The following is a 144,179-nucleotide window of genomic DNA, read 5'->3' on the forward strand; positions in this document are numbered from 1 at the left end:
TTTGATGAATGACAAATCAGGTTTGTCGTGATCTAACACTCTGACCGAGTGTGCAGGGGAAATCCAAACAGGTCGACGGGCTGACCGGATGTCTGACACGAAATCCAAGCGGGTCGACGGGCTGACCAGACGCTTGGCGAGAAGTCCAGCTAGGTCGACGGTGTAACGACCACCCTTCTTTACTACTTTACTACTCTCTAAGGTGACTGTTACTTAACTATTAACTCTACTTAACCGGTGTGATCGAAACCACGAGGAATCCCTACCAAAAAATTTCGGCAGAGTCTCCCCTGTACCGGTGACCATAAACATCAATACATACACAGTATACACAGCCACAGTCGGCTGGACATATATCAAACAACTCACGCAGTAAATAATCCAAAACAAAAGAGAAATATACCAGAAATCATCACACAAGATCACAATTCATCTACTATGTCCTAATAACATCAAGATAATATATACCATCCCGAATACTTCTAACATAGCAAAAGGAAAAGAAAACTAAAAGAAACTCCTTCCTAGTCCCAAGGCTTCCATAGTCCAGGCATCGTACATCCACCACACATCTCCTTGTTGCCTTCCTTCTGACTATAGCTTTCCTTTACCTTTATCTGCAATAGGAGGAAAATAAATCTATAAGCGAAACGCTTAGTAAGTACTAATCTATCTCACAAAAACTCGAAAGTGCATAAGATGCAAAGGATAATGAAACTGAAATGCTAAAAAGAAAAGCTAAACAAGCTCATCTAATAGCAAAGCACTAAAATAATCTGCATACTCATGATATACAAGAATAAATCTGCATACTGGAAATAAAGCTAATCATGCTCAATAAACTCATAAGGAAAACAAATGAAAACTAATACGATATGCTTAGAATTAAAAGAGCTAATCTTGGCTAGTTCTAAACATAGGTGATACTTGTTTCATTTACTTATAGCTTTATACTTGAAATTAATTCTTAACTTTCTTCTTCTTCTCTTTCTTGGGCTCAGGCTTAGTACCATCTCATGCGTGCTCTCTAATAGAGACTGAGGTAGTCAGCCTCCAGTCCTATAAGGGTAAAGTCCTCGGTCTTACCAGGGCCAAAACCTCGGAATTGGTCACCTGGATTTGTTTAACGATAACCTTAGAAGTCGGGTACTAGCCTCTTACTTTGATTTACTTGTTATCTTTTCTAACTAGACCTTGGTCGTTTTCTTTACTCATACTTCTCATAATCCTTTATTAGAGCTTACTAGAACCCTGTAGGTATATCTAACAAGTAGAGAATTGCAACTAACTGAGCATGCTATAAAAATAAAGCAAGGAAAAGAAAATCTGACTTCTTTAAGCATGCTACAATAAACATAAATTAAAGGAAAGCAAAAATCTGAACTCTCTAAGCATGCTATAAAATGAAGCAAAGCCAATCAACCTACAAGATAAGCTTAATAGCTGTTCATGTTCAAGAAAACCAAGAAACTAACACTACATGCTTTAAATAAAGACTGTTTTTGCCTTTTTGAGTAGCAAGGAAAATTGTTAAACTCATTCTAACTAAATAAAGGGTTGTTCTTGCCCTTTTTAGTAGCAAGGAAACTAAGCTACAAGGTACACTATATATATCTGTTGTTCGTCTAAATTGAAATCCTAACTAATAGGGGTTGTTCTTGCTAAAACAAGGTTGTGCACGTTTGGCATGTATAACTGAGTGCTAAATAATTTCTTAACGCATATTATCATGTACAGGTTAACATCAAAAGAAAGCAACATAATTTAGGAATTCACTTCTGAGGCATTCTGGTTTGACAACTAGACCCTATATGGAAGCAACTGGGCCCTATTAACAATTATGATAAAAATAAAACAGGCAATTATAACATATTGCTATCCTGCTAAATCCGAACTCTACATCTAATTCTGTTTGAAAAACATGCAGGGCAACCATAACATGTTTCTATCATACTAAATCCAAACTCTACAACTAGTTCCATAAGGAAAACATGCGCTGTTCAAGAACCAACATATTCACAGAATTCATGCTTCGATCTGTAAATCTAACCACCAAAGCATAATTTGCAAGTTAAAGCTACGATTTATCATGTAAACCTTCTAGAAAAGAACTAAACTCAACAATCACTAGCATACCTAGCAACTGTTATAGAATAGCTACGCCACTGATTTGTAACTCACGGCAGGAAACAACATAACAGGTAATCTGAACATTTCTTACTGTGCTTACATGCTAAGAATTAAAGTGAATTCCTTCTATACAATTAAACTCGAACAATAAACTAGCATGCTTAACATGTATGCCACGGAAGGTAAGGAATGAAAGGGAAGACCCTAGCTTATAATCCTGTTCAACAGCAAACCCAAGCAAGAAACTTTCGGCACAACAACTTAGCATGGTAATTTGACATAGCAACTTCTAAAAGGAAACCTAACATAGAAATTTCAACACAGCAACCCTAGCTTATTCAAAAGGGAAAACCCTAGCATATACTTCTACTCGGCAAAAAAAAAATCCGAAAGCAAGGAAATGAATACCGAAAGTTCGGAGCAACTCCTACCACAGGTGAGTAGTACTTACCTACTGTTCTTGGACTTACAACCGAAGGAAGGGCTGCTAGGGTTCGGAGGAATGAAGATCTCGGCCCCTTCTTGTGCCCGTGCGCTCACCTTGCCGAGAGGAGCTCGGATATGTGAAGAACCCGCGGAGGAGGGAGCTCGCCGGCCGCCGAAGTGAAGCCCTAAGCCTGGTTCTTCATTTCCGCCACGAGAGGAGAAGAATCGCGTGGCGTCGCGTGTGAGGAGAAGAAAGGATCGGGGAATTAGGTTTTTGGAGAAAACGTTTCCTTCTTTTATAACTAATGACTATTTTCGGTTCCTAAGACCCCTTATAATATTTCGCTCCTCTATTTGTTCACAAAAGACTCGCGGCTCACTTGGTTGCCTCACTTCGCTTAAGGCTTATGACTTGTCCGAGGTCTACGGGTCGAACCTCGGCTGGAGCTCTTTATTTTTGCAACTTCTTCCTCTTGGTAACAATACCAAACGACTTCCAAAAATTACGTAAAAGTACTCTCAAAATTTCTAAAAATCTCTAGAATATTTTAAAAGCATTTCTAAATATTTTTAAGGACTTTTAGAACTCAAAATAGGGAAAATTGGGTCGTTACAACCCCCCATACCTTATAAAAAGTTCATCTTCGAACTTAGAATAGTTCTGGATATTTCTGTCTCATACTGTCCTCACGTTCCTAAGTGACTTCCTCGTGCTTCTGGTTTTGCCAGATGACCTTCACTAGTGGTACTTTTTTATTCCTTAGTCTCTTAACTGCTCTGTCCACTATCCGTGTAGGTCTGCTCTCATAGCTAAGATCCTCTTGAACTTGCACTGACTGAGGCTCAATCACTTGGCTAGGGTCGTGAATACACTTCTTTAGCATGGAGACATGAAATACGTTATGTATTGCTGACATATCCTGTGGTAAGTCCAGCTTGTAAGCTACTTTCCCAATACTTTCTGTGATCAGGTAAGGTCCTACATAACGAGGACTTAATTTGCCCTTCTTGCCAAATCTCATCACTCCCTTCATAGGAGCAACCTTGAGAAAGACTGAATCCCCTACTTGGAATTCAAGTGGCCTACGACATGTGTCAACATAACTCTTCTGTCTACTCTGGGTAGTCTCAACCCTCTGTCTGATCTTTTGGATAGCTTGAGTAGTCTCATCTATCAGCTCTGTCTGAATGCCCAGTTCCACTTCCATCTCTCTTTTTTTCACTTGCTTCTTGCCATCAAATAGGTGATCTGCACTTCCTGCCATACAACGCCTCATAAGGTGTCATCTTGATGGTAGTCTGGTAACTATTGTTGTAGGCAAATTCAGCTAAGCATAGATACTTGCACCAACTTCCCTTGAAATCTAATGCACAAGCTCTGAGCATATCTTCTAAAATCTGATTTACTCGCTCTGTATGTCCATTAGTCTGAGGATGGAAGGCTGTGCTGAACTTGAGTTTGGTGCCTAGTGCAGTTTGAACACACTCCCAAAAGTGAGAGGTGAAGCGCCCATCTCTATCAGAAACAATAGATTTAGGTACTCCATGAAATCTGATCACTTCCTTAACGTACAGTTGTGCCAACTGCTCTATAGAATGGAACACCTTGATAGCTAGAAAATGAGCAGACTTAGTCAATCTGTCCACTACTACCCTTATTGCGTCATATCCATTTGTAGTTCTTGGAAGACCTGTTATGAAGTCCATGGATATGTCTTCCCACTTCCACTCTGGTATCGGAAGAGGCTGTAGAACTCCTCCTGGTCTCTGGTGCCCCGCTTTGACTCTCTGACATGTCAGGCAGGTACTGACATACTAGCAACATCCCTTTTGAGTCCAGACCACCAGAACCATTGTTTCAAGTCTTGGTACTGTTGGTGCGGGTAGCACTAACGGTCTAACCTAGGTTTTGATGAATGGCAAATAGGTTAAGTTAGTTTTGTTATTATCTGACACTTTGATCGAGTGTGCAGGAGAAGTCCAGACAGGTCGACGGGCTGACCGGATGTCTGGCACAAAGTCCAGCTAGGTCGACGGGCTGACCGGATAGCTGGCGAGAAGTCCAAGCGGGTCGACGGGCTGACCAGACGCTTGGCGAGAAGTCCAGACGGGTCGACGGGCTGACCGGACGTCTAGCAGGTAAGTGAGGTAAGTCACTGGAGGGGAGTGACTGCAAGGACGCGTTCCCGGGAAGGGAACATTAGGCGTCGATCTGGTTTAGATCCATTTCGGATGTCTAAGTCGAGATCGTGACTAGATTCCGGTCTCGGAAAGACGAAATCTAAGTCATACTATTTGTGCTAATTCTTACTATGATAAAATGTGCTAACAATCTGTGTTGCAGGATATATATTGCCTCGGACTAACTTTGTTTTGCAGGAAAAAGGAGTTTTCTGGAACAAGGTGGTCCGGGCGCCCGGAGGGAATCCGGGCGCCCGGAAGTCAAATTATATCCAAACCAAGCCGTCACCATGTGGAGCATCTCGGTTTGAGCAGCGACGTCACATTCCAGGCGCCCGGAAGGAATCCAGGCGCCCGGAACAGCATATAAAAGAAGCCCCAGGCAGGAACTTCGAACAATCAATCAATCTGAGAACTCTTCTACTGCTGGTCTTGCTGCTCGACGTTCAGTGCGACGCCAACAAAGCTCCGACAAAGTGCTCCTTCGGTTTCTTAATTTCCTTGTCGGTATTGCTTTATTTTCACCAGCAGTTCTTGTGTTCATTTTTGTAACTATATTCGAATTGTTAGTGATTGCCCAACGAAAGTGGTCAAGGACCACGGGCCTTCGAGTAGGAGTCATCACAGGCTCCGAACGAAGTAAAAAACATTTGTGTCTATTTTACTTTTCCGCTGCGTTTATACTCTAAGTTTTCGAATCGATATTCACCCCCCCTCTATCGAATCTAACGGTCCTATAAGTGGTATCAGAGCAGGTACCGCTCTGATTTGGTGCAACCACCAATCAGACTGGGGGTGAAATTCTTTCTTTTTTCGGTCTTCAGTTTTACACTCAAACTCCAAACTGGTTTATCATTTTTTTTTATTATTTTTTTTAGAGCTAAATTGGTGCAACACCAATCTAGATTTTTCTACTATTTTTCTCTTCCCGCACTACTAATCCAAGACCAAGTCTTGGGATATTTTTTTTCGGTTATTTACCTGTGCACAGAATGTCCCAACAAGAAGGATTCAGCACAGGGCGACCTCCACTCTTCAACGGGGACGACTTTCCGTACTGGAAGAAGCGCATGGAGGTCTACCTCAAAACAGACTTCGACCAGTGGATGAGCATTACGAGACCCTACAAAATTTCAGTGGACAACTCCGGGAATCTAGTGGATCCTGAAGACTGGACAGCTGACATGAAGAAAATAAAGCGATCAACACTCTACAGTGTGGATTGACAAGAGAAGAACTAAACAGAGTCGGTCCACACAAAAACGCTAAAGAGCTATGGGACAAGTTGATCGAACTGCACGAGGGAACGAGCGACGCCAAGGCAATAAAACGAGACCTGCTTTTAAATAAAAATTTTAATATAAAAATGCAGGAAGGTGAAATGGCGAATCAACTCCACGCAAGAGTCAAGGACATCCTTAACGGGCTTCATGCGATAGGCCACCAGATGGAAAATAGAGACTTAATAAGGTACACATTAAATGCTTTTCCACGTAATAGTTTGTGGGCATCAATTGTAGATGCTTACAAAATTTCAAAAAATCTTTCTGAATTAAAATTAGACGAGCTTTTCTGTGAATTAGAATTATATGAACAAACTAATGTTGGAGCCGAAAAAGGTATAGCTTTATTTGCAGGTTCCTACAAAGAAAAGAAGAGCAAGCCTGAGGATGAAGAAGATCGCGACCAAGACTCCGAAGATGAAGAACACCTGGTGAACCTCGTAAGAAAAATGTTCACCAGGAGAAAAAGGAGCTTCAGCACAAAGGACCTTCAGAAGATCAGTTCTCCCTCAGATCAAAAGACCGTGACTTGCTTCGGCTGCAACAAAAAGGGACATTACAAGAACGAATGCCCAAAACTGAAGTTCGATAAATTGAAGCCAACCAAAAAGAAGGCCCTCAAAGCAACGTGGGACGACTCCTCGGACGAATCAGAGGAAGAAGAACAGAAACATCAGAGCCACCTTGCACTGATGGCCCGCGAAGCTGAAACAGAAGACGAGTCGGAAGATGAAGACGGGTCTGGACCCGAAATAAGCCACGAGTCTATACTCGTTTCCGAAGGCCCGAATGAGGTATATTTTAATTTAAACAAAAAAATTTTTAGAATTATTTCTTGTTTAAATAGTAAATTAACTAAAATAGAAAATGAAAACAAATCACTTCTTGAGGAAAATCAAAACCTCAAGGAACAATTAAAAAATTCGAATCAAACTCAAGATCTAACACTTGAGGAGGAGAATTTATCATTAAAAAATGAAATAAACAGTTTAAAGGAGATGTTAGAAAAATTCACAACGAGATCAAAAAATCTAGACTTAATCCTAAATAATCAAAAGGCATGCTATAATAAAACCGGATTAGGATATAAGTCGAATTCAAATAAAACCTTCAAATCATTAATAACCCAACACAAATCAGCCAATCTAGCTTGGGTTCCGAAAGCGTGCTTAACCACGCAAATAAGACTTAACCAATATTATATACCTAAAGAAAAAATACATTATATAAAATCGAATAAACCAAACCAAAATCCAAAATACAAACCCAAATCAAATTCAAACTTTAAACACCTTAAAAATCAACAAAATTATCATCAAGTTAATCATAACTATAAAAGGAATCATCACAAACCTAAAACCAAAATTTAAATTAATGGCCAAAAATTCAGGGGGAGGCTCCAGAATAGCTGGCACCTCCAAAACTAACTTACCCGACAGGGTAACCCAAAATTTACCAACTCGGCAGGGTAATTAGGATTAGTTAAAAAGAGACCAAGTTTAACTTGAATCATGGTACTGGTGAAATTTTTGGATGATAGTACGTTAGGGAAGCTTGGGCATCGCATGTCTAGAAAGATATGGCTTCAATCTGGTGCATTTGGCCAAGTAGAACTGACCGAAGCTACCCTTAAATGGATCCTAATCAATCAGACCAAGATTGAGTACTAAGCTCCGTGGATAGGACTATTCGGAAAATCTCGAAAGGTTGGTTACTTCTAATGACGTCCATGTGACTCACCAAGCTTAGAAATTTATCCGAAGAATGCCTATTTGTGGAGACCAAAGCTAAATCTGAATCTAACACAACTTAAACCAAAACTCCATAAGTAAAAAAAAAAAATCTAATTTCATCTCACAAAATCATAGGATTCCCTGATTGATAATATAGATCGGGTGAGATGAATAAGGTTTAAAATCTTTAAAAAAAATTATTATTAACTCAAAAAAAATTAATTTCAAAATTTTAATTTTAAACTTAAAAATTAATTTCAAAATTTAAATTTTAAACTTCAAAATTAATTTCAAAATTTTAATTTCATACTTAAAAAATTAATTTCAAAATTTTAATTTTAAAACTTAAAAATTAATCTCAAAATTTTAATTTCAAATTTTAAAAATTAATTTCAAATTTTTAATTTTAAACTTTAAAAAAAAAAAAAATTTAATTTCAAAATTTTAATTTTAAACTTAAAAAAAATTAATTTCAAAATTTTAATTTTAAACTTAGAAAAATTAATTTCAAAATTTTAATTTTAAACTTCAAAATTAATTTCAAAATTTTAATTTCATACTTAAAAAAATAATTTCAAAATTTTAATTTTAAAACTTAAAAATTAATTTCAAAATTTTAATTTTAAACTTAAAAAAAAAAAAATTAATTTCAAAATTTTAATTTTAAACTTAAAAATTAATTTCAAAATTTTAATTTTAAACTTAAAATTTTAATTTTAAACTTAAAAGATTAATTTCAAAATTTTAATTTTAAAACTTAAAAAAATTAATTTTAAAACTTAAAAATTAATTTCAAAATTTTATTTTTAAACTTAAAAATTAATTTCAAAATTTTAATTTTAAACTTAAAAAAATTAATTTCAAAATTTTAATTTTAAAACTTAAAAAAATTAATTTCAAAATTTTAATTTTAAAACTTAAAAATTAATTTCAAAATTTTATTTTTAAATTTAAAAATTAATTTCAAAATTTTAATTTTAAACTTAAAAATTATTTTCAAAATTTTAAATTTTAAACTTAAAAAATATTTTCAAAATTTTAAATTTTAAACTTAAAAATTAATTTCAAAATTTTATTTTTTAAAAAATTAATTTCAAAATTTTAATCTTAAAAACTTAAAAATTAATTTCAAAATTTTAATTTTAAAAACTTAAAAAAATTAATATCAAAAATTTAATTTTAAACTTAAAAATTAATTTCAAAATCTTAATTTTAAACTTAAATTAATTTTACACTTAAATAATGCATGCTCAAAAGACTAATTTTAAATCCTACTTACTGTCGGAAACCAAGTGGATTTTGGGCAGTGGTTGCTCCAAACATATGACTGGAGATCACACCAAGTTCACTCAACTCACTTACAAAAGCCTAGGAACAGTTGCCTTTGGAAACAACGGCAAACTCAAGGTAATTGGTATAGGTAATATTGAATTAAAATTAGACTTTATAATTACAAATGTTTTACTTGTTGAAAATTTTAAATATAATCTTCTAAGTATAAGTCAATTGTGTGATACTAGGTATAAGGTCAAATTTCTATCTACAGAGTGTTTAATCAAACATCTAGATAATCCTACCATAAGCCTAAAAGGTTTTAGAAAAGACAACATCTATGCCATCAACCTAACCATTTCTTCCATTAAGTGTTATTTAACACAAAAAGAAGAAACTTGGTTATGGCATAGGAGGATGTCTCACACCAACTTTAGAAATATAAGTAAACTAAATGGACTTGTAAAAGGCTTACCAAAGCTACCTAACTTAGATTCAACCATATGTAATGCTTGTCAACAAGGCAAACAAACTAAATCAACTCACAAACAAACAAATCAACCACAAACTAACTTAATCTTAGAACTTCTACATTTAGATCTTTTTGACTCCCATGGAGTCAAATCTATAAATGGAAACTTATATTGTTTAGTAATTATAGACGATTATTCTAGGTTTACTTGGGTAAAATTCTTAAAACATAAAGATGAAACGTTTGAAATTTTTACAAATTTTTGCAAACAGATTGAAAACGAAAAAGATATTAAAATTAAAAGAATTAGGAGTGACAACGGGGGAGAATTTAAAAATCACAACTTTAACAGTTTTTGTCTAGAAAACGGTTACCATCATGAGTTCTCATGCCCTAAAACCCCCCAACAAAATGGAATTGTAGAAAGAAAAAATAGAACCTTACTTGAAGCTTCTAGAACAATGTTAAATGAGTATAACCTACCTAAATACTTTTGGGCAGAAGCCGTTAGTACAGCCTGCTATGTACAGAACAAAACAACAATAAATAAAACTCATAACAAAACATTCTTCGAAATGTTTTATAATAAACAACCTAATATAAAATATTTTAAAGTATTTGGGTGCCCAGTCTTTATCTTAAATACAAGAGAACACTTAGGAAAATTCACCTCTAAAATTGAAAATGAAATTTTTGTAGGATATTCCCTAAATAGTAGAGGCTACAGAATTTACAATAAGGTTACCTTAAAAATTGAAGAAACTACTAATGTAAAATTTGAAGAAACCAAACAAGACATAGAACCTATACAAACACCTGAGTTTGTTCCAGAAACCAACCAAACTCTAAGTCATGAAGAAGAGGAACAACATCAAGAGAGTCAACCCCCTAGAACAATAAGGGTTAACCCAAATCATCCAACTGATCAAATAATCGGTGACCCAGACTTAAGAGTTCAAACCAGATCATCTTTTAGAAACCTAAGTCAAATTTCATTAATTTCAAAAATTGAACCCAAAACTGTGGATGAATCCCTACTAGACCCAGATTGGATTATAGCTATGCAAGAAGAACTAGCCCAATTTGAGCGTAATGAGGTTTGGGACCTAGTCCCACCACCTAAGAATAAGAAAATAATAGAAACAAAATGGGTATTCAGAAACAAACTAAGTGAAACTGGGGAAATTACTAGAAATAAGGCTAGGCTGGTTGCCAAAGGATTTAGTCAAGTTGAAGGACTTGACTATGATGAAACATATGCCCCAGTAGCCAGATTAGAATCCATTAGAATGTTACTAAGTTATGCAGCCCATAAGGGATTCAGACTATACCAAATGGATGTTAAGTCTGCCTTTCTTAATGGACTAATTAAAGAAGAAGTTTATGTAGGTCAGCCTCCTGGGTTTGAAAGTCTAGAACACCCTGATTATGTTTTTAAATTAAAAAAAGCACTATATAGACTTAAACAAGCACCCAGGGCATGGTATGAGAGGCTAACATCTTACTTAACATCTAAAGGATTCAAACAAGGTTGGTATCCAAGTGAAAGCTACTATCTTCTGATAGTTAGTTAGTACCTAATTGGTTAGACAGCTGGTTAAATTTAAGTATCAAGTTCAGGGGGAGAAATTAACTTTGTGTGTTTAAAAAATGCTTCTTAAACTAACTTATGTTTAAACATTAGTTTCAAAAATTAAATTTAACTAAGTGTTTGAAAAACTTAGAAGTTTAATCTCACCTAATTTTCAAACCATAATTTAAAAAGTTGACTATTAAAAATTAGACTTTCTGAATTTAGCTATATCAAATGAGCCTTAAAATTTTTGGCAAATTTAATCTCCCTTGTTTAATTTTTGCTGTGTTTTGAAAAATTGAAGTTGAAAATCAATTTACCTAAGTCAACTTGTTTTTTTTTTATTTTTGTACTTTTATCCTTGAATTTTGAACCAAACTCAGTTATTCTTCAAGATTAGGTGTTATTGTTTTCAGTAACTCTACACTAAGATTGTTTACCCTTGTTTTTTGATGAATGCCAAAGGGGGAGGGTTAGGCGGTTAAGTTAGATAAACCAAATTGAAAACACTAAAACTAACTTTAAAACCGATGTACCTGTTTTTTGTGTTCTTTCACTAACTTAACCAGGTTGTCATTCCATCAAAAAGGGGGAGATTGTTGGTGCGGGTAGCACTAACGGTCTAACCTAGGTTTTGATGAATGACAAATAGGTTAAGTTAGTTTTGTTATTATCTGACACTTTGATCGAGTGTGCAGGAGAAGTCCAGACCGACGGGCTGACCGGATGTCCGGCACGAAGTCAGCTAGGTCGACGGGCGACCGAATAGGCGAGAAGTCCAAGCGGGTCGACGGATGACCGGACGCTTGGCGAGGGGGTCGGCGGGCTGGCCGGACGTCTGGCGGTAAGTGAGGTAAGTCACTTGGAGGAGTGAGGACGCGTTCCCGGGAAGGGAACATTAGGCGTCGATCCGGCTTAGATCCATTTCGGATGTCTAAGTCGAGATCGTGACTAGATTCCGGTCTCAGAAAGACGGAATCTAAGTCATACTATTTGTGCTAATTCTTACTATGATAAAATGTGCTAACAATCTGTGTTGCAGGATATATATTGCCTCGGACTAACTTTGTTTTGCAGGAAAAAGGAGTTTTCTGGAACAAGGTGGTCCGGGCGCCCGGAGGGAATCCGAGCGCCCGGAGGTCCGGGTGCCCGGAGGGGATCCGGGCGCTCGGAAGTCAAATTATATCCAAACCAAGCCGTCACCACGTGGAGCATCTCGGTTTGAGCAGCGACGTCACATTCCAGGCCCTCGGAAGGAATCCAGGCGCCCGGAACAGCATATAAAAGAAGCCCCAGGCAGGAACTTCGAACAATCAATCAATCTGAGAACTCTTCTACTGCTGGTCTTGCTGCTCGACGTTCTGTGCGACGCCAACAAAGCTCCGACAAAGTGCTCCTTCGGTTTCTTAATTTCCTTGTCGGTATTGCTTTATTTTCACCAGCAGTTCTTGTGTTCATTTTTGTAACTATATTCGAATTGTTAGTGATTGCCCAACGAAAGTGGTCAAGGACCACGGGCCTTCGAGTAGGAGTCATCACAGGTTCCGAACGAAGTAAAAAACATTTGTGTCTATTTTACTTTTCCGCTGCGTTTATACTCTAAGTTTTCGAATCGATATTCACCCCCCTCTATCGAATCTAACGGTCCTACAGGTACATCTTGGTGGAACCAGGATGCATGGAGTAAGGAGTACTATGGGCTTCTTCTAAAATCTTCTTTCTCAACTCTTCGTCATTGGGGACACAAAGGCGGTTCCCCTAGTAGAGGATTCCACTATCTGATACTCGAAACTCTGAATTTCCCTTTTCTTGTATCCCTTGCTTGATCTTTTGGATATCTGGATCTTCACTTTACTTTTTCTGTATATCCTCAAGCAGGGTTGACTCTAAGGTCAATGCAGAGAGTTGCCCATAAATAATTTCAAGTCCAAAATCTGACAACTCCTTCTGCAGTGGCAGAGCTACTAATGACAGAGACATCAGGGATGCGCTGGATTTTCTGCTTAGTGCATCTGCCACTTTGTTAGCTTTGCCTGGGTGGCAGAGGATTTCACAGTCATAATCTTTGACCAACTCTAGCCACCTACGCTGTCTCATGTTTAAGTCCTTCTGGGTAAAGAAATACTTTAAACTCTAATGGTCTGTGAAGATTCTGCACTGGACTCCATACAAGTAATGTCGCTAGAGTTTCAGTGCAAAGACCACAGCTGCCAGCTCAAGATCATGAGTGGGGTAGTTCTGCTCATAATCCTTGAGTTGTCTGGAAGCATAAGCTATAACTTTTCCTTCTTACATGAGTACAGCTCCTAGACCCATCTTGGAGGCATCACTGTAGATGTCAAAACTCTTGTCACTCTCTGGAACAGTCAGAATAGGAGCACTGGTCAGCCTCTTCTTCAGCTCTTGGAAACTCTGCTCACATTTGTCTGACCATTCAAACTTCTTGTTCTTCCTGGTGAGGGCGGTTAGTGGAGAAGCTATCCTGGAAAAGTCCTCCACGAATTTCCTGTAGTACCCAACTAAACCAAGGAAGCTTCTGATCTCCCTAGCGTTCTTGGGTCTACTCCAGTTGTTGACCGCTTCTATTTTGGCTGGATCTACTTGGATACCTTATTTAGAAATAATGTGACCTAAAAATGCCACCTGATTTAACCAGAACTCGCACTTTGAGAATTTAGCATAAAGCTGCTTTTGCTGAAGGGTCTGCAGTACTATCCTCAAGTGCGTGTCATGCTCCTCTGGGGTTCTGGAATAGACTAGATTGTCGTCAATGAACACAATGACAAACTTGTCAAGGTATTCTCTGAACACTCTGTTCATTAAGTCCATGAAGACTGCAGGTGCATTAGTCACTCCAAAAGGCATGACTACAAATTTGTAGTGTCCAAATCTGGTCCTGAAAGTCGTTCTGGGTATATCCCTTTCTTTCACTTTCAGTTGATGGTACCCAGAGCGCAGGTCTATCTTTGAGAATACTGTTGCCCCTCTCAACTGATCAAATAAGTCGTCGATCATGGGAAGGGGGTACTTGTTCTTGATTGTCACTTGATTCAGAGCTCTATAATCTATGCACATCCGCATAGATCCGTCCTTCTTCTTGACAAACAACACAGGAGCTCCCCATGGTGAATGACTAGGGTGGATGAAGCCTTTGTCAAGCAGCTCCTGAAGTTGTTCTTGTAACTCTTTCAGCTCTGCTAGAGAAATTTGGTACAGAGCTTTTGAAATTAGGCTGGCGTCAGGAACCAATTCAATTTCAACCTCTGCTTCTCTGTTGGGAGGTAGTCCAGGTAGCTCTTCTAGAAATACATCTGGATATTCACAGACTACCCGAACGTCTTCCTGTTTGGGTCTTTCTTGTTATCTTTGTCCTTCCAGTTTTGATTACTTGACTGGGGTCCCTGTTTCCCCACTGTCTTGTCTTCGATCTTGACTGACTTGTGTTGCGTTTGTTGTGTCTTGATGTTGTTCAGATAGTGCTCACTAATACCCTACTGACCAGCTCTTCATCAATCTGTGGTCGGTGAGTTTCATTACTCATATTAAGTGTTATTTCTGGTCTCAGCCTTCGGAGCATCAGTCTGACTCATTCTTTCTCTGTACCTACTAACTCTAGGCAAATATGAGCTAGTCTGTTGAATCTTTTGACCGCTTCTTCTACTAGTAGGTCACCTGGTCTAAATTCCATAAACTCCTCATAATGTTTATTGGTGATCCGTTGGCGGAAGAACTCTTCGCAAAACTCTGACTGGAAATCAGCCCAGCTCATCTGGTTGACTGCTCTCTTACTTTTAACTCTCTCCCACTACATACGAGCATCTCCAGATAGACAGAAAGAGGCACACTTGACCTTCTCGACTTCTAGCCAGTCAAGAAGCTCCATGGTGCTCTCCAGTATCTTAAACCAAGCCTGGGCATCCCAGGGCTCAGTAGTGCCTGAGAAACTTTCTGGCTTCAGCTTCAGCCATTGTATCAGGTATGCTTCTTGTCTCCTAGGTGTTGTGGCGACTTCCAGGGCAGCTGATGGGACTTCAGTCACCACTGGGGTCTCCACATTGATGGTTGGGGGGAGTGGGAGGAACAGGCTGTTGATTGGTCATCAAGTTAGCAATCACTTGTTGCTGCTCTACTACTTGTCTCTGGAGTTGGGCAACAACTTCAGAGAGATTGGACTCAGTTGATCTAAGCTCTTCGTTCTCCTGATCTTGGTTCTCAGTACGAACGGTACGGGAATGTCTTTTTTTTTTCTTGACATCTAATTATGCAAAGAAAAAGACTTGGTATCTTCTCTATTCTTTCTAAACATACATATTTGTATATGAATAAAGAAAATAGCAAAAACTCTTATTTGACTCAAGCGCTTATAAACAATTGCTCTATACTGCAAATAATAATAAAGAAAAGCAATAAAGAAAGAACTTAAATACTTTCTTACTTGAAGACAGCAAGGTTGATGCTAATGTGTGTGTGATGCTGGAGAATGGGAACTGCTCTGATACCAATTGTAACGACCACCCTTCTTTACTACTCTACTACTCTACTACTCTCTAAGGTGACCGTTACTTAACTATTAACTCTACTTAACCGGTGTGATCGAAACCACGAGGAATCCCTACCAAAAAATTTCGGCAGAGTCTCCCCTGTACCGGTGACCATAAACATCAATACATACACAGTATACACAGCCACAGGCGGCTGGAACATATATCAAACAACTCACGCAGTAAATAATCCAAAACAAAAGAGAACTATACCAGAAATCATCACACAAGATCACAATTCATCTACTATGTCCTAATAACATCAAGATAACATATACCATCCCGAATATTTCTAACATAGCAAAACGAAAAGAAAACTAAAAGAAACTCCTTTCTAGTCCCAAGGCTTCCATAGTCCAGGCATCGCACATCCACCACACATCTCCTTGTCGCCTTCCTTTTGACTATAGCTTTTCTTTACCTTTATCTGCAGAAGCAGGAAAATAAATCTATAAGCGAAACGCTTAGTAGGTACTAATCTATCTCACAAAAACTCGAAAGTGCATAAGATGCAAAGGATACTGAAACTGAAATGCTAAAAAGAAAAGCTAAACAAGCTCATCTAATAGCAAAGCACTAAAATAATCTGCATACTCATGATATACAAGAATAAATCTGCATACTGGAAATAAAGCTAATCATGCTCAATAAACTCATAAGGAAAACAAATGAAAACTAATACGATATGCTTAGAATTAAAAGAGCTAATCTTGGTTAGTTCTAAACATAGGTGATACTTGTTTCATTTACTTATAGCTTTATACTTGAAATTAATTCTTAACTTTCTTCTACTTCTCTTTCTTGGGCCCAGGCTTAGTACCATCTCATGCGCGCTCTCTAATAGAGACTGAGGTAGCGAGCCTCTAGTCCTATGAGAGTAAAGACCTCGGTCTTACCAGGGCCCAGATCTCGGAATTGGTCACCTGGATTTGTTTAACGACAATCTCTACTTTGATTTACTTGTTATCTTTTCTAACTAGACCTTGGTCTTTTTCTTTACTCATACTTCTCATAATCCTTTATTAGAGCTTACTAGAACCCTGTAGGTATATCTAACAAGTAGAAAATTACAACTAACTGAGCATGCTATAAAAATAAAGCAAGGAAAAGAAAATCTGACTTCTTTAAGCATGCTACAATAAACATAAATTAAAGGAAAGCAAAAATCTGAACTCTCTAAGCATGCTATAAAATGAAGCAAAGCCAATCAACCTACAAGATAAGCTTAATAGCTGTTCATGTTTAAGAAAACCAAGAAACTAACACTACATGCTTTAAATAAAGGCTGTTCTTGCCTTTTTGAGTAGCAATGAAAATTGTTAAACCCATTCAAACTAAATAAAGGGTTGTTCTTGCCCTTTTTAGTAGCAAGGAAACTAAACAACAAGGTACACTATATATATCTGCTGTTCGTCTAAATTGAAATCCTAACTAATAGGGGTTGTTCTTGCTAAAACAAGGTTGTGCATGTTTGGCACGTATAACTGAGTGCCAAATAATTTCTTAACGCATATTATCATGTACAGGTTAACATCAAAAGAAAGCAACCTAATTTAGGAATTCACTTCTGAGGCATTCTGGTTTGACAACTAGACCCTATATGGAAGCAACTGGGCCCTATTAACAATTATGATAAAAATAAAACAGGCAATTATAACATATTGCTATCCTGCTAAATCCGAACTCTACATCTAATTCCGTTTGAAAAACATGCAGGGCAACCATAACATGTTTCTATCATACTAAATCCAAACTCTACAACTAGTTCCATAAGGAAAACATGCGCTGTTCAAGAACCAACATATTCACAGAATTCATGCTTCGATCTGTAAATCTAACCACCAAAGCATAATTTGCAAGTTAAAGCTACGATTTATCATGTAAACCTTCTAGAAAAGAACTAAACTCAACAATCACTAGCATACCTAGCAAATGTTATAGAATAGCTACACCACTGATTTGTAACTCACGGCAGGAAACGACATAACAGGTAATCTAAACATTTCTTACTGTGCTTACATGCTAAGAATTAAAGTGAATTCCTTTTATACAATTAAACTCGAACAATAAACTAGCATGCTTAACATGTATGCCACGGAAGGTAAGGAATGAAAGGGAAGACCCTAGCTTATAATCCTGTTCAACAGCAAACCCAAGCAAGAAACTTTCGGCACAGCAACTTAGCATGGTAATTTGGCATAGCAACTTCTAAAAGGAAACCTAACATAGAAATTTCAACACAGCAACCCTAGCTTATTCAAAAGGGAAAACCCTAGCATATACTTCTACTTGGCACAGAAAAATCCGAAAGCAAGGAAATGAATACCGAAAGTTCGGAGCAACTCCTACCACAGGTGAGTAGTACTTACCTACTGTTCTTGGACTTACAACTGAAGGAAGGGCTGCTAGGGTTCGGAGGAATGAAGATCTCGGCCCCTTCTTGTGCCCGTGCGCTCACCTTGCCGAGAGGAGCTCGGATATGTGAAGAACCCGCGGAGGAGGGAGCTCTCCGGCCGCCGGAGTGAAGCCCTAAGCCTGCTTCTTCGTTTCCGCCGTGAGAGGAGAAGAATCGCGCGGCGTCACGTGTGAGGAGAAGAAAGGATCGGGGAATTAGGTTTTTGGAGAAAACGTTTCCTTCTTTTATAACTAATGGCTATTTTCGGTTCCTAAGACCCCTTATAATATTTCGCTCCTCTATTTGTTCACAAAAGACCCGCGGCTCACTTGGTTGCCTCACTTCGCTTAAGGCTTATGACTTGTCCGAGGTCTACAGGTCGAACCTCGGCTGGAGCTCTTTATTTTTGCAACTTCTTCCTCTTGGTAACAATACCGAACGACTTTCAAAAATTATGTAAAAATACTCTAAAAATTTCTAAAAATCTTTAGAATATTTTAAAAGCATTTCTAAATATTTTTAAGGACTTTTAGAACTCAAAATAGGGAAAATTGGGTCGTTACAGATGGGCTGACCGGATAGCTGGCGAGAAGTCCAAGCGGGACGCTTGACGAGAAGTCCAGACGGGTCGAAGGGCTGACCGGACGTCTAACAGGTGAGTAAAGGTAAGTCACTGGAAGAGAGTGACTGTAAGGACGCGTTCCCGGGAAGGGAACATTAGGCGTCGATCCGGCTTATATCCATTTCGTATATCTAAGTCGAGATTGTGACTAGATTCCGGTCTCGAAAAGACGGAATCTAAGTCATACCTTTTATATTGAACTTATAAACTGTGCTAACACTTTGTTTTGCAGGATATATATTATATATTTGCCTCAGACTAGATGTTGTCGTTGTAGAGCCTCCAAGACTATGCGAAGATGTTGTTCATGTTCCTCCTCGGAACGTGAGTAGATCAATGTCATCAATGAAGACGACAACGAACTGATCTAGATGCTCCGGAAAGATGCGGTTCATCAAATCCATCAACACCACTGGAGCATTGGTAAGCCCAAATGACATTACCAAGAACTCATAATGTCCGTATCTAGTACGGAATGCTGTCTTCTGAATACCAAATTCTTTAACTCTCAGCTGATGATATTCGGACCATAGATCAATCTTGGAATATACTGATGTACCTTTGAGCTGGTCATACAAATCCTCAATCTGTGGTAAGGGGTACTTATTCCTGACGATCACTGCATTCAGTTGTCTGTAACCGATGTACAACCTCAGAGTACCATCTTTTTTCTTGACAAATAATACCAGAGAACCCCACGGAGAAACACCAGGGTGAATAAATCCTCTGTCCAATAACTCCTGGAGTTGGACCTTTAGCTCGTCCAACTTGCCCCCGGGGTTATGGTGTAGTGGCAGGGTATTCAGGTTGTCACTCAGGCATCTGTGGTTCGAGCCCCAGCTATGGCGAATTTGTAAGAATTTTTCCTTCAAATGGGGCACGTAACTAAAGGATGCTGGGCTCATGGCTTGCCTACTGCAAGCGTTTCCCGATTTACCCTAGTGGCCGGTGGGAAACTTCCGTGGGGTTGGGCCGGTCACCCCAAGCTCGACGTTACCCAGCTTGATTAATCATTTTTAGCTCGTCCAACACTTTCGGTGCCATATGGTAAGGAGCTTTCGATGTTGGCGCGGTCCCCGGAATAAGCTCAATAGCAAACTCCACTTGTCTTCAGGGAGGCAAACCGATAACTCATTTGGAAATATATCTAGATACTCTCGGACCACTAGAACGTTTGAGAGCTGAGTACTCCTGCAGTTGTCAGCATTAATTAATGACAAAAGAAATCCCTGACAATCATGCGATATCAGTTTCTGAGCTTGAATCACAGAAATGATCGATATACCATCATCCCTTATGGCAGTGAAATCCTGCGAGGGTTGGTTCGAAGGTCGGAATGTGACCACCCTTGTCTGGCAATCAACCGTGACATGATATGTAGACAGGCAATCCATGCCAAGGATAATGTCGAACTCGACCATTTCCAGTACTAATAAATCAACCATGAATATCATATTGCCAAAGTCTAATGGACACCCTCTAACCTCCTGAGTGACATCCTACACCGGACAATAGAGAGATGGTCGGTTGCTGCAGTCTAAGAGTAGGTAGTCTACCTATGTCCCTCATAAAGGCATGGAAAATAAAGGAATGCGAGCTACCAGTATCTATCAGTATATTAGCGGATAATGCATAAAGCAAAACCATACTGTAGAAAACAGATCTGTCGGCCCGCTGAGCATCCTCTCTAGTAATCGCGTGTATACATCCAGTCTCTGGCGGTGGTGGAGGTGGTAGTGCTGCCAAAGGTTGTTGCGCCTGAGTCTGAACCTGCCACTGAGTCGGTGCCAGATACTGTGCCAGAGATGGATATGAGGGTTGCGACTGATACTGGACAGGTGGCTGGGGCTGCGAATGGTACTGAACAGTGGTTGAGGCTGTGGCTGATACTGCACTAGGGGTTGAGGTTGTGACTGGTACTGAACCAGTGGATGGGGCTGCAGCTGATATTGCACTAGTGGCTGAGGCTGCAACTGATAATGCCCCTGCGTTAGATACTAAGTTCCCAGAACAGGGCTCTAAGATATTATAAGGGCGCTGGAGTGCTCCTGTCCGTGCATGTCATATGCAGTTACTGCAGGGGGAGCTGTCCTCTGCTGGCTATGCGAAGATTGGGCTCTCCGCCCTCCTCAATAAGTCCATGTCTGACTTGGCTATCCTCCATGACCAGACACTCTGGAAGCCATAAGCTAAGCCTTCAGCGAACAATCATGGCTCAGGTGGCCAGGCTGTTTGCAGTAATAGCAAACTGACTGCCCCAGCGAGCAGGCTAAGGTGATGTGATCTCTGGACCCACATCTGGTGCAGTGAATGTCACTGGCGGGCTATTTTCGGTTCTGCTGAGGAGATCGACAATGTCTTGATGAAGATCTCCCTGACTTCTAAGGTCGATCATATGCCCCAGAAGTACCCTGCCCTGGCCAACTGCGGCCATTCTGCTGCTGTCCGGTAGCCTGTGGCTGTTGGATCTGTCCTGATGTCCGATCCACCAGCTTCCTTTTCTTGTCCGGATACGCTCTCTGCTGAGCTGATTCAATCATAAGAGCTCTATCCAATACCTCTATGTAAGTCGAATTCCCAAAATCAGAAAGCTTTACTAGTAGATGTCCATCTAGAACCTGAACAAACTGAAGCATACGAGATTTGTCCTCAGCAACTAATTCTGGACAAAATCTGGCCAACCGATTGAATTCAGCATTATACTCTGTCACTGTGTGGTTGTTCTGCTGAAAACTCAAAAAACCCTGATGGCGTGTCATCTGATACGACCGTGGAAAGTACTGGCTCTCAAAAGCTTCTCTGAATCTTGCCTAGGTGATATTCTGCTCGCCTATGATGGAACACTGCGTATCCCACCAGATATCAACTTCGTCTTGTAAATGGAAAGCAGCCAGCTTTGCTTTCTCCCACTTGGAGAAAGCCATATAGAAGAAGGTCCGCTCCATAGTCTCTATCCAGGACTGGACCACACTCGGATCGGTCTTTCCGTGTAATAGGGTGAATCGACTCTGCCAAAGCTGGGATCCAAGCTCCTGCCGCAACTACATCGGTAAGATGTGTCGGGATCACCACGTGTAACGACCCGACCCCTTGGGCGGCTCAACTGGTGGCCCATTTGGCGACCCCTTAGGCGGCCCAACTGACGCCCAACTGGCAACCCCTTATGTCGTCGACCGACGACCCTCGGTCGTGTCGTTACTCACTAGGTCTACTCTGTTGGAGCAATCTAGTGACCCTAGGTTTTGATGTTTGGGCAAAGGTTTAAGTTAGGTTTATTGTTGTATTTGATATGCATTGTGAGTGTGCAGGATACAGGTACAACAAGGAAGTCCAAGTGTGATCTTGGCAAAGGAGGAAAGTCCAAGGATGAGTCTTGGCGGTGTAAGTCCAAGCATGTAGTCTTGGCAACGTAAGTCCAAGTGTAACTTGGCAATGGATGAAGTCCCGGAGGCGCGACCTCTTGGCAAAGGAAGACCCGACAACAATGACAAGGCCGATGGAAGCTCCAGAAGGCAAGACGTGAAGGATGGGGAGGCATCCGAGGGACGCAAGGCTGATGGAGGAGGCTAGAAGGCTAGGTCTAGGTTGGTCGGGCAGGGACGAGTGCTGAGAGATTGTACTCGGAGTAAAATACAAGAATTAGGGTTACTGTAGCAGCACTGTAGCAGTACTGTAACACTGCATGTTTTAGCAGTCGACTGGTGCAGTCGACTGGCAGTGAACAGAATGTGTGAAATCGAGCCGTTGGGGTGTAACGGTCGAATTTCCACAGAGGGCAGTCGACTGCATGTTTTAGCAGTCGACTGGTAGGCGGGGTTTTCAACCCGCGGGCTATAAAACCAAAGCTTGGGAGCTTGGTTTGAGTTGACGAAATTAGACTTGGTTAAGGTCTAATTAGTAGTCTACAAGTGCTCAAGAGTTTTCCTTGTGTCCAAGAGGTCTTGGTGAGTTTGTGGTGAGGTTTCTCCACCCACAAGGAGTTTGAGCTAGCCGGAGGTCTTCCGGGGAGTAATCCACCGACGGATAGGGATCGTCCACCTTACGGACACGCCGTGGAGTAGGAGCTTTATCTCCGAACCACGTAAATGATCGTGTAGCTTGGTTTGCATTCTTTCTTGTCTTATATTTTGTTTAGCTTGTTTATTTTTGTATTATTCCGCTGCGCAAGCTAACAACGTAGGAAGCGAACGATTTGGGTGAGCCGCTATTCACCCCCCTCTAGCGGACGTCAAGGTCCCAACAATTGGTATCAGAGCGAGGTCGCTCTTCTACGGACTAACCGCCAAGAGAGCAAGAAGCTAGAGGAAGAAGAAGATGGAGTCCGAAGGACCACTCGGATGGGATATCCGAATTCCACCTCCATACGACAAAGAAGACTTCAATTATTGGAGGAAGCGGTTAGAGACATGGTTCCAAATGGATTGGAACCAATGGGTTGTCTTGAGTGACCCATTTGAAGCTCCTACGGACAAGAAGGGTAAACGCCTCCGACCTCGGCATTGGACCGAAGAGCAACGGGAACAAGCGGAGGCCGATAAGAAGGTAACAAAAATCTTGTTAAATATATTACCTTCTAACATCCTTTTGAGTGTAGGTGAATACACAAGTGCATGTGATCTTTGGAAAAAGATCATTGTCCATCATGAGAACCCTACACAAATCCAAGAAGAGGAGAAGCCCAAGGAGAAGGGCTCATTGGTCCAAGAAGAGAAGGACCAATCGAATGTTGACATAAGTTCAACATTCGAGGAGGAGAAGGAAGATGAGGAGGTATCATCCACATCTTCAAGGGAGGAAGAAGTGGAATCATCCACATCTTCAAGTGAAGAGGAAGAAGAGAAATCCGAGGAAGAGGGGATCTTGGAAGCTCAACCCTCCACCTCAACTACCAAGAAGAGCACAAAGGACCACATCAAATGTTTTAAGTGTGGTAAGATGGGGCACTACAAGAGTAGGTGTCCTTCGCTCAAGAAGGTAAACCCTAAACTCACTACAGTTAATTTAGAAACTAATGTGAGTTGTAGGAAGAAGAAGAAGGAGAAGAAGCACATTAGGTGCTTTACATGTGGTGAGTGGGGTCACTACCACACAAAGTGCCCAAGGAGAGGAGAGCTCAAGAAATTGGCGCACTTGAAGAAGTGGGAGAAGAAGGGAGCTTCCAAGGTAAAAACCAAGGTATCATTTAATGAATCCATTCCGTTGACATATGATAAAAAGCATGCTAGAAATAACTCTTATCATCTTAATGCTATTTATCATGAGAATAGGAGGCATTATAACCTTAAGGATAAATATATTCCTCCTTATGCTAGATTTACCACACCTAAGGTTAGGAAGGTAAATAACAACCTAGGCAATAACACCAAGGATTTTAGATATATGCCTAAAAATAGAAATGCTCAAGGATTCAATGAAAAACCAAAATCTAGAGATTTATGGGGTGAAAATCAAGTCTTGAGAACAAGACTTGATAATTTAGAAAGGACCTTAACAAGAATGGAAAATATTCTTATGGGTCAAAATGAGCATAACCTAAGAAAAGCTAGACAAGAGCCATCCAATGGCTATAGAGGTTTGGGATACAAACCTAAAGTCAAGAAGGATGTGACTTCCTTTCATAGGGTTCCATATAGTTATGGGACCAACCCTAGGTTTAGAGGTCAAGTTAAAGATACTAGGGAAGGAATCCCTAAGAGTATTTTTGGCAAGACCAATGTGACTAAGGCTCCAAAAAGGCCTAATAAAGTCACAAATAAGGTTACAAAGGGAGTTAACCCTAGAAGTGACCTAGTGGAAGTGACCAAGGCTTCTAAGAAGCCAAGAAAGGTCGTTAGGAAGGTATCTAGGGAAGTCATCCCTAGTGAGTACCTAGAGCATCCAAGGAGCACCAATAGGTATTGGGTTCCTAGGAACATATTCTCTACACCCTAGATGGGTTTAGAGAGTGTCAACTCAATTGGAAAGGTAGTTAACCCAACCTTAGGAAAGTTGACACTTGAGAGCATTTTCAAAGTGATTGTTAACCTTTGAAAATGAAAAGGATGATAAGTGTTACTCTTTGAAAGAGTAAAATGTGTCAAAATTTGAGGAGTTAAATCTAATTTAAATTGACACACTAGAGAGAAGCAAAAGTGATGCCAAATTTAGAATTCGACATTTTCTTATGGAATTAAGGGAAATGTAAACCTTAATCCAAATTGTCACTCTTGGAAAAGAGTAACATGTGGCAAATCTTAAGGAATTATGTTTGAATTAAATTGGCGCAATGTGGAAAAACATAAGAAATACCAAATTGGGATTTTGGTATCTTCTTAGAGTAATTAAAGAAAAATCTAGGTCATAATGTAAGATGTTCACTCTTTGGAAGAGTGAAATGTGTCAAACTTTGAGGTTTTGAACTTAATTTAAATTGACACATTTAGAAAAGGATAAGAAATGCCAAGTTGGGGTTTTGATATTTTCTTAAAAGGTAAAAGGCAAATCTAAGTTTTAATTTGATTTCATTTACTCTTGGAAAGAGTAAAATGTACCATACTTTGAAAAATTTGTTTAAGTTAAAATGGCACAAATTTAGAAAGGAAAAATAAATGTCAAAATTGGGTTTTGGCATTTTCATGGAAAATCATGGGCAATTTAGGGTTAAATTTTGAGTTAGCTAGGGTTAAGAATACTTAGATAGGTAATCTAGGTAAATTTTATTTATGCTAACTTGCCATGTTTTGTTTGCCTATCATATGTCATGACATCATATTTATATTTAGCATTCATATTTTATTATGAAAAATACAAAAATACCATGTCATGTCATACATACATCATGTAGCTATAGCTTGCTTTTCATTTTGAAAATTGCTTATTTTGATGTATGCCATGTAACATCATGCATTACTTTAATTCCCTTGTTATTTAAGGACAAATGGCATCTATTATAAATGGTAAATATCCCAACAAGAGGGATTATATCAAGTGACATCCTAGATGGATGATCATGATTTTTACAATGCCTAGATAGAGATGCATGATCCCTTAGTTTAGGGCAAGACCAAATATACATCTCACAAAGAACTATAAGGTGACTTGTATGTGTTTTAATACACGTTAGATACAAGTGAGATGTTAAGATGGTGAACTAAACTCAAGATGTTGATCTAGTGCATCTTGTTGAGTTTTAGGTTCATCAAAACACATAGTTATGTGTCTTCCAATCATTGGGAAAGCTAATGTACAAGTCATGTGCATTGAGCCCAAAGAACGTGGTTGGATATTGGTTTTAAAAATGATTTCAAAATACTTTTGAAAAATCATGGTGAAGACTATCTTTTGATAGTAATCATCATTGGAAAGTTAGACACAAACTAGGAGAAAACATTGAAATTTTCAAGAGTTTTCAAATTTGTGTCAATCTTTGAAAATAGGAAGTATTTTCATAGAAAACTATTTTTCCTTGATAAAGTATAATCTAAATAATGTCTACATGAGTTTTCATGATGAAAACAAGTATGGTTTGGTTAAGAAAAACCAAAGTGAAGTTTCGGTTGAGGTTAGTTTCATTATTGAATTTTTAACCTCAAAACTTCAAGTTTTGACTTTCCTAATTATTTAGGAACCCCAAGTCATTGTTGGTGCAATGATAGAAGTTTAACCATGTTTTTAGGGGGAGTTACTCCTTTAAAACATAAAAATCTTTTCCAAGACCAAAAGGACGTCAAATGTTAAGGTAGCACATGACATTGGTATGGGAGGCGTTGCCAAGGACAAGGGAGAGTCATCCAAGGCCAATAAGAAGGAATATGCTAGGGTAGCATATAATTATAGCAAGGATGAGGTGTCCAAGATTAAGGACAAGAAGAAATTAATCAAAGACAAGGTGTCTAAGGTTAAGAAGGTGAGTTTAGTAGGCCAAGTGTCACCCGAGGTGCATCGAAGTGACCTAGCTATAGTGGATGAGTCACCAAGGGAGGTGACTAAGGTTAAGATTCCTAAGGTTAGGAAGAGCCTTTGGGACCCATGGTAGATGGGTTATCAAATGTGCCAAGTGGTTAGGAGACGGACTTAAGTCTCTAACATAGTGGGTTGGCACAATTGAGTTGAGTTTCATGCATAGAAATATGAATTGAGTTCATATTGCATGAAAATTAGTTTTTGATATATAGATGCCATATAAACTAATGCTAGTGATGCATTATGGTTTAGTATGGGCAAATACATCAAGAGGAAGCCAAAACTAGGACTTTAGGTCAAGGTTTAATTGAACCATTTAGCTAGTTTTGAATTTTGTGTCAATCTTGGGATCTGTGATAGATATATTTTTATATATATTTTTCCCAAGTAGATATTGATATAATAGACCTCTCCACAAAATTTGGGGATTTTTGGAGGTCTGTGGAATTTCTGGCGCATTTCTGAAGTTGGCCAGAAAAGGCTGATTTTTTCATGAATAGTGTACCAGTCGACTGGTACAGTTACCAGTCGACTGGTAACACTGTTCACGAGCACAGAATGTCTCTGTAAGCTCATTTTCATGGGGGCAGTCGACTGGTACTTCTTGCAGTCGACTGATACGGTCTAAAATTATTTTTCAGCACTAGAAAATGACTAAAAGAGAGGTGAACATGTATGTAATCTTATGGGGGATTAATACATGATATTTATGGTCATTAGAGGTCAAAGAGTCTAATAATTGGGACATTGTTGGAGCTCTTTTTGATGTATGGCAAAGGGGGAGAAGTTTAGGTTTAAGTGGGAAACTTACATACCTTTGCAAGAAATCCTAGCTCAAGGGGGAGCTTAGGTGAAGGGGGAGTGATTGCTCATTTATTAGCAAAAGGGGAGAAGTTTACCTTTGCAAGAAATCCTAACTCAAGGGGGAGCTTAGGTGAAGGGGGAGCCTAGGATTAGGTTCCATGATTTATGCATGTGTAGATTGCATGTTTATTTGCATTATTATTGATATATTGTTTCCCTAACTTAAACGGTTTGCCAAACATCAAAAAGGGGGAGATTGTTGGAGCAATCTAGTGACCCTAGGTTTTGATGTTTGGGCAAAGGTTTAAGTTAGGTTTATTGTTGTATTTGATATGCATTGTGAGTGTGCGGGATACAGGTACAACAAGGAAGTCCAAGTGTGATCTTGGCAAAGGAGGAAAGTCCAAGGATGAGTCTTGGCGGTGTAAGTCCAAGCATGTAGTCTTGGCAACGTAAGTCCAAGTGTAACTTGGCAATGGATGAAGTCCCGGGGCGCGACCTCTTGGCAAAGGAAGACCCGACAACAATGACAAGGCCGATAGAAGCTCCGAAGGCAAGGCGTGAAGGATGGGGAGGCATCCGAGGGCAAGGCGATGGAGGAGGCTAGAAGGCTAGGTCTAGGTTGGTCGGGCAGGGGGACAAGTCTTGAGAGATTGTACTCGGGTAAAATACAAGAATTAGGGTTCTTGTGGCAGATCTTGTAGCGATCTTGTGATCATTGCATGTTTTAGCGATCGATGCGATCGGCCGATCGGTGGCGTGACGAGAATGTGTGAAATCGAGTCGTTGAGGTGTAACGGTCGAATTTCCACAGAGGGCAGTCGATTGCATGTTTTAGCAGTCGACTGGTAGGCGGGGTTTTCAACCCGCGGGCTATAAAACCAAAGCTTGGGAGCTTGGTTTGAGTTGACAAAATTAGACTTGGTTAAGGTCTAATTAGTAGTCTACAAGTGCTCAAGAGTTTTCCTTGTGTCCAAGAGGTCTTGGTGAGTTTGTGGTGAGGTTTCTCCACCCACAAGGAGTTTGAGCTAGCCGGAGGTCTTCCGGGGAGTAATCCACCGACGGATAGGGATCGTCCACCTTACGGACACGCCGTGGAGTAGGAGCTTTATCTCCGAACCACGTAAATGATCGTGTAGCTTGGTTTGCATTCTTTCTTGTCTTATATTTTGTTTAGCTTGTTTATTTTTGTATTATTCCGCTGCGCAAGCTAACAACGTAGGAAGCGAACGATTTGGGTGAGCCGCTATTCACCCCCCTCTAGCGGACGTCAAGGTCCCAACATACTCTAGACGTCCAGGTTAAGTACTAGAGTTTATGAATCCTAGAGTTCGAATCCTGGGGAAGGCAAAAATCCACTGGCCAGGGGTGGGAAGACCTTATGAGTAACGGCACGACCGAGGGTCGTCGGTCGACGACATAAGGGGTCGTCAGTTGGGCCGCCAAATGGGCCGCCAGTTGGGCTGCCCAAAGGGCTGAGGGGTCGGGTCATTACAATAAAAAGACGCTTTTTTATTGTAATGACCCGGCCCCTCGGCCCCTTGAGCGGCCCAACTGGCGAGCCATTTGGCGGTCCCTTAGGCAGCCCTACTAGCGGCCCAACTGGCGACCCCTTATGTCGTCGACCGACGATCCTCGGCCGTGCCGTTACTCACTAGGTCTTCCCACCCCTGACTAGTAGATTTTTGCCTTCCTCAGAATTCGAACTCTAAACCTCCAGGATAAGTACTAGAGTTTATGAATCCTGGTAGCCAAGTGAGCGGCTACATCTCCCATGTACGGGTGACAATATGAAATTTTCTACAATGCCCCCAGGGCCACATATACATCGGCCAACATGACTGGAACAATAACAGTACAAATATTACAGTACAATAAGTAAACATCACATAATTTTATAATGACAATTAAACATAAGCAAAGATAAGGAAAACATCGCTAAAATCCTACTCAACTACACTCATAAAGCACAAAACCGATATCCTACTCAACTACACTCATAAAGCACAAAACCGATATCATCCAAACAAAAACCCATCGATAACAAGGGATCGTACAAAATCCAAATTCCAGCAGATACAAGTCTGAAACATAGTCTAACATAATAAGAAAAATCAAAACAAGGATCCAAATTGGAAATCCTCGCAACCTGAAGGGGGACTAGCTACTGGAACTCCTCCGACAGCCTCAACCTGAAAAGAGTAATAACGGGGTGTGAGTCCAACACTCGGCGAATACCTAGTTGACATGCATAGTAAACTATAACAAATAACAATAATTATGTGTACAGTCTCCTGATATAACATATAGAAAGTGCAGAACCAAAAGATAAGGAGTAATTGTACTAACCAGAACCTGGGTATCAAGGCCATCAGACCCAAAGTATCATAACTCCTGTATGCATGTCAAACAATGCATCCAACCAATATGCAGCATAAAAAGTGCAACAAACACAAGCAATAAGTACAAATAATGCATATGATGCCAATAACATGTCCTCGTCACTCCTGACGCCAGTCAGCCATCTCACACACGATGGTGAGACCGAGTGGGTAGGGCTGTGACAACCGTGCACTCTGTCGTCATTGCTACTGATGAGTGACCGAGTGGACGAGATGCTGTCGGAGTACACCTATCCTCCTACTTCAAACATAGTGAGGGAGCGCAATGCTCTCATCTCCGGTACGCGATGATGGGGAGGGATCCCTGCCGGCTACCACGCTGTGTCACACTACCCATGAGCGGACCAACGGAGCCAAACAGAGCAACCTGCTGCACACACCCTGTCTGAATAAAAACCGCTAACTCATGAGTGGTTGTGTGTGCAGATCCATGTAACTGGCGACGCGCTCACAATAATGGAGCTATCAACCGCTCAGCATGCAATCATGCAAGATGGTGCATGTCACTAAGTCGGGAAACATCCTAATCCTATCCCACTCCATCTAATGTATACCAAGATATGTGGATCAAATAATATGATCTAGGTACACATGTCAAGTAGGGTATCTAATCAGTGCAGTATATCATAGAGCATGGCATGCCACTACCTCATAAATAATAAATAGGTAACAAACAATACATAATCGGAAATAAATAGTGACATGTCGATGCAGATATAATCATAATTATTACTACTTGTTAAAATCTACTAGACATATTGACAAGACATACCAAAATAGATAGGTCAAGGTACCCGCCTCAAATAGAAGGTCCAATCCAGTCAAATCTAAAGTCGAGACGGCCGTCTCGAATCAGAGTTCTGCGCCAAACAATATACAAATATTTTATTTAGCTAAATTCATAAGAACAGCTAAATAAAATTCCTAAGACTAATTTAGGGTAAAACCCTAATCACATAAAATCAATTGGTCAACTAGGGTTAGTTTCCTTAACCCTAGTCAACCCACTGCACAGTTTGATTTAAGACTAAACTAAAATCAACTTGTATTCTCCCAATATAAACCTAATCAATCTACACATGTTCGTCTAACTATAAAACGTATTAAATACCTACCCTTACCTCAATTCACAACCGCTGCTACCGCTGGAACAAGGTGTTGTAGGATGGGGTTGCTGCCAGAATCAAGAACACCCCACAGAACTGAGTCTCCCTGCAGAAATCCTTCCCACTAGTCAGATCAAGTTGAGTTCAATAAGTGAAATCACAAATCAAGAAACAACCTAATCTTACCTCACTGAACCTCACTGAACCTCACTGATATCAACCGGATCAAGCAGGAGGTCACTGATGTGATCGAGCAGAGGGGTGGCGACTGAGGAGGATCGCAAGCTAGGGCACGAGGAAGAAACTAGGACTTGAATCCTCCTTGCTCCTGACTGAAAACAACCCAAGCAGAGATGTGCCGGTGAAGGACCTAGGGCACAGGCAGTGCGAGGAAGATGAGGATCGGGTGAGGCGATGTCGTGGGGAAAAAGGCGATCGGCTCGGGCAGAGAAGGCGTCGGGGAGAAAGGGGTCGGCTAGGGCACTCGAGATGGGGGAAGAGGAGAAGAACGACAGAGGCGAGAGGCTTCCCTTGCCCACTGCCTTAAACACGAGGAAGGAGAAACGACGTGACGAAAGGCGATGGCGGCACGTCTGTTTGAGAAGGGAAGAGAAACGGCAGGAGGTGAGGGCTCGGGCACGGGGCGTGGCACGCGGGAGAAGAAAATGACACAGTAGAAACGGAGGAAAATAAAAGAAAAATAAAATAAAATAAATAAACTTTTCCTTGTTAAAATGGGGTAGCCTAAACAGGCTTTTCCGGGGCCCAATTTTGATCCCCGTAACCTAAGCCATACGAGCTCCGAAAAATTCCCAGAAAATTTCTAAAAATTCCAAAAAATTCCCTTACTATTAGTCGCCCTTTTTTCGGTATTTTACATTCTCCCCCACTAACAAAAATTTGGTCCCCAAATTTTCGTTATCTACCATCAGCAAGTACTAATAACAGATAGTTAGTATAACTGCTGAACAGATAATAACCCACATACCTCATGTGAAAAGATGGGGATATCGAGCTCGGATCGTATCCTCGATCTCCCAGGTAGCCTCCTCGTCAGAATGATGCTGCTGGATAGTTTTGTTCTGCAGCTGACACTCCTTCTGGTCCAGAATCCGTATCGAAACCTCCTCGTAGGTGGCGTTGAGCTAAAGGGAAACTGGTATATCAGGCAGCACATAAGCTGGGTCGGCAATGTATCTCCTCAACATAGATACATGAATCACGTCGTGCACGCCTGGCTGAGCCGGTGGTAGCGCCAGGCGATAAGCTACTGCTCCAATCCTCTCCAAGATCTGGAAAGGTCCAATATAACGCGGAGCTAGCTTACCTCTAAGGCCAAATCTCTTCACCCCTTTCTTAGGTGAAACTCGTAAAAAAACATGGTCGCCAGTAGAGAATTTCAGGGGTCTCCGTCTCCTATCAGCATAACTCTTCTGGTGGTCCTGCGCCTCTGACATCCTCCGTCTGATAGTACGGACCAACTCTGCCTCCTGTTGAGTTCTATGAGGTCCCAACAGTTTGGCCTCCCCAACCTCATCCCAGAGGATGAGTGTCCAACAAGGCCTATCATACAACGCTTCAAACGATGTCATCTGGATAACGGAATGAAAGATGTTGTTGTAGGCGAACTCTACCAATGGAAAATGGTTCTCCCAACTGCCTCTGAAATCCAATACACAAGATCTCAGCAAGTCCTCTAGAGTCTGAATGGTTTGCTCTGACTGTCCATCTGTCTGCGGATGAAAAGCTATACTAAAACGAACCTGTGTGCCCAAGGCCTGCTGCAGACTCTGCCAGAACCTGAACATGAACCATGGGTCTCTATCTAATATAATACTCAACGACACACCATGCCGCTCACTTGGCTACCAGGATTCATAACTCTAGTACTTAGCCGGGAGGTCTAGAGTTCGAATCCTGAGGAAGATAAAAATCCACTGGCCAGGGGTGGGAAGACCTAATGAGTAATGGCACGGCCGAGGGTCGTCGGTCGACGACATAAGGGGTCGCCAGTTGGGCCGCCCAAGGGGCCGAGGGGCCGGGTCGTTACACTATGGGAATTGGCGGAACCACTGGAGCTGGTACTACATGTGGTATTGTTGGATAGGCCAGGGGAGGTATCGCCGGTGCTGTTGCATAAACTGGGGTAGGTGCCGCTGGTGGCACTATAGGGTCAATATAGGTGGGCACGATTGGAGGAACAGCAGGTGGTGGTACCGAAGGAGTGACTGGTCCTGCTGGTACAGGTGCCAGATGTGCAGTAGGCACTGGTGGTGGTGGTACCGGGTATACTATAGGCACTGGTGGCGGTGGTGCCAGGTACGCAGCAGGTACGACTAGAGTAGGTGCCGGGTATGCTGGTGGTACCGTTGGTGGTACCGTAAATATGGTAGCGGTGGGTACAGTCGAGGTAGGTACCTCTAAAGAAGCCATCGGAGTCTGAGAGCCCGCAGCACCATAAAGAGTCTTTCCCCAACCGGCAGGCTCAACCCCAGTAGACATCTTTGGCGACTTTGCTACTAGGGATTCCAATGTCCTCTTGCATGGTGTCCTGCACCACGCCTCAGCACGGGAACACGTACATTTCGCCTCATATATGTGAAATTATTGTTGGTGCAGCGGAGGCCGGCAAGAGGGGGGTGAATTGCTTGAAAAATAGAAAACAATACCCTCCTCATCTTTCAACTCAAACAGATAGAAACAATAAAATAAATAGCAGAAATAGAAGAGAGACATACTTTTAACTTGGTTACAACCCAGGGGGTTATTACTCCAAGGCGGTCAGAAATTGCACTAGTAGAGTCTCCTTCACTGTAGGCGGAGAAACCTTTTTTACACACTTAGAGCGCTCACTAGTTGCTAGGAATGAATATAGAGTTGGTTACAGAGTTGATGTTTAATTCCTAGCTCCAGGGGCCTTTATATAGCCTCTGGAAAATCTATCTCGAGGGTCTAAGGCGCCTCCATCGAGTGGGCGGATAAAACTTTATCCGAAAGCTCAACGACCATTTTGGCCTGGTCCAAGGCGCCTTTAAGGTGAAGGCGCCTTCAATGCCCAATGAAGGCGCCTTGAGCTTGAACTCCAGCACACTTCTTCCTTCGCTTTGACTTCTGAAGCTCCGTTCTTTTGGGTGATTCCGACCAACCGAAATAGGGCTCACCCGAACTCAATTTCCGGCCTTCTCCTCAAGCAGTCTTCCTCCCCGGCTTAACGTCCCTCGAACGTCGTGCACGTTCTTCTCGCCCACTGATAACCATGATTTTATTGCATTATTTTGATTCATATATGCATGGTTTGATGTTGATTCCATAGGTTAAAATCATGGTTACATCATATTTTGTGCATAGTGTGTATTTTTGGACTTAATTACAAATTATATTATTTTTGGTGTTATTTGATGCTAATATTTGATTCTTATTTTGTAGGCATCAAAGGATCGTGAATTTGGATCTATTTGGACCGGAATTGGGCTCGAATCGGAGTTCAAAAGACAAGATCAAGCTTTGGGTCAATTCGGGCCGTTTATCAAGAATAGGACAGATCTGGACCATCCGTTGAAGATCTGGCCCATCCAACCTAATGGGGAGCAGATATGAGCCATTGATGAAGATCCAGAAGTTTTGATCCAGATCTGAGTTCATCTAGCCATTGATCCAGGCCGAAACGATCTGGGCCGTTCATTGAAGACTGGGCAGATCCGGGCCATCCAGTGATGATCTGATCGATCCGACCTACGGGAGGGTAGATCCAGACCCTAGATCAACATCAGTACCTTTGGATCGGATTTTGGGCAAGCTTTCACCGTTGATTTAGCTCCAAATTGATCCCAGCCGTCGGTTCAAATCTGAGATCTGTTCAAAACAGAAGCTACAGTGTTCTTTCTGCTTCGTCGACTCCACAGCGCTGTTCTTCTTCGTCCCGTGGCGTTTCTCCGGATTCCGACCTCTTTCCTTCTCCGATCAAATCTATCGAGCTTCAACCTTAGTGGAGAGTTTCTCGGAAGCACATCCCGATCATCTGGAGCCTCCGGCGGGTGTTCCCTCCGGTGAATTCTGCACTTCCGGCATTCTCTGTTTTCGCCAGATTTGGAGGTGGTCTTCCAAATCTGCGCTCCGATTCCATTCAGTGAAGCTTGGAGGTGGTCCGCCGACATTATTGAGCTTCATCCAATGCCATCCGCAGTCCGCTACATCATCTCAGATCCAGAGAGCTCCGAAATGCAGATTTCCAGCATTTTCGGCCATTCATGGGGTTTTGGGTGTTCTTAGCTCGCCGGGGGTGGTCCGTCGGCACTTGTGAGCATTCCTCGAACTGATTTGCAGCTTAGAATCTTCATTGAGGTCCAGAGTCGGGTGGTTTCGACTTAGGCACTCTTGTGTGACGGCAAGAGTGTGAAGCTTGTTAGATTGGTTGTGAGTTGGATTGGTTAGGGTTTTATTTCATTTTGTTATTGTTTTTACAGCTTAGAACATATTCATTTGATGTTTGTTATGATTTTAGCAAGTAATTTAGTATTTCATCACCTTGTTAAAGCTTGGTTAAGTTTTATTTGATGCTTGGTTAAGTGTTTAGTGTTTAAATTCTAAGCTAGGGTTTACATCTTGCTTTAGATCAGATTTACTTGAGTCTTGTTATTTCAATCTTAGTTTGATGTGTGTTAATGATTTAATTATAATGTAAGGTGACAATGCATTATGGTTTGATTGTTGGCACACAAGTAAATTTCATTTGTTTAGGTTTCACTCTTGTTTTAGATTAATCTCTTTACTACTGTGTTTTCCTTTGTAGATTTAGATTCAAAGCTTAAATCCCCCCAATTCCATTTTTATATCGAAAACCCCAAAAATAGGAATAAAAATACAATCCTAGATTATATATCATCGTTGGTTCCTCGGATCGATCCTTGGCTCGTTACTACAACATTATTGTGAAATTAAGGGTTTAGTGAATATATACATTTGTACAATTTGATTAGCGGATGTGACAGATTCGTCATTATCAAATTTTGGCGCCGTTGCCGGGGAAATATTAATATGCAATGTTTGGTAATTTTAGGATTGTTGTTTGATTGTTTTCATGTTTATATATCCATGTGTTTGATTGTATTTGTTCCTGAGTCTTCTGATTTTATTTACTAGTGTTTCAGTGTAAGAACAGGAGATTTATTTGACCATGGATCCATATCATCAGTATTTTGGAGATGGGATGGAGAATTATTTTTATCAGCCTCAGACTCAATTTTATCAATCCTACCTACCTATGGAGCAACGGAATAGGTATGAGGATGCACAAGAACAAATTGAAGAATCAATGTGGAAATGTAATGTTGTTATGCAACAAATGAGAGAACATCAAGAGCAACAATTTGCAAGGATACAGAATATTCAGAGTCAGTTAGATCAAATTGCATCATCCATCAACCAATTACCAACATAAAATGCCAGTGAGGAGTTGGATTGTGGAGCTCTTGTCAGGCCTGACACTGCATCTACTTCTTCACTAGATTCTTTATCTACTTTTTATTGTTGTGATGATGTAGTTGAACCTATTTTTGATTCTACTACTAATGTTGTTGCTCTAGATGTTATTAATGATGCAGGTTTTGTTGCAGAAAATGATTTAAGTGTAGGGGATTTCTTATTGGAAGCATTACCTCAAGAATCACCAAGAATAGAGGATGTAAGTATAGGGACTTGTGCTATGGAGCCAAGCACCCAAGAATCACTACATGAAGTTGAACATTCACCAGAACTGGAGTCTGAGCATTTATTTGAGGAGAAAGAGGTAACAAACACCACTCTAGGTACCTCTCAAGATGACAAGGTGAGTATTTTGTGTAATTTTTCAGAGAATTTTATTGAGGTACCAATTGTTGATTTTATTAGTTGTGATGCAATTCTTGATATATATTTTACCCACACTAATATTCTCCTATTTTCTTTTTACCCCACATGTGTGTGGGAGGTATTTTCTTTTATTGATTGTGTAGGAGAAGTTGAGCTTCCGGAGTGGATGCTTACACTGAACCGACTTAGACCTCCAGAGAGAATTTCGAAAGGAAAAATGAGTAATAAGAAGAATTTGATTGGAACCATGATTATTCAACTTCCGGGGTGGTTCCTTCTTCTAAACCTTCTTCAACCACCGGGAATGAAAGGGGAGTTGGTTCCAATATTGTTTTCTTTTGCATTTAAATTCATGCTTTGTGTTTAGTTTTTGCTTTAATAAATTCTTTATACGTTTCTTTAGTTTCATACTTTGCGTTTTGCATTTTGCTTCCATACTTTACATTTAGTTTGGTATACATAGCATGTCATCTGAATAAAAGTCTCCATGAATTGTTTAGTGATACTTTTAAGATGGTAAAAGTCTCTTAAATTTGATCATCAAATTTAGGTCATTTGACATGATTGGGTGCTCTACTTACATGATATTGGTTAAAATGGTGGTGGATATCAATTTGATTAATTGAGCTTGATTGCATAATATTACCTAGTGAGGTCCACTTTAAGCCTATACACTATTATTTTCTCTTGTGTGGCATGCACTCATAACAATTGAAACTCTAGAACTTGCTTTGCTTCTTTTCAAAGTCACAATAGCATATGTATACATGGAAATTAAGGATTGTTTTCATTCTTGATCCCACATATATTCCAATTCCTTTCTTCACAATTTTCTTGAAACATTTTAACCCTTGATCACTTTGCCTTGTCTTTATTCCATTGTGAGTATTGGTTGAATTCTTGATGAGTTAGATTGTGCAAGATGACAAAGTTTTAAGTGTGGGGGAGATGTATAGAGCTTTTGAATGTTTGGATTCATTTGTTAATGGACGGGATTCAAATTCAAGCCAGAGAAGTCTAGCTAAGAAAGGAAAGGCTTAAGGAATTTAGTTAGTGAGATGTCTGCTGATTTCTGATCAGTTTGAAGTATGAATTTAAAGCATCCTATGTGTTGATATGATAGGATAAGTTATGAATATTCTTAAAGGTTGAAATTGCTAAATGTGATAGCTTGAATTGAGTAAGAGTTTCGGCAGAACTACAATTCATTTACAGCAACTATCATTTCTGAAATTGAAGCTTAGTGTGCCATTTTGCTGTTTGTTTGTGCCAAAATCAGTTCTGATTTTTGTTCTGATTTCAATTCTTTAATCTGATATCTAAATCAAATACAGAAGCTGCTGATGTTGGCTATAGATGAGAAATGAAAAAGGGCTGTAGTTCCCTTTAAGAATCTGAAAAAGAAATGGAATTGAGTTGAGTGAGTAGATTCATTCGAGGAGTTACTGAAACAGTGAGATCAGATTAGAAAGGATAGATTTTGAATACTGAGTGAGCAGGAACACAGAAATGCAGAACACAGAAATCAGAAATCAGCCCTATTCTAAGACGAATTCTTCATGTAACAGGTTGAGAAGGCTTTTGGCTCTAAGTTTTGAAACTGAAATTGGCAGAAGTTGATACTGTTATGGGGTTCTAAAATTGCTTGGTTGATTCAAGAACTTAAATTGAGGAAGAGAAACAGATTCAGCTAGTGAAAAAGCAGTTAAGTGTGAAAAACTTAGAAGCAGTAGCAAGTGGAAGATGCAACATCAATGGTGTGCCAATTCTAATCTGTGGAGTATCATTCTCTTTGTGTAGAACTCTGAACATGAAGAAATTCAAATCCTGCACTTGAGTTTTTAAGTCAAAAATGGCACGGCAGGACTACTGATAGTTGAATGTTATTGCTGGTAAAGCTTTGGTAACTTAGTATATGTGATGATAGCACCCAATTGCATGAAATTTATAACTGAAGAAAACTAACAGGAACAAAGGAAGGAGGAAACAGTAGTTAGAGGGTGATATGTTGCGCGTCAAACTTAAGTTGCAATTACTCCTCTCTACTGGAAATTGTAGTATTCCAAGCTGTGCATTGGCTCCCATTTCTGTAAATAAAATCTTAAGCAATAGATTACAGAAATTAATAGCAAATTGAGGATGTGTTGGGTGGAAGTGAATCATGGTTGGATGCAAAAGTAATGGAACTGAATTTATGAAATTGTCCAGCTCCATTGTAGTGCAAGAAATCAGCAAAGTGGAATGATAGCTGCTGCTGAGAAAAGCTTTCCAATGCTAGTGCAAGATCCAAACATTTGGAATAAGATAGAAACTTTTTTTTCCAACGAAGAACATTTGATTGGCATAGGAAACTGACAAGTGCTTACTCAAAGTGCTGGAAATGTAGCTGTTGAGTTTTCTGCTGGAGAAACTGGATTCTGCACAGCAACTATATCATCTGTCTAAAGGGTTTTCTGATCAGAATGGAGAGCAGAGCTTGAAGTTTAGCAGCTTCGAATTGTTGGGCTAGCTGTTTGCTTGGAATTTGTCAAGGTTTTTCTTACATGGAAATGTGGGCATCCAGATTTTCATGAATTTAGTTCTGAATTGCCATTGCTGATGTGAATTCAGTTACTATCAAGTTTGAATACCGACACTGAATTGTGGCTGTGCTGAAGTCTATGGTTCCTTTTATATTCATTTGATTTTGGATTTCTGAAATGCAGCAATGTTTTTAACTTGAATCTAATTAATTCATTTAGTGCTTGCTGATTTCGTTTGATGAAAAATGCAATCCAGAAATTGTTGTTTACCATTTAAAGAAGGAGAGAAGTTCCTCTGCAAAAGCTGTAATGTTGATCTGCTGGAAACATTAGTGCAGAATTCAGAATATGAACGTGGAATTTCAACTTTATGTTGTGTCAATTTCTCCCTACTGATTCCTTGGATTAGTCACTATCCAGGATTAGTGAACATGTCGTGTTAATAACTCAGAATTTAGAAATTACAGCAAGAGTTCTGTGGGAAATCAGATAGGGAATTTCTCTCAGAGTGTTGGTCATTTGTTCTTGTTGTAAGGTTCTGAACAAAAGATTTGAGTGCAGGAATCTATAAGGAGAGTTCTATTTATAAAAAAAAAAATCGCTGTTGGACATGAAACTAAAGCTGAATCTGCAGAATGAAAAAAAGGAAACCAGTGGCAAAAAGAATATCATTTCATTAGAGAGCATGATGTGTTTCATTGTCCGAGACGGACAAATTTTAAGTGTGGGGGATTAGGGAGTTATTCTTCATGAGTTGAGATTATTTTTGAAGTTTCAAAATGCTAGAATTGAAGTGGAAGAACAGTGATAAAAAAAAAAACAGTGAAGAAGAGAAGAGAAAAAATGGCACATCCAAAGAGTGTATCAAAAGAGTATCAAGATTCTTTGGTTGCCATCAAATTGAAGGGGAGGTTAGCTTGATATGTTGAATTGTTAAAAACAAATGGTATTCATCTCTTTTCACATCAAATGGTCAACTCATCAAGTATATTCCTCCCATACTCTCATACTCTCATTTTCTTCATTTAAGCCTTTTCTTTTGCCTATTTCATCCATTTCAATTGTTCTTTTTGATTCCATTTCCATTCTTCATGATAAATTCCTTTTGATTCATGTATGCTATGTTCTATGGTGGTGGAGAATTAGAATATAAGCAAGCTTATGGTAGTGAAATGTTGTGAGTTGCATTGAGTGAGCTCCACTTATACACATGCTTGAGTGTGAGAGATAGATTAGGTAAATCCCTTGTGAGATTGCAACTTGCTTAATTTTTCAATTGGATTGAAACTACCATACCTACTGATTATTGTTTGGATTGTATTCATGATTGTTGTGATCTTTAGATGATCTTAGTTAAATTCTTTTTACTATCTTTTAGATATTGCTAGGGAATTTTCTATGGAGATGATTTTTAGTTTTTTTTACTTGCACGGGACGTTCAAGACTAAGTGTGGGGGATTTGATAACCATGATTTTATTGCATTATTTTGATTCATATATGCATGGTTTGATGTTGATTTCATAGGTTAAAATCATGGTTACATCATATTTTGTGCATAGTGTGTATTTTTGGACTTAATTGCAAATTATATTATTTTTGGTGTTATTTGATGCTAATATTTGATTCTTATTTTGTAGGCATCAAAGGATCGTGAATTTGGATCTATTTGGACCGGAATTGGGCTCGAATCGGAGTTCAAAAGACAAGATCAAGCTTTGGGTCGATTTGGGCCGTTTATCAAGAATAGGACAGATCTGGACCATCCGTTGAAGATCTGGCCCATCCAACCTAATGGGGAGCAGATATGAGCCATTGATGAAGATCCAGAAGTTTTGATCCAGATCTGAGTTCATCTAGCCATTGATCCAGGCCGAAATGATCTGGGCCGTTCATTGAAGACTGGGCAGATCCGGGCCATCCAGTGATGATCTGATCGATCCGACCTACGGGAGGGTAGATCCAGACCCTAGATCAACATCAGTACCTTTGGATCGGATTTTGGGCAAGCTTTCACCGTTGATTTAGCTCCAAATTGATCCCAGCCGTCGGTTCAAATCTGAGATCTGTTCAAAACAGAAGCTACAGTGTTCTTTCTGCTTCGTCGACTCCACAGCGCTGTTCTTCTTCGTCCCGCGGCGTTTCTCCGGATTCCGACCCCTTTCCTTCTCCGATCAAATCTATCGAGCTTCAACCTTAGTGGAGAGTTTCTCGGAAGCACATCCCGATCATCTGGAGCCTCCGGCGGGTGTTCCCTCCGGTGAATTCTGCACTTCCGGCATTCTCTATTTTCGCCAGATTTGGAGGTGGTCTTCCAAATCTGCGCTCCGATTCCATTCAGTGAAGCTTGGAGGTGGTCCGCCGGCGTTATTGAGCTTCATCCGATGCCATCCGCAGTCCGCTACATCATCTCAGATCCAGAGAGCTCCGAAATGCAGATTTCCAGCATTTTCGGCCATTCATGGGGTTTTGGGTGTTCTTAGCTCGCCGGGGGTGGTCCGTCGACACTTGTGAGCATTCCTCGAACTGATTTGCAGCTTAGAATCTTCATTGAGGTCCAGAGTTGGGTGGTTTCGACTTAGGCACTCTTGTGTGACGGCAAGAGTGTGAAGCTTGTTAGATTGGTTGTGAGTTGGATTGGTTAGGGTTTTATTTCATTTTGTTATTGTTTTTACAGCTTAGAACATATTCATTTGATGTTTGTTATGATTTTAACAAGTAATTTAGTATTTCATTACCTTGTTAAAGCTTGGTTTAAGTTTTATTTGATGCTTGGTTAAGTGTTTAGTGTTTAAATTCTAAGCTAGGGTTTACATCTTGCTTTAGATCAGATTTACTTGAGTCTTGTTATTTCAATCTTAGTTTGATGTGTGTTAATGATTTAATTATAATGTAAGGTGACAATGCATTATGGTTTGATTGTTGGCACACAAGTAAATTTCATTTGTTTAGGTTTCACTCTTGTTTTAGATTAATCTCTTTACTGCTGTGTTTTCCTTTGTAGATTTAGATTCAAAGCTTAAATCCCCCCAATTCCATTTTTATATCGAAAACCCCAAAAATAGGAATAAAAATACAATCCTAGATTATATATCATCGTTGGTTCCTCGGATCGATCCTGGGCTCGTTACTACAACATTATTGTGAAATTAAGGGGTTCAGTGAAAAATTAAATTGTTAATTTGATAAGCCTATTTGTGACATTTAATATAGATTTTAGGCCTTATCACCCACCAGTGTACTCTTCCGCAGCTCTCTCGTCCTTCGGAGGCACCGAGCCTGTCGGCTCCCTTCCCGTGTCGTCCTTCTCGCTAGCTGCGTCTTCCGCTCGACTTCTTGCGCTCCTAAGCTCCTGCACACTCAGACACAGGGATCAAACACAAAGCAGGACCTAACCAACTTGGTTGATCACATCAAAATACCACGGGGTCCAACAATCTCTCCCTTTTTGATATGCATCAACCCAAGTTCAAGTTAGGGTTAAAATAGATAAGTAGTAATTTTTAAATAAAATTACTAAACTAACATGTTAAGCATCAGTTTGCAATAAATAAAATTGCAACTACTTAATTAAGAGTTAAGCAAAATTTTTCAAAAATAATTTTAATTTTTTAAAAAAAATCTCTCCCCCTAAACTTGTACTTTTCTCTCCCCCTTTAATCACAGCAAAAACAGGGTAATAATAAGAGAATAAAAAAAATATTTAGCAAATTTTAAGTTAGAAAAATTTCTGAGCAAGATGAATTTTTCAAAAAATATCTAAGTAAAAATGAATTTTTAGAATTTTCTAAAAAAAAAATATTTCTAAGTAAACCGAATTTTTAGAATTTTTCAAAATAATTTTTAAGTCAAAATTAATTTTTAAAATTTTCCAAAAAAATTTCTAAGTAAACTAAATTTTTAGAATATTTCAAAATAATTAATTTTTAGAATTTTTTTAAAAATAATTTCTAAGTAAACTGAATTTTCAAAATAATTTCTATGTCAAAATTTTTAGAATTTTTCAAAAATGTTTGAAAAACTTTCAAAACATTATTTAATTCTAGTTTAATACTTTTTCAGAAAGTTAATTAAACATTTTATTTCAATATTTCAGCTTCCAGGTCGTGGCGAGACATTAGGCTTTCTTGGTTATTGGAGCAACAACCACTTCCTTAGACAAAGCTTCATAAAGAAATTTTAACGTTTAATTTTTCTTCTGAAAGCCTTAAAAAAAAATTTAATCTAGAAAGGATTTTAGAATCCAGTATAGATTCCTTCCTACTGGGTTATTCAAAAATTTAGGGGTACATAATTTCTGGGGACTTTCCTAAGTTGTCCCTGATGTTTTCTAATATACCAATTCAATTTTCCATAAGTTCTTAATTTTTATTTTGGAAATTTATTTAAGCATGCATCATTATTCTTCAATTTCTCAATTTCAACTTTTAATTTTTCATTTTCTAGTTTTAGATTATCATACATTTCTACTGGGCATGCTTTTGCTAGGTTCAATTTCAATTCAGTATTTTCTTTTTCTAATTTAAATAAGTCTTTAGAAAGAGACTTAATAAATTGAAATGATTGAGTAGGGGTTAGATTGCGTACCTGACTTACCTGACTTGGTGATGCTCCCCCTTCATCGTCGCTTTCTTCGTCTGAAGTTCCTCCCCCTTCATCTATGCTCATTTCTGAGCTTGAATCTTTTTCCAGCTGATGGTTAGCCATTAGTGCTAACCCAGAGAAGGCTTCTACATCTGATTCGGAAGTAGATGAATCTGACCAAGTGGCCTTCAGGTTCATGTGTTTGGAGGATTCCGATTTCTTGTACTTTGTCTTTTCTTTTTCCTTTTTCTTTAATTTTGGGCAGTCATCTTTGATGTGCCCTTCTTCGTTGCAGTTGTAACAATGAACCGTTCTTTTTCTTTGCTGATGCCCCTTTGTCTGCGATCTAAACTTATTAGAATTAAAAAACTTATTGAAATGCTTTACCAGTAGTGCCGCTTCCGATTGGTCCATCGAGGATTCAGAGTCAGAATCGTTTGTTCTTGCCTTTAAGGCAATGTTTTGACTTGCTTTCTCCACTTTATTGGACTCTGTAATCCGAGATTCGTGAAGTTCAAATGTAGAAAACAAATTTTCTAAAGTACTTACCTCGAAGTCCTTAGAGATGTAGTACGCATCTACTAAGGAGACCCACTCTGGAGTTCTGGGGAAGGCGTTGAGCACGTACCGGATCGAGTCCCGGTTTGATACTTCTTCTCCAAGATTGCTTAGTTGAGTTATTATCTCCTTAATTCTTGATTGGAGTTGCGCTACCTTCTCGCCGCTGTTCATCTAAAGGTTCGTTAACTGGGTCCGGAGGATGTCGCGCCTCGCTAGCTTAGCTTCTGAAGTACCTTCGTGAAGCTCTAGGAATTTGTCCCAGAGGTCTTTAGCGGAATTGTAGCTCCCGATCCGACTTACCTCCTGGGGTGGTAACACGTTGAGTAGGTGGAATTCCTCCTTTCCGTTGGCCACGAATTCTGTTTGCTCCTTCTTTGTCCAATTGAATTCTTCCTTGTCTTTTGGAACTACATAGTCATATTTCATGATTAAACAAATATCAAATTCTGTCTTGAAAAATACCTCCATCCGGCGTTTCCACGTCGCGAAGTCTCCATCGAACTTCGGGGGATGAATATTCGCTCCGGCCATCGTTTTGATCGTTGTGCTTCAGTCGGCGGTTAGTCCTTCTGAGGCGGTCTGGCTCTGATACCAATTGTTGGTGCAGCGGAGGCCGACAAGAGGGGGGGTGAATTACCTGAAAAAATAAAAAAATACTCTCCTCGTCTTTCAACTCAAACAGATAGCAACAATAAAATAAATAGCAGAAATAGAAGAGAGACAGACTTTTAACTTGGTTACAACCCAGGGGGTTGTTAATCCAAGGCGTTCGGAAATCGCACTAACAGAGTCTCCTTCACTATAGGCGGAGAAGCCTTTTTTACACACTTAGAGTGCTCACTAGTTGCTAGGAATGAATATAGAGTTGGTTACAGAGTTGATGTTTAATTCCTAGCTCCAGCGGCCTTTATATAGTCTCTGGGAAATCTATCTCGAGGGTCTAAGGCGTCTCCATCGAGTGGGCGGATAAAACTTTATCCGAAAGCTCAACGACCATTTTGGCCTGGTCCAAGGCGCCTCCAACAGGCATTGAAGGTGCCTTTAATGCCCAATGAAGGCGTCTTGAGCTTGAACTCCAGCACACTTCTTCCTTCGCTTTGACTTCCGAAGCTCCGTTCTTTTGGGTGATTCCGGCCAACTGAAAAAGGGCTCGCCCGAACTCAATTTCCGGCCTTCTCCTCAAGCAGTCTTCCTCCCCGGCTTAACGTCCCTCGAACGCCGCTCACGTTCTTCTCGCCCACCGGTGTACTCTTCCGCAGCTCTCTCGTCCTTCGGAGGCACCGAGCCCGTCGACTCCCTTCCCATGCCATCCTTCTCGCTAGCTGCGTCTTCCGCTCGACTTCCTGCTCTCCTAAGCTCCTGCACACTCAGACACAGGGATCAAACACAAAGCATGACCTAACCAACTTGGTTGATCACATCAAAACACCACGGGGTCCAACAATTATGACCCAAATATTACTACAAGCATCAAAATTATAAAAATTTACATTTTACCTATTTGTCGTCTAGAGATGTTCCGTCGCTGTCTAGTCCCCAATTATGACCTCAAAATTCTGAAACAAGAAAATCGACGAAAATCCGTACAAATCTGAAAATAAATACCTAGATTAACTTGGGCTTTGATACCAAATAAATTAGTATCAGATTAACTCAAAAATCTAGAATATAAAAAATAGGCATCGTAAACCTGCTCTGATACCAAAAATATTGTCACGCCCCGGGGGAGTCCTTGCCAGTAGAAATTTCGCCAACATCTCCTCTGTACAGGTGACAATATGAAACTTTACTACAAGCCCTCCGGGCCATACAAATCTTGGCCAACACAGCCGGAACAATAACAATAAAGTAAACAAACAATCCACACAGTTTATATTTACTCAACCTCTGGCTGACACAACCACGCAGTTTATATTTAATTAAGCCATACTCCACTACAACAACGGAAAACTAAACCCACAACAGAAATCCAACGCAGTGGAAAACAACGGTAGTAGACCAAAACTCGATAAAAATCCTCGAGTACAAACCTACATCACAAGTATATAGAAAATACATAACAAGTGAACCAAATATCCAAAACTGAAAAACCCGTCACGACATGTGGTGGGGGACTAATGACTGGAACCTCCTGACAGCATCAACCTAAAATGGTAATAAATCAATGGGGTGAGTTCAACAACTCAGCGGGTATCGGGCTGACATGCATAATAAGAATTAACCAATAGTAATAAATATGTCTACAGTCTCCTGGAGTAATGGAAAATGTAAAACTATGAGAAAAGGAGAAGCTGTACTCACCAGGACCTCCTATTAAAATAATAAGATCGTCAGACCAAAAGTAGCATGTTCCTGTATGCATATCAAACATATGCATCCACCAAATATGCAGCAAATAAAGTGCAACAAACACAAGCAATAAATATAATCATGCATATGATGCATATGACATGGTCACCCCTGACGCCAGTCAACCATCTCACACACAATGGTGAGACCGAGTGGGTAGGGCTATGACAACTGTGCACTCTGCCATCATTGCTCCTGATGAGTGATCGAGTGGACAGGATGCTGTAGAAGTACACCTATCCTCCTACCCCAAATCATAAGTGAGGGAGCCCAATGCTCTCATCTCCCTGAGACAGTCCAGAGGAGGGTTCCCTACCGACTATCACGCTGCGTCACCACTACCCATGAGCGGACTAGCGGAGCCTAATAGAGTAACCTGCTGCAACACACCCTGCCTAAATAAAAACCACTAACTCATGAGTGGTTGTGTGTGCAGATACATATAACTGCGATGTGATCAACAATAATAGAGCTAACAATCGCTCAGCATGCAATCATGCGAGATGGTGCACATGAAAATCTTGACCATATCTACCTTCATAAAACATGTACCAAAAATAAATTGATCGAATAAATAGATCTAGTTACACGGGTTAGATATGGTAAATGTCTAGTCTGGTGTATAAGGCATGATATGTCACTACCTCTATGAGCATAAATAATCATGATAATAAACAAAAGGTATAAAACATAAATGCAGAATAGATAAAAGCATGCAACAGGTATCATGTAGTGGCATACTAAAGCAAAGATAAACATAATTATTACTAGAGGCTATAACCTACTACGCATATCAACATGACATTATCAAAAGAAATAAGTCAAGGTACCCGCCTCCAATAAAGTGCTTGCCAAAGGTAATCCCACGTAAGGCAACTTGTCGTAAATCAGAGTCTTGTAACAATACATTTAATTTAGCTACTCCCATATATATCAAATAGCTAAACCAAATTCTTATTTACCAGAAATCCTAATTCATTCATTAAACCTCGGTTAACCACATACTCGGGTCTAATCCGAAGCTTAGATTAATTCTAAACAACCACCAGATTCAACTTAAACAAGAATCACTTTTCCATCTTCTTACCTTATCACAAGATCTCGTCTGTAGATCGACTGCCAAGAGGTATGACGTCTGAAAATATGCTAGGGCTTCATGGCTGAAGCTACAATGAAGCTACTGTCCCTACATTCCACATCCCAATCATCATGAATCTCCTAATTTATCTCCAATTGATCACTGTTAAAAATTCCAGTTTCACAGAATACAACTACCCTTGCTGGAAACTACTTACCCTACTACAATACCTTCTCTGTTCACTCACGACCAGGGAGAGCGACTGCTGAAAATGCTAGCCAGGTGTTATTGCTGCCACAATTTCGTTGCCTACATTGTAAAGAAGCTAATCTTTGTACCCGTAGATTTCCTCTAATATGGCAGCGAGGCAGCAGAGTACTCCCCTGTGATCAGTGGAGAGGGAGCTCACTGCTTCTTCAAATACCTTTAAATAACTTCTCCTCTGTGTTCTGTCGGAAGAACTTTGAGCTCTTTGACATAAAATTTGTTATTGCTCATATAGCTGGAGTATTTTTTGTTCATCTATATTCTTTACATCGTCCTTCAATTGATTTATTCAGAATTCACGGAGCATAGATCGATTTGGATTTTCAGTCATCAAGTCTTCTAAAATATTTTTGTGATTGAAAGAAATAAAGAGTTGAGAAAATGATAAGAAGAATGAAATATTGAGAGTATATTATAGATTTTTTTTTAAAATAAAAAATTAATCATTGTTCAACGGTTCAATTTCAATGTTCACTAGCCGTTACTTTTTAATATTTTAATATTTTTATTTTTTTAAAGAAAACCTAAAAAAGTAATTAAAGTTGAACGTTGAAGTAGTAAACTCGTGCTGTTATTGGTGCGTATTATTTTTTTTTTAACAAATATTAAAATAAATTAATTAAAAAAAAAATACTATGACAGTACAGCTCCATAAATACAAAGTTGTTCTCAGTCATTTGAGGGACAAACCTTCCTCCCACTAATGTGAGAGAGGTTCATCCCCTATGCCACATCACTAGTAGGAGTCCCGAGTGATTAGGATTTTAGATTAGTAAATAATATGATGTTGAATTCTAATATAATATCGTTCTCTTAAATTTTTTTTTTAATTTCATAGCTATTTCTTCTTAACTATTAATCAAATATTATAATAAATAAATAACTAATTTTAATCACCAAAACCAAAGTGAATGCACTTATTTAAAATCCGATTGAGCTTTAATAAAATCATGTAAAGATAGGAATATATTGGTCTAAATTTGAGTTGATTTGATAAAATTCTAACTGAACAAATTTTAATTGAATTATATCTGTTTAATCGATTTAAAATAAATTATAATTTTTTAGAAAATCTATTTCTTCCATATACACAACTTCACTCCTACCACCTCACATAAGTTTTCACGCACCTTCTCTTCTTTAAAAGTAATTCTTTTTCTTCTCCCTTTCTCATAGTAAATAAATTAAAAAAATAATTTTAAAAGAAAGATAAAATAGATTAATTACACTATATATCAACTTTTATTTTTTTCATGAGAATAAAATCTATTTTTAAATTTAAAAAAGTACTAATAATTATTTTTAATTACTTGTTTAAAATTTAAGATAGAATCTTTAACCGGAGTTGCTCTTATTAAGTTTTTTTTTCTCTTAACTTCGAACCCCTAATACTTTAAAGATTCCTGTTAGTCAGAGACCAACATTTTATCATTAAGCCACCTTAGTTCGATTAGGCCACCTTAGTTCGCAACACTCTCCCAATCGATCAACTGATCGATTGGGATTTGGTTCAATCGATCACCTGTTCGATTGATCAATCCTAACTTGCTTAACTTAAGTCTAGGGTTTCCAAACTCAACATCTGGTCAATCGTGACCTGTCGAGACTCCTCATTGGCTACCATCTGATCAACCTTGACCTACTTGTTGGATCAAATGAGTGCGATAGAGGGGGGGGGGGGGGGGGAATATCGTGCTTTTAAAACTTTTTGTTTACTCATTAAAAATAAAGTCGTGCAGCGGAAAAATAAAGAACAGTTCGGTTACTTGGTTCGAAGCCTAGGTCGACTCCTACTTCAAGGTCCGCGATCCTTCACTGCACCGATGGGCAATCCACTAATACTCTTCTTTCCGAAAACCTCGGAAAGAAGCAGTGCGTACAATATGCAAGATAGTGACATCCTACTATCTTGTAAGAATTTAAGTACAATGCAAGCTTTTCTAAAATAAAATATACCGACAATAATTGACAACGAAGCTTGGTCGGCACTTCTGGATGGAGCAGCTTGTGAGTTGTAGAGCAGTAGCAGAAGCTTGCACAGAGATGATTTTAGAAGCAGAATAGAGTTACCCAGCATCAGACCTCGAGCTCTCTTTTATAAGAATCGTCGATGTTCGGTCGACCGATCCTTGGGTTCGGTCGACCGAACCAACTCCCTTCCTTCCTGGCTGAGATCCAATGTTGATTTGATCTTCGGCAATTAATGATCATTAAGGGTTCGGTCGACCGATCCCTTTGTTCGGCCGATCGAACGAGCTCCTTCCCTGTTCGTCGAGATTTGTCATGATTCGCATTTACTGTGCCTTTAATATTTGATCGTTCGGTCGACCGATCCTCCCGTTCGGTCGACCGATAAGTGTAGTTTCCTTCTGCTTCTGATCGTTGCTGATTGAATTGATCTATGCTGAGTCAACCTGGTTCGGTCGACCGATCCCTATGTTCGGTCGACCGATCATGACATAACTTGCAAAACAGTGTTAGACAATATAATCCTGCAAAACAGATGTTAGCACAGTTATATAAAATACATGAGTAGTAACAATAGACAGTTCAACTGTCTTGATCTCAACTTGGAAACCTTCCCGGTTTCTTCAGTTGGATCAACGACCTTAGATTGTTCTCTTCAGGAACCCGGCCTCACTGTCGCTCCTCTAGTTATTTACCTCAACCTACCTGCTAAATATTGATCCTCCAAATCTTGTTTGGACTTTTCACTTAGCCTTGATCGGCTCGCCAGGATTTTTCTTTCGATCTTTGGTCCTTCAGTCGATCACACTGCCAAGCGTCGGGTCCTCTCGACCCACTTGGACTTTCACCTGGGTTCCACGATCTGCTAAGACTTCTCCTGTCTAGCCTTCAACTAGGTCTTCTCTGGTTGAGTAAATATCCTGCACACTTAGTCAATTTGTTAGATCACAACAAGACTTAACTTGAACCTTTGACAACATCAAAACTACAGTTTGATTTTGGTGCAACCTGCACCAACAATCTCCCCCTTTTTGATGTTTGACAACCAAGGTTCAAAGTTAAGTTAAAAAATACAGAAATAAATAAGTAAGCATTTTCACTCTCCCCCTGAATTCACTATCTCTCCCTCTTTGATACACATCAAAAATAGGAGAAGCTCACAAATAGATTTAAAAAAGAAAGCATAAGTTAATTATATAAAGGTTTTTGAGAACAAATATAAAGTTAATTTTGAAAAGTTATAGGTCAAAAAAAAATATCTAAGAGTAAAATGAGAATTTTGAACACTCTGTAACGTTTGAAAAGGTTAAGGCATTGAATTTGAAAAGTGAAGCCAATTTTTTTTTTGAAAAAAATAGTAAAGTAAAAGTGTGAAAGATTTGAAGAGTATATAAGTTGTCTTAAAAAATAGCAAAGTTATAGTTATTCTAAAGAAAATAATTTGAACATTTGAGTGCAAAGTTTAAATTATTAAAATTTTAACAAAGTTAAAATTTTGTAAAGTAAAATTTTAATAAAGCTTTAGCTAGAATAAAATTTTTAGAAAATTTTAGTAAAGATAAAATTTGAAATATTACTAATAAAATAGAAGAAATAAAACTTTTCTAAATTCATAAGCTCCCCTAAAATTGATAATTCCTAAAAGTCCAAGTGTGAGTTAAGAACTAAAAGAAAGTCCTTATGATGAAATGTTCAACCTTAGTATAATGCTAACTACCACAAGATAGTAGCTATTGACTCTGGTTAGTCAATTTGAGCATTTGGAGCTAACTAGGTTGTTAGTAGCTAGTAAACTCAAACTGATCAATATATATGGTTTAAAGCTCAGATTTATAGCGATGCAGACTTAAGTATCTGAAATCTTAAGCTAAGTCCTAAGCATCCCACTCATTCTAGGTTGTACAAGCAAGGGATCCTACTGTGCTTGTGAGATGCTGGCTTCTAAAACTATAGGATCATGCAATTCTACGAGAAAGACCTAGGCTACTCCAGAAAGATAAAAGATTTGAAATAGGTTTTGAAAACAAGAATTTGAAAGGGGGATTTTCACAAAGATTAATTTGAAAAACTACTAAGTAATAATTTTTTTAAAAAATAAGAAGCCTACTCTATAAATGATAGGTAAAGAATAACCAAAAAGAAACTAAAGAAAGATGAGTACCACAAAGCGTACATAGTCATAATGCAAAGTATCCCAAAAGTACAAGTCACAAATAATGGTGCCAGAGGTCACTCATCCTCATCCACATCATCAGCTCGAAAATAATCAAACATCCTCCGCTGCTCCCTCTCTAAAGCATCAGTAAGGTCTGTCATCTCCTGACGAGAGTCTATAATCTGTCCTTGGAGAGAGGTGTACTGATCATTCATCTTAGTTTCTAAGGAGTCAAACCGACTAAAAATGTCATCTCGAATACGACTAAAGAAATCACTAGTCGGTGGAGGAGGTGCATAGGAACTGCTCTGAGCAAAGTCAAAATAAGGTGTCATGGCAAATCCTGGATCAACAATCGGCGGAACAGGTGTTTTAACTGGAATCAGATCATCTTCAGCAACATCTTCCTCGACAGCCGGTGGAACGTAATGTGGATGGGTCCGTTTATACACAAGACCCTCGACACTAGTCCTAATCCCAGCCAAAGATAACTGCCTAATCCTGACAAAATCAAAGTCAGACAACTCAATTAATTCACAACTGTGAACTCCTACCCCTAAAGAAGCAATGTACTCGGTGAGGACATGACACTGGATCATGTGAACTTTATTCGAGGTGCTATACCCCGAATAGTAGATAATAGACCGGAAAACCCAATACCCTAAGTCAAAGTCAAGATGGTGTCGTAGGACGTACATCAAAAAAAGATGAACAGGACGCAGAACCCCCTGATCCCTAGACGATAAAGGATGAATACATAATACAACCATCTTATAAAGGACATTGTCATTTGGACTCAGTGGTACAGTAGACATCTTAGGGCGTGACCCCTCAAAAAAATCGGCATATATAAGATCTAGAGTTAGATGAGCAAAAGGAGCAAGTAATGTGTCGGGAAGGGAAGAACTAAAAAAGATACGGTTAACTGAAGGTCAGATCCGTAAAAATCTGAGAAACATATCAAGATCAAACAATATTTCTCAGGTTGCAACTCTAGTCCTATAGTGATGGGGTCAAGTTCACACAAGTTGTGATAAAATTCAGAACATAGAATGAGATTGTAAGCATGCTGGCAAAAAACAATGCTATCGAGTTGAAAATATTGGGCGATGTCTATGGCCTTGGGATAATATGTTTGATAGAATTGAAGATCAAGACAACGAGTACCTATTACTTTAAATTTCTTATTTGGAAAAGGAAGGAGAGCCTTGGCGCAACGGTAAAGTTGTTGTCATGTGACCAAAAGGTCACGGGTTCGAATCCTGGAAATAGTCTCTTACAAAAAGCAGGGTTAGGTTGTGTACAATGGATCCTTCCCCGGGACCCCGCATGGTGGGAGCTTTGTGCACCGAGCTGCCCTTTTTTCTTATTTGGAAAAGATTGACGTAATTCTTCGGAAGAAAACCTAGGGTCTTGGCTGGGATTTAAGGAGCTGGCCTCCCTTTGTGAAGTTGTACGACTCTTTTCACTAATATTAAGGAAATAAAATAAATAACTTGGACATAAATATTGAAGAGAAGAGTCGGAAGGTGATTACCGAGGAATTGTCGCGATCCGAGAAATGTTGTATGCAGTGAAACAGTCGAAGAAAGCGAAGAAGAAGAGAAGAGAGGATTAAATGGGATGAGATTTGGCTTCTGCTCGAGGGGAGTTTATAAAGCTTTTTATCGGTCGACCGATCCATTAATTACACCGTATTTCCAGCCAACCAGGGAAGAGATACAGATTTTCGATCGACCGAACCAAGTTTTCGATTGACCAAAAAATTCAAAGTATCTCTTGGTTTCGACGATGATCTTTAGTTTTTCGGTCGACCGAAAAATTGATTCCATATCTACGTCATTCGGTTGACCGAAACGATTGTTCGGTCGACGGACTTTATGTATATATATATATATATATTTATTATTATTTTTTAATTAAGTTGTAAAAATAGTTTAATGAATCTTAAAATATTAAGTTTTTTTTTTCAATTTTTTTATTTTGTTGTGTTTTTTAAAATATTTCAATTAAGGTTTAAAAATATTTTAAGTTAAGTTTTAAAATATTTTAATTATTAATTTTTTTTAAATTTTTTTAAAAAATAATTTTTAATTAAGTTTTAAAATAATTTTTTTAATTAAGTTTAAAATAATTTTTAATCAAAATAATTTTTAATTAAGTTTAAAATAATTTTTAATCCTTAATTAAGTTTAAAATAGTTTTTAATTTTTAATTAAGTTTAAAATAGTTTTTAATCAAAATAATTTTTAATTAAGTTTTTAAATGATTAAGTTTTAGATAAGTTTTAATTAAGTTTAAAATAATTTTTAATTAAGTTTTTAAATGATTAAGTTTTAAATAAGTTTTAATTAAGTTTAAAATATTTTTTAATTTTTAATTAAGTTTAAAATAAATTTTAATTTTGTTTTTATTAATTTTTAATTTTTTTATTAAGTTTAAAATAATTTTTAATTTTTAATTAAGTTTAAAATAAATTTTAATTTTGTTTTTAATTAATTTTTAATTTTTTAATTAAGTTTAAAATAATCAAAATAACTTTAATTATGTTTTTAAATGATTAAGTTTAAAATACGTTTCAATTAAGTTTAATATAATTTTTTAATTTTTAATTAAGTTTAAAATAATTTTTAATTTTGTTTTTAATTAATTTTTAATTTTTTAATTAAGTTTAAAATAATCAAAATAATTTTAATTATGTTTTTAATTGATTAACTTTTAAATAATTTTTAATTAAGTTTAAAATAATTTTTTATTTTTAATTAAGTTTAAAATAATTTTGTTAAATTTTAAAAAAGGTTATTGAACCCATGTTAGATTTAAACTTAACTTTGGGTTAACCAAGCAGACTTCCTAAGGATAAGTTTTCAGTTCAGTGGCGAGACATATGACATTCTTGTGTATCAATGGTGACCACTTGCTGAATACTTTCTAAAATAGTCCTGCTCAAAAAACTTAATACTAAATTTTGGTCTAACTAGTCCATGTTTGACTGGAGTAGCTTCGGTCAGATTCACAAAGTCTAGTGCATCAGGTAGAATACACAAGATTCAACTCTTTGACATACTATCATCCCAATCCATTCCGGTGCTATGTTATAGGGTTTGGTGAACCTTTTTAACTAACCATTCTAAGCTAAGTAAACTAAACCTACTCCTAATCATGGAAGGTAGATTAATCAAGTTGGTTGAATCATTTTTCTACTTGCTCCCCCTGAGTCATAGCTTAGATATGGTCTATCTAAGTAATGAATCTGATTTTTAGGGATCAAGTAGAGATTTGGTTAAATATTTTATTTGCACTAATGCTTGGACTTGACTTCTAACATTTTGACTAATTAATGACAAATATGGTTTGTTTGTTTGATTTGGTTTATGGCCAAGTCCTGATTTGTTGTACACAGCTCGTTGTGATCCAAGTACCATATTTAGACACTTGGATCCCAGTTCGAACTTTTTCAACGTTTTCTTGAGTCGCTCGACTTGACCTTTCAAGTTGGAATTTTTTTTCTCAAGTTTTGCAACTTGAGTTGAAGTTTTGACTTGAACTTGGTTAGTTGAGTCACTCAAGTTAACTTGCTTCTTAAGGTGGTCTATTTCCTTAAGTAGCAAGTTATTTTATTTTTCGAATTTTGATAATTTTTTAAATAAGCATTTGACAACCTTAAGTAAATTTGACGTCGAATAAATAGTTACTATATTTGGACTTTCTGAACCGGATGCGAATCTGTGGCTTCTCTTGGACTTGATGTTGACCTCGGAATCGTTGTAGTTTCCGGACTCGTACTCTTCCTCGGAATCGGATTCTTCGTTTCTTGCCATAAAGGCAAGATGGCTGGAATGCTTCAGTTTTTCCACATCGGATTCCTCGGAGGATGACTCGTCCCATGTCGCATAGAGGGTTTTCTTTCTCTTGTCGACTTGAGCCTTTCTTCCTTCCGATTTGGGCATTCATTTTTGAAATGCCCCTTCTTGTTGCATCCGTAACAAATCATTTCTGATTTGTTTTGCATCTGGTTGAGTGGTGTCTTCTTGGTACTTCTTCTGAATTTCTTCTTCGTCAACAATCTCCGGACCATGTTGATTAGTTCTTCTTCCTTTGTTGAGTCAGAGTTTGACTCACTTTCTGACTGGATCTTTGTTCTTGATTTGGTTTCCATGCTTGGACCTGCATACAAAGCGACTCCTTTCTCGACATGGCTTACGTTAGATTGTTCGTGTAATTCTAATTCACAAAATAACTCATCTAACTTAAGAATTGAAAAATCCTTAGAAACTTTGTAAGCATCTATAATTGATGCCCACAAAGCATTCCGCGGAAAAGCATTTAGTGCATACCTTATTGTGTTGCGGTTCTCTAGGTTGTGTCCGATCAGATGGAGGCCGTTGAGAATGTCCTTTAGTCGAGCGTGTAGTTGCAAAACCGTTTCTCCATGAAGCATTTTATTGTTAAATAAATTGTTTAATAAAAGGTCTCTTTTATTTACCTTTGACTCGTCGGTACTCTCGTGTATCTTTACCAGACAGACCCACAATTCCTTAGCGTTATTGTAGGGGCCGACTCGGTTCAACTCCTCCATTGTGAGCCCGCACTGAATGGTGTTGATCGCCTTGTAGTTTAGTTGTGCCTTCTTGATCATTGGAGGAGTCCAGACTTCTGGTTCTAATGGTATTCCATCTTTTGTTGGAGGTGTGTAGCCTTTTAGTATTGTAAACCACAGTTCGATATCAGACTTAAGGTAGCACTCCATCCTGTTCTTCCAATAGCTGAAGTTCTCCCCTTTGAATAAAGGAGGTCGGGCGGTGTTGTATCCTTCTTAGTAGGAATTTGACATCCTTAACTATAAGAGAAAATAACAAAATAAATTTCCAAGACTCTCGTCTTGTGATTAGTAGTGCCGGAAAAAGAAATAAGAAAAAGAAAGAGAATTCTAAAAGAAAAAGAAAGAAAAAGTTTTAAAAGTACTTTGAAAAACGGTTAAGTATTTTCGGAGCTACGAGACTCTGATATCAATTGTTGGATTGAATGAGTGTGGTAGAGGGGGGGTGAATGCCGCGCTTTTAAAACTTTTCTTTTACTCGTTAAAAAAAAAGTCGTGTAGCAGAAAAATAAAGAACAGTTTGGTTACTTGGTTCGAAGTCTAACTCGACTCCTACTCTAAGGCCCGCGATCCATGATCGCACGGATGGACAATCCACTAATACTCTTCTTTCCGAAAACCTAAGAAAAAAGTAGTGCATACAATATGCAAGATAGTGACACCTTACTATCTTGTAAGAATTTAAGTACAATGTAAGCTTTTCTAAAATAAAATATACCGACAATAATTGACGACGAAGCTTGGTCGACACTTCTGAATGGAGCAGCTTGCGAGTTGTGAAGCAGTAGCAGAAGCTTGTACAGAGATGATTTTCGAAGCAGAAAAGAGTTACCCAACCTCGGACCTTGAGCTCCTTTTATAAGAATTGTCGATGTTCGGTCAACCGATCTCTGGGTTCGATCGACTGAACCAGCTTCCTTCCTTCCTGGCTGAGATCCGATGCTGATTTGATCTTCGGCAATTAATGATCATTAAGGGCTCGGTCGACCGATCCCTTTTTTCGGTCGATCGAACAAGCTCCTTCCCTGTCCGTCGAGATTTGTTGAGATTTGTATTTAATGTGCCTTTAATGTTTGATCGTTCGGTCGACCGATCCTCCCTTTCGGTCGACCGATCCTCCCATTTGGTCGACCGATCCTTCCGTTCGGTCGACCGGTCAGTGTAGTTTCCTTCTACTTCTGATCCTTGCTGGTTGAATTGATCTGTGCTGAGTCAACCTGGTTCGGTCGACCGATCCCTGCGTTCGGTAGACCGATCAGGACATAACCTGCAAAATAGTGTTAGACAATATAATCCTACAAAACAGATGTTAGCACAGTTATATAAAATACATGAGTAGTAACAATAGACAGTTCATCTATCTTGATCTCAACTTGGAAACTTTCTCGGATTCTTCAGTTGGATCAGCGACCTTAGGTTGTTCCCTTCAGGAACTCGCCTTGACTGTCGCTTATCCAGTTATTTACCTCAACCTACCTGCCAAACATTGATCCTCCAGATCTTGTTTGGACTTTTCACTTAGCTTTGATCGGCTCACCAGGACTTTTCTTTCGATCTTTGGTCCTTCAGACCTCTCGATCACACTGCCAAGCGTCGGTTCCTCTCGACCCACTTGGACTGGGTTTCACGATCTACTAAGACTTCTCCTACCTACCCTCCGATTAGGTCTTCTCCGGTTGAGTAAAAATCCTGCACACTTAGTCAACTTGTTAGATCACAACAAGACTTAACTTGAAGCTTTGACAATATCAAAACTAAGGTTTGATTCTGGTGCAACTTGCACAAATAATTGGGACTTCGTCACCAAGTGTCCGGTCATCTCTTTTGACCCACTTGGACTTTTTCTCCTCGTGCCAAGTATCCAGTCAACCTTGACCCACTTTGACTTACCGTCTCATGCCAAGTGTCCGGTCCTCCATGACTCATTTGGACTTCCAAACACCAGATGTCCAGTCTATTGGTGCGGTTAGCACTAACAGTCTAACTCAGGTTTTGATAAATGACAAAGTAGGTTAAGTTAGTTTTGTTGTGATTTAACACTTTGACTGAGTGTGTAGGAGAAATCCAGCTAGGTCGACGGGCCAATCGAATAGCTGGTGCGAAGCTCAGCTAGGTCGACGAACCGACCAGATAGCTGGCAAGAAATCCAACTAGGTCGACGGGCTGACTGGATAGCTGGTACGAAGTCCAGCTAGGTTAACGAGCCGACCAGATAGCTGGCATGAAGTCCAGACAGGTCGACGGGCTGACCGGATGTCTGACAAAAAGTATGTAAAGGTAAATCACTTGAGGGGAGTGACTTGGTGAGGACGCGTTCCCCGTTTGAGGGAACTATAGGCGTCAATCCAACTTATATTCATTTTGGAAATCTAAGTTGAGGTAATGACTAGATTCTGGTTTCAAGGAGATCGAATTTAATTACTACCCTATTTAAATATATTTGTGCTAACTTTTGTTTTGCAAGGTAGTATAATATTTATTGCCTTTGACTAATTTTTTTCTTGCAGGAAAAAACTTTTGTTGGAAAAAGGGGTCCGGGCATCCGGAAGGGATCCGAGTGCTCGAAATGCAAAAGTTTATCTCATCGCAACGTGGAGCGCGTTGATTGGCTGAGCCAACGTCACGCTCCAGGTGCTTGGAAGGGATCCGGACGTCCGGAGCTTCCTATAAAAGGAGGTTACCACCTGGAGCAAAGAACAACAATTTCTTCCCGCGATTGCTTTATTGCGCACTACTCCTGCGACGCTACGAAGCTCTTCCGACAACCTGTGACTCAATTTCTTGTTGTTGTTGTCGGTATTTCTTTTTATATAATTCTTGTACTCAATCGTGTAACATTTTACGAATTATTAGTGATTGCCCAACGAAAGCACTCTCATGTGCGAGCCTTGGAGTAAGAGCCGACAAAGACTCCGAACCAAGTAAAATTGATTTTGTTAGCGTTGTGTTTTCTGTTTCTGTTGCTTACTTGATAACGATTTTTGAAGATCGCTATTCCACCCCTAGCGAACTTTACGGTCCAACACAGTTAACCTTGATCCACTTAGATTTCCACTGTATGACTTCACTCACCAAGACTTCCTCACTGCTTATCTTCACTCACTAGAACTTTTCACCTGACTTCACTCACCAGGATTTCCATCTACCTAACTTCACTTATTAGGACTTCCCAACTGCTTGGCTTCACTCACCAGGACTTTTCCCATTTGTCTAACGTCACTCACTAGGTTTTTCTAATTGTCTGGTTTCACTCACCAGGGCTTTACAGTTGTCTGACTTCACTCATCAGAACTTTCACACTAAGTGCCCGGTCAATAATGATCCACCTGGATATTCTTCTTTTGCCAATCTTCCCGTTGGATTTGCTCTTGCCTAACCTGCAGTTAGAACTTTCCAATCAGATATCTGGTCAATTTTGACCTACTTAACTCTGATCAACCTTTGACCATCAGTCTTCCATTTGGACAATTGTACCTGCAATATCCATATATTATCAAATATTGAAACTTAAACATTAAGACTCAAGCTTGAGCCAACTCAAACTTAGTCAACCCGGCCAACATTGATCCCAGGGAAACTTGCACCAACAAGTGATACTATTGTTACCTAAAGCCCTCTAAATTTAGTCTATAATTTGTTGGTTTATAAACTGAGAACAATTAATCCAAACATCCAAATTTTTGTAATCTCAAACCCTCTAAATGTGCATTGACGTTGTGCATTTATAAATTGTGAACACTTTACCATCAGGTTTTCCTAATAGAAATGCTTCTGTGCATTACAATGTGTGTTTAAGTTGATTTTTCTTAGTTGACAGCAGGGATCCAGTTGAAGTTGAGGGGCTTTTGAACCATAGGTAATGGTACCTTCGACTTGATAAGAGATATGATTTGCTTATGACTATATGATGTATTGGAGCTATGGTGGTTGGATGATTGAGTAAAATATCAAATGCATTTGTAGTTGACAGTTAAGGGCATATGGAATGATAGCTTACCTCATTCTTGTTTGGTATGACACTTCTAGTTTGGTATGATGTTCAATATTTTAAATAATTTTTATTCATTTTATATTTTTATTATTTTATTTTATTTATACAAACATATGCACTGTATTTGCAACTGACAAGTATTTAGATTTTGCTTATAATATGATGGTTAAAGATAATCCATAGTAAATTAGTTGAGTTTTTTAGGAGACTTTTTTTTAATTAAAACATAATGTTTTAAGTGCATTTTATTAGTGTATAGCTAATTTTGGATGTAAAAGATTTATCATTAGTGTTGCATTTATAAATGTGACTAAAATGATTATTAGATCAATAAAAAATATCTATTAGCTCTTGAAATTGTATTTTATTTTATTTTTATTCTATATAGTGGATGAATTATGATGATGTATAAGTTTTGAAGTAAGATTATATATTTTGAGTCATCACTTAGACTTTTGGTGGATGGTGCGAAAAGTTTGCTCCGTGGTTCCTTTGAATTTGACCCAACTGAACTAGAGAAGGTTGGAGCTAGAAAGAGTGATCTAGAACTGGAAGATCAAGTGAAGAGAATCATGAGCAAGATCCAGAAATAGGCACCTGAACTCTAAAGTGTCGACAGTGGCAAGAAGCAGAGTGAGGTTTCAGAATCTACCAATAATAAGTACCCTCTTCTCCGAAGGCGGCGCTGGCTGTTGTTATAGATGTTGATTCTTATGACAGTAGCAGTGCTCCTGATAAGAAGATGCTGCAGGTAATACAGGAGGTGTTCAGGGCCATCAGATCAGATTCTCAAATGTTGAAGATTTCAGACTTTACTATCTCAACTACCGTGTCCATTTCAGAAGTTATTGCCTTATTGAAGTTAGTAAAGATCCCTGCAACAGATTTTGATGCTCTTATATGCAGCAGTGGGAGTGAAGTTTATTATCCAGTCATTGCTCAGTACATGGACGCAGAAGAAAAATTGTGTGCAGATCCTAATTATGCCACACATATTGATTATCGTTGGGGATATGATGGTGTGGAGATGGACAAGAGCAGCATCCATGATGTCCTGTTTGTCGGCGGATCAAAAAGGATTCCCAAATTCAGCAGATGTCAGTACATTTTATCGAAGGCTACCACATGATACAATTATAAACTCAAGGATGAGTTCTTTTCAATTCCGGACTATTGATGTAGGGGGGAATACAAATATTCATATTAACATCTTTTGAGTTTTTTTAGTTAGTTATCCATTAATTAAGTTTAGTGTATTTTTTCTTAATTAAATTTAATTTTGTCCTTAATCTTAGGGAACTAAGTCTTGTTAGTTAATTTAGTCTAAATCTTAAGGAATAAGTCTTGTTAGTTAATTTATCCTAAATCTTAAGGAATAAGTCTGGTTGATTATTTTTTCTATTTAGATTTTTTTGAGGGTTTTGAGAGCTACATAAACCTATGCTTAGATGATATTTAGGACAAATTATTTTGATATTGAATCAATTGATTTCACTTAAGCCAAGTTATGACTACATCTCTTTTCTTTGCACTCTTGATTTCATAATAGGTTTAAGGCTAATTAGGCTATTCATTTTTTTTTGTTACTTATCTCTTGTTCTCTTGTTAATCCCTCTGCAACTTTACGCTCCAGAATAATATACATATTCTGCTCTACGTTCAATACATCAGACGTCCAACTACTTTGGAATGCTCTATCTGAGAGATATTTTTTTCTCAATTTTTTGATAGATGTTGAAATTCGTATCTATCGAAGTTCGTGTTAGCATAGTATCAGTATTGGTGAATTTCTTAAGAATCTTGTCTATAAAATGAGACTGACTTAAAATAAATCCTTTTGATGTTCTAAGAATTTAATTTTTAGAAGCACATCAGTTAGGCTCACATCTTTTATGTCAAATCTTGCATCTTATCATTGCTCTCAATGATAAGTATGTCATCTACATAAAGAAATAGTAATAATATAGTCATTTCCTATAGCTTTTGTGTAAACACATTTGTCAAATTCATTGATTTTAAATTCACTTTCTGTCATTGCATTATCAAATTTTTTATGCCACTAGTTTGGACGTTTTTTCAAGCGGTATAATGATTTTACCAATCATCAAACCTTATTTTTTGTCCTTGGGACATAAAACCCTCTTGGTTGTTCTATATAAATTTTCTTTTCTAAATCTCCATTTAGAAAAAAAAAAAGTGATTTTTATATCCATTTGATGTATTTTCATATTCCATAGAGTGACAATAACCAATAACACTCTGATAGATGTTATTCTCGATACCGGAGAATACATATCAAAGTAATCAAGGTCTTCACATTGTCCGTAATATTTAATTACCAATCTAGCCTTGTACTTATCAATTGTGCTATCTGATTATATTTTTTTCTTAAAAATCCTTTTGCAACCTAATGGTTTACTTCTTGAAGGAAGATTCATAAATTTACAAATATGATTTTGTAAGATATAGTCAGTTTCAGATGCAATTACCTTTTTCCATTGAAGTCCTTCAAAATAATGTACTACTTCTGAGTAACTTTTAAGTTCATTTTCCAACATTAAAGTGATAAAATTCATTCCGAAGGATGCTTCTATCTGATCTCTTTTACTTCATCTGAGCTCAACCTCAACTAGTTCAGCTACTTCTTCTTCTTCTTTTTCTTATTCAAATGCCCTTTTTGCGGAACTTGTCTCCACTCAAGTAGAATGAGACGTTTCTCTATTTAATAATCAAGTTCTTTTCTATCTCCGGTATTTGAGACTTAACACACTGAATCGATAAGTAATATTGTTATGTGCATATTCAACAAATAAACAACTAATAGTTTTCGATCCTATCTTCAACTTTTAGAATTAGGCACCAAAACCTTTGCAAGACACCCCTACATTAGCAAATATTTATAGGATGATTATCTTTTGTTTTACAACTCATAAGAGCTCTTAACTATTTTCTTTTAAAATACCTTATTTAAAATTTACTTGTGAATATAGAATCCCCCACATGTAGTTTGGCAATCTAAAGTTTAATAGAACAACATTCATTATCTCCTTTAGGGTGTAATTTTTTCACTCAACAACACCATTTTGCTGAGGATAGGGAATTATTGTTTTATGTCTAATCCCATGTTCAACATACAACTCAACAAACGATGATACATATTTATCGTATTGATCACTTTGTACTACCTTAATGTTTTTGTTAAAATAGTTCTCAACCTTATTCTTATAGAGAACAAATTTCTCTATATTTTCATCATTTTGAGAAGATATACATAAACAATATTTTATGTTTTCATCAACAAAAGGGATGAAATACTTATTCCCTGTTGGTCGCTACTCGGAAAACCTAATGGTTCCACTGTACAAAAATTTTATACAAAGGTCTGAACCTTTTCCTAGCTACCATGTGTTCTTTTAAATTAAACTTGGATCGCCTGCGGAACTTAACACGTTTGATCCAAAGTTTAATCTATTTGTTCTTTTAGGTTTAGACTCGGATCTCCTGCGGAACTTAACACGTTCGATCCAAATCACCTAGGTTATTAATTTCATTAAATATTAATTTCCAAAATTGACTTCCAGTACTGACGTAGCGAGGCACATGACCTTCTTGGATATGGGAACAACCACCACCGACTAGACAAAGCCTTTTAAGGAAAGTTAATATTTAATTTCCTTAAATAACTTTAGGTCAACTGAAAAGAACAATCAAATCACAAGGAAAAGAAAAAAAAAACAAAAGAACACAACATCGAAAATAAATTCGAAATACTAGAATCGCATGCCTCTTGTATTTGGTATTATTTTCAAAAATAACTAGTATGATGCGGAAAGGAAAAATACTAGTTATACCTTTTAGAAAGACCTCTTGATCTTCTACCGTATTCCTCTTCTAACCTCGGACGTTGTGTGGGCAACGATCTTCCGAGATGAGAACCACCAAGCACCTTCTTCTTCCTTACGAGTTTCGGCCATCAAAACTTCTCCTAGGATGAAGAGGTTCGACCACCACCACCATGCTCAAAGGGATGCTAGAAACAAAACTTTCTTTCTCTCCTTCTTCTTCTTCTTCTCTAAACTTGATCCGGCCACCATATGAATCTCCACAAGAAGGATGAGGTTCGGCCATCAAAGAGAAGAGAGGAGGAGAGGATGGCCGACCACACCAAGGAAGAAAAAGAGGGAGAAAATAGAATATAGTTGTTCACTATGAAGCCTTCTCTACCCCCTCTTTTATAATCCTTGGTCTTGGCAAATAAGGAAAATTTAATAAAAACTTCCTTAATTCTTTTGCCATTGAAAAGGAAAATTTATTTAATTAAAAAACAATTTTTCTTTTCAATTTACAATGGCCGGCCACACCATAAAATTTCCAAGCAAATAAAATTTTAAACACAAATTAAAACTTCCTTATTTGCTTCCGAAAATTTATAAAAAATTTCTCCAATAATTTTTCCCTTCATGATTGGTTAATAAAAAGGAAATTTTATAAATTAAAATCTTTCTTTTAACATGTGGATAAAAAGAAAGTTATCTCTAAAAATTAAAATCTCTTTTAATCTACAAATAAGGAAAGATATTAAATCTTTTCTTAATCTTTTGTAGAAACTAATAAAAGAGAATTTTTAATTTTAAAACTTTATTTTAAATAATAAACATGATTAATAGGAAAGTTTTTATCAAAATTAAAATCAATCTTTTAATGTACAAATAAGGAAAGAGATTTAGCTCTTCTCTTAATCTTTTGTAGAATATTATAAAAGGAAATATTTAAAATTTTAAACTCTCTTTTAAATCATGTTATCCATATAAGAAAAAAATTTTAAAATTAAAATTCCTTTTTATTTTAATAGGGCCGACCACCTAAGCTTGAGTTCAAGCTAGGGCCGGCCACATGAATTCACCCATGAACCAAACCATGGCCGGCCCTAGCTTGGTCTCCAAGCTAGCTTGGCCGGCCCCTATAGGATGGGTAAGAAGGTGGGTATGTGGTGGGTATAAATCTCTTATATACAAGAGGCTACGATAGGGACCGCGAGGAGGAATTGGTTTTGGTCTCCCGATGAAATTAAGCATCCCGTGTTCGCCCCGAACACACAACTTAACTTCATCAATAATAATTCATTCCACTAAAGAATTATTATTGAACTACCGCACCAATCTCAAATTATATTTTTGGGCTCTTTCTTATTATGAGTGTGTTAGTCTCCCTGTATTTAATATGTCGAATGTCCACTAATTAAGTGAGTTACTGACAACTCATTTAATTAATATCTTAGTCCAAAAGTAGTACCACTCAACCTCATCGTCATGTCGCACTAAGTCCACCTGCAGGGTTTAACATGACAATTCTTATGAGCTCCTATTGGGGACATTCTCAACCTAGATCACTAGGACACAGTTTCCTTCTATAATCAACAACACACACTATAAGTGATATCATTTCCAACTTATCGGGCTTATTGATTTATCAAACTAAATCTCACCCATTGATAAATTAAAGAAATAAATATCAAATATATGTGCTTGTTATTTTATTAGGATTAAGAGCACACACTTCCATAATAACTGAGGTCTTTGTTCCTTCATAAAGTCAGTATAAAAGGAACGACCTCAAATGGTCCTACTCAATACACTCTAAGTGTACTAGTGTAATTATATAGTTAAGATAAACTAACACCTAATTACACTACGACCTTCCAATGGTTTGTTCCTTTCCATCTTGGTCATGAGCTACTGTTTATTATTTATAAGGAACCGATAACATGATCTTCTATGTGTGACACCACACACCATGTTATCTACAATATAAATTAATTGAACAACTACATTTATCGTAAATGTAGACATTTGACCAATGTGATTCTTATTTCTAGATAAATGTTTATACGAAAAGCTAGGCTTTTAGTATACATCCTAACAATCTCCCACTTATACTAAAAGACTAAGCTGCCATAACTGCTACCATACATCTGATTCCCAAACCTTCAACATGCCCATCAAAAGCTCTTGCCTTAAGGGCTTTAGTGAAAGAATCTTCTAGGTTATCACTTGATGCAATCTAGGCAGCAACAACTTCTTCTCGTTTATACGATTTCTCGTATTGGGTGGTACTTGCGCTCTATTACGTTTACTTGCCTTATAGACTTATGGTTTCTTCGAGTTTGCTACTGCACCACTATTATTACAATGAATTGTAATAATCTTTGGACAAACCAGAAATCATATCTAAGTCCATCTTGAGGTTATTGAGTCATTTAGCTTTTATGGCTACCTCAGAGGCTTACCATATACTCAGCTTCTATGGTGGAGTCCAGAAAAACACCTATGTTTATCACTCTTCCATAGTTATGACTTTTCCTCCTAAAGTAAACACAAAACTCCGAGGTTGACTTATTATTGTCCCTATCTGATTGGAAGTTAAAATTCGTGCAACCCACATGGACCAAATTAACTGCCTTGTAAGCTAGCATATAATCTCTAGTGCCTCTAAGGTTCTTTAATATATGCTTTACTGCAGTCCAATGTCCTTGTCTAGGATTACTTTGATATCTGTTAACTATGCCCTTGGCAAAACAAATTTCTGATCTCGTGTATAGCATACATTAGGCTGTCTAACTTTCGAAGCATAAAGAACTGCCTACATGTCCTCAATCTCCTTTGATGTCATCGGAGACATCTCTTTAGATAAAGACACTCCATGCTTAAAAGGTAGAAAACCTTTCTTGGAGTTTTGCATACTAAAACGAGCTTGTTATATAAAGCTTGAGATAAGCACAACATTCTTTTCTTGCGAACCTTGTTCCCAAGAATATGTGTTTATTTTCCTAAGTCCTTTATAACGAATTGCTTGGACAACCATACCCTTACTTCCGATAACACCTTGATATTGTTTCCAACTATCAAAAATGTAATCTACGTATAGTACAAGAAATACCACCACGTTTCCATCACACCTTTTATATACACAAGACTTATCCGGTTACTAAATAAATCCACAGGTCTGGATAACTTTGATAAACCGAATGTTCCAAGACCTTTGAAACTTTGTCTCAGTCCATAGACTGATTGAGCTTGCACACAAGATGCTCTTAGCCCTTTGCAATGAACCCTTCTGGTTGCTTTATATAGATGCTTTCTTCAAGACTTACATTAAGGAATGCTGTCTTGACATCCACTTGTCAAATAGATAAAAGAATCCAGATAGATTTAAGCATGGCTACCAATGAAAAAGTTTCCTTTTTCATCAAGCCTTGCTTTGAAAGTTTCTACCTTCCTGTCTATCCCTCTTTTCCTATTATAGACCTTTTTATACCCAAAGGCTTTTACATCATTTGGTAGTTCTACAAGCTTCCAGATTTTATTAGAATACATATATTCTAATTCTTTTATTCATTACTCTTTGCCAAGATGCTGCATCTTTATCTTGGAGTGCTTCGTCATATGTCCAGAGATCAGGTTCATGTCCTCCAGGGATCGAGTCCAAAAACTCTCCCAAAACATGAATCTTTTTAGGTTGCTTAACAACACTCCCACTACGACGAGACACTTTCTGCAATTATGTATCATTTGTGATACGTGTTGTAGTTTCTTGTGATATTTCATCTTGTACAGTTGGTACTAGGTTAGACATGTCCTGTATTATTTCCTTAAGAACAAATTTACTTATGGGCACGTGATTTATTACATAGCCTTTTTCTAAAAATCGGTCATTGATGCTAACAATGACCTTCTGATTTTTAAGACTATAATCTTACTTTCATTTCTCTAGGATAACTCACAAACAAGTGAATTCCTGTCCAACTTATCATTATCTCTCTTCAGCATATGTGCTGGACTACCCGAATCCGAATATACTTCAAAATAGGCTTACGCTTATTCAGTAATTCTATATGAATAGAGAGTTCTGACTTTTGAAAGGTACTATATTCACTTTCGTTTCCAGAGTATATCCTTAAAATGAATTTGGTAATAACTCATCATCAGTCTACTTATTTCCATAAGAGTCCTATACCTTCCTTTTTCTACACCATTCTGTTGGGGTGTACCAGGTGCAGTTAGTTGGGATTGAATCCCTACTTCTGATAAGTGACTCCTAAATTCTCCCAAGAGGTACTTGCCACTACGATCTCACTGTAGTATCTTGATACTTTTACTTTGATGTTTCTCCGCATCAGCCTTGTACTCTTTGAACTAATCAAAGCACTTAGTCTTGCGGCACATCAAGTAAATGTATTTGTATCTTGAATAGTTGTCTATAAAATAGATGAAATATTCGATACTACCTCTTGTCTGGATAGTCATAGGATCACACAAATCGATATCAGAATGAAATAATTCTAACATATCTTTGGCTCCATACCCCTTAGACTTAAAAGCTTCTTGGTTATTTTTCCTTCCAAGTAAGACTCGCAGGTTGGAAAGATTTCCACTACCAATGAACCCAAAAGTTCATCAGCTACCAATAAATCCTACTCAAGTTAATATAACCTAGCCTTAGATGCCAAAGATATAATTGATTCATTTCCGAAGGTTGCTTTCTCTTAAAGTTAGAAGATGTGTTATAATTTCCATTTATTGCATCGTGGGAGTTATTGGATTATAAATGGTCAACCAACATACCAGAATAGATAACTTCTCTATTTTTCTTGATAACAGCTTTGTTATCAAAATAGACACAATATCTATTCTATAATAGTTTAGAAACTGAAATCAGGTTCTTTCTAAACTTAGTATGTAAAGACAATTTCTAATAATCCATATTTTATTCCTATTAAAGGATAAACATCTCCCACTACAATAGCTGCCACTTTTACAGCAGTGCCCATGTGGACAGTGTTTTTATTTTCATTTAGTTGTCGGGTTTCCTGGAACCCTGCAATGAATTGCGAACATGATTAATGACATCTGTATCTACACTCCAGGTTCTGGTAGATAACACCACTAAATATGTTTCAACTAATGAATACACCTATATTGTTCTTTAGTTCTAAAAAGACAGACTACCTTAATGTCCAAGTCCTATTTCCAATTTTTACAATCGGGACTACTAAGTCTTTTCTATAGTATAACAGCTAGGGAATTGACAAACATTTTAAATCCTAAGAATCACAAAAATATTTGGTCAAGATCCTTAAAATCTCCATGAATTTTGTATGCTACGATAATGTGGACGTATACAAAATCAAAGAAGAGATTTTATCCATTAATTTTATTATCTCGTCAACTTTACTTTATGACGAATAAAATTAATAGTTGATCTTTCTTTGATCAAATATTTGGTCAAAACTTTTGAATTTAAAATAACATTGATTCCTCAAATAATATTATTTAAATTCTCCAACACCTCAAACACCGTGAATTTTGCATGCCACGATAGTGTGGACGTATACAAAATTAAACATTTGTAAGAGGAGGGGTTTACCCATTAATTATCTTGTCAATAAATCTTTATGATAAATAAAATTACCTCAAACACCGTGAATTTTGTATGCCATGATAGTGTGGACGTATACAAAATCAAACATTTGTAAGAGGGGTTTTTAATTTTATCATCTTGTCAACTTATTTATTTGACAAATCAATAGTTGGTTTTCTTCGGTCACACAAATAATAGCAGTGACTCCGATGGGGAGGATACTATTAGACGTGCCTAAGTGTATACCATTACTTGACACTAAGTCCGTTAATAAGATTGTGTCCCTTCCGATGGGGAAGATCACACGCTCTTAATTAACTTTCTATAGTCATCCAAAATGGAAGTTTAAGCTAGTGATCCGCAAACAAGCTCATCCGATATGGAGGAAGGCACTCAGAGCCAACGCGCAAGCTTGTTGCATCACTTATAAACCAGTAATGGAGACAGTGGAATTTATTTAAAAATAAATCCCTCTCCCACTTAGTTATTTAAAGTGAGGAATTTTGACTATGCTAGCCTACTTAGCATGCATAGTAACAAACACACACAACACAGCATTAAAAGCAATAAATAGAAAAACTAATTTTCAACTATTATGGCTTTTATCTATTGCTGTCCTCCGTGTGTCGCCAACCCTAGCTGCTACCATCTTTGGCCATCGCCACCGGGTCTAGTTGTCGCATCCATCTTGCTCCTTGCTCTACTACGCCTCTGATCCTCAAAAGGTTCCACGCCTTGCAAGATTCAATCCGCGACATAAATAGAATTTTACATTTTTCGATCCTATATTCCTCGAAGGAATGTACATGTAAACTAGATCGAACATAAAATAAAATTTACATCCATCGATCCTATATTCCATAAAAGGAATGTACATGTAACTAGATCAAAAAATAAAATCCTAATAAAACTAAATACAGCTCCTGCTGTATTTTATAATACAATCATGCACACACAATAAAATGCCCTTGACATGTCCAAGGGTCCAATCACACACATAATATCTATAAGCCATAATAGTTGGATCCTGCATCCACAAAGTTAGCACATCCTACTATTAATCTGCCTAAATTATGTATGACATGAGCATAATTAAACTAATACCAAATACACAGAGGCAAAACCCTAGCTCTGATACCAATTGTTGGTTGCTACTCGGAAAACCTAATGGTTCCACTGTACAAAAATTTTGTACAAAGGTCTGAACCTTTTCCTAGCTACCATGTGTTCTTTTAAATTAAACTTGGATCGCCTGCGGAACTTAACACGTTTGATCCAAAGTTTAATCTATTTGTTCTTTTAGGTTTAGACTCGGATCTCCTGCGGAACTTAACACGTTCGATCCAAATCACCTAGGTTATTAATTTCATTAAATATTAATTTCCAAAATTGGCTTCCAGTACTTACGTGGCGAGGCACATGTCTTTCTTGGATATGGGAACAACCACCACTGACTAGACAAAGCCTTTTAAGGAAAGTTAATATTTAATTTCCTTAAATAACTTTAGGTCAACCGAAAAGAACAATCAAATCACAAGGAAAAGAAAAAAAAAAACAAAAGAACACAACATCGAAAACAAATTCGAAATACTAGAATCGCGTGCCTCTTGTATTTGGTATTATTTCCAAAAATAACTAGTATGATGCGGAAAGGAAAAATACTAGTTATACCTTTTAGAAAAACCTCTTGATCTTCTACCGTATTCCTCTTCTAACCTCGGACGTTGTGTGGGCAACGATCTTCCGAGATGAGAACCACCAAGCACCTTCTTCTTCCTTACGAGTTTCGACCATCAAAACTTCTCCTAGGATGAAGAGGTTCGGCCACCACCACCATGCTCCAAGGGATGCTAGAAACAAAACTTTCTTTCTCTCCTCCTTCTTCTTCTTCTTCTTCTCTAAACTTGATCCGGCCACCATATGAATCTCCACAAGAAGGATGAGGTTCGGCCATCAAAGAGAAGAGAGGAGGAGAGGATGTCCGGCCACACCAAGGAAGAAAAAGAGAGAGAAAATAGAATAGAGTTGTTCGCTATGAAGCCTTCTCTACCCCCTCTTTTATAATCCTTGGTCTTGGCAAATAAGGAAAATTTAATAAAAACTTCCTTAATTCTTTTGCCATTGAAAAGGAAAATTTATTTAATTAAAAAACAAATTTTCTTTTCAATTTAGCCGGCCACACCATAAAATTTTCAAGCAAATAAAATTTTAAACACAAATTAAAACTTCCTTATTTGCTTCCGGAAATTTATAAAAAATTTCTCCAATAATTTTTCCCTTCATGATTGGTTAATAAAAAGGAAATTTTATAAATTAAAATCGTTCTTTTAACATGTGGATAAAAAGAAAGTTATCTCTAAAAATTAAAATCTCTTTTAATCTACAAATAAGGAAAGATATTAAATCTTTTCTTAATCTTTTGTAGAAACTAATAAAAGAGAATTTTTAATTTTAAAACTTTCTTTTAAATAATAAACATGATTAATAGGAAAGTTTTTACCAAAATTAAAATCAACCTTTTAATCTACAAATAAGGAAAGAGATTTAGCTCTTCTCTTAATTTTTTGTAGAATATTATAAAAGGAAAGATTTAAATTTTTAAACTCTCTTTTAAATCATGTTATCCACATAAGAAAATTTTTTTTAAAATTAAAATTTCTTTTTATTTTAATAGGGCCGACCACCTAAGCTTGAGTTCAAGCTAGGGCCGGCCACATGAATTCACCCATGAACCAAACCATGGCCGGCCCTAGCTTGGTCTCCAAGCTAGCTTGGCCGGCCCCTATAGGATGGGTAAGAAGGTGGGTATGTGGTGGGTATAAATCTCTTATATACAAGAGGCTACGATAGGGACCGAGAGGAGGAATTGGTTTTGGTCTCCCGATGAAATTAAGCATCCCGTGTTCGCCCCAAACACACAACTTAACTTCATCAATAATAATTCATTCCACTAAAGAATTATTATTGAACTACCGCACCAATCCCAAATTATATTTTTGGGCCCCTTCTTATTATGAGTGTGTTAGTCTCCCTGTGTTTAAGATGTCGAATGTCCACTAATTAAGTGAGTTACTGACAACTCATTTAATTAATATCTTAGTCCAAGAGTAGTACCACTCAACCTCATCGTCATGTCGGACTAAGTCCACCTGCATGGTTTAACATGACAATCCTTATGAGCTCCTCTTGGGGACATTCTCAACCTAGATCACTAGGACACAGTTTCCTTCTATAATCAACAACACACACTATAAGTGATATCATTTCCCAACTTATCGGGCTTATTGATTTATCGAACTAAATCTCACCCATTGATAAATTAAAGAAATAAATATCAAATATATGTGCTTGTTATTATATTAGGATTAAGAGTACACACTTCCATAATAACTGAGGTCTTTGTTCCTTCATAAAGTCAGTATAAAAGGAACGACCTCAAATGGTCCTACTCAATACACTCTAAGTGTACTAGTGTAATTATATAGTTAAGATAAACTAACACCTAATTACACTACGACCTTCCAATGGTTTATTCCTTTCCATCTTGGTCATGAGCTACTATTTATAATTTATAAGGAACCGATAACATGATCTTCTGTGTGTGACACCACACACCATGTTATCTACAATATAAATTAATTGAACCACTACATTTATCGTAAATGTAGACATTTGACCAATGTGATTCTTATTTCTAGATAAATCTTTATACCAAAAGCTAGGCTTTTAGTATACATCCTAACATTCCCACCATGTGTCGGTACCCCTTTTAGGTTATACATGTCGGTGTGAATTAGGCCGAATGATTCACTTCTTCTTTTAACATGTTGAAATGTTGACCTGTCATTTTCAATTCAACACACTTGTGTTTTGAGTCAAGATGAAATATAGGTATGTTTTACATGTTAATTAATTTACACAACCTATTATAGTTATCATGTCCTAGTCTACCATGTCATACAAAGGAAGATTCGAACATATAAACGGAGAAACTTTTATTTTTATTCTACTTGGGCCATTACACTTAGCTTAAACAATCTATCAGTTGCATATCTCTTTCTTACAAATATTTAATTTTTAGATAGAACAACTCTATATGATAAAAAAATAATGTGAAAATTATGCTTGCTCAGAAGTGATACGGAGATCATATTCTTTCGAATCTAAAAAACATATAGCACATTCTTCAAAGTCAACTCCTTGTCCAAGGTCATTTTCTCAGCACTACTTTCCCTTGGCCCTTGATGTCTGAGGTTGTCTAGTTCTCCATGAATAAATTTTCCCATCTTTGAATTTTTCAAAGTTATAGAACAACTTCTTGTTGGAGCACACATTTTGGATGACACCGATATCAATCCACCGCTATCTTGGATTTGAACCCCCTGAGTTCACTTTAGAGACCATAGCGCAGAGGTCCATGTCTGACCCTTTAGTTTTATCCACCAGGTTGGCCTCACTCTTCTTCCTCAGGTTTTTGCATTCTGAGGTCACAGTTGTAGCATTTCTTAGAGAATTTCTTCTTGATGCATCCTTTGGTCCCACTTTAAAAGATCTAGGGTACTTCCATTTTGAGTTTTGACCGTGCTTAATCATGTTGGTTTCACAGTGGTTTGAGAGAACTTCTTTGAACTCTTGTCGTCTTCCTCAATGCAAAGTTTAACAATGAGTTCCTTAATTCATCTCCTTTCGTTTATACTTAAGGTACACTGCAACAAATGTTACTTTCCACAGCACGTCATCAACGGCGCACGGTTAGGGCACACCATTAATAATAGTATTTACGGCGCGTCCAATTAAGTACGATGTGGATAATATTATATTTTTAGAAATGACGGTGTATAAAAAAAGTACGCTGTCAATAAACTTTTTTGCGACGTGTAGAGTGCGCTGTTAAAATTAAATATTAGCAGTGCACTTTATGCGTTGCTAAAAGTATTTTAAAATTAAATATTAACAGTGCACTTTACACGCTAAAAGTATATTAAAAGTGCACTATTAAAGGTCAAAATTTTAGTATTTTTTTAACCCAATGTTCGTACCAATGTTCGAATTATTCTGCGACTTCGCCATGAAACCCTTCCTCTCTGCTGTTGCCATTCGCCTCCCTTGCCCTTCTGCACAAAACGTTGCTGCCAGCCTGCCACTACCTATATCCTCCTCTACTTTGCTGCGCCAACCTCCACTCCTCCTCATCCTCCTCTTCGCCAGCTACCACAGAGAACGTTACCGCATATATTACTGACTGTTGCTGCTTTGTATCACAATAGAAACAAAAGCAAGGAGTCAAAATGGTGTCTTTGCTTGTATCTCCTCCACTTCCCTCCACGCTTTGTTCCTCTCTCATGTTGTCCTCATGCTTCCCAACCCCCCACCACATCCATGCCCGATTCTTCTTGTGGCGCAATGAGTCTATTGTTGGGATTTTCGGGCCGCGAAAACCGCTTTTCGTGTCGCGGAAACCCCGAATCTCCCTAGCCAACGGATCCGTGCGAAGAATAAAATTCGAAAAACTTACGAGTACGAGTTTCAAACTCTAGATCTACAGTAGATAAGAGTATTACCCTTGTAGCGAAGCCCTTCACGTTCTCGCTCGTCCAAACGGTGCCGGATCTGGAAGTTGGCAACGTAGACAACTCTCTATACGTATCCACACGAACACGTAGATGGAAAATATCACACAAAAAGGTGTTCTAGCACCTTTTGATGATTCGGCCAAGTTGAGGAGGAGAGGGAGAGGGAGAGCTAGAGGAAGGAGATGAAGTGAATTGCCTTGAATGAAATGAATCCAATTAATTCCCCATAAGTGGTCGGCCACCTTCACAAGGTGTAACCCCCATCCTCATTAAATGTAGCCATTAAAGAGAATAGCTTTGTAACCCCCATGAGGTGGCACACTTTGATGATGTGGCACATCATCATTAGTCCTCCTAATGCCAAATCACTAATGATGTGGCAAATAGTCGAGTCAAACTTGACTCTTCCTCTTCCTCTCAAGTCAAGTCAAACTTGACTTAATCTCTCTCATGGTTGATCTAATCCAACCATTTAATTCAAGTCAATTTAATATAATGAATCAAATTCATTTAATTAAATTGATTCAATGAATCATAATCTAAATTAGACTCATTGAACACATGAATTAACTTGAGTCCAACTCAATTAGTCCAATTAGGATTACTCTTAATCCAATTTGATTCATCAAATGAATCTAATCCTCTTGGTTCATCATATGAACCTAATCTCCATCTAATTGTCCTTAGTGTGTGACCCTATAGGTTCTTGTAACGTTGGCAATGCCCCTAAACCCATTTAGGAGCATAAGTAATGAGTGGTATCTAGCAACACATCATTACTACCCAATGTTACAAGAATGTTGAGATCCAACATCACCTTGTGACTACTAATTGTGACTCCTCACAAAATATGACAAGTGTCCTTCTATCCTAGACATCTAGATTGATTAATGTGAGGCATAGACCGTGTCATCCCCTGATCAATCTAAATCCTGAACTCCAAGTAGACTTACTAAATCAAATGCGCTCAATATCTCATATTGACTCATTTTGGCATGACCATGCACTTCGTGGTCTCACTCTATCAAGAATACCTATGTCTCTCCCGTTATATAGGAGGGATAGATCTCATCTACATCACTCACATCCCTCCGCATAATTTGTTACATACCCAGTAATCACCTTTATAGTCCACCCAGTTACGGGTGACGTTTGACGAAACCAAAGTACATAACTCCTTATGTAGGGAACCATGATGACTTCAGGTCTAAGGACTAGTAGTCACACTAATAGCCACATGAGAAAGTATATGACACTCATATAACGATCCATGATACTTTCTCATGGAGGGTCATTCAGAATACATTCTCCAATGCATACCCATGTGTCAACTTGATATCTCCATATCCATGACTTGTGAGATCGAGTCATCGAGTTGACCTACATGCTAGTCTTATTGCATTAACATTGTCCCTGAATGTTAATACTCGACTAGGAATGATTAAGAGTAGTGTTCCCTATATCATCTCACTATCGATTCAACCAATCGATTGATATAGGTAAGAACCTTCTACTCAAGGACATTATTATACTTAGTTTATTTGACACCAATACAAGTAAGTATAATAACCAAAAAACAAATGCCGTTATTTATATAGAATATGATACAACAAGTCTAAAATACAATCATCAAATGATTGGCTCTAGGGCTCTAGCTAACAATCTCCCACTAGCACTAGTGCCAATCAGTGTAGGCTCTAAGCCCCAATGACCTAGTGTGACCATCATGCTTCCTCTGTGCCAAAGCCTTGGTCAAGGGATCTGCGATGTTAGCCTCTGTAGGTACTCTGCAAATCTTCACATCTCCTCTCTCGATGATCTCTCGAATGAGATGGAAGCGCCGTAGTATGTGTTTGGTCCGCTGGTGTGAGTGAGGTTCCTTCGCCTGTGCTATAGCTCCATTGTTGTCACAATAGAGCTCAATAGGGTCAGCAATGCTAGGAACCACCCCAAGTTCAGTGACGAACTTACGAATCTAAACTGCCTCCTTTGCTGCCTCTGATGCAGCAATATACTCGGTCTCTGTTGTAGAATCAACTACTGTGTCCTGCTTCGAACTCTTCCAGCTCACAGCACCACCATTTATGCAAAACACGAACCCTGACTGCGATCGATAATCATCCTGGTCGGTCTGAAAGCTAGCATCACTGTAACCCTTTACAGCTAGCTCATCATCGCCTCCATATATCAAGAAATATTCTTTAGTCCTTCTTAAGTACTTAAGAATATTCTTGACCGCTATCCAGTGACTTTCACCTGGATTTGACTGGTATCTGCTCGTCATGCTCAAAGCATATGAGACATCAGGTCGAGTACATAGCATGGCGTACATGATAGATCCTATGGCTGAAGCATAAGGGATCTGATCCATGCGGTCTCTCTTCTCTCTAGAAGAGGGACCTTGAGTCTTCGAAAGACTCACACCATGTGACATCGGCAGAAATCTCTTCTTGGAGTTCTGCATGACAAACCGAAGGAGTACCTTGTCAATATATGTACTCTGACTTAGGCCAAACAATCTCTTAGATCTATCTCTATAGATCTGTATCCCTAGAATGCGGGATGCCTCACCTAAGTCCTTCATTGAGAAACATGTCCCTAGCCAAGTCTTGACAGACTGTAGTAAAGGGATGTCTTTCCCAATGAGCAGTATGTCATCCACATACAATATGAGGAAGACAACTATGCCCCCTACAACCTTCTTGTAGACACAAGGCTCATCTTCGTTCTTGATGAAACCAAACTGTTTGATTGCATCATCGAATCGAAGATTCCAGCTCCGAGAAGCTTGCTTTAGTCCATAAATGGACCTATGCAGCTTGCATACTCTGCTAGTATGCTTTGGATCTACAAAACCCTCAGGTTGTGTCATGTACACATCCTCGAGTAGGTTTCCACTCAGAAACGCGGTTTTGACATCCATCTGCCATATCTCATAGTCATGGTAAGCTGCAATAGCAAGCATGATCCGAATGGACTTAAACATCGCTACTGGAGAAAAAGTTTCATCATAGTCAATACCATGAATCTGCTTGAAACCTTTAGCTACCAAGTGACCCTTATAGATAAGTCCATCCATGTCAATCTTTCTCTTAAAGACCCACTTACACCCTATGGGTTTTACCCCTTCAGGTGGATCAACCAAAGTCCATACTTGGTTGGTGTACATGGATTCCATTTCGGATCTCATGGCTTCTAGCCATTTCTCAGAATCTGGTCTCATCACAGCTTCCTGATAGGTGGTAGGCTCTCCTCTATGAGCATAACGTCATCATGGTCAGACAAGAGAAATGAGTATCTCTCAGGCTGACGACGTACCCTATCAGACCTGCGAAGAGGTATGTCTACTTGAACTGTTGTTGTTCCTCAACTCTTTGTGGAACAAAATCATCCACAACACTTTGTGGTTCCAGTTCAACTTCCATCGAGGCTTCAGTGCTATTGTTCGCATCTTGAACTTCTTCAAGATCGAACGTGCTCCCACTAGTCGTTCTAGAAACAAAGTCCCTTTCTAGAAAGATCCCAGTCTTTGCCACAACTACCTTGTGCTGACTGGGAATGTAGAAGTAATATCCCTTAGTTTCCTTGGGATATCCAATGAAATAGCACTTGTCGGATTTGGGTCCTAACTTGTCTGAGACTCGACGTCGAACGTAAGCCTCACAACCCCAAATCCTCATGAAAGACACCTGAGCATCTCTCCCAGTCCATATCCTATATGGTGTCTTTATCACGGCCTTGGATGGAACTCGGTTGAGTATAAAAGTTGCCGTGTCTAGAGCATAGCCCCAAAGGTATGTCGGAAGATCTGTGTGACTCATCATAGATCGTACCATATCTAATAGGATACGATTCCTCTTTTCAGATACACCATTCCACTGTGGTGTTCCAGGAGGAGTGAGTTGGGATAGAATCCCACACTCAGCTAGATAGTCACGGAACTCATGGCTAAGGTATTCTCCACCTCGATCGGATCGAAGTATCTTAATACTCTTGCCAAGCTGATTTTGTACTTCATTCTTGAATTCTTTGAACTTTTCAAAGGATTCAGACTTATGTGGCATTAAGTACACATAACCATATCTACTGAAGTAATCAGTAAATGTGATGAAGTACGTATAACCTCCTCTAGCAGCGACATTGAAAGGGCCACATACATCACTATGTATAAGTCCTAACAAATCAGTCGCTCTCTCGCTGTGCCCACTAAAGGGAGTCTTGGTCATCTTGCCTCGTAGGCATGACTCACATATCTCATATGATTTAAAATCAAATGAGTCCAGCAAACCATCCTTATGGAGCTGGGATAAGCGCTTGTCATTTATATGACCTAAGCGACAGTGCCAGAGGTAGGTTTGGTTCATGTCATTTGACTTGAATCTCTTGGTATTTATGTTATAGATAGGGCTCTCAAGGTCTAGAATATAGAGTCCGTTCATCAGGGGTGCACTACAATAGAACATATCGTTTAAATAGACGGAACAACATTTGTTCTTTATTGTAAACGAAAATCCTTTCTTGTCCAAACAAGAAACTGAAATTATGTTCTTAGTCAAGGCAGGCACATAACAATAATCATATAATTCTAGTACAAGCCAAGAGGGTAGAGATAGATAGTAAGTTCCTACAGCAATAGCAGCAGCCCGTGCTCCATTGCCTACTCGTCGTCAATGCCCTGCTATTTCTCAGCGCTTGTACATTAGTACAAATGTGCGAAGCACATCCGGTATCTAATACCCACGATGAAGAAATAGAGAGGTTGACTTCTATAACATGTATACCTGAAGTAGAAATCTTATTTCTCTTCTTCTTAAGATCTTCCAGGTATTCTTTGGAGTTTCTCTTCTAGTGCCTTGCTTGTCCTTGATATAGGTGACAAAGATGTTCAACCATATCGTAAGCGCACATCAACTCATGTTGCTTCTGAAGCTCAGAGTTCATGGTCGCGAGCATAAGACAGGACACATCTAATGCGTCATCTTGATGTTTCTTATAAGCATCTTTGTCAGCTCGCGTGGCAGTGGTAGGAGGTGCCTCCGGAATGGGCTGCTCCAGAACGTACACTTTACATTCTTGGGTGAGAACTATTCTCAGGTTCCTGTACCAGTCCAGGAAATTTGCTCCGTTGAGCTTGTCCTTCTTAAGGACAGAACGCAGAGAGAAGGTGTTCGTATTCGACGTCATGGTAATCTACAACAGAAATAAATGCAGAAATAAATATCATATTCTTAATCATTTAATTAGGCCTTTAACTAAATGATGCTCCCACTGAATTCTATAATTCATGTGGGATAAGATCCACATCATACTAACCCTTGAGTTAGCTTTGGCTAATACGCCAAGGACTTAGTATGATCGGTAGGTAACGATTACCAATTATATCTCTATGCAACTCTTGTTTATAGGATCAAGATCCGCATTGATATTAAAACTCGAGTTAGCTTTGGCTAATACGCCCGAGAATTAATATAAACGTGATTTTGTCCTACCTTTCCAACTGTTGGAAGAATGCCTATAGTTGTACTCGATCCAACCGAGTAAACTAGGAATACTCAATCTAATTGAGTTTGTACTCGCCCATGCGTTGATAAGCGAGACCAAGATTGTCCCTCCGTACCCTACCAAGATAATATGTGTTGCTCTGCTTTGGCAGATTCAACAACACATGTGATCGAGGTAGTGATAGGTATCACGGCACGGTAGGCATTACGAGTTGTCGCGATTTAGATCTAATCTAAACGATGATGCGTATCATATACTCGATAGATCTAATCTAATCGAAGGGTGCATCATGTGCACGACTTAGATCTAATCTAATCGTTAGGCACTAATTAATTACTTAATTAACTAGCATGCATCACATACACACAAAAGTACTTAATTAAATAATTTTGTGATTATGTCATGACCCTACTACGATCTTCTCAAGCCAATGAGAAGATCGGATGGTCAACCTAAGGTCAACAGCTTCTCAAGCGCCTTCCTTTTGACCACCTTGTGTTGCTCGCGCCTTCCTCGTAACTCCGTCTTGAGTGGACCTTCCACCGCTTCAAAATTTACATTACATTTTGAAACTCGAGTTACATTCAAGTCTAAATCTAATTTACAACCAGAATATAAATAGGGAGGCACGACGCGCAGGTCGCGTATCAAATACAGCACACACAAACACATGACGGCACGCAGGCCGTATTATAAATTACAACACAAATTATCCAATCGAATTGGGTCTTTGGGCCATGACTATCACAAAAATAATATATAATTCGAAATTATATATTCCTATAATTTTCTGTAATTTTTCCTATAATTTTTATAATTTTTACGAGTACAATTTTCCGGCGGTTCCGTTTAGCAGTTTTCAGGCGCAATCGCAGAACGAATCCCCTTGCGGGGCCAGGGGTAGCGCCCCTACCCGCGATCTAACCATCGCGAGGGTTCCTTTGCGATCTAACAGCGCCTTAGCCCGCTGTCCCAAAAAGTTTTGGGGTGAAACTTGGCCGTTTTGGGAAAAACTCCTCGGTAGTCGAAGCCTACAAGTGTAGAAACACTTGTGCTTCGCTTCTACGAGAAAAATACTCATAAAAACCATTAAAAACTTAAAATTATAGAAATTCACAGAATGTTTATTTTTCATAAAAACCAAAATAAACTCGTATTCGTCTTCGCACGTGGCTCTGATACCACTGTTGGGATTTTCGGGCTACAAAAACCACTTTTCGCGTCGCGGAAACCCCGAATCTCCCTAGCCAACGGATCCGTGCGAAGAATAAAATTCGAAAAACTTATGAGTACGAGTTTCAAACTCTAGATCTACAGTAGATAAGAGTATTACCCTTGTAGCGAAGCCTTTCGCGTTCCCGCTCGTCCAAACGGTGTCGGATCTCGAAGTTGTCAACGTAGACAACTCTCTATACGTATCCACACGAACACGTAGATGGAAAAAATCACACAAAAAGGTGTGCTAGCACCTTTAGATGATTCGGCCAAGTTGAGGAGGAGAGGGAGAGGGAGAGCTAGAGGAAGGAGATGAAGTGAATTGCCTTGAATGAAATGAATCCAATTCATTCCCCATAAGTGGTCGGCCACCTTCACAAGGTGTAACCCCCATCCTCATTAAATGTAACCATTAAAGAGAATAGCTTTGTAAACCCCATGAGGTGGCTTACTTTGATGATGTGGCACATCATCATTAGTCCTCCTAATGCCAAATCACTAATGATGTGACAAATAGTAAAGTCAAACTTGACTCTTCCTCTTCCTCTCAAGTGAAGTCAAACTTGACTTAATCTCTCTCATGGTTGATCTAATCCAACTATTTAATTCAAGCCAATTTAATATAATAAATCAAATTCATTTAATTAAATTGATTCAATGAGTCATAATCTAAATTAGACTCATTGAACACATGAATTAACTTGAGTCCAACTCAATTAGCCCAATTAGGATTACTCTTAATCCAATTTGATTCATCAAATGAATCTAATCCTCTTGGTTCATCATATGAACCAAATCTCCATCTAATTGTCCTTAGTGTGTGACCCTATAGATTCTTGTAACTTTGGCAATGCTCCTAAACCCATTTAGGAGCATAAGTAATGAGCGGTATCTAGCAACACATCATTACTATCCAATGTTACAAGAATGTTGAGATCCAACATCACCTTGTGACTACTAATTGTGACTCCTCACAAAATATGACAAGTGTCCTTCTATCCAAGACATCTAGATTGATCAATGTGAGGCATAGACCGTGTCATCCTCTGATCAATCTAAATCCTGAACTCCAAGTAGACTCACTAAATCAAATGAGCTTAATATCTCATATTGACTCATTTGGGCATGGCCATGCACTTCGTGGTCTCACTCTATCAAGAATACTGATGTCTCTCCTGTCATATAGGAGGGATAGATCCCATCTACATCACTCACATCCCTCCGCATAATTTGTTACATACCCAGTAATCGCCTTTATAGTCCACCCAGTTACGGGTGACGTTTGACGAAACCAAAGTACATAACTCCTTATGTAGAGAACCATGGTGACTTCAGGTCTAAGGACTAGTAGTCATACTAATAGCCACATGAGAAAGTATATGACACTCATATAATGATCCATGATACTTTCTCATGGCGGGTCATTCAGTATACATTCTCCAATGCATACTCATATGTCAACTTGATATCTCCATATCCATGACTTGTGAGATCGAGTCATCGAGTTGACCTACATGCTAGTCTTATTGCATTAACATTGTCCCTGAATGTTAATACTCGACTAGGAATGATTAAGAGTAGTGTTCCCTATATCATCTCACTATCGATTCAACCAATCGATTGATATAGGTAAGAACCTTCTACTCAAGGACGTTATTATACTTAGTTTATTTGACACCAATACAAGTATAATAACCAAAAAATAAATGTCGTTATTTATATAGAATATGATACAACAAGTCCAAAATATAATCATCAAATGATTGCCTCTAGGACTCTAACTAACATCTATGAGGCTTGAAAATCTCGCTTGCTTCGCCCTAAAGGAGTTTGATTTCGCTAAATCGGGCGGCGGTGATAGCAACAGAGATGGACAAGGAGAAGGTGATGATGAGGATCTACTCCCCCTCCTCCGTGACCTAGTTGTAACGAATAATTTTCCATTTTGATTCAATCGGGATTTCAATTTTTGGAAAGATGGAATTTTTTCTTTCTTTCGCCTTTTTGTGGCTGTCAGTGCCCTAAATGAGGATAACTTTGTTCTCCCTCTGGATAACCTGTCGAAGCTCTCTCCGGATGTCATGCCCTGAGGGTATACTTGTCCGCCAAACCGGACGGTACCCCTTAGTGACAATATAGGAAATATGATATCAAACCAATTCAAGCCAACATAAAAACACCGATGTAATATAACAACACCAAGTCACGAAATGATAATACGTGTATGTATGCATGTACATGTGAACACGATACAGAAAGAAACTATAACCATAAACAACAGGAACAATAATATAAAAGCAACTCAATGGAAATCCAACTCGAACAGGACTGGTAGCCAGGACCTTTGAGCGACAAAACACCTCCTCTATCTGCTAACTTGAAAGTTAAGGGAAAAGCAAGGGTAGTGATTACAACCACTCAGTGGGTAGAAGAAGATAGCGCATGAATAACATACTGACAGGAGTTCAAAGGATGCAGTCTCAGGTAAAATACTTACTAATCAACGTAAATGTCCCAACATAATCACTAGGTAGCCAAAAGTATAATTAATAACATAACACTTCACTAACCTGCTCAATCAAGTATAACCAACAATTCGGGAGTACATACAGTACATCCAAACCTGCACACACAAATACATAACCGACATATAGCAAGCACATAACCAATACTGACTACAGGAGAATGCTCTACCACGGATGGTCCCATGGGCGGACAGGGTAAATAACTAGTCACTGTCTGCGGGAGAAGACTCTACCACGGATGGTCCCTTGGGCAGACGGGTATATACCAATGGTCACTAATGACTCTCTCAACCACGCATGGGAGACAGGATATACTAAGGGTCGCTAATGACTCTCTCAACCAAGAATGGGAGACAATGGTCGACAGGATATATTAACGGTTGCTGACGACTCTCTCAACCACGAATGGGAGACAATGGTCGACACGATATACCAATGGTTGTTGATGACTCTCTCAACTACGAATAGGAGACAATGGTCGACAGGATATAGCAACCAAGGGTCTAGTAGGATCCTCGAAATACTACACCATAGTATAATTCTACTAATGTATAGGCATGAGCCTATATAACAGGTAAGGGTCTACTAGGATACTCGGTACCCTATATTATAATATAATCCTACTAGTATATAGGCGAAAAATAGATAATCACGCCCCCAACTTACTAGTCACTTAGCATTAATATCTCGACTAATTCCATGAAATCATCTCAGATATAATAAACAATGGAATCAAGATCAAATAATCCTAGGGGCTGATTCAAAGGGGAAAGCCTAGTGGAATACACCCTTCTGCTAGGGAGTGAATTCCAACAAGTATAGGTTAATATAATGTCACTAATATATATGCCCTCGTACCAGTATACAACTACTTATAATATCAATGATCTATAGGCACGAGCTTAAGTATGTAACCATAATGTAACATAAATTCATGAACATAAGCTATAGACCTAAATTACAACAAGGGTCTATTAGGATGCTCAATTTCCTACACTACAACATGAAATAATAAACGAAGGTTTAGCAAAATACTCGATATCCTATACTATGGTATGATCATCCTAACAATAAACACAGAGTCAAATCATCTACGAAGGGGTCTAGCAAAATATCCAATGTCCTAAACTACGGTATGGTAAGATCATGCATATCCATAAACACAATCATGAATATTAAACATAACTACATAGCTACCAACAATGGATCAACATATAAGGACAAACAATAAGGTATCAAATTCAGGAGTGATATAGGACGAACTTAAGGTAAGCGAGTATCTGTGATCTCATCAAAACATAGCACATGCACTATAATCAAAGCTATCAAGAGGATAAGCAGGATCTACCCACCTCAACCGTAGAATATCCTAACCGGCTTCAAGTCAAAGGTGCACATCATGCTCGAATCCATTTGTCTTCTTATTTCTTTCTCCTTTTTTTCTTTCGACGATCATTGCTGTGTGGTACATCGATAGCGGCAATGCTACAAAGGGAAGTGGATTCGGCTGCACGCTATAGGACAGGATCACAGGACATGGCAATGGTGGGGTTCCGTCGGCCTGCAACAGTAAGAGATCGGCGTCAACAAAGGTGTGTGGCAGTCGTCATTGTTGCGCGACGTTGTGTCATCGGATCGTGCTATGGAACAATGTGGTGGCTGTCTGGACTTGTGATGTCGTGCGCGCAGGAGAGGCGAAGAACAGTGGCCACAGGTCGCAACAGTTCAATGCGTCAACATTGGCAATGGTAGACATTCACGGGAGCCAGTGCAGACAAGGAGCAACCGTCCAACGCTTGGGTCTCCATCGCGAGGAGGAGGGATAGAGGAGAGGTAGAAGGGGAAGAGTGGAGAGGCGGCGTTGGCTGTTCGCGAGTAGAGGGCGTCGTTGGGTCGGGAGTACGGCGGCACCGCATCGTGAGCAAGCACGAGGAGAAAAGGCAAATCTAGGTTTTTAATTTAATTAACTTAGCTTTTATATAATCAACTCCTCCCTAAAATGAGTATTTTAAATAGGCTTTATTTCCTATTCGTTTATCCCCATAAAATATAAAATGTCTCATTTAAAATCCAAAAAATTCTAATAAATTTCATATAAACTTATTTCTTGATAAATTGTCACTAAAACATATTTATTTTCCTTAAGAAAATTTAATTATATCACATTTTAATTATTTTCACCTTTATCTACATTTTTGTAATATTACACCGGATCTATGTAAGATCATCCATTTTAGCTTTGTTCATCATAATTTGGTGATTTCTCCAACACTTTTTATAGAAATGAAAGTTATTTTAATTGGATGCAATTAACTTTAGAAACATGCTTTTATTTTACTTTTCACAGAATGAGTACTTTAGTGTTGATAGATTTTTGGCAAGAGGAGACATTTTCTATGTTCATGTAGATTGGCATTGCCATTCTGAAATGTGTGTTTCTTGTAACCAAAAAAATTTCCAAAGGATAGTCCAATAACATAATTTACTTCAAGATAATATTGTGGCACTATGTCTTGCTTCCATCTATTACAATCTGGTAGAGTTTCATATAATACTTCTGCTGAAGAATTGGTAATTTTCAGGTTGTCTTTAGAGCCGTTAGATGATCTCATTCTCTGTGTTAACTACAATCAAGCAGCTTTAGTTCTTGGAGGAAGTGCAACTTCTGCTATTCCTCCCAATGGGCTTATTGCCAATTATGATGAATTCAAATTGGAACTAATTAAGGATGCTCTAGTACGTAAAGCGAAACCCTAAATCCAATTTCCATGAGTAAAGATTTCTGTAAAGCGAAAGCAACTAATGATGCTATAGTACGTAATTTGTTTTATCTACACTTCTATGTCTTTTTTATCCATAAGCATGTTGGACTTGCTTTTTTTAGTTTGTTGTGGAATCATTGCTAATGTAGAAAATTAACCTTATTGCAGCCAGTGAAGAGCCCTATGACAATATGTGGTGACATTCATGGGCCATTTCATGATCCGGCAGAATTGTTTCAAATTCGAGGTAAGGTACTACTTCTTTCCTTGGCATTTGATGAACAATGATCATAAATCATTTCATTGGTTAAGCCTTCTCGTATTCTTAGGTTAAAATTTGTGATAATTAAGAGAAAATTATTTTGTAGCTTGAGGTTTCATTTCCGTAACATTATAATATTTAGCAAGAATTTGTTTCATTTAAGTGGGTAGACTTGGATGGTAAAAGAATCACTATCTTTTTTTATGCATTGCTTCGTTTCTCTAAGTACTCAACTTTTTATTGTTCTTACTTAGGTCTCACAAAATGATTTTGTTACTTTTTGAATTGTATAAGCCTATAATTGTTTCTATTAGTAGTTATGCCATTTTACTTGCTGTAGGTTCCTTTTGGTACAATACCAACATCAAAGAAGTGCGCTATTCATGTATACATAGGACATAATATCAAAAGCTATCAAAAAGAGAGACAACGTCGACTTTCCTTAGCATGAGATGAATCCAAGCAAAGGGAGGGTAGGAAATCATATGCACCGACAAACCTTTTTAGTTAACTGCGAGAGTTGGTTCATTTTCAGTTATTTCTAATGTTGTATTAGTTTTGGATGTAAAAGATTTATCATTAGTGTTTCATTCGTAAAATTGATTTATATATTTATTAGATGAATAAAATTATGAATTCGCATTTTGTTTGTATTTTTAAAATTTTTTATTTCTATTCTAAGTGATGGATGAATTATGATGATGTCTAAATTTTAAATTTAGATTATATATTTTAAATAAATATTAATGATAATTATATGATGTTGATATTATATTGTGTTTAACTTCACATCCTAAATAGAGTGCGTGGTGCACGTTGTGAATACTCTTAACTAAAGCGTGCATCATGCGCTACAAATGCTCTTAATCACAGCACACAATGCTCGCTATAAATGCTCTTAATCGCAATGCACACTACACGCTGCGAATTCTTTTAACCGTAGCGCACGCTGCACGCTGCGAATGCTCTTAATCGCAGCATGTGACGTGCGCTGTCGATGTTTTATGACTTTCAACACCTGGAGTTGTGCAGCATGCAATGCACTGCGGATAGTATAATTGTGCACCGTGGAAAGTCATATTTGTTGTGGCGGAAGTTTTTGAAGTCCTTCTAGTCGGAAGATAACCCTTTAAGTGAATCTCGTATAGGATCATCTAGGTCCCCTCGAGACAGTCTAGTGATTAGGCCATGAGGTGTTGCCATCATGAGGTTTAATTTGAGGTTCGAATCTCGGCAAAACCGAGGTAATACCTCTGTTATGTGCTAATCACTATTCCAAAGGCTAGTAGTCGTCTGTGATTTACCTTCTCCGTGTTGGTCCTGAGACAGATTGGCGGGAGTACTGGGAACGAATGTATTCACTTTTTGCCACCATCGTATAAAATCACCTAAGAGGATTGAGTGTTTCTCGAGCCCAAGTGGATTTGATAATATTTATTTAGTTGCACTCAACACTAATCATGCATATGCAAACTATGACCACACTGCCTAAAACATATGCCTCTACTGGTATATTATGTCATAGTGCCGTGCATCTAACATTTTTTTTTTCATTTGACGGGTTTAGTATTTAAGTTGAATAAAATTCCATCTTATATAAAAATTACTTTTTAATATATTTTAATACTCTTACTGTTGATTATGGATTATCTATGTAGGGAAAGGAATTACTCATAAAATTTATTGGCAATAATAAAAAACATAAGATTAATAGCCAAGGCATCACCCTTTCTGTTACCATCAAGTTCTCCCATCGGCAATATCTGACCCTCCATTGATCGATCATCGACATGAATATTAGTGGGGTGCTGACTAAGGTTCTTGTAGTGCTAATTAAGATTTTAATTGTTTACAATATCTTAAATAATATTGCTTCATATATAAATTCACTAATCTTTCAAAGATGTTAACAATAGCAATCTTATTCATCATTAAATTAAAATAAAACATATGGTTATAACGTTACTACAGATCAATCCACACTAAAGATTCGAAACCAAACACTTAACCTTACAATAACTCACCTTGGATGACCCACTGCCCGAAAATGTTGTCGGCACCGTACAGTGGCACTGCCTACCGCCACAGATCAACAATAGAGCCTCTACAGGGCTACACACATACGCAATCAACCCAATAAACACATGCTCACTGCCAAAACCCAACATCAACACTACAAATCTGTAACAAATACTAAAGATTCCTTACCTAATGAATCGAAGCCGGGAGTACACTGCCGAGGAGGTGTAATCGTCGGCACAAGCACACCGGTGCTGCCTGCCGCCCAAATCCATAGATCGAAGCTCTTACAAAGCTACCAACAACACCATCACACTGGTCAATACCCAGTACACATTGAATCCAACACTTAGGGCTACAGATTAAACTTATGAAGTGATTGAGACCTTACCTATTGCTTCCCAGAGGAAGAATAGCTGCTGGAAGTAGATCCGAGCCCTTCACAGCAAGTCACTAGTGACTCACGGCCGGAAATCACACTACTGAGGAAGTCCACCGGTGTCCGTTTGCTGCTGGAGAATCTTGGCCAAGCTCCTCACAGCGTGACACTGCCGGGACAACACCTCAATCAACGCCACATCCCAATCTAACCTCAAATCACAGAACTAAAGTCTCAGAACCCTAATCGAGCCATTCCATAACTCCACTTACCTCAATGGCGGAAACCCTCACCGTCGGCGACAAGCACCCGACGGAATCAGCTCGATGCGAGGCTACACTCCGGAGAAGGCTCCACTGTCGCGGACCTCGTTAAGGAGTTGAGAAGCTCGGAGACTCGATCTGCGACTAGGCGCCGGCGATCGGGTGTGGTGTGAGTCGGAGCTGTGTCTGTCGGCGAGAATCGGGGGAGGGTGGCGAGAGGTCGGCGAAACCAAAGGAAAGGAGGCACGGGAACGGGTTAGGGCACTGTTGCCCTACTTATATAAGTAGGGTTTAACTTAACTCCCAATTAGCCCCTTCAAATAATAAATTTTCCATTGCCTCCTTAGACTCAATAATTTATCCTCTTAAACTCTACCTCACAACCTCCAAATAAATCGGGAAAAATATCTAAAAATTCCCATAAATCATTATAGGCTATTTTATTTTGCCGTATCTCACATTCTCCCCCTCTAATAAGAATTTAGTCCCCAAATTTATGACATAAATGCAATAAACGACAAACGACATGCGAAGTCAATCATTAAATGAAATAACTTACATACCTTCATCAAACAACCGTGGGTACTGCGCTCGGATCTCATCCTCCAGCTCCCAGGTTGCCTCGTCATCGGAATGATGCTCCCATCCAACCTTGACCAGTCGGATGGTCTTATTCCGCAGCTGGCGTTCCTTGCGATCCAATATCCATACTGGAACCTCCTCATAAGTTACATCTGGCTGAAGGGTGATCGATACATCTGTCAAAATATGTGTATGGTGTGGTACATATTTCCTCAACATAGATACGTGAAATACATCATGCACCCCGACAAGTGAAGGAGGTAGCGACAGTCGATATGCTACCTCACCGATCCTCTCAAGTATCTGAAAGGGTCCGATGTAACGAGGAGCTAACTTCCCTTTTAATCCAAACCTCCTCACTCCCTTGGTAGGAGACACTCGCAGGAACACATGATCGTCCACAGAAAACTCTAAAGGTCTCTGTCTCCGATCCGCGTAGCTTTTCTGTCAGTCCTGGCTTCTGACATTCTGCGTCTGATGGGGCCAACCAACTCTGCATCTCGCTGAATACGCTGGGGGCCCAAGACTGACGATTCTCCAACCTCATCCCATAAAGTAGGAGATCTACATGCTCTGCCATATAATGCCTCGAATGGTGCCATCTGAATCGCTGAGTGGTAACTGTTATTGTATGCAAACTCCACCAAGTGCAAATGATCCTCCCAGCTACCGCCGAAGTCCATAACACAAGATCTCAATAGATCCTCCAATGTCTGGATAGTACGCTCCGACTGTCCATCCGTCTGAGGGTGAAATGCAGTACTAAAACAGAGTTCCGTACCCATGGCCTGTTGGAGACTCCGCCAAAATCGGGAGGTAAATCGTGGATCCCTATCTGATATAATACTCAGAGGTATACCATGCAATCTGGTGATCTCCCTGCAGTATAACTCTACCAATCGATCCAACGAATCCGTCCGATGGATCGGTAAGAAGTGTGCAGATTTGGTTAACCGATCAACGATTACCCAAATCGCATCATGACCCTTCCGAGTCCGGGGTAGTCCTACCACAAAGTCCATCGTGATATGCTCCCATTTCCATTTCGGTATTTCTATCTTCTGTAGTAACCCAGCTGGTCTCTGATGTTCTTCCTTAATCTGCTGACAAACTAAACACTGCGCCACAAGTGTCGCAATATCCTTCTTCATACCATTCCACCAGTATGATCGTTTCAGATCCCTGTACATGCGAGTACCTCCTGGATGAATCACAAATCTAGATCGATGTGCTTTCCGTAGTAAGTCCTCCTGGACAGGATGTGACTCAGGGACACATAATCTGCCGCGGAAATACAGAATTCCACTATCATCACAGGTAAACTCTGTCTGCTGTCCTGAGGTAACTCTACTACGTAAAAACTGCAGATGCTGATCTATAGCCTGAGCCTCTTTGATACGCTCCACTATAGGTGACTGAGCAACCATGGTGACTAACAAGCCTCGCTCTGTCAGTGCTTGCTCCATCAACCCCAACTCAAAGAAGCTCTGTATCAACTCTGTAACCATCACTCGGTGGCATGCCAAAACTCCACGGGATTTCCTGCTCAAAGCATCAGCCACCACGTTGGCTTTCCCCGGGTGATAGTTAATTGTGCAGTCATAGTCTTTCAAGAATTCCATCCATCTTCTCTGTCGCAAATTCAGTTCCTTCTGGGTAAACAGATATTTGAGACTTTTATGATCTGTATAAATCTCAAAGGTGATCCCATATAAATGATGTCGCCAAATCTTCAGTGCGAAGATGATAGCTGCCAACTCCAAATCATGAACTGGATAGTTCCTCTCATGATCTTTCAGCTGACGTGAGGCATATGACACCACCCGATCGCGCTGCATAAGTACGGCACCCAATCCCTGATATGATGCATCCGTGAAAAGTACAAATCCATCCATGCCAGAGGGAAGTACTAACACTAGTGCAGTAACAAGCCTCCGCTTGAGCTCCTGGAAGCTCTGCTCACAAGATTCTGTCCAGCTAAACTTTTCTCCCTTCCGGGTCAATCGTGTCAATGGCAAGGCTATGCTGGAAAAGCCCTCAACAAATCTCCGATAATACCCAGCTAATCCCAAGAAGCTACGAATCTCCTGTACTGTCTTCGACTGCTCCCAACTAGTGATGGCCTCAATCTTCTGTGGATCTACAGATATACCTCTACTGGAGACAACATGTCCAAGAAAGCCACCGAAGGTATCCAAAAGGTGCATTTACTAAACTTCGCATAGAGGTGTTCTTGCCGAAGCGTCTCCAAAACTATGCGAAGATGTCGCCTGTGTTCCTCCTCAGATCGGGAATATATCAGAATATCGTCGATGAACACAATGATGAACTGATCCAAGTACTCGAGGAATACTCTGTTCATCATATCCATGAACACTGCTGGGGCATTGGTAAGCCCAAATGGCATTACCAAGAACTCGTAGTGACCATAACGAGTGCGAAATGCTGCCTTCGGAATATCTGCATCTCCAACCCTGAGCTGATGATAACCCGAGCGCAAATCAATCTTGGAATATACACAGGTGTTCTTCAGCTGATCAAATAAATCCTCTATACGTGGCAATGTATATTTGTTCTTGACAGTCACCGCATTCAGCTGTCGGTAATCAATACATAATCTCAGTGATCCGTCTTTCTTCTTAACGAAGAGTACTGGTGCTCCCCACGGAGAAACACTGGGACGGATAAATCCTCTGTCCAACAGCTCCTGCAACTGAACCATCAGCTCCTCTAACTCCTTTGGTGCCATGCGCCTGGGGGTTTTGGATACCGGTGCGGTTCCCGGAACCAACTCAATCGTAAACTCGACTTGCCTTTTAGGAGGCAACCTGGGGAGTTCGTCAGGGAATACATCTGAAAATTCTCGAACAATAGGAACGTCCGAGAGTCGTGGTAATACATCTGTATCAGCGTTAACCATGGACAGCAAATATCCCTGACAACCCTGCGACAGTAATCTCCTCGCTTGCATTGCTGATATGAATGATATCCCATCACCCCCGGTTCCGATGAATGTCCACGATGGTAGACCGGGAGGTCGGAATGTGACTAGTCTCGCTCTGCAATCAACTGTGGCATGGTTCATGGCCAGCCAATCCATGCCCAAAATAATGTCAAATTCCACCATCACCAATACTTGCAGATCCACCATAATAGTCTGACCATTGAAGTCTAAAGGGCATCCTTTGACTTCTAGACTAATACTTAGTACCTCGCCAGATGGTAGAGATACTGTCAGCCCGTGTGTCCGACGACTAGGCAATCTCCCGATTTTACCCAGAAATGCTCGAGATATGAATGAATGGGAACTACCAGTATCTATCAATAAATCTACAGTAAATGTATAAACTGAAACAGTACCTCGGAAAACTGATCCCTCAGCTCGCTGTGCCTCCTCCCGTGTAACAGCATAAACACGACCCACCTCTGAGCTCGGTTGTGGTATCCCTGAGGTGGTCTGCGCTGGCATCGTAGGTGCGGGAACCGGCTGCTGATACTGAGACTGAGGCTGCTGCCGATATGCTGAGTAAGGCTGGGGTGGATAAAACTCCGACTGTACCGGAAGTGCTTGATGAGAAAACGCCGCGGTAGAATACTGAGTAGTCGCTGGTTCCTGACCCTGAATATGATATATGTGTCCCTGAGAAGGCTGTGATCGTTGCTGATGTGGAGCACTCTGAGTCTTCTGTGATCTCCTCTGTGAACGTGACTGAGAGGATGATTCCCCCTGAGATGTAACTTTAGGAGCCTCCAACTGTGCTTTCATAGTACAATCCCGACTCTCATGCCCTGGAAGTTTGCAGTAGAAACATATAGCATGATCCAACGGACAGTTGTTCCTGGTGTGACTCTTGGACCCACACTGAAAACACCTGGTCCCACCAGAGTTCTTCTGATCATGATGAGGGGGACGAGAACCTCCATCCGATGTTCGCCCAGTCTTTTGAGGCCGAGAAGATCCTCCGGAAGGAGCCTGAGAACTCTGACCTTTATTCCCTCTCTTTTACGACGACTGCTTATCATGTCCTTTCTCCTGATTTACCTGCTGCTGAGTCATCTCTATGAACAGTGCTCGATCTAGAACCTCCCGATAGGAACTACCTGGAAATCCTAACATCCGGATCCGAATGTATGCTGCAAGACCCTGAGTGAACTGCTGCATACGATCATAATCTTGTGCAACTAAGTGAGGACAAAATTCTGCCAACCTACAGAATTCAGCATTGTACTCCATCACTGACCGGTCGCCTTGCTTGAGACTCAGAAATTCCTGGCGTCGAGCTAGACAGAAGGTCGCTGGGAAATATTGCCGCTCAAACGCATCTCGGAACATCGCCCATGTGATGCGCTGCTCTCCAAAGATCGTCTTCTGCATGTCCCACCATGTGACTGCCTGATCCCGGAGATGATACGCTGCCAGTTCCACTTTCTCCTCGTCTGTGCAACTCAGGTACCCAAAGGTGCTCTCTAAATTCTTCAACCAGCTTCGAGCAGCCCAAGGATCTGCTCCGCCCAAATATAAGGTAAATCTGTCCTTGACGGACCTCGCCAGCAATGGTATCCGAGCTCTGTCCCTTATCCAATCGGTAGTAGCAAGAGTAGGAAATGCTGATGGTATCCCGGAGGGAATCCCCTGAGGCTGAAATTCCTGATTTCTACCAGATGGTATGACTGAAGGGATCTCCTGAGGCTGACGTCCCTGATCTCTAGGAGTCTGATGGGTCTGTCCTCGACTAACCGTCTCAACATCAGTTGGATCCCTAGAAGAATCCGCCTCCTGAGTCACTGGTTCTGGTTCCTCAGCCTCAATGGGTTGTTTCCGTGGTCGTCCCGGACCACGACGAGAACCGACTACCAACCGACCTCGTCTCATACCTGATAACAACAATCAATAAGTACTACCAACAATTTATAACTATACTTATAAAACTTACAGCCTATAACTTGGAGGTGTTCCGCCGCCGCCTGGTCCTAAATCCCAAAAAGTCACTTCGAGGAAAAAAATCATGGAAAATCCAAAACGTACGAATCTAGCATCGTAAACCTGTAGCTCTGATACCAATAAATTGTCACGCCCCGAGAGTAAGGTTGTCCAACGAAAATCGGACAGCACCTCCCCTGTAGCAGTGACAAATGAAACTGATATACATCACCAACAGATAATACATATGCAAATTAAATCACAACCACGCAGATAATATGCAGACCACACGGCTGGAAAATCAAACACAGCGGAAAACAAAAATAACAAGTATAAGGTAACAAAAACTCACCGCGGGCCGACCCGGCTTGACTCCTCGACAAAACAACCAAATACAAAATAACAAGTCCACAACCCAATTATTACAATGCTAAATTCAAAGGTTTAACTCACAATAAAATGAAAACCAAAATCATAAAACTGTCCTCGGAAGCGACGTGGGACCAGCAGTCGGGATCCTCCTTCAAGTGTACTAGCATCGCTATCAGCTACCTGGTGAAATTACCAATGTGGGTGGTGAGTATAAAGACTCAGCGGGTAATAGAATAGACAGTGCATGAGCATCATAAAGAACAGGAATACAAAAGGATACAGTCTCGGAAAGATAAATAGCAGATACTACTGGGTAAACAAAGTATATATCCATACCTGAAACTATATCCTAGGCTAACAGTGAAAGGTCTGAGATAGCATAAACTGCTACAGTACTGCTCATAACTACCAGAATCACATATAAAGTATACTGTAATAGTAATCAGTGTCCAAGCATATATAACAGGTATGTGATAACAGAACTACATAAGTAAGCATAAACAGCATAAGCAGGTATATCAAAAAGTAGCGTATGCACGGATGGTCACTCTCGCCCACCCCTCAAGTCCATGACCCCAGTATGGACGAGAGGCCGGGACAATGACAGACTGTACACCACTCCAACTACCACTACTCTCGAGTGGCCGAGGGGACAGTTGCATAGTAGCTGAATAGCTACGTCTGCGACGGGGTCCCTACTGCCCGCGACTCCAGCAAACACTACCCATGAGTGTGCGAGTGGGGGGCATGACAGGACATGCGGCACGCTCCAAGCTACCACTACCCATGAGTGGCCGAGCGCGCGGCCCAGGCCAACGACCGTCTCAACCACAAGGGAGCCAAAGTCGTTGGCTATGCATGTAATGACATGATGCGAATAATGCAACATTCATCATATATATATAACAGAAAATCAGGTATGCTACATGAATCCGCATGCTCAATACTAAGCATAAATAAACAATAGTCGAGCAGGTAAACATGGCATATAGTATCTGCTAGTTATCAAGAATAACAACGGGAGACTGTATAGATACGAAAGTGAGCATCTCGAAGATTGAGTGGATAAAGTATCAAGCACAAGAAATAAAATGAGTGGAGTCAAGATAAACTCTACTTTATGTGGGCTACTCATGCACCAAGAACAATAACTAAAGAAACAAGTAAAAGTACCTGCCTCAAATGTAGGCTGAATCCGACGTCAACCTCGTCACAATACCCGCCTCGATCAATGTCCTGTATCAACGTACAAAATTTAACTAACTACATATGAAACTGAATAACTATGCTAGTGTACATGACCGGTGAATTTAATCCAAGTTTCATTCATTACTCTCTAATAATTCTCATTACCGTTCTATCGAATCACAAGTCCATCCATAATTCACACTACACAATTAGAGTTACTAAATCATGAGTTATTTTCCTAAATTCAATATAACGTTACTACAGATCAATCCACACTAAAGATTCGAAACCAAACACTTAACCTTACAATAACTCACCTTGGATGACCCACTGCCCGAAAATGTTGTCAGCACCGTACAGTGGCACTGCCTACTGCCACAGATCAACAATAGAGCCTCTACAGGGCTACACACATACGCAATAAACCCAATAAACACATGTTCACTGCCAAAACCCAACATCAACACTACAAATCTGTAACCAATACTAAAGATTCCTTACCTAATGAATCAAAGCCGGGAATACACTGCCGAGGAGGTGTAATCGTCGGCACAAGCACACCGGTGCTGCCTGCCGCCACAAATCCACAGATCGAAGATCTTACAAAGCTACCAACAACACCATCACACTGGTCAGTACCCAGTACACATTGAATCCAACACTTAGGGCTACAGATTAAACTTATGAAGTGATCGAGACCTTACCTATTGCTTCCCGAAGGAAGAATAGATGTTGGAAGTAGATCCGAGCCCTTCACAGCAAGTCACTAGTGTCTCACGGCAAGTCACTAGTGTCTCACGGCCGGAAATCCCTTCCCGGAGGAAGAATAGCTGCTGGAAGTAGATTCGAGCCCTTCACAGCAAGTCACTAGTGTTCACGGCCGGAAATCCCACTGCTGAGGAAGTCCACCGGTGTCCGTTTGCTGCTGGAGAATCCTGGCCAAGCTCCTCACAGCGTGACACTGCCGGGACAACACCTCAATCAACACCACATCCCAATCTAACCTCAAATCACAGAACTAAAGTCTCAGAACCCTAATCGAGCCATTCCATAACTCCACTTACCTCAATGGCGGAAACCCTCACCGTCGGCGACAAGCACCCGACGGAATCAGCTCTATGCGAGGCTACACTCCAGAGAAGGCTCCACTATCGATGACCTTGTTAAGGAGTTGAGAAGCTCGAAGACTCGATCTGCGACTATGCGCCGGCGATCGGGTGTGGTGTGAGTCGGAGCTGTATCCATCGGCGAGAATCGGGGGAGGGTGGCGAGAGGTCGGTGAAACCAAAGGAAAGGAGGCACGGGTACGGGTTAGGGCACTGTTGCCCTACTTATATAAGTAGGGTTTAACTTAACTCCCAATTAGCCCCTTCAAATAGTAAATTTTCCATTGCCTCCTTAGACTCAATAATTTATCCTCTTAAACTCTACCTCACAACCTCCAAATAAATCGGGAAAAATATCTAAAAATTCCCATAAATCATTATAGGTTATTTTATTTTATCAAGTTCCCATAAACCAGAAAATCAAGTTCCCAGTGGAAGATAAAGTGGGAGAAGTACGAGGAGATCAACTGGCGGCTCGGCGATGCTACGTCGAGATGGTCCGAGCTGAACTAAATTCTGCTCGGAAGATGCCACGGATCGAGGTGAACGCTATAACCGAAAAACCACCCTCTTTGATTTATGAAGATAAAGAGGAAGTGCAGATTCACCCGACCTGATCCGAGGCCACCACATTTATTGTGGCCGATCTGGAGGCAAGCCAGAAAGAGGAAGTGATCAAATGCCTCGAGAGAAACTGTGATGTCTTCGTATGGTCAACACATGAGCTGCCCGGAATTTCGCCAAGTATAGCGCAGTACGAGCTTCATGTCCGACCGGATGCTCGGCCGGTAAAGCAAAGGAAGCGGGACTTCAGCGCCGAACAAAATGCCATCATCCGAGTGGAGGTCGAGAAGCTCCTGGAGGTCGGCCACATACGCGAGGTCCAGTTCCCGAGCTGGCTGGCAAACGTGGTACTAGTCTCCAAGCCGAGCAACAAATGGAGAGTTTGCATCGATTTCCGGGATCTCAACAAAGCGTGCCCAAAGGATTTTTATCCTCTGCCCCGGATCGATCAACTGGTGGACTACACAGCCGGCTGTGAGTTGATATGTATGCTCGACGCTTATCAGGGCTACCATCAAGTGCCGCTCGCCCGAGTGGATCAAGAGAAGGTAAGCTTCGTTACAGCCGACTTGCACTTATTGCTACAATGTGATGCCGTTCGGATTGAAGAACGCGGGAGCAACTTACCAGCGCTTGATGAACAAAGTGTTCAAGGAGCAGATCGGGCGAAATTTGGAAGTGTACGTGGATGATATTCTCATCAAGTCAGTCCGAGCGGCCGACCTCTTTAAAGACATGGAGGAGACTTTTCGAACGCTGAGGAAGTATGGAGTTAAGCTAAATCCTCAGAAGTGTCTGTTCGGCGCAAAAGGCGGGCAATTTTTGGGCTATATAGTAACCGAGCGGGGCATCGAGGCAAATCCCAGCAAGGTGAAAGCATTACAAGATATGCCGCCCCCAAGAAATCTGAGGGAAGTGCAGCGCTTGACCGGTCGGATAACAGTACTATCCAGATTCATTTCAAAGACAGCCAACCGGAGCCTCCCGTTTTTCAAAATCCTGCGCAAAGCCACTAAGTTTCATTGGGATGAAGAATGCGATCGGGCGTTCGAAGAATTGAAGACATATCTGAACTCTTTGCTCGTGCTAGCCAAGCCAACTGTGGGTGAGCCACTTTGTATCTATCTATCTTCAACTGAGCAAGCAGTGGGCTCGGCATTAGTGAGGGCGAGCGGAGAAGAGCCCGTGTATTTCTTAAGCCATATTTTAAAAGACGCTGAATCTCGCTACACTGGGCTCGAGAAGCTGGCTTTTGCTTTGGTCCTCGCCGCTTGGAGACTTCGCCCCTATTTCTTGGCACATACTATCATCGTCCGGACAAATAGTCCTTTGGGAAGAGTGTTGTTGAACCCAAAAGCGTCCGGACGGCTCATCAAATGGACCATGGAGTTGAGCGAATTCGACATTCAATATCAACCCCGCTCGGCGATAAAGGCACAGTCCTTGGCAGATTTTGTCACCGAAGTGCAAAAGCCAGAGCCTGAAGCTATGTGGAAAATATTTGTGGATGGATCGTCTACTCGGCTCGGGAGCGGGATTGGTGTAGTATTGCTATCTCCACAAGAAAAATGGATGCATTTATCCGTTCGGCTGGACTACAGAGCCACAAATAACAAAGCGGAGTTCGAAGCGCTCATAGCCGGCCTGCAGGCAGCCCGACATGTAGGAGCCGGTCGGGTGACAATTCATTCGGACTCCCAGTTGGCCGCTCAGCAGCTCTCTGGCACTTTCAAGATTAACAACACTCGGCTCAAACTCTACGCTGAAGCCTTCGAAAAGCTCAAGGCCAACTTCAGAGAAGTCATTATCCAGAAGATACCTCGAGCGGAAAACCAGGCAGCAGATGAGTTAGCCAAACTTGCAAGTTCAATATCACCGATCGTCATCCAGCAGCCAATTGAACAAGTATCTTTGGTGGCGCACGTCGACCGGATGGAAGGCCTCACGTTTCCGAGCGATTGGAGGACACCCATCATGGAGTTTCTCCGCTCGGGTGCTACACCGTCCGATCGGGATGAATCCCAGCTACTGAGGAGGAGAGCCGGTCGGTTCACACTCATTGGAGATCAACTCTACAAGAAGGCTTTCTCTCGCCCGCTTTTGAAATGCGTTAGCTCGGAAGACGTGGCGTACATCCTCCAAGAAGTGCATCAAGGATCGTGCGGAGGGCATCCAGGCGGACGATCGCTGGCTATGAAGATCCTGCTGGCTGGATACTTTTGGCCAACCCTGCAAGCAGACGCCGCTCAGACCGTCGCGACGTGCCTTTCCTGCCAAAAGTATCACAACTTCTCCCACCGACCGGCGGAGGAAATGAAAGCAGCTACCGTATCTTGTCCGTTCGACCAGTGGGGGATGGATATTGTGGGTCCATTTCCTATGGCGACCGGTCAGAGGAAGTTTCTACTAGTGGCGGTCGACTATTTTTCCAAATGGGTGGAGGCCGAGCCGCTGGCAAAGATCACTGAGCAAATGGTCAAAAAGTTCATCTGGCAGCATATAATTTGTCGGTTCGGCATTCCTCGCCGGCTCGTATCTGATAACGGACGACAGTTCGTAGGGAAGCAGCTCGAAGAATGGTGCAAAAGTTACGGCATCGAGCAACACTTTACTTCTGTGGCGTATCCCCAGAGCAACGGCTAAGCGGAAGTAGCCAATCGGGAGATTCTTCGCATTCTTCGGACTCGTCTTGACCATATAGGAGGAAGCTGGGTGGAAGAGCTGCCGGGCGTCTTATGGGCTATCCGCACGACCCCAAAGGAAGGAACGGGCGTCACGCCATTCCATTTGGTGTACGGTGGTGAAGCAGTCATCCCGGTTGAAGTCGGCGTTGAGTCCGTCCGGATCCATAATTATGATGATGATAACGCCGAGCGGAGGAGCTTGGAGCTGGATTTGGTCGACGAGGAGCGAGCTAAGGCGTCCGTCCGGCTAATGGCGTACCGGCAAAGAATCAAGCAAAACTACAATCGGCGCATGATCCCTAGAGCGTTCCAAGTCGGCGACCTAGTCTGGAAGAAAGTAAAGTCAGTCGGCGACGTTGGCAAGCTAGAAGCTCCTTGGGCGGGTCCCTTCAAAGTCATCAAAAAACTCCGCTCGGGTGCTTATTATTTGGAAGATGAGGACGGACGGCGGCTAGATCGACCATGGAGCGCAAATCATCTCCAGCCGTACTGAGCTGGGTGAGAGGTGCGCTGATGTAATTCATTTTGTGTATCTCTTGGTCGCCTATGTCCTTGTAATGTAGGAAGCAAAAATGATAAAAAGGATGGCAAACAGCTTCGCCGAACGGCAGTGTTAAAATTAGCCTTGAAGACCGTCGAGCTCCGACGTTAAATATCAAGAGTCGAGCCGGCGACTATAAACCCTCCGAGCGGAAGACCGTCGAGCTCCGACGTTAAATATCGAGAGTCGAGCCGGCGACTATAAACCCTCCGAGCGGAAGACCGTCGAGCTCCGACGTTAAAAATCGAGAGTCGAGCCGGCGACTATAAACCCGCCGAACGGAACACCGTCGAGCTCCGACGTTAAATATCGAGAGTCGAACCGGCGACTATAAACCCTCCGAGCAGAAGACCGTCGAACTCTGACGTTAAAAATCAAGAGACGAACCGGCGTCTATAAACCCTCCGGCTGGAAGACCGTCGAGCTTCGACGTTAAAAATCGAGAGTCGAGCCGGCGACTATAAACCCTCCGAGCGGAAGACCGTCGAGCTCCGACGTTAAATATCGAGAGTCGAGCCGGCAACTATAAACCCTCCGAGCGGAAGACCGTCGAGCTCCGACGTTAAATATCGAGAGTCGAGCCGGCGACTATAAACCCTCCTAGCGAAAGACCGTCGAGCTCCGACGTTAAATATCGAGAGTCGAGCCGACGACTATAAACCCGCCGAGCGGAAGACCGTCGAGCTCCGACGTTAAAAATTGAGAGTCGAGCCGGCGACTATAAACCCGCCGAGCGGAAGACCGTCGAGCTCCGACGTTAAATATCGAGAGTCGAGCCGGCGACTATAAACCCTCTGAGCGGAAGACCGTCGAGCTCCGACGTTAAAAATCAGGAGACGAACCGGCGTCTATAAACCCTCCGGCCAGAAGACCGTCGAGCTCCGACGTTAAAAATCAAGAGTCGAGCCGGCGACTATAAACCCGCTGAGCGGAAGACCGTCGAGCTCCGACGTTAAATATCGAGTCGAGCCGGCGACTATAAACCCTCCGAGCGGAAGAAGGCAATAAACAGTACCCAAAGGTACTCGCCGTTAATATCGTTCGACCGCCTGTACGTTCCGCTCGGCCCAGTACCCAAAGGTACTTCATCAACATCTAGCGAACAACCTCTTCTGTCGAAGCAGGACATATTCAGCCGAGCGAAAAAGTTACGCAAAATACTTCGTAAAAATCCCTTTCGAACACAAGAGGGGTGTGATAAGAGGCGAGCGGACAGCACACATATTGACTAGCAAAAGGACAAAGCAAGCAAAAGGATATTATATTAAAGAAACTAAAGCCGAGCCGCCAAATTACAAAAAAAGGATAGTCTCTGGCCGAGCGACCGAATTACATATAAACTCCTACTCTAGATAATCGTAAAGGTCCTTCAGGATGTTGTCGAGGAGCGCCACTTGATCTGCGGCCGGGATGAGAGTGGAGTCGGGAAGAAGACCCTTGGACTTCAAATATGTCGTGGTGGCGGTCATAGCAAGGTCAAAGGCAGTGTACATCTGATCGCAAACTTTCTCCGAAAATTAGGGCGAGCGGATGTAATTCTATCTCAGGGCAGCGACCCGAGTTGGCTCGGCCTCTTGATATTCTTTAAAGGCCGCTTGGGAGGCAGCGAGGGACTCCTGCAGAGTTTTAAGCTCGTCCTTTTGCTTATTTGCCTCTGCCGAGCGGGCCACCTTCTCGCCAGCTAGTTGGTCAGTTAGCTCTTTAACTTTCTGCTCCAAGCCCCGAGCCTCGACATTCTTTTTCTCCAGATCAGAGATAGCCGTGTTCTTCCGCTCAGTCGCTAGGCTTATCTTGCGATCTAGAGATTTATTCACGCGCTCGAGCTCGGCCAAGGTATGAGCCTGATCGGCTGTCTTCTTCTGCTCGGCCGCCAACAAGTCTTGGGCTTTCTTCAGCTCCTTTTGCAGATCGGTGTACGAAGGGCCTTGGGAGTCGGACGGACCGCCTCCAGCCTTCAGTAGCCTCAATTCTTCGTCCACCATCGCCAGGCGGTTGGAGACAGCTATCTCCTCCACCCATCTCTGACAAAAAAGAAAAAAGAAGTTGTTAGTGGCCGATCGGAAAGAATGCATAAAAAACTTCGTTTTCTAACTTACCCCCGTGGTCTCCTGCATGTTGCTGTTGGCCAAATTATGAAGGGGGATCATCGTGACGCGTGCTCGAGCATCAGCCCACATCTCAGCTAGGGGCCCCTTTAGGGTGATCATGTGCTCAGGCACAGTGGGCCGCTCGGACTCGGGTAAAATCTCCTCGGTGGGGAGATGCAGGGTGACCATAATAGTACGGCCATGACCGGGGGTCGTCCAAGCGGAAGATGGAAGAGGATCAGAGGCCAGGGCCGAAAATTGGGATAAAATTGTTGAACGTTGGACTCGGCGGGGAGCAGGCAGAAGGACGCTGACCGGAACGGCCTCAAGAGGGTCCGCCGACGCATCCAAATGCGATGGTGTCCGATCGGACGAAATCACCTCGACCTGTGGAGCCTTGCCGTGAGCGGTTGCAGTGACCCGCTAGGATGGCTAGACCGCGGACGTAGCCGATCGAAGGGGAGTCTCCACTCAGCGCCTCTTTTGTCGAGGTTGCTCTTCCTCCCGAGCGGAGCCTTCCTCTTGGACAATTGGTCCTCCGCTGGGGGTGGCTCCTCTTGCCACATTCTGATGAGAGGCCTGAGCGGCCGACTCTTCATGAGTCCCGCTCTCCCCTTCGTGCGAGCCGACCGGCTCAATGCCGAGCGTCTCCATTTCTTTGGCCGCCGCGACTTCGAGCGCCACTGCTTTCCTCTTCAGAATACCAGCCATCACCGACTCCATGACAATATTTGCTGCAAAAGAAAAAGGAAAAAATCAGTTAGCAAGAAAGGCAAATGTACAAGTAAAATCCTTACCGAAGCCGCTCGGGAGGGGTGTTCTGATCGGACTCAGGCCGAATATGTACATAACCCCTTCTGGAAGGAATTTGTTGATGTCAACCCGCAGATCGGCAAGCATGTTGGTGGCGTGAAGATAATCCGACCGGGTCTTGAGTCTTTTGAGTTCTGGGGAGAGAGGATTTCCGACCTGCCATTGGGTTCGGAAGGAAGCCCGCTCGGGAAGGCGAATATAAATGTAGAATTCTTTCCAATGCTTATTGGAAGAAGGAAGTTTATTGAAGAAAACTAAGCCGGGCCGAGCCTGAACATATAAGTGCCCGGCTCGGACTGTTTAGGGTAATAGAAGTAATAGAAGACCTCCGGTCGGAGGGGAATGTTATGGATCTTGAATAGGACAACAACGCTGCATAGGAGGCGGAAGGTATTGGGGACTAGGCTTCCGAGCGGAATGCCAAAAAAGTTGCAAACTTCTACAAAAAAGGGATGGATCGGAAATCGCAGACCGGCGGTAAACTAGTCGCGGAAGACACAAAACGCTCCGCGCGGCGGTTTGTGTGGCCGAGCGGAATCTGTGGGTACGATGATTTCAAGGTTGGAGGGGATGTCAAAACTATTAATCAGAACATCGACGTCACGCCGATCGAAGCGCGACTCCATGGTAGTATACCACGGGCCGAGGGTTTGGTCTTGGGACGGAGAGGAATGGACCATTGTCCGAACGGACGGAATCAAAAAAAAGGCAAAGAAAGGTAAAAAGTAGATGGCAACGAAACAGTACCCCGAGGATGAAAACTTGGGAAAGAAATGCAAAGAAAACGCCGGGAACCAAAGAGGGAAAGAAGGAGAACCTTACAACGAGAAGGAGGATCGAAGGAAGAACGCCGGAGATCGTCGGAAAGCAGAAGAACAGGATCGCCGGAGCGCTGAGAAGGAAGAAGCGGGAGGCACGCGACAGCAAAAGTGAGGCAAAGGAAAGAAAAGAAGGCTTTATAGGGTAGAGCCCGAGCGGCCTCCACTGTCGGATCCAGGTCGCGAGAATCGGAGCACGCATCGCGCCGTTCATTTCGAACCGCCTCGATCCCATCAGAACACCACACCGCCGCCGTACAATGACGGCAGCACCGCCACGTGGCATTCAGCCACTGGAACGCATTTAATGAGCGCATGCTTGACCTTAATGATGGAGATTGGCGGAAACTTCGAAGAGAGGCTGGGGAATGTTGGCGTTGACTGGCGTTTAGCTGCCCCCTTTCTTCCGAGCGGATGGTAGTTTCCGCTCGGCTCAACTGATGGTCCAGTCAGTCGGACTAATCGCCTCCTTCGACTAGACTTGAAGGGGAGGCAAGTGATCCGGCGGTAAGAACAGGGGACCCCCGTTCCGGGGAGTCAACGCCACGTGGAAGTCAAAAGGTTAAATGGCCGACCGGACAAGAGTGGACCGACCGGCCGACCGGGGTCTAAACGGAAGCAAAGACACCCCGGCGGGGAGCCGGGGTTCCGACGCTCATGTTGAACAAAGTTGTATGGCCGAGCGGGTAGCCTGCTCGGCCGAAGACATAAAGTAGCAACACTACGAACAGTCCACAGAGCACACGACCGGGAATAAGATTAAGGCGAGCCAGCACATACGACCGGCCGGACGCGAGGAAGCGGTCGACCGGCCGGAAGCTCGGCATGGAGTAAAAGGAGAAAAGGACAAGGGAACATCTTCTGACAGCGGGTATGTTCGACGAGTAGCCATACGCAGAATCTTATGACAGAGGGTTCCGCTGTTCCATCAGAGATGTGCTCGGACTGTAGGTAAGCTTTTCTGACAAGCCTATACGGAGGTATGGGCTGAGGACACGTATTCGTCTCGGTATGTGTGCGTGAGCCCCTTCCTAGCTCTATATAAGGAGCCTCACACTTCACCGGAGGTACGCATTCTCTAATATTGAGGGTCACTTCTTTGTTGTCCACTTACCTGACTTGAGCGTCGGAGGGTCATCGCCGGGAATTCCTTCCCTGCCCGACTTCTTTGCAGGTTCGTCAGAGCTCCATACGACCGGTCGAAGATCTACGTCAGCAACTCGGAGAGCGCCACGTGCCCAGCGTCCATTGATTCAGCGTTCGGACAGGATCAGGTATAAAAGCGAACTAAGAACATAAAAGCATACAAATAGCTACTTATACTGCAGGTGAGGGGTTACTCACTTCCTGCGCTAGTTTTCTTACAAATCTGATCGCTAGGTTTCCGGAGAAGATGATCTCTTCGGCGATCCTCTCGCGTCTATGCGTTCTTCTCGCGGAGAGGAGTGTCCTCGTATCCGAGATGTCGCCAGAAAGTGCTCCTACGACCCTAGGGACGGAACCCTAGGTTTCTTGGGCTTGTTGTGCCGAGAGGGTGCGGGAGAGAAGGAGGCACCGGGTGAGGGTTTGAGGGAGAGGTGTCGTTCCAAAATAATAACTCTTCACTTAATTTCCCTATTTATATTAAGTGATTAATACACCCCAACTAAACCTTAAATATAATTGTTCTCCTTTCCTTTTAGCACACCCCTGCTGGGGCCCCTTGGTTACTAGCGTCATCTATAAGTCGTAGGGTCTAATAGGTCTCGGGTTCAATTCCTGCTTAAGCTGTTTTATGTTTTTATTTAATTTTGCTACTTCGGCTATTCTAAAAATTCCATAAAAATATTCTAAAATTCCATAAAAATAATAGAATATTTCTAAAATTAATTTGAGAATTTTTTGGGCGTTACAATCCCCCATACCTTATAAAAAGTTCATCCTCAAACTTAGAATAATTCTGGGTACTTCTGCCTCATACTAGCTTCTGTCTCCCAAGTTGCCTCTTCTGTTGTGTGACTTTGCCAACTGACTTTCACTAATGGTACCTCCTTATTCCATAATTTCTTAACTGCTTGGTCTATTATCTGAATAGGCCGACTGTCATAGCTGAGGTCTTCGCGGACTTGTACCGACTGGGGCTCAATCACCTGGGTGGCATCTGGGATATGCTTCTTCAGCATAGAGACGTGAAATATGTTATGGATAGCTGACATCTCCTGGGATAGCTCTAGCTCATATGCTATCTTGCCAACTCTTCTAGTTATAAGGTATAGCCCCACATATCTCGGACTTAATTTACCCTTCTTCCCAAAACGCATTACTCCCTTCATAGGAGCCACTCGGAGAAATACTGTATCCCCAACTGAAAACTCTAAGGGTCGACGCCGTGTATCAGCATAGCTTTTCTGGTGGCTCTGAGCTGTCTCTATCCTTTAGCGGATCTGCCGTATAGCTACTGTGGTATCAGCTACTAGATCTGTCTGAAGTTCTAGCTCTTTCTGTTCACCACTTTCATACCAGCAGATTGGAGATCTACACCTCTGCCTGTAGAGAGCCTCGTAGGGTGTCATGCCAATAGTAGCCTGATAGCTATTGTTGTATGCAAATTCTGCTAAACTCAGATATTTGCACCAACTTCCCTTGAAGTCTAGGGCACACGCTCGGAGCATATCTTCGAGTACCTGATTTACTCGCTCCGTCTGACCATCTGTCTGAGGATGGAAAGCTGTGCTAAACTTTAATCTGTGCCCAATGCTGACTGTACACACTCCCAGAAGTGTGACGTGAATCTACTGTCTCTGTCTGAAATAATGGTCCGTGGGACTCCATGTAGTCTGACAATCTCCTTGAGATACAACTGAGCTAGTTGTTCCATGGAGTAGAATATCCTAATAGCTAAGAAGTGGGCTGATTTAGTCAATCTGTCGACTATTACCCATATGGTATCAAAATCATTTGTGGTTCTGGGTAGTCCCACTATAAAATCCATGGAGATATCCTCCCACTTCCACTCTGGAATCTGAATAGCTTGTAGAACCCCTCCTGGTCTCTGGTGTTCTGCCTTGACCCTCTGATAGGTCAGACAGGTACTGACATATCTAGCGATGTCTCTTTTCATCCCCGGCCACCAAAAACGTTTCTTTATGTCTTGATACATCTTGGTGGAGCCAGGATGCATCGCATAAGGAGTCCTGTGAGCCTCGTCTAGGATCTTCCTCCGTAGTTCCTCCTAATCCGGAACATATAGTCTGTCACCAAAATACAGTACCCCACTATCAGATACTCTGAACTCTCCACCTTCTGATTCTGCTAGCCCTTTCTTGATCTTCTGAATTTCAGGGTCCTGCACCTGAGCTGTCTGGATGTCACCAAGCATGGTAGATGCTAATGTCATAGTAGAGAGTTGCCCAACTATTAGTTCGAGACCGAAATCTATAATCTCCTTTTGTAGGGGTGGTGACATGGCTGCTAGGGATAGTAAGGTGGCACTGAACTTTCTACTAAGTGCGTCTGCCACCTTATTGGCTTTTCCTGGGTGATAGAAGATGTCTATGTCATAGTCTTTGACCAGCTCAAGCCATCTGTGCTGTCGCATATTCAGATCCTTTTGGGTGAAGAAGTACTTCAGACTCTGATGATCTGTATACACTCTGTACTGAGCTCCATACAAGTAATGTCTCAAAATTTTGGGGCGAAGATAACTGCTGCAAGCTCAAGGTCATGAGTAGGGTAATTCCTCTCATAATCCTTGAGTTGTCTGGAGGCATAGGCGATTACCTTGCCATTTTGCATCAGTACTGCTCCTAGTCCTAATTTTGAAGCATCACTGTAAATATCAAAGTTGTCTGTGTTTTCTGGCAGAGTTAGAATGGGTGCACTGGTCAATCTTCTTTTGAGCTCCATGAAGCTGTTCTCACAGTCCTCTGTCCACTGAAATTTTCAGTTCTTCCTGGTAAGAGCTGTCAGTGGGGAGGCTATCCTGGAGAAATCCTCTACAAATTTTCTGTAATAGCCTGCTAATTCCAGAAAGCTTCTGATTTCACTGCGTTCTTAGGTCTCTTCCAGTTACTCACAACTTCTATTTTACTAGGGTCTACCATGATACCATCCTTGGAGATGATGTCACCAAGAAAGGATACTTGATCGAGCCAGAATTCACATTTCATGAACTTGGCGTATAGATGGTTCCGTTGAAGGGTCTGCAATACTATCTTCAGGTGCCCTGCGTGTGCTTCCTGAGTTTTCGAATAAATAAGAATGTCATCGATAAACACGATAACAAACTTATCTAAGTATTCTCTGAATACTCTGTTCATGAGTTCCATGAAAGTAGCTGGAGCATTTGTCACGCCAAAGGGCATGACTACGAACTCATAATGTCTGTATCTGGTCCTGAAGGCCATCTTCGGTATATCACCTTCTTTAACTTTCACCTGGTGATATCCTGATCTGAGTTCTATTTTAGAGAACACTGCTGCTCCCTTTAGCTGATCGAACAGGTCATCTATCCTGAGAAGAGGATACCTGTTCTTAATCGTGACTTGGTTTAATGCTCGGTAGTCTATACATAGGCGCATGCTCCCGTCCTTCTTCTTCACGAACAATACAGGCGCTCCCCATGGTGAGTGACTAGAGCGTATGAAGCCCTTGTCAAGTAGCTCCTGTAGTTGCTTCTGAAGTTCTTTCAGTTCTACTGGAGCCATGCGGTAGGGTACTTTGGAGATGGAATTTGTACCGGGAATAAGTTCTATCTCAAATTCAATCTCCCTGTTTGGTGCTAGGCCTGGTAACTCCTCAGGGAAGACTGCTGGGTAGTCACATACAACTCGGACCTCCTCTAGCTTTCGGTCCTTGTCCTGACTGGTATTGACTACATGTACTAAGAATCCCGTACATCCTGAATCAAGTAGTTTCTGTGCTTTCAAAGCTGAGAGAAACTTCTTGGCTTTTCTCCTTGGTTCTCCGATGTACCCAAACTACACTCCTGCTTCAGGTTGGAATACAACTCTCTGTTTACGGCACTCTATGGAGGCGCCGTACTTGATCAGAAAGTCCATTCCCAAGATGATGTCGTAGTCAGTCATATCTAGCACTATTAGATCACCAAAAAGCTCTCTGTCTGCTATAATGACTGACACTGCTCGGATCCAGTGTGTGGATGCCATAATTTCTCCTGAAGGTAGTGTTGTCAAAAATTGACCACTGAGTACCTCTGAAGATATTGCTAGCTTTTCGGCGAATGTCCTGGATATATAAGAATGAGTTGCCCCAGTATCGAATAAGACAGTTGCACTTTGCTGTAAAATACTAATTTGACCTGTAACAACTGTCGAGGCATTCACTACGTCCTCTCTGGTGAGTGAGTAGATCCTCGTGTTCGTTGTGGCTGAGGGAGCTTCTAGTCTGCCCTGACTGATGTGTGGACCATCTATAGTAGCCTGCATCTGATGTAATTGTGCTGGGTTACCTCCGTCCTGAATCGGCTGTGGTGGAGGGAAATTGGTCTTGTTCGGGCATTGCTTAGCCATATGCCCTTCTTGGCCACATTCGAAGCATCCCTCGTGTGCCCTTGCGACAAATTCCTCGTGTGCCCTTGACCACCGCCGTGCTGCCTGTCTGTAGGAGAACCCCTCCTCCGACCATCGGAGAAACCCTACCTCCCTGTGAGCATCGGTGGCTGTCCATCACCACACCAGTTTCCCCCGCCATTACTCTCACGTGCACAAGGCACTGTTCACTGTGCGTGATCTGCGGGTGTTGCGACCAGCAATCGGCCGTCGTTGTTGCTTCACTATCCTCGCGAGTTACCAAGGCCGGTCCCCATCTCAACTCCTCACCCTCCCCAGCACCGCTACCCTCCCGATCTCATTTGCGCTGTCTGACGCGAAGCCATACGTCCAACAGGTGCTGCCCTTACACGCTCTATCGCCACTGAGGACCGGTCATCTTTGTGAGTAGCCGACACCAGCCAACTCCTTTCCTCTTCTCGAGGAGTCATCGTCACCGAACGTCGCCATTGACATGTCTTCACTGCCACTGCACGTATCCCTGTCATCGCTACCAAGATCGAACATTGCTACCACTGTTGTGGCCATCACCAATGCTACCCTGACCTAGGGCCATCACTGGTCGCCTGGCTGCCCTAAGCTAGCCTCCGACGAAGTTGAAGCTATTATGGGGTAAAATCAATTAAACTTGAATTCTGTTACCTTGTTTGATTAGATTAATCTTAGTTAGTTAATCAAAATTGATTGATTAATTAAATGGAATTAGATTAATTGAGATTAATGTTTAATTAAGGATGGATTGGATTGATTAATAGATATGTGAATTTATTGATTTAAGTGAATAATTAATATCTAATTAATCAGTTAAGTGAGTAAGAGTTTAATTGGGTCTTAACAGATTTATTTGTTAATCGGGTGGATACACTAATTAATTAGAATTATTAATTAGGATGACTAATTAATTAAAATTAAGTTTGATTGATTGAAGCTATAATTAAATTGATTAATTGATGTATTGAATTATTAAATAGATTGATGAAATTAATTAATTAATTAATTAATGGGTTGATTAATTAATTAAGAGAGGATTAATTAATAAATAGGTTGACTAATGAGTTAATTCTTGATACACCTTATTTGTGGATTAGAGGTAGAGACGTGCTCTTTGATTTGAGGATATCAAAGAACATTCTATGTAGAAAGGTGGGTAAATTTTGCTTATCTTCTTGATAACTTTGATTATAATTCATGATTAAGTATTGTCATGTCTGATGAGGTTATAGTTACTCACTTACCTTAAATCTGTCCTATATTGCTCCTGAGTTGATACCTTATTGTTTGTCCTTATATGTTGATTGATTATTGATAACTATGCAGTTATATTTGTTATTCATGATTGAGTTTACATGGATATGCATAATATTACCATACGTGTAGGATATTGGATATTCAGCTAGACCTTTTAGTAGATGATTTGACTTTGTGTTTATTGTTAGGATGATCATACCATAGTATAGGATATCGAGGATCTTGCTAAACTATTATTTATTATTTTATATTGTAGTATAGGATATTGAGTATTCTAATAGACCCTTGTTATTTAGGCCTATAGATTATGTTCATGCATTTGTATTATAGTGTGGTTATGTACTTAGGCTCATGTCTGCAGGGCATTGATATTATAGGTAGTATAGTTGTATACAGTATACTGGTGCGAGGGCATATCTATTTGTGAGATTATACTGACCTATACTTGATGGAAATCACTGCCTATAAAAGGGTAGTGTATTCCACTAGGCTTTCCCCAATGAAACAACCCCTAGGATTACTTGATGTTGATCCCGTTGTTTATTATATCTGTGATGATTCCATGGAATTAGTCAAGATATTGATGCAAGGTGACTAGTAACTTGGGAACATGATTGTCTATTTTATGCCTATACATTTGTAGAATTATACCCTAGTGTAAGATTTCGAGGATTCTACTAGTACCCTTGGTTGTTATACTTTGATGACCATTGTCTCCCATTCGTAGTTGAGAGAGTCTTCAGCAACCGTTGGTATATCCTGTCGACCATTGTCTCTCATTCATGGTTGAGAGAGTCGTCAACAATCGTTAGTATATCCTGTCTCCCATGTATGGATGAGAGAGTCATTAGTGACCATTGGTATATACCCTGTCTGCCCACAGGACCATCTGTGGTAGAGCGTTTTTCCGTAGATAGTGACTAATTATTTACTCTGTCCACCCATGTGACCATCTGTGGTAGAACATTCTCCCGCAGGCAGTGACTAGGCATTTACCCTTACTACCCACGGGACTATCCATGGTAGAGCGTTCTCCTGCAGTTAGTATTTGTTATGTGTTTGCTATATGTCAGACATATATTTGTGCATGCAGATTTGGATGTACTATATATACTCTTGATTTATTGGTTATACTCGGTTGAGCAGGCCAGTGAAGTGTTATATTATTGATTATACTTTTGGTTAGCTAGTGATTATTTTGGGACACCTACATTGGTTAATAAGTATTTTACCTAAGACTGCATCCACTGAGTAGTTGTACTTACTACCCTTTACTTTTCCCTTGAATTTCAAGTTAGCAGATAGAGGAGGTGTTGTGTCGCTCATAGGTCCTGGCTGCCACTCCCTCTTGAGTTGGGTTCCCGTTGAGTCACTTTATATTATTATTCTTGTTGTTTATGGTTGCAGTTTCTTTCTGTATCAGATTTTGAGTATGTTCACATGTACATGCATATATACACGCATTATCATTTTATAACTTGGTGTTATTATATTACATCAGTGTTTTTAAGTTGGCTTGAATTGGTTCGATATCATATTTCCTATATTGTCACTAGGGGGTACCATCCAGTTTGGCAAACAAGTATACCCTCAAGGTGTGACAATTATCAACATACCTAATATCTAATGGATTTAACTAAGGCTAAATTGATTCAACCTTATTTGTTAAAATCCTAGAAAAAGATATCTTTATAGCCCAAATCTATGCAGATAACATAATTTTTAACTCAACCAATATAAATTTATTAAAAGAATTCATTAAATTAATGGAAAATGAGTTTGAAATGAGTTTAGTAGGTGAACTTAATTTTTTTCTTAGATTTAAAAATAAAATAAAACAAAGAGGGTATTTATGTCTATCAAATAAAATATGATAAAGAATTAATTAAAACATTTGGAATGAAGAATTCTAAAAATATCAATACCCTAATGGAAACTAATGTAAAAATTGATTCTGACTTAGAAGACAAATCGGTAGATTTAAAGTATTATAGAAGTGCAATAGGGAGTCTATTATACTTAACTGTAAGTTGACCTGATATTTTATTTGTAATTGGTATCTATGCTAGGTACCAATCATGTGCAAAAGAATCACATTTAATAAATGTAAAAAAAATACTTAGGTATATTAAGGGAACACTAAGGGTAGAATTTTGGTACCATAGGACTAGCATATTTGACTTAGTTGGGTACTCTAACTTAGACTATGCTAAGTGAAAACTAGACAGAAAAAGTATAAGTGGAAGTTGCCAATTTCTAGGTCAGTGCCTAATAAACTGGTGTAATAGAAAGCAACAACACTATGTTACCTTATCCACTACTGAAGCAAAGTACATAGCTATGGAAGAATGTGTAACTCAACTTTTATGGATGATGCACACTTTAAAAGATTATTAATTAGAATAAAAATATACAAAATTCTCAATTGATAACATAAATTCAATCAATTTAATAAAAAATATCTAATACATCATTCTAGGACTAAATACATAGAAGTCAAACATCACTTTGTAAGGGATCATATAGCTAGGGGTGATATTATACTCAATTATGTTGAGTCCAAGTCAAACATGATAGATATCTTCAATAAACTCTTACATGCAATTGAGCTCAGTACACTTAGGAGACAATTAGGAATGCGCACAGTATAATAGGTTGCTTTATAACTTACTTATCTTTAAGTTTTTAATTTTTTCTTTAAAAATCTATTTTTAAAAATTTTGGTTTTCAAAATTAATATGTTTTCAACTTCAAACCCTATCTTTCCAAAATCAATGTTTTCAAATTGAGCTATGGACTTAGACTAGGTTTTTTCCCTAAAAAACATGAACCTATAGAGTTAAACAACACATTAGAACTACCTTTCTTGTGATTGAAAACACTTAGAATGGTGTGAGATATTTACGACCTTGCCTGAATTTCAGAATGCTTATGTCAGTGCATCAACATAAGTCTGGGTAAAAAATATCAATGCAAATTGATTAAGTTAAGTCATCTTTCTTAATCAAACTAGTTGAATTACTTACTTAACTTGAATAACCAACTGAATACTACCATCTACTAATAGCTAGCTAGTAACAAGGGCAAGACATTTTATTTATATTATTTTCAAAATTAATTATTTTTTTTACACATGCTTGGATTCTAGGGTTATACTCATGCTATTAAATTTACCTAATTTTTAATTTTGAAATTTTTTCCCTTAAATAAAGCAATTATTTAGATACTTGTATCTTTAAATTTTTTCTTTTAAAATAATTACTTAATTTTTTTTAAAAAAAATTTAAGGCATTAATAGAGGGGGAGGTCTTTACATTTTTTTTTTCAAATTATTTTTGATATATGTCAAAGGGAGAGAACAAAATTAAAAGTTAAGTCAAGATTAAACAATAAGTTTTTTACTTTTCTAAACCTAAGTACTTTCTTAAATTTAGCTTTTTTTCAAATATAGTTTTTGAAACCCAAGTAATTTTTCAAAGTAAGCTTTTTCAAAAGTGAAGTACTCTTTCAAGTTAAGCTTTTTCAAAAGATAAGTACTCTTTCAAGTTAAGTTTTTTTTTAAAAAAAAAAAGAGTGCTAAGGTTTTAAAAACTAAGGAGAAAAAGGAAATTAAAGTTTTTTTTTTTCAAAAGCTAAGTTCTTTTTCCAAAGCAAAGTTTTTTTTTTCAAAAACTATGTATTTTCAAAGCTAAGTATTTTTTGAAAAGAAGATTTTAAAAGTGAGATGTTTTTCAAAGTTTTTCTAAGTTAAGTGCTATTTTTTAGGAGGAACTTAAAGTTAACATATTTATTTGGGAAAACTTTGAAGAGCGTTCTGTTTCTATTCTTGGAAATTTTAACTTTAAAAAAAAGGTAATTGAAAATTCTTACGTTATAGGTCTTTAGTTATTCTTAACTATTTATGCTTTACTTAACTTTGAATTGTGATGTCATAATCAAAAAGGGAGAGATTGTTGATACATGAAGCATAATATGATCAAATCCAAGTTTTGATATTGACAAATGGTTCAAAGTTAAGGATTATTATGGTTCTAATAAGTCTTACTGAGTGTGCAGGAAAGTCCTAAGTGAGTTTAGGCAAGGTAAAAGTCCTAGTGAATACAATACAAGTGGAAAGCCCTAGTTGTGGCTAGGCAAGGAAGTCCTTGTCCGAGGGGCTAGGTAGAAGTCTTAGCAGGTCGAGGATGTCGGGTGAAAAATCCTATGGGTCGAGGATAGTAGGTGAAAGTCCTGGAGGTCGCGGACACCAGGCAAAAGACTAGGCGGGTCAAAGATGGGAATGTCCAGTGGAAAGTCTTGAAGTCTCAGATGTTAAGCAAAAGTCCAAATGGTCTGGAGGACTGATTTGACATCAGGTAAACTCTCATGAGAGAAGTATGTGAGGGCGTGTTCCCTGTAGAGGGAGTAATAAGAGTTGGTCCGAGCTAAGATTTCAGCAAAACTCAAAGTCAGGACCAGACAATCCGAATACTGTCAAATATTTTATTACGCTTCTTTCCATATTATTGCTTGTCGTGCTAATCTTGTGATGTAGGAAATCATGTAGCTGAAAAAGGAGCTCCAAGAGGCCGGGCACAGTCCATGTACTCGAAGGTCCGGGCGCCTGGAGTTAGTCCAGGTGCCCAAAGTTGGATAAATTTTCAGAGATAAGTTTTCGCCAAGATGCAGCCACTTCAGCACACTCCAAGCGCTCGAGAGTGGTCCAGGCACCCAGAATAATGCTACAAAATGGACTTCCACCAGCACCTCAAAAACAACAACTCCAATGATTTACTCTCTTACACGCTATTCCAAAGACGACTCTACGTCGCTGTAACATTGTTCCGACGACCGAAAGCACGAATCTCAGAATCTTTAGTTGTCGAGATAATTTCATTTATTGCACTTAAACTATTATCACTTTGTACCAATACTTATTCAAAATTATTAGTGGATTTTCTAACAAAAGTGATCAATGATTGTGGGCATTGGAGTAGGAGTTGTCACAGGCTTCGAACTAAATAAAAAATAATGCGTTAGCTTTATCTTTGTTTGTCTTGTAAGTTTGTATTAGTTGTATTGTACTCTTGTTTGGATTGTAAGTTTTTATGGCTGAGTAAATTTTTTTACTTCTAAGCCTTAGGACTTTGTTTAGTTCTTCTTAAATCAATAGTCCTCTGTCCTTATCGGAATCTATCTACTAGAACCGTAACTAGCTAAGAGAGAAGAAGGAACTATAGACCTCTGGTTCTATAAAACTTGTGCTGGCTAAAGTAAGGAAAAATGGCTTGACTGCTATAGTAAGACCTGAAGAAGCCAGGGGAGGAATAAAGGAAGTTAGTAAACCTTCATCAATAGTGGAGGTAGTAGCTCCACTATCTAAAAATGTATGTAGGGTAAGTTTATGACCTTGGATATTAAGGGTACATTGTACTCGAATATCAATAGGAAGTCTTGTATTACAGATGCTCGGTGTTTGAATAAAGACAAACTCAGAAATGGTTGGTTCCTCAAGCATAAGAGGGTTTTTACCCTTATCCTGATAAGGGTCTTGCGTATAAGACGAAGGGCTTGGTTCAGTAGAGGGAGGTATGTTTCTTCTTTAAGAAGAGCAAGTTCGGTTTCTAACAAGTTTAATCTATTTTCTAGAATAGAAACCCTTGATTCTAATAATATATTTCTAGTACTCCATCTTACTGTAGGCGTTTGTGGAATACTGATTTTAAAAAAGAGCATTGAGGCATAAATTACAACATTATTTCTTGTAAAGTTTACAAGTTCCTCTTTGGGGGACCGAAGGGTAGTATGCACAAGTAAAACAAGGAATATTATCCACTGGGAACATATTAAAGGTAGCAATAATTCTCTTGCTGATACGCTTTCCCACCTATTAACTTAAGACTACTTGTGCAGGATGGACAAATAGAAAAGAGTTGGAACTTATGGATACCAACACACTATGAAATTTGGAGTGCAAGAACTCCCACAATACTTTAGACAAGAAGATACTTTTAAATCTCCTTTATGAGGACAACTTGATAATGTTCAGCAATGTCTGATTGACAATATTTGGAACATTCCAACTTCTTCAGGCATCTCAAGTCAAAAGATTACCATCATTAATGCACTTACAAACTACTTTCTTACCATTGTGAAGAAACCACTTGGTAAAAAGTTCTCTTGTTATGCTATTTTATCAGGAGAATATGTTGGTTTATATGCTACTTGGGAAGAAGTAAATGTTGAATCCCGTAGTTATTTTGATGTGATCAATTAAGTTCGGTTAGGTCTTGTTTTGTTTTAATCCCTGTGTCTAAGTGTGTAGGAACTTAGGAGCGCAGGAAGTCGAGCGGAAGACGCAGCTAGCGAGAAGGACGGCATGGGAAGGGAGCCGACGGGCTCGGTGCGTCCGAAGGACGAAAGAGCTACGGAAGAGTACTCCGGTGGACGAGAAGAACATGCGCAACGTTCGAGGGACAAGAAGCTGAGACGGAAGCCTGCTCGAGAAGAAGGCCGAAAATTGGGTTCAGGTGAGCCCTATTTTGGTTGGTCGAAATCACCCAAGCGATCGGAGCTTCAGAAGAAGAAGAAAAAGAGAAGTTGGAAGCTATTTATATCATACAGGTTGAAGGCACCCTAAACAGCATTGAGGGTGCCCTCAACATTGAAGGCGCCCTCAATAGCATTGAGGGCGCCCTCAACATTGAAGGTGCCCTCAATGCCATTGAAGGCTCCTTCGACCCAATCTACTTGACCGTTTCGACTTTGGATAAAGTTTTATCCGATGCCTCGGCTGGAGGCACCCTCAACCCCTTTAGAGGCACCCTCAAGACTCGAGATAGAGTTTTCATGAGCTATATAAAGGCCCCTGGAGCTAGGAATTAAGAATTCAACTCTGTATACAATTCCTAGCAACTCTTGAGCTTTCTTAGTGTGTAAAAAGGCTTCTCCGCCTTGGATTAACAACCACCTAGCTATTGTAACCAAGTTAAATTTCTTGTCTCTTCTTTTTTGTTATTTTATTTTATTATTATTTCTATTTTAGAGCTGAAAGTACGAGGAGGGTAGTTCTTATTTTGCAAGCAAATCACGCCTCCCCTCTTGCCAGTCCCGCTGCACCAACAATAGAAAGCCTTCTCTCTGAAGACAATCCACCACCTTATAAAGGTTTTTACTCCATCTATGAATCTTATGACTTACTTCAGACCAAATTAGGTCCTAACTTTACTATCAGTCCCATACTCCAGATGAATAATCTAGTACAAGAAGACAAGAGTTACTTAATGGCAGACTCAACAACTTTAGCTAGTCCTAGCAGACTAGATACAGACATACTTGCTGTTCCACTTAAACCAATGAATTATCAGTCATTAGAAATATTACAGTCTACAAAACCAAAAGATAGTCTGTTGTCTATTAAAACTTTGCCAGTAGACATGCAAACTTATATTCGAGACTTAGGAGAGATATCCTCCTATAAACACTTTCTCGAACTTGAAGAAGCTTTAAATTTTTCCCATCAAAATCCCAGAAAAGGGATAACCATTACTTACGTAGAAGAGTATACTTATAAAATCAAGTGTTCAAAAGCATTTCCTTAATGTTCTACTATTGGTACTTCTGATCTAGGATGTCGCTGTCAACTTCTCTATTCCTTCAGAAAAGCAAACATTCAAGCTGAATAATTTTAGCATAAAAATTATAGAGGAAGACTAATTACTCCTCTAAAGCTGATGACTTATGGGTTGTTACAATAATTATGGATCCAAGACATTGACTCTATCCAAACTTTACCCTCTGTACTAGGCAAAAGAATACTTCATATACTGGAAGAAAGAGAAACTTTAGTCTTGGCAACATTTGAAAGATCACCTCCTAAATGGCTCTCTACACAAACAGAACCAGCTAGATGTCTAATTAAATTAGATGTTCAAGGCTTGAATATACAATTACTGTCTTTCGAGGACTATCCTTCGCATGCAGAAAAGGACTGGACGTCACCAAAGCCTCTAAAAGAACAATATAAGCATTGGAGATCTTCTCTCCAAGGCAGTTCATGGCTTTGGGATCCATTTCAGGATTCTCAAGATTATACTTTGGCTAGAGAAATCTTTACTGAAAAAATCTATTGGCCCAAATCTTTAGGTACAATATTTTTTCCTTTCCTATATACTACTGAACATCAACATCTCTGCCAATTTTATCAAAAGAAAAATACTATTTGATTCGAAAAATAAAGAGCTACACCATCAGCAGCATCAACTTCCACTTTACCCCCCTCTCTGGGGTCAATAGAAGAAGTCAACCTGATCAATATGATGGAACTCTGACATAAGCCATGAGATCAGAAAGCACTTACTATTCATTGACGAAAGCACTGACGTCAGCAAGCACTAGACACGTCATCCATGGCGCACAACAACACTTATGAGGATGCTTATTGTCCACGTCCTCTCTTCCAGTAGCTTCTCTCCCCCTCTATATATTCAACCCTTCTCAGCCCAAGGAGGGCATCGATAGAAGAATACAAGCGCTTGTAAACTCTAGTCCTCAAAATCCTCTCTCTTCTCCCTTCTTAGCCTGCAAGATTGTAAGCTTATACTCCCTACAGAAACTCTGTAAGTAAGTTTATCTTGTATGTGTGTATTAATTGTATTGTGCTGGTGCAGGAAGCACCAAGAAGCACCAGATGATCGAACTTGAGTTTTGATTATGTCAAAGGATCCAACATTAAGTTGTATTATGATCTAATAAGGTTGATTGAGCTTACAGGAAACTCCTAAGTTATCTTAGGTAAAAGTCCTAGTGAATTCTAGGCAGGTGGAAAATCCTAAGGGGTGGTAACTATTGGTGCGGGAAGCATTCGACGATCGAACCTTAGTTTTGATAATGGCAAAGGATTCAAGGTTAAGTTGGTGTGTAATCTAACATGCTTGACTGAGTGTTTTAGGAAAGTCCTAACTGCGGTTAGGCAGGTAAAAATCCTAAGGGGTGGTAACCTTAGGTCCTAGGGGGCGATAACCCTAGGTGGAGGAAAACGCTAGGGGGTGGTAACCCTAGGTCATAGGGGGTGGTAACCCTATGCGGAAAGTCTTGGTAAGTCGAATGACTTCAGGCAAAAGTCCTAGGGGGTGGTAACCCTAGGTGGAAAGTCCTGGTGTCGCGAACCAGGTGAAAGACTGAACTAGCCAGGAAGCGGATGTCCAGCAGAAAGTCTGGAAGCGTCGAGTGCTGAACAAAACTCCAGTCGATCTGGAGGATCGCACTAGCAACAGGTAAATCTCCTGAGTGGAGTAGGTGAGGATGCGTTCCCCGTAGAGGGAACAGTAGGCGTCGGGTCGACCTAGGATTTTCGGTCGGAAATCCGAAGTCAGACCCGGATAGTCTGATGACTATCGATAATATTTTGTTACTTTATTTATTGCTTTATGTGCTAACTTTGTGTTGCAAGATATTGTTTGGGATTAACATGTCTTGCAGGTACAAAATAATGAAGTCTTCACTCGGATGAACAGTGTCCGAGGCGCCTCCATGGAGCTTGGAGGCGCCTCGGGTGCAAAAGCGGAGTTGGCTGCGAAGCACTCTGGAGGCGCCTTGAAGGAGTCATAAGGCGCCTTGAATGAGGCATAAGGCGCCTTCAATAGATAAAATTTGACCAGTTCAAGCTTGATCCACGAGGGCGACTCGGCTTGTTTAAGGCGCCTTGGATGGCTTTCAAGGCGCCTTGAACACCCTTTATAAAGGGGTTTCGAGCAGCACCTTCATTCATCAGATTCTAAGTGATCCTCTTAATGCGTGCTGCTAAATCGACGACCTGGAAGTGCTACGACTTGACACTGACGACTCGGAGCTCCGAAACTTGTGATTTCTATACTGTTGTCAGTATAACTGTGTTTCTTTTTATTGTACTTATTTGCAATACTTGTACTCTATTCGAACTTATAGTTGTTGCCCACGGAAAGCGATCAAGGATCGCGAGCCTTCGAGTAGGAGTCGTCACAGGCTCCGAACGAAGTAAATTCCCTTGTGTTTGTGTGTTTGTTTTTATTCCGCTGCGTTTTAACTCCGATAGTTTTGCGATTCGAAAAGTATGAAATCCACGAGCGCTATTCACCCCCCCTCTAGCGCGTCTCGATCCAACAGTAACCCTAGGTCCTAGGAGGCGGTAACCCTGGGTGATGGAAAGTCCTAGCTATGATTAGGCAGGTGAAAAATCCTAGGGGGTGATAACCCTAGGTCCTAGGAGGTGGTAACCCTAGGTGAAAAGTCTTGGCGGGTCGAGCGCTTTGGGCAAAATCCTAGAGTCAGGGACTCCGGTCGCGGACCAGGTGGAAGTCTGGACGGGTCATGGAGTGGGCGCCCAACACGAAGACCTGAAGTCTCGAGCACTGACCAAAAGTCCAGTCGGTCTGGATCACCGGTCCAGAAACAGGTAACTTCTCCTGAGAGGAGTAGGTGAAGACGCGTTCCTCGGTGAGAGAATAGTAGGCGTCGATTAGACCTAGGATTTTCGGAGAAAATTTGAAGTCAGAACTGGACATTCCGAAGGCTGTCAAGTTATTGATTTATATATTATTTGCTATTTTGTCTAACTCTGTTTTGCAGGATTTGACTTAGCCTTGATCGGTCGATTGAAAGTCTGGATCGGTTGACCAAACCTTAGTTCAAAAGGATCAGAATTCCAGCTCTCAGTGAAGTGTTGACCAGAGGTTCAGTCGACCAAATCTCAGGATCGGTCGACCGAACTGAGAATAGACAGAGACTCAGTCGAGCTGGGTTGATCGAATCGGATGAGGCGAAGATCATCAGTTGATCGGTCGACCGAACGACGAAATTGGTCGATCGAACAAAGGCTCTATTTGGAGAGGCTGCATCTGGATGGAAGGTCAGGCCGGTTCAGCAGGTTCGGTCGACCAAACATGGGAATCGGTCGACCGATCTGGGTCGAGTCAAAACTTGATCCCAAGATCAGAGGATCAAGATCAGGTTTGAAGAGGCTATAAAAAGGGGTCTTGGCCAGCACTTCAGTGACACTGAAAATCAAACTACTTACGCTCCTGTGTGCTACTCCGAAATGCTTCAACAACGCTCAACTACTGCTTCGACAATCGATAACTCTTTTACTCATCCTTATATTGTCGATATACTTTGTTTAGTTTTGTACTTATAATTGCTTACTTGTACAGAATTTCTGAGCTATTAGTGATTTCCCACCGAAAGCAATCAACGATCGCGGGCCTTGGAGTAGGAGTTGTCACAGTCTCCAAACCAAGTAAAAGAAATCATGTTAGCGATTGCTTTTGTGTCTTGCTTTATTCCGCTGCATTCTTACTTTACATTTTTCGATAAACGAATGAATTAGTCATGAGTGTTATTCACCCCCCCCCCCCTCCAGCACTTCATCAATCCTACATATTGTACTCTTGTTTGGATTGTAAGTTTTTATGGCTGAGTAAATCTTTGCTTCTAAGCCTTAGGACTTTGTTTAGTTCTTAAATCAATAGTCCTCAGTCCTTATCAGAATCTATCTACTAGAGCTGTAACTAGCTAAGAGAGAAGACGAAACTATAGACTTCTGGTTCTATAAAACTTGTGCTGGCTAAAGTAAGGCAAAATGGCTTGACTGCTATAGTAAGACCTGAAGAAGCCGAGGTAAGAAAGCAGGACTATAAAAAGGTTCTAGAGGCTCTCTACTAGGTGAGGCTGACTGGTAAGACCTAGGAAGATTAAACAAAGACCTAAGGCTTAGAACATTCTTAAAACATACTAAACCATCTACCCACATTTAATTGAAGCCTGAACATAAAAAAAATAGAAAAAACCTTGAAGCAGAAAAATTGAAGCAGAAAACTTGAAGCAGAATTTGGTATCAGTGGAACATTAGATCATAACAAACACACTTGTTATATAAGAAGTAAACAACTTGGCATCTCTTACATTATGAGCAACCAAACTTAAATACTTTAATAGATCTGTTGTTAAGTCTTGGTCTCTCTGTGGAAACCCATTGTCAATCCCTAGCACATAAGATAGAAAACCTACTTACTATATCTCTACAACAACAAAAACTATTATCAGAAGTCTTATGAAATCTTGATTACTTAAAAAATTCAAGAAACTTAAAACTATTGCAAAAACAAATACTCAACAGCTTTTACTTCAATCAAAATAGTTGATTGTCAGTAATAAAGCACAACTGAACGAAAAGTTAGATAAGATAAATCACTTATTGGAAGAACTAAAATATAAATGAACAAATTGAAATATAAAAATACACATTATGAAGATGCTGCAGAATACACAAAATTGTTTTCTATGACAAAAGAAGACGGTTATTGTCATATTGACCTTCCTGGAAAAGGAGATCAAATTTAGATACAATAAAATAATACTATTATAGCACTCCTTACTTCTCTCCATTACAAATTAACTTTGGTTGAATTAAAACTTATCCACGTAGAAATACATTTGTTTGGAAATGTAGGTTCCAGTGAATTAAAGGAAGCTTTTGCTAAACTTAACAAAGATCTTAGTCAATTATCGTTAAGAAAAGCCCTTCCTAAGACACCACCAATTGCTTCTAAATTTTTAACATATACACCCAATGAGTCTATCAAAAACTGAAACATTTAATGATCCTTCCAGGACAATAAGATATATAGAAGCAAATACATCTTCTTCTTGGTTAGATACAATAACCAGAAGAAATAGTACTTCAACTTTAGGACCTTTTAGATTAGAAGAAGTCATTGATGTGGATAAAGATCTTACAATATTCTAATGAACAATTAAATGCTTTAAATCCTGAGAAACTTTATAGTAAAGGTATTTTAAACTTTTCCACCTCTGTATACAGACATCATAGACAAGAAGCTCTTTATCTTCCAGATGGAGGTGAAGTTAAACTTGGCCTTATGACAGAAGAGGTTACTAAAAGTCTATATCTTAGAAAACACAACTATATTCATCTTGGACTTATTATATTGGCCTAAGAGGATTAACTCGAGCCAAACTAGTGTTGATACAGTCTGACCTGGCTGTTGTTTTGATGTTGACACTGATTTAAGTTTGTATCAGATATTAACTAAACTCAGACTGATTAATGATCAAGGTTGATCATGTGGAGAAGAAAAGTCCAAGTACGGATACTTGGCACGCGAAGTCGGAGAAGGCTCGGTAGCTCGTTCTCCGGACTAGGTCAGAGAGGGCTCGGTAGCTCGTTCTCTGGACCGGACGAAGTCGGAGAGGGCTCGGCAGCTCGTTCTCCGGACTAGGTCAGAGAGGGCTCGGTAGCTCGTTCTCTGGACCGGACGAAGTCGGAGAGGGCTCGGCAGCTCGTTCTCTGGACTAGGTCAGAGAGGGTTCGGTAGCTCGTTCTCTGGACCGGACGAAGTCGGAGAGGGCTCGGCAGCTCGTTCTCCGGACTAGGTCAGAGAGGGATTGGTAGCTCGTTCTCTGGACCAGGAAGACGTTAGGGTTTAGGGCTGGGAGGCTCTAAAACTAACACAGGGACATTGGATCGGTCTGTTGACCGATCCAGTGATACCTTAGGTATCTGATCGGTCTGTGGACCGATCAGAAATCACACAAAACCTTTCTGTGGGTTATCTGATCGGTGTGTGGACCGATCAGTTACCACACAGAAGATTCTGTGGGCTATCTGATCGGTCTGGTGACCGATCAGTAACAAGCGACGAAGACTCAGAACCGTAGGGGGATCGGTCTGTGGACCGATCCACGCACAGGCTGATCGGTCCACAGACCGATCAGAGTCTTCCCAGACCGATCAGGATGAGTCCTGATCGGTCCAGAGAGCTATGGATCAGTCAGATGACCGATCCACAACGATGTCATTTGTCTTCTGTTATTTCTCTGCGATTTCTGATTCACTGATCAAATCTTCTGCAGTGAGATTTTTGAGTTACAGGTTGCAGGTGTTATGCCATTGCTTAATTTCAAATTAAGCTCCATCAGAAGAATAAGAACAAGTGCCCTTTATGCTGTGTTTCACTGCAAGTGGTGCAATTCGAGCTTCAACGTTCACTGGCTGCGATCAGTTGGACTCTTGCTCATTGGTTCGAGCTCAGAGACACCAGTGAAGACCATGGATGGTATTGGTGTGAGTTCAGAGAACCAGATGAGAAGGAAGAGTGATTGGCGACGCCTGAGTTGGTTGCAGTGATTCGACACAGGTGACAGTGAATCGGGACAGTGAGAAAGCAGAATAAGAAGAAGGAAGAAGAGAGGTTTGCTAAGGTTCTGGAAAAACTCTCTGTCGATCAATCAAGAGGCTGTGTCGTTGAGCTCTTGGCTTCCTTCTGTCTTTGCATTTTGCTTCGTGGCTGTAAGTTCATTTGTTCAAACCTTTAGCCACTGAACTCTGTAAGTCATTGTGCTTCATTTTCAAATATATTCTGTGACTTTTGTGGAGAGGTTACTCCACCGAGAAGGAGAAATACTTAGCCGAAATTTGTCCGGGGTGTGATCTACCGAAAGATCAAGGGATCGTCCACCTTACGGACACGCTGAGGAGTAGGGGTAAGTTATCCCCGAACCTCGTACATCGTTTTGTTAGTGGTGGTTGTTTTCCTTCCTTACATCAGTTTTCTTTTTGTTTATTTCCGCTGTGCTAACAAAGTTTTGTGAGAAAATTGATTGAGTTTTAGAGGAGGCTATTCACCCTCTTTCTTTCGAGGCTTCCCTCTCGCAACATTTTAGCAAGAGTTTCGGCCCAAGAAAAGATGATTTGTTGATTGGGGCGGTATATGGAGATCCGGCGCATCGCCTCCGCATTTGGGAGGTAATACGCTCCTACACCAATACGAGCTAGGCCCCATTTTCTTGTATCGGAGATTTCCTTCAAACCTGTCAGTGTGAAATCAAGCTTCAGAGTAATACGGATCGGAATATAAATTCTCGGATCGGAATACGGATCGGAATATAAATTCGAATTAGAAAGCTAAAGGTCACAGATCAGAACTACAAGAGAAAATAATATACAAAAAGATCATAAGGGAAAATCATATATAAAGATATTATGAAAGGCGCATAAGAGGGAATGGAAATTGTTAGAATAGTTCGTTCATATTATAAAGATTGAGATTTGAGATTGAAGAGAGATTTTAGGAAGAATCCTTTGGATCACAGAGGTAAACTTTGATATCTGAGCACAAATAACACCATCCACCCAGGGACCACACTTGATCACTTGTACGACTCTGAGATTCCAAGTCACTTTCCAGATAGGGAGAGAGATTCGGTCTTCTACTCTTCCAACACCAGGGCTCCCCATCGCAAATAACGCCCCCCCTTCTCTAGCCATCCGAAGGTCCTAACAAGTGGTATCAGAGCAAGGCGCTCTTCATCCGGATTAACACCCTAAAGAGCAAGAAGATGGCTATGAAGGAAGGTTTTAGTACCAATCGTCCACCCTACTTCGATGGAGCGGACTTCCAATATTGGAAGAGCCGTATGGAGTATTATCTCAAGACCGACATCTCCATGTGGTTCTCGGTCAAGGAAGGTTTCACACCTCCGAAGGATGAAGAAGGTAAGGAACTAGAATCGTCGAGGTGGTCCGCCGAGCAAACTCGCAAAGGACAAGCCGATGCCAAGGCGGTGGTCACACTACAATGTGGAATAGCCAAAGATCAACTTGTCAAGGTAGGTCCATTTGTGAGTGCAAAGGATTTGTGGAACAAGCTCATCGAGCTCCAAGAAGGAACTCGAGACTCTCGGATCGCCAAGAGAGACTTGTTCCTAAACCAACTACAAAATCTCACCATGAAGGAGAACGAAACAGTAAGTGAACTACACGGAAGGTTCAAAGAGATCATCAATGGTCTTCATTCCGTAGATGAACGCGTAGAGAATCGCGATCTCGTAAGGTACGCTCTCAAAGCCTTTCCGAGGAATGCCTTGTGGTCATCTATGATAGATGCCTACAAGGTCTCCAAGGACCTTTCAATTGTTAAGTTAGATGAATTCTTTTGTGAAATGGAACTTCATGAACTCGCTAATAAGGGTCAAAAAGAGAAAGGTATTGCCTTAGTTGCAGGAGAAAAGAGCAAGGATGGAAGAAGGAAGAAAGAAAAGAAGAAGGAGAAAGAAATTCCTACATCCTCATCCTCCTCCGAGTCCGATGATGAAGGAGGATCATCATCAAGCGAGATGGCCAACTTCGTAAGAAGAATCATGAGAAGGAGCCGGAGATACAAAGGGAAAGGTAAGTCGATTGATCAAAATATTGATAAGACTAATGTTACGTGTTATGAGTGTAGCAAGAAAGAACACTATCGGAGCGAGTGTCCAAAACTCAAGAAGAAGGAAGAAAGGGCCAAGAAGAAGAAAGCTCTCAAAGCTTCTTGGGATGAATCCTCCTCAAGCTCATCGGAGGAAGAGAAGGAGAAAAGCACTCATCAATTAGCGCTCATGGCAAGGGAGGAATCGGACTCCGAAAGTGATACATCAACCACGGCTTCATCATCTTCGGATGATGAAGAGGTAACTTCTCCTCACTTAGAAAAATGCTATAAAACTATTGCACATTTATCCACTTTGCTTAAGAAGTCAAAAACTGAAGTCAAATTATTAATAGATGAAGTAGAACACTTGAAGACTCTTAGGGAAGATGAGGTTGATGACCTGCATCAAGGGCTTCTTGAGGATGAAAACAAGGGCTTAAAGAGTGAAGTTGAGAAACTCAAGAATATGCTTGAGAAATTCTCATATAGCTCTAAGACCTTAGATATGATTCTAAATGGCCAAAGGGCGGTCTACAACAAGGCTGGGTTAGGATATCAACCTAAGGAGTCTAGTTTTATTTCCTTAGTGTCTAGAACCCAATTTCATATATCACATGCTTCTATGATTCATGAGACTAGGAAGGGTGTGACCAAGGCATGGGTTCCTAGGTCCTTCATTGTAGATGCATTAGGTCCCAAGATTTGGGTACCTAAAACATCGATCTTTCGTGTCTTGTAGGCATTTGTCAAGGGGGAGCATCTATCAACTTGGTTTGTTGATAGTGGATGCTCCAAGCACATGACCGGGGACAAGTCACTCTTTACTACCCTTCAAAACAAAAATAGAGGTAATGTATCCTTTGGTAATAATGGTAGCCTTAAGGTTATAGGAGTTGGAGATATTCATATATCCGAATGTCTCCAAATCAGAAATGTCCTTCTAGTCAAGGGGATGACCTTTAATCTCCTAAGTGTCAGCCAATTGTGTGATACGGGTTACACAATTGAGTTTCATTCAAGTCAATGTCTGGTCAAACACATTGACACACTTGACACGGTACTAGTAGGCACAAGGGTAGATAACATTTATCAAGTATCATTTAAAAGTGCTACTAATGCCTCTGCTAAGTGTTTCATGTCAAAAGAAGAAGAATCATGGCTGTGGCATAGGAGGTTGGCTCACGTAAACATGAAGAATATTCGAAAGCTGGCCAACAAAGGTTTAGTGCGAGACTTACCAAGCATCAAGTATCAAAAGACAAAATTATGTGATGCATGTAAAAAGGGTAAGCAAACAAAAGCGGCTCATAAAGGTAAAAGCGCTGTAAGTACATCTACTGCTTTAGATTTATTGCATATGGATTTGTTTGATTGCAGTAATGTTATTTCATTGAATGGGAGTAGATACTGTTTAGTGATCATTGATGATTTTACTAGATATACATGGACTTTCTTTTTGAAAAATAAGGATCAAACCATAGATGTTTTTGTTTCTTTTTATAGAAGAACTGAAAATGAAAAATCAACAACAATTAAAACAATTAGAAGTGATCATGGTGGAGAATTTCAAAATCATAGATTTTTAGAATTTTGTCAAGAAAAAGGATATAGGCATGAGTTCTCTGCTCCAAGGACCCCACAACAAAATGGGGGTGTGGAGAGAAAGAACCGAGTCTTGCAAGAGGCTGCACGAAGCATGCTCAATGAGTACTCACTACCGAGCTACTTATGGGATGAAGCGGTAAATACCGCTTGCTATGTTCAAAACCGAGTCTTGATACATAGGTTTTTAGGAAAGACTCCCCATGAACTCTGGTTTGGGAAACCCCCTACAATTAAACATCTTAAGGTGTTTATCTTGAACACCAAGGATCATCTTGAAAAGTTCACGGCTAAGGCTGACGAAGGGATACTAGTCGGGTACTCTCTCACCAGCAAAGCCTATCGAGTCTACAACAATAGGACTAAATTGATTGAAGAGTCCTCGGATGTAGCATTTGAAGAAATCCATAAATCAAATGATCAATCAAGGGATGTAGGAGAAATTCAATTTGAACTTAGAAATCTAAGTTTAAATGATCAAAACATAGAAAGAGTCGAAGTTGACTCCGATGACGATGAGCAAAGGCAAGAGAGGGCTCAGTCTGATCCTTTACCTAATATTGAGCCCTTGCCTGTGTCTAGTGAGATCACTCATGAGGCACCGCCAACACCAAGGCAATCTAGGATAGCCTCTAGTCATCCCCAAGACCAGATTGTGAGAGACATTCAACAAGGGGTTAGGACTAGGTCATTCTTTAGAAATGAGTCTAATGAGGTCGCCTTGATCTCAGAAATCGAACCAAAATTAGTTGATGAGGCATTGCATGATCCTGATTGGATCATAGCTATGCAAGATGAGTTAGGTCAATTTGAAAGGAGCCAAGTGTGGGACTTAGTTCCTAGACCTAAGAAGACCACCATTATTGGAACCAAATGGGTCTTCAAAAATAAGTTAAATCAAAAGGGAGAAGTCATGAGAAACAAGGCGAGACTTGTAGCCAAGGGCTATAGTCAAGTCGAAGGCCTTGATTATGATGAGACTTATGCTCCCGTGGCCCGATTAGAGTCCATTCGTTTAATGCTAGCTTTTGCTGCACATAGGGGTTTCAAGCTCTATCAAATGGATGTTAAATCAGCCTTCTTAAATGGTTTCATTAAAGAAGAGGTCTATGTTGAACAACCACCGGGGTTTGTGAATACCGAAGCTCCAAACCACGTGTACAAGCTCAAGAAAGCTCTTTATGGGCTTAAACAAGCACCTCGAGCTTGGTACGAAAGGTTGTCAACTTACTTACTAGAAAAGGGTTTTGTAAGAGGTCAAATAGACCCAACACTATTTCTGCGTAGAGATGGTGAAAACATATTTGTAGCCCAGGTGTATGTCGATGACATAATTTGTGGCTCAAATAACAAGGGCTATTTGAATGAATTTATCACTCACATAGAAAGTGAGTTTGAGATGAGTCTGGTGGGAGAATTGACATTCTTCCTTGGACTTGAAATCAAACAAACTCGAGATGGCATTTATGTCCATCAAACGAAATACACTCAAGAGATGCTCAAGAAATTCAAAATGAGTGACTCTAAGGAAGTATCCACTCCAATGGCGACAAACACTCGCCTTGACAATGATGAGAATGGAAAACCAGTTGATCTAACGCAATATAGAAGCATGATCGGTAGTCTTCTATATCTCACGGCTAGTCGACCTGACATACTTTTTGCTGTGGGCATGTGCGCTAGATATCAAGTCTGTGCCAAGGAATCTCATTTAATTGCAGTTAAGAGAATTCTGAGATACCTTAAGGGCACAATTCGAGTAGGTCTATGGTACCCTCGTACGGAGTCTTTTGACTTGATAGGTTATACCGACTCCGATTATGCTGGGTGCAAATTGGATCGGAAAAGCACTAGTGGAGGTTGCCAATTTTTAGGTTCATCATTGGTTAGTTGGTCAAGTCAGAAGCAACATTGCGTTGCTCTCTCCACGACCGAAGCTGAATACATTGCCATGGGAGAGAGTGTATCACAATTATTGTGGATGATACACACCCTAGAAGATTATGGGCTTTCGTATAAGGGAGTGCAAGTGTTGTGTGACAACATCAGCACAATAAACCTAACGAAAAATCCAGTCCATCATTCAAGGACCAAACACATTGAAGTGCGTCATCACTTCATTAGAGATCACGTAGCTAGGGGAGATATTGCACTCACATATGTTGAGTCAAAGTCAAACCTAGCCAATATTTTCACCAAACCTCTTCCGGAAAATGAATTTAGTCATTTGAGAAGAGAATTGGGAATGTGTTTGGCTCAATAGGCCATTAGGACCCCATCATGATCAATAAGGACAATTAAAACAACAAGAGAAATAGGGAAATTAATTTGGGCAACTTGGGGACATCTCACACAAACTATAAGGTTTAACAAATTGTTTTTGTTCGCTAGAAATGGGGTGAGATGTTAGGATCAGCCGAATTATTCAAAATGTATCATGCATCCCTTGAATAATTAGGTTGAAGAGACATAAATTGAGTATGGGGAAGACCATTACATAATTCATGTGTATTTGGTTCCTAGATCTTACTCATATATTCCAACCAAGGAAACTTGGTTGGACCTTTACCTAGAAATTATGTAACTTTGGTTGATGGACTGTTTGATACATTTGAACGATGCTTTTCATGATTTTGATTAATACTAGGACAAGTCCTTGAAAGAATGATAGCAAGTTGGTTATATTTTGACAAACTTGAAACTGAACATAACAAAGGTCAAAATTTCAGTTTTCAGGCCTTAAGTTGTCTGTTTTCTAAATGTCTGCAACTTTAGGGCTATAAACAAGTTCAGACCATAATTTTTAGGTAATAGTTATGCTTGTAGATCCTCCAGGTTCTAGGTTCTGAACTTGGAAGTTTTCCTAGAGAAACTTCCACGAATTATCGAACATCTCTACGAATTTCAGTTACTGAAATTACTGGAGAGATTTAAGTATCAGGCACTGATCGGTCTACGGACCGATCTCACCACCCTTCTGTGTGTAATCTGATCGGTCCAGGGACCGGTCAGGTTCGTTTTAGTACGCCAGGAAGAGTTACCTGATCGGTCCGGGGACCGATCAGGTCAGCCTGGCACGCAGAGCCCGCTACTGATCATCTTCTGATCGGTCTACAGACCGATCAGGAAGTTCCCTGATCAGTCCAGGGACCGATCAGTGACTACTGATCGTCTCCTGTTCGGTCTGCGTACCGATCAGGATGTTCCCGGATCGGTCCAGAGACCGATCAGGAGGTTCCTGATACCTCCTAATCGGACAGTCATCCGATCATTTCATCATCTGTACACCCATCTCCCTTAAAAATTCCCGATCCTTTCTTTTCCCTTTTCACGCGGAAGCCCTAGCCGACTCTTCCCTACACCTCACTTCTTCTCTTCTCTTTGCACGTCGGAACCCTAGCCAAAGCCCTAGCCAAAAGATACTTCAATGGCACCAAGGTAACTCCATACTTCTCTAGAACTTGGCATTTCGGTTTCATTTCTCACCATATCTGTGCTTTTTGTTTCGGGTGTTGGTGGCTCCGGTGCTCACTTACTTGCCCTATTGGATCACATTGTTACACCTTAGGAAGAAACAAGTGGGTGAGGGGACCTCTAAGTCACCTGAGAAGTCTAAGTCTAAGGCTCCCTCTCGACCTCAACCATCTGTCTCCGGGAGATTTCCAAACCACCAGTTTGAGGAAGCTTTTAGACAAAGAACCTTTAAATTACTCCCTTGTAGGTCTGTGGATCGAAAATTCATGGACGAATTTTGTCCAACTGTGTCAGAAATCATTGCCTACTACAAACTTGATACACTTGTCTATTTAGAACGAGATATCAATTATGACTTAGTATCGGAGTTTTATAACAATCTTCATCAAACTAATGATGTAAGTTATAAAACAAAGGTTGCTAAGCGGACTCTTGATTTCAGTTTCTCAGCCTTCTTTGACTATCTAGGTTGCCGGAGGTGTTCCGGAAATGTCTTTTCAATATATCCTTACCGACCCCTTACCTTCACCTTTTGATGTCTCACATGACTCTATTTATGAGTATTTCTTCAGATATCCTAGACCCGGTGGGCTAGATGAATTAGATGTTGATTTTCCTACTTTTGCAGCCTTGAGATTATCTCCTCACGATTACATCCTCTTTAAGATTGTCACAAACGCCTTCTGCCAATCACATCTAAACCCTTGTCTGAAATCCGACCATATCATTGTCGATGCTTTATGGATTGCGTCGGCGTCTCGACTTTGACATCATGTCCAGCATCTACTCTTCGATCATTTCCTATAGTGAGCCAAACAGCTTCACTGTTTATATGCCTTATGGGCATATCATTACAGATTGGCTCGAGACCCTTCAGATTGATGTCTCCAAGGGTAGAATAGTCAAGATGGTCAGGCAGGACTGCAGACTTGGGAAACGGGCATTTTCCAAGTCTGGCATCATAGGACAGGATGGGGACGTTCGGTGGAAGGATGGGAGAGCTCTAGGTGAGTTACCACGGGGACCTCCACGACAGGTTGCTGCTGCGCCTGTTGCTGCTCCTCCTGCTGCTGCTGCTGACGATGGAGAGGCAGATCCTGATCTGCGCTGGCAGATCGCCGAGCTGGAGAGTCGCATTGATCGGCACGATGAGCTGCTGGTTGCTGAGCTCCACGGGCTGCGCGTTCGGATTGACCAGCGCTACGATGATCTACGCAGTCAGCAGTTGGTGACACATCAGGCGATTATGGGATGGATGGCCAGATACCCACCTCCGTAGGATTTCCCGGGCTATCCATCCTCGAGCAGCGGCATGCCACCTCAGGGACTCACTCCTCCTGTTGATGATGCTGATACTCCTCGTGATGAGGAGGCTGATTGATACACATTGTTCTATGCTATCATTTTGATTATCTATGTTTTGGATGTTGTTTGTTGAATTTTTATGTCTGACCTGGATACTTGCTGATTTCATCTATTTGTGTTGTTCATTTTCTTGTCTTTCTTTATGATTCACTTCTTATTGGCTTTTAATATGCTGTTCATATGTCATGTCTTGTATGTCTCTTATTTCTTTATCACTGTCTTATAATACACTTAGAGGGTATTCTAGGTGAATTAAGAAAAAGACAGTATGGGTTAAGGGGGAGTCCTTTAACGTTTTCTTACCTAATTCGCGCCTTTTCGGTGTTTGACAAAGGGGGAGAAGGTGACTAAGTTTAGAGATAAATGAAAGTTTGTCTTAGGGGGAGGATCTTGATTCCCCTATCCTTACATGATGTTGTATCGGTCTTAGGGGGAGGATCTTGATTCCCCTACAGTTAGGGAAATATGAACATTTCTGATCTAAACTTAAATCGTGTTGTCAAACAACAAAAAGGGAGAGATTGTTGATACAGTCTGACCTGGCTGTTGTTTTGATGTTGACACTGATTTAAGTTTGTATCAGATATTAACTAAACTCAGACTGATTAATGATCAAGGTTGATCATGCGGAGAAGAAAAGTCCAAGTACGGATACTTGGCACGCGAAGTCGGAGAGGGCTCGGTAGCTCGTTCTCCGGACTAGGTCAGAGAGGGCTCGATAGCTCGTTCTCTGGACCGGACGAAGTCGGAGAGGGCTCGGCAGCTCGTTCTCCGGACTAGATCAGAGAGGGCTCGGTAGCTCATTCTCTGGACCGGACGAAGTCGGAGAGGGATCGGCAGCTCGTTCTCCGGACTAGGTCAGAGAGGGTTCGGTAGCTCGTTCTCTGGACCGGACGAAGTCGGAGAGGGCTCGGCAGCTCGTTCTCCGGAGTAGGTCAGAGAGGGCTTGGTAGCTCATTCTCGGACCGAAGGCGTTAGGGTTTAGGGTGGGAGGCTCTAAAACTAACAGACATTGGATCGGTCTTGACCGATCCGGTGTCTTTGTTGGCGGATCGGTCGACGGCCGATCCATGTACTAGGTATCGATCGATGTGGACCGATCGAAACCCTGACGAACCTTTCATGGGTTATATGATCGATGCGTGGACGATCGCTGAAGATTACGTGGGCTATCTGATCGATGCGGTGACCGATCGATAAGCGATGAAGACTCGAACCGTAGGGGATCGGTATGTGGATCCACGCGCGGTGATCGGTCCACAGACCGATCAGAGTCTTCCCAGACCGATCAGGATGAGTCCTGATCGGTCCAGAGAGCTATGGATCGGTCAGATGACCGATCCACAACGATGTCGTTTGTCTTCTGTTATTTCTCTGCGATTTCTGATTCACTGATCAAATCTTCTGCTGTGAGATTTTTGAGTTACAGGTTGCAGGTGTTGTGCCAGTGCTTAATTTCAAATTAAGCTCCATCATAAGAATAAGAACAAGTGCCCTTTATGCTGTGTTTCACTGCAAGTGGTGCAATTCGAGCTTCAACGTTCACTGGCCGCGATCAGTTGGACTCTTGCTCATTGGTTCGAGCTCAGAGACACCAGTGAAGACCATGGATGGTATTGGTGTGAGTTTAGAGAACCAGATGAGAAGGAAGAGTGATTGGCGACGCCTGAGTTGGTTGCAGTGATTCGACACAGGTGACAGTGATTCGGGACAGTGAGAAAGCAAAATAAGAAGAAGGAAGAAGAGAGGTTTGCTAAGGTTCTGGAAAAACTCTCTGTCGATCAATTAAGAGGCTGTGTCGTTGAGCTCTTGGCTTCCTTCTGTCTTTGCATTTTGCTTCGTGACTGTAAGTTCATTTGTTCAATCCTTTAGCCACTGAACTCTGTAAGTCATTGTGCTTCATTTTCAAATCTATTCTGTGACTTTTGTGGAGAGGTTACTCCATCGAGATGGAGAAATACTTAGCCGAAATTTATCCGGGGTGTGATCTACCGAAAGATCAAGGGATCGTCCACCTTATGGACACGCCGAGGAGTAGGGGCAAGTTATCCCTGAACCTCGTACATCGTTTTGTTAGTGGTGGTTGTTTTCCTTCCTTGCATCAGTTTTCTTTTTGTTTATTTCCACTGTGCTAACAAAGTTTTGTGAGAAAATTGATTGAGTTTTAGAGGAGTCTATTCACACCCCTCTAGCCATCCAAAGGTCCTAACAACTAGGAGGAAAAGTTTTATTAGTCTTACATGATACTCGATTCTCAGATACTGAGAAAGCCATCATATGACTTATTGAGGTTGATATGAATGCTAATTTAGGCATTACTTGCTTATGTCCCAATTTTAATATGACTATACGTGATTTTGTAAAATATATTCAGATTCACATCCAAGAAAAAGGGTACGGACAATTTCAGGAGGATAACCTTCAATTAGATATTATTTTCTTAGAAAAACTAATGAATTATATGCATAATCACTTCAAAATCTCTGTTACAGACATGATTGAAGCTTTAACAACAAAAGACATATACTTTTTAAAACTAAGAGAATACAATTATGAAACCTTAGCATGATTAGAATAGAATATTAATTTACAAAACTATGACTCCACTTTAAAACTCACTACCTCACTTATGCATAAGGATAGAAATGATAAACTCTCTGTCAGGTTTTTAGGATATCAACCAACTTCAATGGCACCTGAAATAGAAACAGAAGAAGAATCAGTACCTCATTTAAACTTAATGAATCAAATAGTGACTTTAAAGACACAATTAGAAACTCAAACACACTTACTTGTTTCTTTAGGAAGAAAACATTTAGAATTAATAAAAACATATCTAGAACCCAAACCAATACTTGTTTCCAATAGAAAGAATCCTACAGAATAATCCTCCGCTACTTCTAAACCCTATGAAGTTAGGCTACCAGAAAGTACAATGAAAATGATAGACTATGGTCAAAGACATCCACTTAGAACTAGAATAGTACCATACATTAATTGTAGGATCGAAAAGTGTCAGGGGGGGGACAACGCTCGTGGCTTTCACTTTCGTTTTAAAATAATTGAGTAAACACGTAGCTGAATAAATAGAAATCAATAGCAAACACCAAGGATTTACTTGGTTTAGAGTCTGTGGTGACTCCTACTCCAAGGGCCACACATAAGAGTACTTTCGATGGACAATCACTATAGCTTCAGAAATATTACAAAAAGAGTACAACAATTAAAGTGCCACCAACTATTATACCGACAATAAAGAAATCTGAAATTGAGAACTTCTGGTCATTGGAGTAGTGTTAGGACTTTGCCTGATCGATTTGATAACCGCACACGGAAGAATTATTGCAAGTTACTGTTGTATCTGTGCTGCTGCTCGAACCAGCTTCAAACAGCCCATTGAGGGCGCCTCTAGCATCCATAGGAGGCGCCTCCAGCAAGGGTTTCTATCACCTCCGCGTCAATGCTGATAAGCTCCGCTTCCTTCGCTGCTTACCCACTCGAAGGTGCCTCCAAGCTCCATGGAGGGCGCCCTCCATCCAACGTTCAAGGCGCCTTCCATCTCCTTGGAAGGCGCCTTCACTCCTTGTTGCGTGAGGCTTTCATCCAAGGCACCCGAGGCACCTCCAAGTTCCATGGAGGGTGCCTCGAGTACTGTTCATCCAAGGGTTCCCTTGGGCAACTTCATTCCTACAAGACATATTAGTCCACAAACAAAGTATACCATACAAAACCAAGTTAGACCAATAATATAAGATAAATACAAGTATTTGACAGTCACCGGACTATCCGGTTATGACTTCGAGTTTCTCAGAAATTCTAGGTTGAACCGATGCCTACTGTTCCCTTATCGGAGAACGCACCCTCACCTACTGCACTCAGGAGAGTTTACCTATTGCCAGACCGGTCCTCCAGACCGAATGGACTTTTGCTCAGCGCCTGAGGCTCCCAGTCTTCATGCTGATCGTCTGCTCCATGACTCATCTAGACTTCCACCCGATTTGCGACACCAGGATTTCAACCAAGAGTCCCCGACTCTAAGATTTTGCTCGAAGCACTCGACTAGGGGTTTTCACCTGCCTAGAATCCACTAGGACTTTTACCTAAGACCACTTAGGACTTTCTTGCAATCTTATTCAAACTTGTCAGACAACAAATAACCTTAACTTTGAACCCTTTGACATAATCAAAACACAGCTTCAATCGTCTGGTTCTTCCCACACCAACACTAATAATAACCTCTTAGTTAGAACTACAGGAAAAAGAAGACCACTTGAAATGACGTTTTTTTGGCAAAGATGTAGTATTACTTAATATAACTGAATGTGATCCTCAGTTATATAATACTTACTTAGAACAATGGATAGTCTCTTTTAAAAGAGATTATCAAGCAAAGCATAAATGAATATAGAGACAGGAGAAGCTATGGTCCGAGTAGGAGAAAACTACATAGGAGATGTAGCAAGAGTCGTTTGGGAAGATTTTAAAAATCATTTCCTAGAAGAGGTAACTCGTATTGTCTCATAAGGCAATAATATACTTAATTTTTGTTATGTCATACATAGACTTTTAACTACCCGGGATGTTAATACCGGATTAGATATTAGGCAAAAATAAGCTATAAGAGACTTAGAACAACTCTAGTTATTTAATTGGAATTACATTAAAACCTTTTGTAACGACTTTTTAGCTCTCACAGCAGTCTCTGGTAATTATTGTCACTCGGCTTTAGGGGAAAGGTTGTTTAGTAAACTCTCAAGAGAAGTAAGTAAGGAAATTCATAAATCCTGGACTGACTTACATGTCCCAGCTGTATATGACAACATAGGTGTTCGTATACAACATATATTATCTACACTCAAGACAAAGTGCACTTATATTTAAATTCAAAAACAATTTAAGAACAAACAATATGGGTTTACAGTCAAATATATACTCCTCAACAATATGGCGGCCAACAAATACAAACAAGATACAAAAATTGCCAAAAACAAAGGAATCGATTATCAGCTCCTAAACCAAAATTTACTCCTAAAAAGACTTATTATATTAGAAAAAGTAAAGAACGAAAATCATTCTTAAACAAAGAAAAACATGTACGAAGGTTTAAACCAAAGAAAACATACACCAATATGATTACTTGTTTTGCCTGTCATAAACTTGGAAACTTATCATCCGCCGGTCTGGATAGAAAAAACTTATACAGCCGCAAAGCAGAAGTTATAGACAATACCAATTTTGACTTAGTCGAAGTCTAATCTAATGTTTCAAGTACATCTTCCATATACTCTATATGCTCTATTCTAGATCTCAAAAATATGTCACCTACTTTCCAAAAGAATTACTCATTAATCAATTCATTTTTAGATCCTACTTATGCTTCTAGTTCTGAGTCAGAAGAAGATCCCTTCGCAGATCCACTATTAGAAGAAACTTTGCATGACTTCCAACATTTTACTCTTATGTATCAGTTTACTCCACAAAATTTAACTGATCTACGGTTTGATCAAAGAATCTGTCCTCATGACTGGATACTTAAAGAAGACTCTGATAATATTCCTTGTTTTACTTGTGGATACTACTCTTCGATCCCCCAAAGAGGAACTTGTAAACTTTGAAAGAAACAATACTACAATTTATACCTTAATGCTATTTTTCAAATCAGTATTCCACAAATGCCTACAGTAAGACGGAGTACTAGAAATACATTATTAGAATCAAGGGTTTCTATTCTAGAAACTAGATTAAACTTGTCAGAAATTGAACTTGCTCTTCTTAAAGAAGGAACATATCCTCCCTCTACTGAACCAAGCCTTTCATCTTATATGCAAGACCCTTATCAGGACAAGGGGAAAAACCCTCTTATACTTGAGGAACCAACCACTTCTGAGTTTGTCTTTATTCAAACACTGAGCATCTGTAATACATACATTCCTATTGATATTCGAGTACAATGTACACTTAATATCCAAGGCCATGAACTTACTCTATATGCATTTTTAGACAGTGGAGCTACTACCTCCACTATTGATGAAGATTTGTTAACTTCCTTTATTCCTCCTACCCTTATTAAAACTACCAATACTCCTCTTCTGAGTACTCAATTTGATGGTCAGTAGTTAAGTTACCATAAATTTGTCAAAAATGCCCATGTACGATTTTTTACGAATTGTGGTGTTTTTAGTACACCCTTACTTCTTCCTTAATTATAGACTCGCCCGATGTCACATAAGACTATTTCTTTAATTTTAGGTCTTAATTTTCTTATTGCCCCTAATAGGGCCTTACTTCTTACTAAGGATGGGTGATGACTAAGGTTGACTAAGGTTCTTGTAGTGCTAATTAAGTCCCCGGGGTTATGGTGTCACGGTAGCACATCCAAGTTGTCACCAAGGTACCCACAGTTCGATCCTCAGCTATGGCGTATTTGCAGAAATTTTTTTCTCCAAATGGGGGTCGCAATCAAAAGATGTTGGGCTCTTGGGTTGCTCGTCGTACACGCCCGATTTATCCTAGTGACCGATGGAAAACTTTCGTAGGATCGGGTCGGTCATCCTAGGAATAACCAATGAAGCTAACTGAGATTATTATTTTTTTATCGTGCTAATTAAGATTTTAATGTTTATAATATCTTAAATAATATTGCTTCATATATAAATTCACTAATCTTTCAAAGATGTTAACAATAGCAATCTTATTCATCATTAAATTAAAATAAAACATATGGTTACAATCAAACAAATGAAAGCACATTAATTCTCACATGCATAACACTCATTATTCTCCATGGCCATACCTTAGAAGGTATGCTTGTAACTAAGGAATTATAAGAAGGAATATCAAAAATTCATCAAGAGTAATTGATAACTCTGCAATTGGCTCGTACAGTTCCTTGTTTCCCTGTGAGCACACCAATCTTACCCATCTTCACCATGGATGCGGCAAACTTCTTCTTAAACAAGTTGGGGTTTTTTGCATATTGAGACACCTTGTTAGAAGTTTCATCTGTTGACATCAAACTCTGGTCTGAGGTGAAGAGACCGCGGTGCGTTGTGACAGCCTTATAGAAGCTAGAGTCAAAGGTGAGGGGACTTTGTGGGTCCATATCCACTTCAGTGACCGTGTTCCCTGGAGGGCATTCCCGCTTCAACTTTTTAGCATATCCGGAGTCCAAACTTGGATCACCTTTTAAAGTTCCACTGTAGTTGTAAAGCCTATCTGCAAAAGCAGGACAATGTGCGACGCCAATGGTGTGCGCTCCTATGTAAACATCATAAAATGTTAGCACTTTTGTATCAAAATGGCTACCATATATGCTCTTCTTATCGATTACCTGAGAGAGTTACTAGGTCATCTCTGTTTAGACCTTTGCTATAAAACAAGGTAGTGAGTTGAGTGAGGTTGAATGTTGGAGGAGGGAGATCCACTGTTTCTTTTGCTATCGACTTTCTTCCATCTTTTCTACCTGATGGCACACTGTAGTACTTTCCTCCATACTACATTCATAAATCTCCATTATCATAGTTAAAACAATTTTATTAAATAACGAATAAACATACTATAAATTTTGAATTTGTTTACATGCACAATACTGTCTCTAGCCGCGAAGGCAATGATGTCAGCGCAAGAGACTGTTCTTTTGCAGGCAGCTTCCAAACGTTTTTTGATAGAATCGATCCCATCAAATACTTCATCCTCAAAGGTTTCGTTTGGTGGTGCATCTTTCTCTGCAATGTTGCCCTTTGTTGAGTCAACTAGAATCGAAGCTTCGCAACCCTATAATGCAATATTGTCAACTGATATCAAAACAACAGATTAATGGTAGTAAGTATATCCATATATGTATACTAACTCGGACGAAGCAGTCATGAAAGTGCAACCGAAGGAAGTCAGCACCAATGCCAGCATTGGCCTTAAAAGCCTTGTCGAGCTCCTCCTTCACAATATCCTCAGCTTTAGGGCAACTATCCGAGTAGAACCCTACTTTGATCTCAGAAGCCGAGCCTGCTAAGCTCATGCACAAGACAACAGCCAAAGAAAGCCACATTGAGCCTCCTCTTCCTAAAGCCATCTCCTACAAACTCTCTCTCAGTGATCCAATGTCGATCTCGTGTTGTTGATGTTGTTGTTGTGAAGGCCTTCCCCCATCCCTATTTATAGTCACCAATTTAATCAACTATTAATCCCATTACTCCACCAACTCCCATATGGTTGCTTATGGCTTCCACGCCCACTTGAAATTAAGCACAACCTTTTTTTTTATTGTTGTTATATTTCTTTATTGACTTTCTTCTTTATTGAAGCAATGCTACTAGCGTGCAAACTGG

The 144,179-nt window shown here is 40.2% G+C and overlaps 1 protein-coding gene across 1 annotated transcript; it reads right to left on the reverse strand.

The window, feature by feature from the left end:
- Positions 1 to 142,529: 142,529 nt before the first annotated feature.
- On the reverse strand, positions 142,530 to 143,981 carry LOC122012741 (peroxidase 5-like). Its single transcript, XM_042569418.1, has 4 exons — positions 143,705 to 143,981; positions 143,434 to 143,628; positions 143,186 to 143,348; positions 142,530 to 143,112 (listed from the first exon to the last, which is right to left on the reverse strand). Exons 1-4 carry the CDS (start codon positions 143,921 to 143,923, stop codon positions 142,703 to 142,705), a joined length of 987 nt encoding a protein of 328 aa, XP_042425352.1. The 5' UTR covers positions 143,924 to 143,981; the 3' UTR covers positions 142,530 to 142,702.
- Positions 143,982 to 144,179: the final 198 nt, after the last annotated feature.

The sequence above is a fragment of the Zingiber officinale genome, chromosome 1B (genome assembly GCF_018446385.1).
Source record: "Zingiber officinale cultivar Zhangliang chromosome 1B, Zo_v1.1, whole genome shotgun sequence".
Taxonomy (NCBI): domain Eukaryota; kingdom Viridiplantae; phylum Streptophyta; class Magnoliopsida; order Zingiberales; family Zingiberaceae; genus Zingiber; species Zingiber officinale.

What these genes read in the sequence shown, in the direction of transcription:
- LOC122012741 (XM_042569418.1), bottom strand. Translation starts at nt 143,923, where the DNA reads ATGGCTTTAGGAAGAGGAGGCTCAATGTGGCTTTCTTTGGCTGTTGTC. An exon ending in TTCATGACTGCTTCGTCCGA is followed by an intron (nt 143,629 to 143,704) that starts GTTAGTATACAT and finishes ATTGCATTATAG; the next exon opens with GGTTGCGAAGCTTCGATTCT. An exon ending in TGACCTAGTAACTCTCTCAG is followed by an intron (nt 143,113 to 143,185) that starts GTAATCGATAAG and finishes ATGTTTACATAG; the next exon opens with GAGCGCACACCATTGGCGTC.